Genomic DNA, 140,620 nt, shown 5'->3' with positions numbered 1-140,620 from the left:
TTACCCACCATCGTTTCTATCTCCCCAGCTAACACATGATCTCCTTTACCTGGGTCAGGTGTATTAAAGCTATTTTCTCTCCAGATCTTCTGCAGGAACAGAGAAATTTAGAATAGAAGGACTTTTTTCGGCATCCTAAGGAAGAGAGAACATTTGTCATATGGTAAACATTTCTTGGTTTGTATAATAAGAACACACAAAAAAAGAAAAGTTTTGTGGCACCTTTAAGATGAACAGATTTATTTCCGTGTGAGATCTCGCAGATCACAATCTATTTCCCCAGACACATGTGGGAACCCACAGTACCTCTCAAGTTTGAAGTACCTCTCAAGTACCTCTCGAGTGCTTTTTCTTTTTCCTCAGCACCTCACACATGTGACGTGCTGAGGAAAAAAGAAGAAGCACCTCTGAGCTAATCAAGTATAGCTCAAGACATTTTGCTTCTTGAGGTAAAATACATGATGGCGCTCCACCCTTCCCACTTCCCATCAGAGTCCTGACAAGTTCAACATGCCGGAGGAGGTGTAATCCACGAATCCTCTCATTGAAATAAATCTGCTAGTCTGGAAAGGTGCAACGAAGTGCCACTTTTTGTTTTGTTTTGGCTTTCATCATCCATCTGTCAGAGGCCATCTGTCTCTGAAATTAGGCTGTTTGCTTCTCAGAACGGGCAAGAAGTACATTACGAACACCAAACAGAAATTCCAGAACCTGGGAATGTTACTTTTTGGATTTCTTTCTCAAAACCCATCTTTGGACAAGATTTAACAATTGTTGCCAATAGTAAGTTAAGCTTTACATCAGGGTGGAGGACCTCCACAGATCCAGGGGCTGCAAATAGCCATTGTTTGATCTTCGGGGGCTACATCCACCCCAGGATCCCTGTCTCCATTTTTTTGTTTCTTATAAAAAAGTCTCTTTTTTTGTGAAAAATCCTTTAGTGCCCCAAAATATTATTTGTACATTTTATGTAGGGCAGTGCTTCCCAACCGGGAGTCCCCAGGTGTTCTTGTACTAAAACTCCCAGAACATAAAACAGAATTCTAGCTCCTGTCCTCTGCAGATGCCGGCCACAGAGACTGACAAAATGTTAGGAAGAGAAAACCTCCAGAATGCGGCCAAACAACCGGAAAAACCCACAACCACCACTCCCAGAAGCCTTTACCACTAGTTTTGCTGGCCAGGATTTCTGGGATTTGCAGTCCAAGAACATCCGGGTGACGCAAGGTTGGAAGCCACTGATGTAGGGGGCCCTACACATGCCGTGGGACCCTTGAAAGATGACCACCGTTTTCCATAATGTTATAAAACATTTGTCACTCGCATAAATCAGCATGGCTCTGTCCCGTTGAGAAATATTTGCATTTTCTTACCTGATAAGAAAGTTGGGCTTGCACTGTGTCCCAGTTCCAGCTCCAAAATTTCTGAGATTGGGAGGAGGAAATAAGAAAGATTTTTTTTAAAAAAAATGCTTTTGTTTTGCCTCTGCAGGTGTGTTTGTGTAACGGGGACATGTGTGTGTGCATCATGTTTTTCAGGTTACAGTGGGTGGTTTGGCAAGAGGCCGCCGCGGCCCAAGCTCTCCCGCTGCCTGATGCAAGGAGAAAAGCAGCCACTGGCACCTCTGAGTTGCCTCGCTCTCTTGTCATCATCATCCACCTTGCAACGGCCACCCATCCTCATTGTCATCCTGAAAATCTTGAAAAGGGTGAACAAGCTGAGAGCAGAGCTGGCTGCTCACAGCGCCCAGCACCATTCTGCCAGCAGAGCCGGCCAGAACCAAAACGCCTGAGTCTGAGAGGTTTCCCCCTCACCTTTAAATGTCAGCAGCACTTCCCGCAATACAGTCCTTTTTTCAGAAAACTGACTCATTCTCTCTTCCAGTTCCGCAAAGCGACTTTGAATAGGAAATGCTGTATTTGTCCTGCTGAGAAATGAGACAGGATTTTTTTAAAAAAGTTCCATTTAAGGCTGTGATGAAGCTTTTCCTGGTTGGCTAGTTAGCTCTTTCATGTGGTGATAAAATGAACAACAAACAAGAATTTATATCTCCCCTCAAATACCTAATAATAATCGTAGAACTGCAGAGCTGGAAGGGATCCTATAGAGTATAGTATAGTATAGACCATCAAAAGTCCAGCCCTATCAAGGAGGCCCAGTGGGGAATCGAACTCCCAACCTCCGGCTTTCCAGCCAGAGACCTAAGCCACTGAGCTATCCAGCATTTCTTAAGAAATGTCATTCAGGATTGTGAAGAAACATCGCATGGTATGGAGGACGTCAATTTTGTGTTTGGGTCGCTCATCCATTTCCCTTGTGACTTGCTGCCATCCATGGTGGCTTAGGGGTGCTGGGTGTTGTAGTTGAAAAACATAAATCTTCTCCCAACTGCATTTGTGGACTCAGTTGGGACTGGCAGTCACTGGGGAGGCCCAGCCTACAAGGGAAAGACTACCTGCTACCAGGCTCCCTCCATCTCTGGCAGACAGGCCTAGTGGGTAGGTAGTGGCCCTCTTCTGAGGGATGGGCTAAAGAAGTGAGAGGCCGCATGGCTCTTCAGACCTATTAAAATGCCAGCAGATGATGTCCAGCCTCTGCCAAGGAGGCACAGCGGGGAATTGAATTCCCAACTTCTAGCTTCTCAGATAGATAGAGGCCTAAATTATTGAGCTTTCCAGCAGTTTGCAGCTGTTACAATGAACTGAGATCTTTTTTAAACACACTTCCTGATAGGAAAGTATATGACAGTTTAATCTTAAAATATATAAACCGAACATAAACAGTAATTTCTAGATATGTGTGTAGTTATGTTTTTGAACTGCAATTCCCAGAATCCTCCAGGCAATATCCTGCTTGGGGAATTCTGGCAGCTGTAGTCCAAAATCGCAAATAGACCCATGTCAGGTAAATTCATGGTATTGAATCTATTCAGTATATTTTCTTTAGGGGTGGGAATATTTACTGTTTGGATTACAACTTGCAGAATCCCCAGGACAGTTTATTAGGCCATACTAGCTGGGGAATTTTTGGAGCTGAAGGGAAAAAATAGCTTCTCCAATCTCCGGTGGCTGTTTTTTTTTTTAATGAACTGAGCAAACCTTGTTTTGTCTGCTTGTTGCTGCTTTGAGATGCCCATTTCTTGTCTGTTTCATTCCTTTCTGAGTGATCCCAGTCAATTAGGGAATCACACGCTAGCAGCAAACAATGTCAGTACTTAATCACTGATCATATTTGGTTATGTACTGGCCCTGCTCAGAGCAAATTAAGACTATTTAGACTGTAAATAATGCTTCCTATATCTGTCACAAGCAATTTCTTTCTATACAGATCGTGAAAACCACTTGAGAACTGAGAGACTTCCAAGGTAACATCCCTCACAAAAAGAAACCGAAAAGATGGGTAGATATCTTGTCCCTCACTTTTCTTTAATCTGTAGTCAAGTCAGTTCTGACTTATGGTGACTCTTTTCAAGGTTTTCCAAGTAAAGAATACTCAAAAGTGGTTTAACACTCCCTTTTTCTGGGGATATCTTGAGACTGTGGAGCTTGCCCCACACCATACAGGCTGCCTTTTCCGAAAATCGAACTCCCAACCGCTGGTTCCTCAGCCAGGTACCTAAACCACTGAGCTATCCAGCCACCTTAGATTTATGATAAACCAGACATGCACACACACACTTTTTTCTGCTCAATCCTAGCCCATCTCGTGTCTCCAATAACTGATGGTCTAGGCAAGTCCCAACCTCAACCCAAATAATAAATGGATAGCAAAAATATTAGGCAGAACATACCTCTTCGTTCCCAGGAAGCTCTGTGGGGAAAAAGCGAGAAAGAAAATAAGGCTATAGGGCATGAATGAAAGGCCACGGAAACATTCTGACTGAGCTTTCAAGTCATCTTTTCCATTTAAAAAAATCATTTATTGTTGTTATTTGAAATTTGCTGGTCTTATTTTTGAAAACTTATTCTAAAAACAAGTTTTGAAGCTTTCCGTCCTACAAAATGAGCTCTCCAAGCCTCTGAGCAAATTGTTCAGTCTTTTATTTATGGTGGTCTTCTCCTCTGTTGTGTCACTTTGGACTAACGCCAACCCTAACAGGGATTTCAAGTTTTTATATGCGATGATGGCTTCAGAGGCCCCTTCCAACGCCATGATCCTATTACTCTATGTTTAAGGGGTGGTCTACCCATACCACACCCTAGTGAGTTTCCACAACTGGGCATGGATTTGAACACAGGGCCCCTGAGTTCTAGGCCAACTCTTTTTCTACTCCACCACAATGAGTCTCAATCTTCCTCTATTAATCTATACAACACACTTAAGTACCTTTGAAACAGATACAGTTTCTCTGAGATCATCCTTTCGCAGCCGGGGGCAATACAGAGAACAATGATAAACCTTAAAATGTTTGGCGATCAAGGATGTTGTTTATTTTATTTTTGTAAACCACTTACAGTAGTGTCCCACTATATTTATAATAATTCGTTACCTCCCCCCCTTTTTAAATAGAAGAGTGGGATACAAGTGAAAGAAATTAACAATCATAACGGAGGAAATTGATTGCTTTCACATCAAAGCAATCACTGGGATTCCTTACATTTGCAAGTGGCTTCTGGTTGCCGTCTACATTCTCTTGAAAAGTTGACCTCCTTTCGGGACCTTCCCAAATGGGCTGATCTCTCCTCCGAATTATTTCTCGCTCCAGCTCATCCAGACTCTGCAATACGTGTTCTCCTTGCTCTTCAAGGAACCTTTGCAGGTCTTTCCACTCCTGGGTGATAGTCTGCCTTTCAATGTTTGTCTGTCTCTGTAATGAGAACGGTAAAATCAGAGTTGTGTGTCCCAGGAAGCTGGGAACAGGTGGTCCTCCAGATGTTGCTCAGTTGCAATGCCCATCTGCCCCAGTCAGCTAATTGTGGGCTTTTATCTTTCTTTATTCTTTTAAGAGGTGTGTAAGTTGCCTGGAGTGCTGCCTTTTGAGTGGAAAAGCAGGGTATAAACCAAACAACCAGACGAAACAGTTGTTACGGTCGGTTTTGTTTTTCCACATTGTTATACTTTTGTACAATTTGCTCATCATTTTACATTCCTAGATCCTCCTCTTCTGGTTTAAACAAAGCTAAAATCTAGGATGAAGCTTGGGGACCCTTTGAGGCGTCTTCCAGCCCTGACATTCTTTCTTTCTTTTAAGATAAGGGAGCAGAATTCCTTTAGCCGTAATCAGCCAGGAAAAGTCTAAAGAATACTGTATATTAATACTGTTAGGTAACTATAACCAACAATCATGGTCACTGGTCCCATCTCATACTGGCAAATTGAAGGGGAAGATATGGAGGCAGAGACAGATTTCACTTTCTTGGGTGCCATGATCACTGCAGATGGAGACAGCAGCCACGAAATTAAAAGACACCTGTTTCTTGGGAGGAAAGCGATGACAAACCTAGACAGCATCTTAAAAAGCAGAGACATCACCTTGCCGACAAAGGTCCACATAGTCAAAGCTATGGTTTTTCCAGTAGCAATGTATGGAAGTGGGAGATGGACCTTAAAGAAAGCAGACCGCCGAAGAATTGATGCCTTTGAATTGTGGTGTTGGAGGAGGCTCTTGAGAGTCCCCTGGACTGCAAGGAGAACAAAGCTATCAATTCTAAAGGAAATCAACCCTGAGTGCTCACTGGAAGGACAGATCCTGAAGCTGAGGCTCCAGTACTTTGGCCATCTCATGAGAAGAGAAGACTCCCTGGAAAAGACCCTGATGTTGGGAAAGTGTGATGGCAAGAGGAGAAGGGGACGACCGAGGATGAGATGGCTGGACAGTGTCACTGAAGCGACCAAAATGAATGTGACCCAACTCCGGGAGGCAGTGGAGGATAGGAGGGCCTGGTGTGCTCTGGTCCATGGGGTCACAAAGAGTTGGACACGACTAAACGACTAAACAACAAAAAACCCAATGCCTACACACCTTTTCATATACTTCTTTCACCGATTCAACAGGCCGTGTGTTTTGTTTCACATTTGTAATTTGGGGTTCATCTGTTCTCTTGACTGGAGAAAACTCTTTCTGACATGATGGTTGGGGAGCAGTCATGATCTAATGCTATATAAAGATCGGTAAGCATATGTTCAGGCAGCCATTTTTTTTTCTTTCTAGCTCCTTTTTCCTTTCTGTATTTTTCTGTTATTTGTTGCCCGCTTCTCTGTGTTTTTGTTAAGTTCTGAATAAAGTCATCTGGCCACCCTGCACTTTGCTGCCATTTTCCTGGGCCCCACTGAGCTGGCGAGCTTTTAGTGGTTCTGCGTAGCCGCCACCACAAGAGGATGCCGGGCCAAATATTTCACAAGAAGCAAGTATTCATGTGGTGCAAAAATGAGGCCTATGTCAGTGCCTGCGGGCCTCTAAGAGGAGGGCATCCCACAACCAGGAAACAAGTCTCTCTTTCCTTATTTCCAAAATGTAAAAATTGTGCCTACCATTGCCGCAGTAGGAGTGGAAACCAAAAAAATATAAATGAATGACACCAAACCCTGACAGTAGAAAAGTTATCGCAGACTTCCGAGCTATTGCTCTAAATGTTTGGGAATGCTCATCTATGCCTTCATCCTATCCCTTCATCCTGTAAATCTGCCACTATCAGTGTCCAGAATTTCAGAGATTCGTTGTCTTTCTAAGACGCTTACCAGTAAATCCTCACTTTTCTTCAGAGACTCCGCCTTCATTTCTTCTGTCTCTTCATTCACACTGTCAGGCAGCACCTGAAGGTCCAAGCAAAGGCTCTGAATGTTTCGTGAAGGGACAAAATCCTATTTTTAAAATTTTTATTCCCTATGAACTATAACATAGGGTGTGATCCCACAGGGAAGGAGAATGCAATTTGGACCCCTTGTGAAGCGATGCCGTGTGATCTATTTCCCACTGATCACACAATACACAGGGGAATGAACTTCTGCCCAACCCCAATGTGTGCACAAGTTGGACCATTTTGGACCTTATTTATTTATTTATTTATTTGGCCATCTAATGAGTACTTTGGCCATCTAATGAGAAGAAAAGACTCCCTGGAAAAGACCCTGATGTTAGGAAGGTGTGACGGCAAGAGGAGAAGGGGACGACCGAGGATGAGATGGCTGGACAGTGTCTGCGAAGCAACCAACATGAACCTGACACAACTCCGGGAGGCAGTAGAAGACAGGAGGGCCTGGCGTGCTCTGGTCCATGGGGTCACGAAGAGTCGGACACGACTAAACGACTAAACACACACACACACATTTATTTTTATTTATTTTATTTATATCCCACCTATCTGGTCAGTTAAGACCACTCTCACTTCTCTACATGTATGATAGATAAGCAAAATATTTTGGTCCAGCTGGAGGGCTTTGGGGAGGGGCAGGCTGAAGTGATTTCCCCAGCAGAAGGAAGGGCACTTTCAGGAAGACCGCTCCCAACAAAGCAACCTTTTCCAATACAATTAGATGTATGTTTTTACAACTATCTGATCACCACCCACAGACAAAACAAAGCTAAGATATACCAGAAGACATGGAACCACCACCTTCTCAAAACTCAGTATTATTTCCAGGTGATCAAGTCAGCCACTTTCATGTAAGCACAATGAGGTGAATCTGCTCTTTCTGCGCCAATGCCAGCAGTTTGCAATTTCCTGCCATCGTTCAAAATTCTCATGGAAGGATTGCAGGGGTTTATCTGGAAGTGGCCTTCCTCAGCTAGGGGCAGTGCAACATTGTATACTGTGGTGGGAGATCTCCAGAGATCTGGGATCCAAGTATAGTAGGACCCCCTTATCTACAGGATCAACATCCACAGATCCACTTACCCATAGTCTGAAAAATAATTTTTAAAAATACAGTGGTGCCCCACATAGCGACGATAATCCGTTCCGGATAAATTGTTGCTATCCAGAATCGTCGCTATACGGGGCAAAAAACCCATAGGAACACATTAAACCCTGTTTAATGCATTCCTATGGGGAAAAAACTCACCGTTATGCGAAGATCTTCCATCCGGCCGCCATTTTCGCCGCCTTGGTAAGCGAGGGAACCGTGCGAAAACGCTACGGGCGGCCATTTTGTTGACCCGGCAGCCAATTTGGAACTGCCAATCAGCTGTTGGCAAAACATCGCAATGCAATGTTTTGCCATTCTAAACATCGCAATGTTTAGAATGGCAAAACAATGTTGCAATCGCAAAATCCGCATCGCTATGCGGATTTGTCGTTAAATGGGGCGCTCATTATGCAAGGCACCACTGTATTCCAAAAAAGTATACTGTATTCCCATTTTGTAATTACCAGAACTGGCCACTAGATGGATCCAGAGACCAAGCTATGCATAGTGTTCACTTTTATACAGTACAGTAATAGCATTTGCTATAATCCGCATTTTTCAGCATCTGCGGGGGCAGGGGCTGGAACCAATTCCCTGTGGATAGGGGAACCTACTGTATGTACAGCAAAACTCCAGCATTAGCCTCATTTTCTTTTTTGAACACATCAGAGTTACTCACTTCTGCACCTGAAATGCAAGAGGTTTGTGCACCTGCTGTATCGCTACAGCCTTCACCTTTTCACCTGAAGGGATGCAAATGGGATCAGCTTCATCTCTGAGACATGCAAGAGTTGCATCAGCAGCTGGCAAAGCTCCCCCTCCCACCTGCTGTTTGTAAATGGGGAAGAAGTCCACCTAGCACTGATAGTCTCACTGAAGAATATCACCAGTCTGTTCCTTTTCTGTTGCTTTCACCCCTGCTTTCGATAAACCCTTACCCAAGTTATAGTGCGTTCCATTTCGCTGTCAGAATTCCAGGAAAAGATAAGAAGATTTCTAGTTAGAAAGATGGACTGGATGTACAGCCTGTCTGAAAGAGAAGATGAAAAATAAGAAAAGAAATAGGGTAGGATTTTAAAAAGTATACCAAACAGTAGGCTCTTGAGATACATCAGGAAACATAAGCCCACCATCATGAGCTTTTATATAGACCAATTATTCCCAGCCTTGGGTTCACATTCTTGGACTACAACTCCCAGAAACCCTTGCTAATCCAGCTAGCAATGAAGGCTTCTGGGAGTCCCAATCCAAGAATGTTTGGAGACCCAAGGTTGGGAATTATTGATATACAGTAGATGACAATGGTTATATATACTTTTTATGGCTGATGGCTACTAGCTGTGCAACATGTGTCACCCTTCAGTAGGATTGCCAGTTAGCAATTTACCATTCCTTAAGATTTCAGGACCCGGCAGGTGGGAGACATGTGATTAGATTAATTAGATTAGATCTAGCTAATCTGACAGTGTCACCAATGCCCACAACACAACTCTGAGTGGTGAACAGTGACTAGGTAACAACTTCCCAGTCAAATCCCTGGTTGTGCACCCGTCGCATGACCTGGCATATGACCAGGAATTCGGTCGGGGACTCGTTCACCTCTGAAAGCGATGCCATTGCAGTTGTAGCAAATATAAATGTTGGGTTGGACTCTGGCTGTGATACCTGTAGGTGTGTCTGTGTATTACAATGAGACAAATTGTATGGATGTTCTGCATTGCATCTGGGACAAATACAGTGGGGTCTTGACTTTAGAACTTAATCCGTATTGGAAGGCGGTTCTCAAGTCAAAAAGTCTGTAAGTCAAGTCTCCATTGACCTACAGTGCATTAAAAACCGATTAATCCCGTAACAGGCCATTTTTGTTCCATTTTAGTTTTTTTCTGGTCTGTAAGTCAAATCTCAGTCTGCAAGTCAAACCTAAATTTTGCGGTCAGAGAAGTCTGTAACTCAAAAAGTCTGTAAATCAAGCCGTCTGTAAGTCAAGGGTCCATGTAATATGAACACAACAAACATACACATATCTTTATGCCAGGCCAATGATTTTCCTGTCACGAATCAGGAGTGAGGAAGAAATGGGTCCGCAGGCATTAAACCAGGGGCTGCTCATGAGCTAGGACCTTACCCCGAAATTGGGGTAGGGAAGAGATCTCCCTGCCTGAATAACAAGCCATCTATGCAACAATGCTGTCAACATATATGCACAAATCAAACTTTTCCCTCACCCACAATTGCTTGCCCTGACACTTCGCTTTTTCCCCAGAGACCCACTGCAATTTTCTCCGGCTTCCTCTGTTCCCCTAAGACCTATTAGGAGATGACGAAAGGACTCTGATGAAGAAGAGATCAGTCTGAATTCATAATTGGATGTGGGGCGGTGAGGGAAGTGCAGACTTCAGGAATATGCTGTATTATTCATCTGTTGTAGCAAAGACTTCAAAAGCATCTTATGGAGCCTGAAGTTTCATTAGGTATAAATTTTTGTGGACTACAGCCCCCCAGCGTTGGAAGAAAAAAAAACTTGCTGGGGTCTTACCATCACCCTTGGGAGTGTTTGTAGATCTGAGATCTGGGGGTGAAAAGGAGGTGGCGCCAGATCCATACAAGATATATTGGGCAGGGCCAGCCTCATAAGGTTTTGGTGTTTTTGAGTTTTTTGCCCGGTACACAACAGAAAATGCTCCCCCACTTCTGAAACTCAAGGTGCATACTACCCAAGAACAATAACATTATTATGAAAACAGAAGTTGTGTGGTCCTTGTACAAAATCGAAAAAAACCAAAACAAAACACCAAGGCCTGCTAAAACTTTTATTGCTCCAGGCAAGCTTTTGGGCCCAACAAGGCTCTTTATCTGAGGCAGAAGAACCTAACATCCACCCTGACCTGATGCTGCAGCATCAAGAGCCACGTTAAAATAATGTCCCAAAATGGAGACTGCAAAGCCTGTTGCATCCGCGGGAGGGATCAAGTTTCTCCTCAGACCAGGTGAGAGAAATGGCTTTTCTCCATCTTTAGGGACAAAAGGTTGCCTAAATAAGCTCCTGTTTGGCTGGAAGGGGAGGCGACACCGCTTTTCAAACTTGATCGGTCCGGATTATTATGGCACCTGTTACAGATTATCCCCTAACCTTTTCTCCCGATCCTAGCCAGTAAAAGACACCAAAAATTTAATTTATCACTAACGTCCTCCTGGCTTTTCAGAGAGCTGACCCAGACTATTTTGCCGCCTGAGGCGCTGGCGCACACAACACACACACACACACACTCACTCACACTCTCTCTCTCTCTCTCTCTCTCTCTCTCTCTCACACACACACACACACACACACACACACACACACACACACACACACACACCAAATTCCCAAATTGATACTAAAAAACAATTCATTTCTTTCACCAGAAACAGCGCATCCTTATCCTTCCGTCCTGCACGGTCCCATCCTGATGCTGAGCATTTTGGAGTTTAAAAATAAAAGAAATCAATATATCCACTCCTCTCGCAGAGTTTGGACACGCTTCTTCGTGGGACTTCAGCTTCCAGAACTCTTTCCAAAACCCCGGCCAGCCGCTCCTCTTCCTACCGGACAATAGACACGGATTGGGATCCTCGACGGGGAGGCGCTTTGTTCATTCACACGTGCGCTTGGCTGCCCTTGCGCTATCTTCCAGCGGCTGATGGTGATGGAGAGAAGAAGCATCCGCTCTTTTGCTTCGAAGGGGAAGAGGGGGGGAGGGAAGGGGGCCCCGGATTGCACTTGGTGACGCAAATCGTGGGAAACTCCGTATTTCTTTCTCCGAAGTAAAACACCGGGGGGGGGGAGACGGGGAGAGAGAGAGAGAGAGAGAAGTCTCTTTCTCTCTCAGGATCTTATACAGCCCTCTTGTGGCCACACGGACGCAGTCAATGCTAATCCAGCCGCATTGGGGCCAAAAACGCCAACCACTAGACTACACTGCTACCTCAGCTGCATTTTCTTCCCTACTTCCCCAACAGGGACAGCACAGCAACCCACTAGGCAGATCTACCTTGGGAAGCAATACGACCTTGTGGGCATGATTCCCAGTGATTCTAGTTCTCATTGAGGTTCAGAGATGTTTTTACATCCCCACCCCACCCCTCCGGGAATTCCAGCGTATTGAGGATTATCAGCTGACGGGGGGGGGGAATAGTTTCCTTTGAAATGTGGCGCTGGAGGAGAGCTTTGCGGGTACCCTGGACTGCTAGAAAGACAGACTAGTGGGCCCTAGAGCTAATCAAGCCTGAACTAGATCTGGAGGTTAAAATATTGATACTGGAGCTACCCTGCTTTGGGCACGTCGTAAGAAGGCGGGATTCTCTGGAAAAGACAATAATGCTGGAAAAAGTGGAAGGAAGCAGGAAAAGAGGAAGACCAAATACGTGATGGACTGATTCCCTAAAGGAAGCCCCAGGCTTGAGTTTTCAGGAGCTAAGCAGGGCGGGGGGGAGGGGAAGGCAGAACATGAAGCAGATCTTTTTCTGGAACTCTCTGGCTTTTTCCAGGACCTTGGAATTGTTGTAGATCATAAGCTAATCTTTACACCCCCACATGATGCATACAGGCCTGTTTCTTCTGCCCCATCAGCGACCCTTCCCACTCCATTACCCTTGGAGGGCTGAGTGGCAGAACCCTTGAGATCCCCACTTCTTTTCCCAGAAGAGGCTAAGAGGATCCTGGTAGCAGAGGAGATGGACATGATGATTGCTGTATTCGCGAAGGCTTTCCTGGCTGGGATCTAATGGTCGCCTCCCAAGCCAACGACACCAGAGCCCAGAGTGCTGTCCTCTGAAGATGCCGGCCACAGAGACTGGCGAAACGTTAGGAAGAACAACCTTCAGGACACGGCCAAAGAGCCCGAAAAACGCACAACAACCATTATGATTGTTCTTTTTCGCTTTCTTGGAAGAAAAAAAAAGCCTATCTCACTGACAAGAAAGCTTCCAATTTATTTCCATCTCGCCTTCCTTGATACTCCATACGATTGAAAGTCCCCCTTCTCTAGGCTCGGAGGGGGGGCAGTGGTTTCTAACCTTGGGTCCCCAGAGGTTCTTGGACTACAACTCCCAGAAATCCTGGCCACCAGCACAGCTACTGGTGAAGGCTTCTGGGAGTTGTAGTGCAATAACCTCTAGGGTTCCCAAGGTAGGGAACTACTGCTCTAAGAGAGAAGGAATTTACCAAATGAAAGGAAAAGTGCACGAATGGCCTAATCTGCATTTATAGATTAATTATATAAACAAGGAAGCTGCCATTCCCCATCCAGTTATATACCAAATAAATGTTTTGGATTTATTTGGTATATAACTGCTCTGAGATTCTGCTTGCCTCAACTATGCAAGGGTGTGTGGGTTGAGAGAGAATAAAATGATGTATTTATGTGGAACCTCCCCCCCCAAGCTTGCATTAGTCAAGGGGGCCCAACTTGAAAACATATCTTCCAAACCACATGCTGGAAACTACCCAGAACGTGGTGACTACATACTACACTGTAGAAACCACCCTCAATCCTGAGGTTTCCATGTTGGGTGGGGGGCTGAGTGGCAACAGAACTGACTGGGGGGAGGGAAGCTGACAGTGATGGCCTTGTGGATAGGGGTTTACAATGGGGCAGTGATGGTGGAAGAGACCTCAATCCCAGTGGGCCCCATAAGAGCCTTGTCCGTTGGCCCAGTAGGGCTGGGTCCTAGTCCCATGTCTGCTTCTGCCACAGATTCCAAGTGGACGAAAGAGAAACAGGGCGAAGGACAGCCAAAAGCTGGCATGGAGGAAGATACTCCGAGGAAAGAGGGAAGCTGTGCAGATAGTGAGGATTTCATAAAATTGAAGAACCATTGAGTTGGAAGGGGCCGAGAAGGCCGTCACATCCAACCCAAGATAAAATCTTAAAACACAGAGAAGAACAAGCTTTGCTGAGGGAAATTCCAACCCTATTCAGATCTGCTCTATAACTAGGGTGCTGCACCCCAGCTTTTATTTCTGTACAACTGTTCAGTTTTCACAGCCTGTGCTCCCCAAAACTAGCCCTGCTCCCCTCAGATGCAGCAGAAGGTGCTGTGTGGCTCTCCTGTGTTGAAGGAAAGACTCAACAACCAGAAAGCAAGAATTTCTCATGGAAAGAAAACCATCTTGTCCTTTGCCTCAGGCCGCAAAATATCTTAGGCTGTCCCTGTCTCCAGTGGAAGGGGGAGGCCCCAAAGTCACGTTCCTCGCTCTGTCCCCTCACAGAAAGTACAACGGAAGAGTATACCAAAAGGGATTACAGTGGACCCTTAACTTACAGACGGCTTGACTTGCAGACTTTTTGAGTTACAGACTTCTCTGGCCGCAAAATTTAGGTTTGACTTGCACACTGAGATTTGACTTACAGACCAGAAAAAAACCAAAATGGAACAAAAATGGCCTGTTACGGGATTAATCGGTTTTCAATGCACTGTAGCTCAATGGAGACTTGATTTACAGACTTTTTGACTTGAGAACCGCCTTCCAATACGGATTAAGTTCTCAAGTCAAGACCCCACTGTATGTGGGTATATGAACAAAATCCCTGGATGAATAACACCAAAATATATCAAAAAGTGATTGTATGGCTTTTAAAATGGTCTTTAGCAAAAGAAATTCTGTGGCCTCCTCCCCTGTTTAAAAACCAATCTGCGCAAACAGCATATTAAAAAAAATCTCTGGACGAATCAGATAACTAAGCATCACAGGTGTTCTTTGAATGCTCCCTGCTTTACCCACTGATCCATGCATATAGAAAACTAGCTCACCAGGAATATGGTGGTAGTATAATTTTCTCCTCAGCATCTAGATTTCTAGATGCAAGGGGGAGTGCTTGCTTGTTTTTAACATGCGACTTCCATATTATACAAGCCATGCCAGAGTAGAATGTTTCTCCCTGACCTTAAGATTTTTATGGGATGATTATTGTTTCTTCTTTTTAATATAGAGATTATTATTTTTTAACTGTGCCTATAATCCTTCCCCTCAATCTAAAGACGTATAACCCAGCAATAATTTTCCCATGGGGCTGCCATTTGCACAGATTGGTTTTTAAGATTTTTGGTATCTTCCCCCTCCTATGCATTTCTTGCTTTTTGATGATAATGTGATCACGCCCTGTTTCGATTACAATCAGGAATTTTAAGTCTTTTCTGCCGCATGGTTTATTTTTCATCCGTCAAAATGTTCTAAGGTCCGTGTTAAGCTCTTTCCTCCACCCTCTTAGGCCTCCGTGGGGCTCCCTTCCTGTCCAGATTCACTCAGGTTTAAGAAAATCAGATAACCCACAGTAGCTTTTCCTACGGTGTTGATTTTGATATGGCTTTTCCTGTGAGAGGTCAGGCCAGCTCTCTGGCTGAATCTTTTCCCACACTCGGCACACTTATAGGGCTTCTCCCCCGTATGGATCCTCACGTGGGTCATGAGGTTCCCCTTTTGGCTGAAGGTTTTCCCGCAGTCCGAACACTCGTACGGGTTCTCCCCCGAGTGGATCCGCTTATGGGCGATAAGGTTCCACTTCCGATTGAAGCTTCTCCCACAGTCTGAGCACTTGTAAGGGGTCTCCCCTTTGTGGATCCTCTTGTGCCCCGTGAGGTACTGCTTCTGGTTAAAGCTCTTCCCGCATTCGGAGCATTTGAATCTCCTGTCCCCTGTGTAGCTTAGCTCGTTTGGGGTGAGGCTGGAACTCTGAAAGAAGGTCTCTCTACAATCGGAGGTCTTGAACGTTTTGTCACCGGCAGCAGTGGCTTCACATTTAAGAAAGCCACCATTTGCTCTGAAGCTGCCATCACCGTTAGCGGGTTCTTTACCATCCTGAACTGCTTGAACCTGGACTTTGGTTTCTTTCCCATGGAAGGGGCCTTCCCAGCAGACTTTAGCTTCATCCACCTTATTTTTTGAGTCTTCCTCTTGCTTGCTTGATGTCCTCTGTTGACCCCAAAGCGTGGCTTCCTCTTTGTAATGTTCGAAAACCAGCCCAATTCTCACAGAGGCATCGTGTGGTTCCACCTGATCTGAGCTTTCCTGATGGTGAATGCTTTTTCCCATTTGCCCATCATCTGCAAGGAAGAAAAAAACAAATTGGAAGCATAACAACAGCCAGAATGAGAGATAGGAGTTTCAGATTTTCTGGATTACCCACAGCATCCTTCTGCATTCTGGAAGTTCTGTCTGCTTTGCAGGCACTTTACAGACACCTAAATTTGGCTCACCTGGGAGAAAGGCCTAGAGCAGAGGGCTTTGAGGGCCTCGCTAGGCCTAGCTCCGCTCAAAGCTTCTCACTCAGAAAGTTTCCAGCTAGAAGTGGGGCTGAAATGGGAAGCTTGGCTTAGCTAAGCCTCCAAGCTTTCTAATGTAGGCTTTTCTCCCAGGTGCCTCACATTCACGTACTGTATTTGTAATGTGAGAATAGTTACAGATGCTGTCTTAAGTTTCTCCAGGAAAAGTCACAAAATAAAATAAATAACGTTTACCAATGATGGTGATGCCATGTCCATTAAGTGGTATTTTAAAAGGTCACTTTTAAAAATTTGTAAATATATTTATTGGATTATAATTGTTTTTTACCCTGGTTCTCTCACTGTGGCTTACCTCACAGGAAGGTTGTGATGATGATAAAGCTGGAGTGGGGTCTTGGAACCAATCCCCCAGTGGATACTACAGTCCTACTGTATTGAATTTATTGGAGGAATGACAGAATATAATTGTAATGAATAAGAATATAGAGTAGGACCCCCATATCTGTGAGGGATCGGTTCCAACTCTCCCTGTGGATGCTGAAAAATGAGGATGAGAGCAAACACTGTTATCATAGTAAATGCTATACATCAGTGGTCCCCAACCTTTTCGACACCACAGACCAGTTGGGGGAAGACGGGGTCCCTGTGTGGGGAAGGCGGGACAGCCTCCCGTGCTTGCACGCATGTGTGAAGGGGTGGGGCGCACTCACACAAGCATGCACAAAGGGGCAAGAGGGGAGTGCGTGCGGGGGTGGGTGGGAGATCTGTCTCCATGGCCCAATCCAGCCCAGGCCACAGACCGGCGTTGGGCTGCGGACTGGGGGACTGGGGAGCTCTGCTATACATAGCATGGTCTCTCGCTTTCTCTAATGGCTAATTCTGATAACTACATTGTTAGAAATATATATTTTGGGGATTTTTCTTTTAATAATTGTAATATTTTCAGACCATGGATAAATGAATCAGCGGACAGTGATCCTGTGGATAAGGGGGGCCCTACAGAAAAGCCAGAATGGTTGTGCTCACACTCTAATTACTGTTTTGATAATTAGCTGCCCAGAGTAGACATCGGTCTAGGTGGGTGGGGTATAAATCTAACAAATAAATAAATAGATGGAGCCTCCAGTGACTGCATCTCCTTACCTGCAGAGCTTCTCTCTTTCCCTTGCTCTTGCTTGGTGGTTCTGCAGACTCCCCTGTTCCACAAGTCGGATGGAGCCAAGTCTGCATCAGAGGAATTTGAGGCCCCTTCTGTGCAAGGGGATGGCACCTGGAGGAACGGAAAGGGCAAGAAAGAACGCCTTAAGGGTGCAACTACATTGGAAATCGTCCTGCTCTCTGGGCAGCAGCAGTTCAGGGGGTTAATTTCAATGTACTTTCCATCCCCAACCTGACGTAAAGCTAATCACGATGTGACCCGACCCTTTCCCATGTCTACCTTGTACGTTTTGTTTCGCCAGCAAAGTTGCACTTTTGGGTGAGATTTCCACTTTCGTTCTTTCACTTTCCGGCTTGTGTGATCCCCTGTATTGGTCTTTCAGAGTGGTAGGGTATCTGTGTCCTGACCACGCTGAGGATGACGTCTTCACAGTGGGATGGGTTGAGATGGTTCAGCATTATTTGCTTCAAGCCCTAATTCCTGTTGTTGTTATGAGCCGTCAAGACAGCCCTGACTTACGACAACTAAATCAATAAGCAGCATCCAGAATGTCCTGCCCTCAACAGCCCTGCCCATCTCTTGCAAATTCAAGCCTGTGGCTTCTTTTAGGGAGTCATTCCATCCCGTATTTGGTCTTCCTCTTTTCCTGCTGCCTTCCACCTTTCCCTGCATTATTGTCTTTTCCAGAGAATCCTGCCTTCTCAGGATGCGCCCAACATAGGATTGCCTCCATTTCAGCATTTTTTTGGCCTCTAGATATAGTTCACACTTGATCTGATCTTGGTTCCCTTTGTTTATCTTTCAGGCAATCTAGAGTATCCGCAAAGCTTGCTCCTCTCCTCCAGCACCACATTTCAAACGAATCAGTTTCTTTCAGCTTTCTTAGCTGTCCACCTTTCACACTCATACGTGGTGATTGCAAATACAAGAGTGTGGATGAGCATCAAAGACATTCCCTTAGGTTTGTTTTTAGTGTTGATTTCCTAGTTCAGCACTACATTGGTTTCAGAGTTTTGTGAACCACTTTGGTCCCCTATGGCAGTGGTCCCTGACCTTGGGCCTCCAGATGTTCCTGGACTGCAGTTCCCAGAAGCCTTCACCACCAGCTGTGCTGCCTGGGGTTTCTGAGAACAGCAGTCCAAAAACTTGCTGTACAAGAAGTCCCATTAGAGTTCATGGATCTTCCTTATGAGTGAGAAAGGCCAACCAGTTCCCAAGCCATCAAGATTTAGGAACTTTTTAGTGTATTTATACAGCTTCAACTTGAGTCGAGGTTTTTGAGCTGATTTCTAACTGTTTTAACAACAGCTTTTGGCTTCTTATAAGAGGCACTTAGAAACCCCTGAGTTTTTGTAATTGACATGATTTGCACATGCAGGCCCATCCATGTGGGGTTCATAGGGGGAGGGACAGCTTGAAACATTACTTTTGGGAGTTGGGGAGAAGTTATGTTACTTTGTGCTTATAATAAGTAGTGGCCAGAATCCTATTACTTCATGTATCGGGGTGTATACATACGCTTCATTTGGCAGACTTTGAAATTCTAACACCAGGATGGAGAGCCTTTGACCCTTGCTGGATGATGGGAGTTGTAATCTAGCCACATCTTTAGAGATACAGAACTCATCTCTTGGACTAATTAAAAACCAGACCCTTTGAGATTCCAACTTCTCACCTGCTGCCCCCATTTTTTGCTATCTCGACGCCCCATCAGAAAGCCCTCTGCCAGGGCCACTGCCTGGTGGCAGCTCTCTGGACCGCCTTCTCGGACCCAGCTCTGCATTTCCAGGGGCAGGATGGTCAGGAACTGCTCCAGGACCAGCAGCTCCAAGATCTGCTCTTTGGTGTGCCTCTCCGGCTTCAGCCACCGATGACAAAGCTCCTGCAGCCGCTGGCAGACCTCCCGGGGCCCTTTGGCCCCTTGGTAACAGAACTGCCGGAAGAGCTGGCGTCTCATCTCTGAATGGATGCCGGCGCCCTCGCTTGGAGCCTCTTCCTTTACTTTCCCAGTGAAGTCTGGGCTTCTGTGAGCCTTTGGGGCTTCTCCACTGAGGTGTGGCAAAGCCGGGACCCCCCATCCTCTTCCGGACCACTGAGTGGCACCAACAAAAGTCGGTAAATCCTTCACGTCCTCTCCTGCTGCTGCTTGGGGCTGGGTTCGAGGGTCAGGACCCTGCACACTCTTCGGCCACGGGGCTTCCCAATGCTGCCGCCACCCCTCTTCGGGTTCCTGTTTAAGAAGCTGCAGAGGAGCCTTACTTGAGACGGTCCCGATACTCTCCGTATGGACTGTCTGTGGGTGTCTTTTCCCTTCCTCTGGCACCACGTCCCGTAGTTTGGAGCTAGCCTCGTCCTGCTCCTCCATTTCTCAACCTGGTGGAGCCACCGCTATTGCGTTTCCCAAAGTGTTCCAAAACTCCAAGTCTCCTGTTTCCAATGCAGGACAATCTTAAAACTGCTGGGGACAGCACCTTTTGAAGTTGAGGCTTCCTTTTGGGGGAGACAAATGAGGTTCTCTTCTCCAACTGCAGGAGGTGGTCGCAGCTTTCACTTAGGAAGATCGGGTCTCCTGCACAGGGAAAGGGAAGGAATGATTTATTAGTTGCAATGGCAGATAGTTCACCTTTTCTCCAGTGAGCTCCAGTCTGTCTTCTCATAGCTTCATCCTTACAGAGTTTGCAGTCCAGAGTCATTATCTTCTCATGTGCCTGTGGCACAGTGGTACAGTAACAGACTGGAATATAAGAGGTTGTTGTTGTTTAGTCGTTAAGTCGTGTCCGACTCTTCGTGACCCCATGGACCAGAGCACGCCAGGCCCTCCTATCTTCCACTGCCTCCCGGAGTTGGGTCAAATTCATGTTGGTCGCTTCAATGACACTGTCCAAGGGGGATATAAAATATCCAGATTCAATTCTCCACAGAGTCATGAAACTCATTGTGTAATTGTACACACACTCCCTTTTCTATATACTGTACTGTATTATCTACTCTTCTGTAGCTAGAGGATCCCACCAAACAAGCAGGGAATGTTAATTTGGTGCTCCCTGCCATTAACATTTGGGCTCCTGAATGTTAATCCACACCACTGTCACATCAAAAAAAGTACCCTTTATTTGCTCTAGTAGTATATACTCTGTTAAATTAGCCAAGGTTTTGTTTTTTTATCCGATCTCTTGAACTTCCCTTACGACTCACCCTTGCCCCCGTCTCCTTTACTCCTGCAAGTATTTCATCAGCACAGAACAGTTCAGGATGATTGCATTAATTTCCCCTGCAAGTAAAGTGATGCTCAGGACTATACAACAAAGATTTCTAACTTCCTAGGGAGCGAGAAAACCAGATGTTCAAGCTGGATCCAGAAAAGAAAGAGGCCCTAGAGAGCAAATTGCAAATGTATGCGGGCCACTCCAAAGGATTTTATAAGACAAATCCATTTGTGCTTTATACGTTTTACAGATTTCACGGTGTGGATCATGAAAAGCTATGGATTAAAAGAAATGTGTGTGCCACCACATTTCATCCTTTTATGTATAACCTATACTCTGGACAAGACAAATGAGACAAGGATATATTTAGATCTCTGTCAATTCACCTGAGTCAATTCTTTCTATTTATGTGAGTGATGAATGTAATTCTTTGACCGTTGCTGTTGCAGGTTTTCTATCTACAATTTTGAAGCTGTCCCCTTCTTCTTGCTTCCATTTTGTGTAATTTTATTTTTCCCATTTTGCTTGTGTTGTTGTATTTTGTGAATGCCATTAAAGGTTTCAGAACCAGAACCAGATCTCTATCTGCTCAAACCATATGTGGAGCACATCACCCCAAAAAACTGGATTAGTTTCATTTGAAAGACGAGTGAAGATTGGTAGAAGAAACATAATTCATTTAAGGTATGCGGATGAAACCATGTTATGGGCAAGAAGTAGGAATGACCTGAAATTATTGTACTAGCAAAGCTGAAAGAAGAATGTTCAAAAGCATGACTCGCAGTTTATCATTTTTTACGAGCCCACATATCGCCTCCAACTTACGGTGACCCTGTGAATGAGCGATTCTCCAAAAGGTCCCATCCTCAACCGCCCTGCTCAGCTCTTATAAATGCAAGCCTGTGGCCTCATTTAGGGATTCAGTCCATCTCGTATTTGGCCTTCCTCTTTTCTTGCTGCCTTCCACCTTTCCCAGCATTGTTATTTCTCCCAGAGAACCCTGCCTTCTCGGGATGTGTCCAAAGTAGGACAACCTCAGTTCTCATCAGTTTTGCCTCCAGAGATAGTTCAGACTTGATTTGATCTACGCCCCAATTATCCATCTTTCTGACAGCCTGGGGTATCCTCAAAGCTCTCCTCCAGCACCATATTTCAAATGAAATAAGTTTCCCCTTCCATTAAGATGGAAGGGGGGAAAATCATGACTGCCGAACAACTACCTAATTTTCATGTCAACCATGCAGAAATTGACATTCTAAAGATTGTCTGTATCTCAGTTCAATCACAAGCCTAATGGAGACTGAAGCCAAGAAATTGGAAAAAGATGGAGATTCAGAAGGTAGCTATCAAAGAACTAGTATAAGGAGAGGTGTAATTGGCGACGATGGCGTTCCCAATTCCAACGAACAAAGAGAGAGATAATGAAGAATGCTGTAAGAAAAAGTTAAATCGTTAAAAAGGAAAAGCATTGGAGAAAAGCTTCACAGATGCCACGGTCTGCCAGAAAAACAAAGAAGTGGGCTCTACATCAAAGCAATCCTGAACTCCCACCAAACTGTTTTGGACATATCATGAAAAGACAGTATTAACTGGAAAAAGGCAATAATGCTGAGGAAGGCAGTAAGAAAAGAGAAAGGCATGACACGAAGTAGATTGACTCAACAAAGGAAACCACAGCCTTTACCTTTTAAGACCTGATGTGTAGTGTTAAAAGGCAGGACACTTTGGGGTTGATTAATTCATAGTTTCAAGCACCTTGACAGTGTGTCACGGGAACAAAATCTTGTTCTAACTCTTCTTGATCTCCAACTTTCTTTACCCTGAGGGATTGGATTTTCATCTCAATAGGTGATCAAGGTTCGAATCAAACCCCTGTAACATTTTAGTGCAATTGTTTTCCCGCCCTTTCCTTATTTTAATCTTTGGGGGGATGCTGGCTTTGTTTTTGTGTTTGTGTGTGTGTGGGGGGTTTGATCTCCTAGACCAGTGGTTCTTAACCTTGGGTTACTCAGGTGTTTCTGAACTGCAACTCCCAGAAACCCCTGCCAGCACAGCTGGTGGTGAAGGCTTCTGGGAGTTGCAGTCCAAAAAACACCTGAATGACCCAAGGTTAAAAACCACTGTCCTAGACCTAGCAGATTCGGTTCAGCCACTTCTCCCTTCTCTCCCCTGAGACTCCCTTGGTGGCTGTTGCTGGTGCTGCTGTGTCTGCGTTTGCATTCCCACACACCCTTAACCCCATCCTCTCCAATTCCTTTGGCGACAAGTTCTCGGCTTCCAGCGCTCCCCCCCTCCAACCCTGGTCCCTTGGCGGGCATCCTCTTCTTACCTCTTCTTTGCTGCCTTTTAGCAAAGGCTCTGCACCAGGCACAGCTGGGAGGAAAGAGGAGGCGAATCTCTGGTCCAGACCCCCTGTCTCCCCTGTCCACCTAAAACAAGTATTTATGTTTATGATTATTATTCATTTTTGCAAAGCTAGCTTCCCATCAGTGCTTCCCCACCCCTTAGGGATGGAAGGGGGGGAGAGAAGGAGGAAGTCGCTTTCCAGTGGTCCTCCTCCACCCCAGGCTTCTCCTCTCCCCTTCTGACATTACTAGGCCTCTCTAGAAATCACCGTTCGACTTGGTGGATTTAACCTCTTCCCACCCGTCGCCACAGCATTTCCCGCAGCTTCCACTCGAGCTCTCAGCTTCTCAACCTGTGAAGACTTCCTCGCAGCAGGAGTGAGGAATGTGGGGTCCTAGCTGTTGCTGGACTACAGCTCCCATCAGCCAACAGAACCCCTGGTGAAAATCCAAGATCCTCTGGAAGGGACTCTACTGTGCCCAGCCCTGCTTGATAGAGTCTTACCTATTTGAAATACTGGACACCACCAGCAATCATTAGGTCAGACTGCACAGGGAAGCCATTGAAATCCACAAACACCAGCAGAACTTCAACAAGAAAGAGGAAAGTGTGAAGCTCAACAAAACTTGGCTCCCAGCTCTCAAAAAAACAGGTCAACAAATTCTACCCAGCCACAAGGACAGGGGATCACTACACACAAAAGACCAGCTAATGACACCCATCAACCACAGTGACAGATAATCTCTTCTCCTTATCACAACAATACACCCACAACAAGACACACTAATCACCCATCTACAGAAAAAGCCAAAAACCTATCTCATAGCCATAAATACTGTACTCCCAAGCCAACTACACCAGAGCACAGTGTGCTGTCCTCTGAAGATGCCAGCCACAGAGATTGGCGAAACTTTATTTATTTATTTATTGGATTTTTACCCCGCCCCTCTAGACCATGTCTACTCGGGGCGGCTAAGTTGTTAGGAAGAACAACCTTCAGAACACGACCAAAGAGCCCGAAAAACTCACAACAACCATCTTACCTATTTATTTAAAACAAATTTAACCCCGCCTTTCTCCTTGAAAGGACCCAATTTCTCTAGATTTCCGAGAAGCAAACAACGTTTTTTTCTTTCCCATGCATCTTGCGTGGGCTTGGAGGCCGATAGAGAAAAACAATGACTGATTTTGTGGGTTGATGCCATAATCGTGGAGTAAACAAGGGGCCGGACCTGCTTTTGATTGTGGGAAAAGGCAAGGGGGAAATCCAGGTAAATGGGTCTCAAATCCAAGTGAGACCCATCTGTCTAGGTCAGTGGTTCCCAACCTTGGGTCCCCAGATGTTCTTGGATTAAAACTCCTAGATGGCAAAAATGTACTCCGTGGTTGGAGCCCCAAAGAGCTTACATCCCAATTAACCTTAATTATGGCATACATTTATATGTGGGGAGTTTTTTCAAGCCCTATGCTGCTGCTCATGGTTGTGGAAGGCCAAGTGCCATGGGCAACTTTTCTTTAAGGGTTTGCATTGCTGTTCAATGATTTAGGTCTCTGGCCGTGGAGTTCAATTCCCCACGGTGCCTCCTTAACAGGGGTAGGTCTTGATGATCCGTAGGGTCCCTTTCAGCTTGGCAGTTCTAAGGCTATTATTATTATTATTATTATTATTATTATTATTATTATTATTATTATTATTATTATTATTATTATTATTATTATTATTATTATTATTATTATTATTATTATTATTATTATTATTATTATCATCATCATCATCATCATCATCATCATCATCATCATCATCATCTCCCCATTTCCGTCTCCTTTCCCCGATACTGTCATTCACCAACCAAGCAGTCTCATAGCTTGGAAATGTTAGCCTGAGCACTAACGTATTCACATTCAATTATTCAAGACATGTTGATCGTTAATGTTAAAGCACTTAAGAAGAAATCAATCATATTACTGTTTTTTTAAAAAAAAAATCAATTAAAATAACTAAAATTAGCCCAAAGGCCAAAGCCTCCTCCATTTTAAACCAAAGGTAAGAAATTAAAATGAAAATGTGTCATGGAAATCATTACTTTAAGAAAAGAAAGCGTTTATTTATTTATTTTAGTTAGTGTCATTTGCAGGCCACCTTTCTCCTAATAAGGGGACTCAAAGCAGCTAACATGGTTGGCACACATTAGAAAATAATGCTTAGCACCGTTGCTGATTTTTTACACACTTTCCCAGGTGCGGGATGACCCCGACCACTCAGCTTCCATTCAGAATCATGACTACCTGCAGTGAACAACTGGAAAGGATTTTGCGTCCCGTTTGTTATTTAAACTTACAAAGAAGAGCAATATTAAAAACAAAAGTAAAACAAGACTGTTCTGGACACTGCACTTTAAGAAAGATGGCAATAACCTGGAGCTAGTTCAGAGGGAAGGCAACAAGGAGGATCAGGGGACTGGAAACCAAGCCCTAGGAGGAAAGACTGAAAAAAACTCAGCATGTTTAGCTTTGAGAATAGAAGACTGAGGGGTTATCTTTTCAAATTATGACCATAATCCATTCCAGAAGATGGTCATAACTTGAAATGGTTGTAAGTCGAAACACCACTTCCCATAGGAATGCATTGAAACCCCATTAATCCGTTCTAGCAGGGAAAAATACAGTAATCACACACACACAAAAACCCCACTCCAAGCCTCATCGGAAGGCAATGGGGCTGGGAAAAATAACAATAATACATAATTTTAAAAAACCCACACAGCCAGCCCCAGTGGAACGCCATGGGGCTGGGAGAAAAAAAAATCAACTCCCCCACAAAAATGGGAAAACACACACACACCAAAAATAAAAAAACCACAGCACAGAAACATAACCCCCCCCCAAACCCAAAACCACCCTGCAAAACCCTGTAAATGTACTCACCAAGAAGCAAAAAGCAGCATCAGGCAGTCCGAAGCCTCTCCAAAAATGTGCACACACTAACCATTGGGGCGAAAGAGCTACAAAGAAGCTCTTCGCTAAACAACAGTTAGCCCTCTAATTTGATTTTTTCCATCCCTCTTTTGATTGCAACCGAAAGCTCCGGCCGCAAGTCAAAGCAAAATTTTGCGACTGGAGCTGGTTGCAATTTGAAATGGTGGTAAGTCGAGGCACCACTTGAAAGGCTGTCATACAGAGGAGGGGCAGAATCTGTTCTCACTCATTCCAGAACACAGAACACGTGATATTGGGCTCAAGCTACAGGAAGCCAGATTTAGGCTGAATATTAGGAAAAAACTTCTTCACTGTTAGAGCAGTACAACAATGGAACCAATGACCTTGGGAGATGATGAGCACCCCAATGCTGGAGGCATTCAAGAGAAAATTGGACAACCATCTGATTTCTTTCCCTGCATTGAGCAGGGGGTTGGATTGATGGTCTTATCAGCCCCTTCCGAGTCCATCATTCTGTGATAATACAATAAAAATCCCTTTGGTGATCCAGTCATTTAAAGCAGTGGTTCTTAACCTTTGTTACTCGTATGTTTTTGAACTGCAACTCCCAGAAACCCCAGCCAGCACAGTTGCCGGTGAAGGCTTCTGGGAGTTGCAGTCCAAAAACACCTGAGTAACCCAAGGTTAAGAACCAGTGATTTAAAGCAAAGCCTGCCTGAAGGGAATGGTCTTTGCATGCTTGCAGAAGGACTGCAAAGATGGGGCCACCATGGCTTCCAGTGGAAGGGAGTTCCAAAGTCTGTGCGAAGGCCCTTTTTCGTGTCCCCACCCTACACGCAATTGCTGGCTAACGTGAATTAATATATGCTCAGATTAAAGCACGTTTGGCTCAGTTTGATCACAGCAAACTCTGATTTGCCCTTTGCAGACAGATGCTCTCTCTGTTAAAAAACTCACCTCTCCCTCCAGAGGTATATAAAATGCACGCCCGTCTTTGGAAGAATCTCTCGCGGCTCCAAAACATTGGCAAACTTCAGAGGGAATTCAAAAGTCAGAAGAAAAGGGAAGAAAGGGCACCTGAAGTGGCTTCAGAGGCACCTCTCTACCACTTTCCCTCTATGTGTCTCCAGACCAAGAGGAGGAGTTTTTCCAATCGCCTGTTCTAGGATTCAAAGCTGAACTCTGTTAGTTTAACTCATTCTGAGCCTTTCCCAAGGGGGAGGCGTGTCCGTCTGTTTGCCCGTGAAGACTCCTTTGGCCACCTTTAATTTTATTTGTTTAACTTTTATTTATTATTTTTATGATATGTCTTAGCCTCTCTGTGTGGATGGTGTTTATCACAGGAGGCTTGACCTGACCTACCACATACCTTTCCTTTAACTGCTGTATTTCGCAAGCCCATTGGGCTCCGGCCTGGTACGGGTTAAAGGAGAGAAGTGCGCGGCGATTCCTAGAGAGGCCTGGAAGATAGGGGAAAGGAGGAGCCTGGTCCTCCACAGGGACTGTTCCTCCCACGTCCAAATAGCCCTTCCTGACTTACTGTACCGAGAAAAGTAACTTCTCCACGTGCTGCATTCTGGGAACTGGTGAGCCTCGCGCGTCTTTTTGGTTTGGGAGCCTTGGGGCTGCAAAGGAGAGAGAGAGAGCTATGGGGGGAGTACAGATTTTGAAGGGGGGGTGGTATAGCTGGCTGGATATTAATATTATTATTAATATTATCCCCACCCCACCCCCATCGTGGGTTAAGTCTCTGACTGCAGAGACAGTGGTTGGGAGTTTGAATCCCCTCCTTCACATGGGTTGCACTCCATGATCCATACGGTCCCTTCCAGCTCTTCAGTTCCAAGATGATGATGATGATGATGAAAACATAATTTGTCGCAAGACTCTTTATTGTCCTGTGTGAGCACCTCTGTTGCAGTAAGTCAAGGTGCATCCTGTTTCATTACACTGTGTACCCTGGCTGTAATGGTTAGAAATGTAGCCTCCATCTCCTGAGGCAGTACTGCATAGCTTGGAATATTGGGGAGAAAGCTTTTGAGGTTTTTTTTTTTTTTTTAAATATACATTCCTAGCAAGTCACAGTGACATGACTATGAGTCCTGGCATGATTGTGAAAAGACCTAGTTACTAGCCAGAGACTGCCACATTCTTGCCTCAGTGGTGCCTCGCCAGGCAGTTACCCCACATGATAGTTTTTTCGCTAAAGGTAAAGGTTCCCCTTGACAATTTTTGTCCAGTCGTGTTTGACTCTAGGGGGCGGTGCTCATCCCCGTTTCGAAGCCATAGAGCCATCTTTTTTGTCCAAAGACAATCTTCCGTGGTCACATGGCCAGTGCAACTTAGACATGGAACGCTGTTACCTTCCCACCGAGGTGGTCCCTATTTATCTACTCACATTTGCATGCTTTCGAACCGCTAGGTTGGCAGGAGCTGGAACAAAGCAAAAGGCGCTCACTCCGTTGTGTGGATTCGATCTTACGACTGCTTGGTCTTCTGACCCTGCAGCACAGGCTTCTGCGGTTTAGCCCGCAGCGCCACCACGTCCCTTGTTTTTCGCTAGACATTGACTTTTTGCGATCGCTATAGCAATTCACAAAACAGTGGGGGGATTTCGCTGGACAATATTTGGTCCCTGCGTCGCAAACCGATTTTCACTAGACAATTTTGACAGCTCCCTCCACGCTAGCAAAACAGGTGTTTTCAGGACCTAAGCTTTGCAAGGCAGCGATTTAAACAGTTGATTGGCGGTTCACAAAGCGGCTTTCCTATGGCCGATCATCGCTAGACAACAACGATTCTTCCCCATTGGAACACATTAAACAGGTTTCAATGCATTCCAATGGGGAAATGCTTTTTGCTAGACAATGATTTCGCTAAACAGCGATTTCAGTGGAAGGGATTATCGTATAGCGAGGCACCACTGTAAAACAAATTTAACAAAGCAATTTTGATTTTGCAGAGGTTTAATAGCACTAATAGAAGGAAGAGGCCTTTCATTCATGAGAGGGGTCTGCTGAACACACATTTCAAAGATGGACAGGCCAGACTCTTCAGTTCCGGATGTTAGAAGGCACCTGGATGCCATCAAAACAGAGAGCACAGGCGAATTTGGGGAAAGAACGGTGCAGAAGAACCTGGATGGGAACACTGGCAGCTCAGATGGACAGTGCCAGCACTTCCGGCACTTGTTGTACAAGGAGGCTTGGGGCCCCCGAGAGGCTTGTAGCCAACTTCACAGCCTTTGCCGTCAGTGGCTGAAGCCGGAGACACACACAAAATGGCAGATTCTGGACCTGGTGATCCTGGAGCAGTTCCTGACCATCCTCCCCCTGGAGATGTCGAGCTGGGTGAGAGAATGTGGAGCCGAGACCACTTCCCAAGCGGTGGCCCTGGCAGAAGGTTTCCTCTTGAGCCAGCAGGAAGGCAGGAGGAAGCAGAAAGAGCAGCAGGTGAGAGTAGATAACACTGGGATAAAGGAGGGTCAGAAATGTGGAAGAGTCTGTATGAGTCTCTGTGGTGCCCAGTTTTAGGTAGGTTCATCTATACCAGCCCATAATGCTTCAAGCACCCTCTGGGTGGTTTGTAATTTAATTATGCAAGCAATACTTTGCCCCGATCCCCCATGCAAGATGGGTACTCACTTTCCCAACCTCGGAAGGATAGAAGGCTAAGTCAACCTTGTCAGGATTGAACTCGGGTGACGAGCAGAGTCTCGACTGCAGTCCTGCAGTTTAACCACAGCGCCACGAAGCTCCTCTAGAATCTGATGTCCCCATCTCTCTTTTGCTTCTATTGTTCCTTTTCTGATTTTCTCCTTTTTTCAATGCTTTGATCTTTCAGATGAGGAAACTATTTGCAGGAGCTGGGCCTGCCTGCCAGGTGGCAGAGAAGGTTCCGCCAGACATGAGAAAGCATCCGTTGCAATGGGAGATCAAGCAAGAGGATGATGGAGAGGCCATTTGGCCAGGTAAGGATTAAAATACAGTGGTGCCCCACTTAATGCTTACCCCGCTTGACGACGAATCCATTTCATGATGAAGTTTTTGCGATTGCTTTTGCAATTGCAAAATGATGTTTTAATGGGCAAAACCCACTTTACGAAGCAGTTCCCTGCTTCGGGAACTGATTCCTCGCATTACGAAGATCAAAACAGCTGATTGTCGGGTTGTCAAAATGGCCACCGGCTGCTCAAAATGATTCCCCGCTGTGTTCAGGAAGGAATTTTTCGCTGCACAGGCATGGAAAATGGCCGCCCTCTGGAGGATCTTCGCTGGACGGTGAGTTATTTAGCCCATTGGAATGCATTGAACCGGTTTTCAATGCATTTCAATGGGCTTTTTTATTTCGCTTGACGAGGATTTCGCTCTACAGTGATTTCGCTGGAACGGATTATCCTCGTCAAGCAGGGCACCACTGTATTTAACTCTGTGTGTATATATTTCAGTTTATGATCTTTTTCTCTGGTTGGCATTAAAACCCAGGGCAGGCTTAATATTTTTCTGTGACTTCCAGGGTGAAGCTGCTAGTCTCCAGTAGAGATGGGCACCAACCGGCAGTTCGGTGGCTCCTGCTGGTTCGGTTGTTGGCCAAACAGGCTTTTGGTGTTTCTGGTGGGCACCCACTCAGAGACAGTGTCCTGGCTTCCCAGTCCTGCCAACTCTGGGTGCTGCCTCTGAGTAAGGTGCTTGATGGAAGCGGGGAAGCGCTGAACACTTGTTTGGCCAATAAACAAACTGAACTGGCGTTTCATGTCCATCTCTAGTCTCCAGGTTTATCCCAAGCTGGAATACGTGCATTGTTTTTTAACACTTATACAGTGGTGCCCTGCTTGATGATTACCTCGTTCTACAATGAATCCGCTGTACGATGAGGTTACCTTTAAGCCGTTGTCAGCACCTTGAGCTCAGATGGGAAGCGCATTGGCAGCCCATGCGAACCCTTCAGAACTGCTGTCTTGTGGCGTCTGAATGGTGTTCCTGTTAGCTGTCCCGTTAGTGCCCCCTGCTATCATCTTCCATGGGTAGCCTCAGAATGTCCTTGGGTTCTTAAACTGGCATCCCTGAACAGCACAGTCTTAGGCAAGTCCTATTCTCTTCCTACCTTGTAAGGAGCATATTTAGGAACAGAGTTTTAATCTCCGAAACTGGAACTGGCTGCTTACCACCTTCTTTTTTCCTCTCACAGGGGCTGGCACGGCATCCGCCATGAGTCCTCCGTCCTCTCTTGGCCTTCGGGATGGAGTAGAAGCACCGCCGTTCGGGGTAAGGCTCACTGGAATGACGGAAAACAAAAAAGGAGTGGTGACATCCCAGAGATCCAGGGATGAAAGAGAGACTCGAGTCTCAGGATGTAAAATATGTGTTTTTTGAATTGTTTTCAAACTTGATATTTAAACATTGTAATATATGTTTAACTGCTTTTAACATAGGATATTTATGTGGTTTTTAGAAATCTGTCATTTTATCTGTTCTGGATGCCTTGGGTCCCCTATAGGGGTGTGTGTGTGTGTGTGTGTGTGTGTGTGTGTGTGTGTGTGTGTGTGTGTGTGTGTGTGTGTGTGTGTGTGTGTGTGTGTGTGTGTGTGTGTGTGTGTGTGTGTGTGTGTGTGTGTGTGTGTGTGTGTGTGTGTGTGTGTGTGAGAGAGAGAGAAAATTCTTTATATCCCACTTTTCTCCCTATGGGGGACCCAAGGTGGCATATGATAAATTTAAATAAAATAAATTACACATACACACAGAGAGATCACTTCATTACAGTTTAAAAACTGCCTAGTGCATTTTGTATGAAACAGTTTATAGGCTCCTTCAGGGGCTATACACATAAAGACAACACATTAAATTGCTATGATTGTTGTGAACGATGTGTGTTTTACATTTGAGAGAGCTGTATGTCACGTAATGTAAAAATGGCGAAATGAGATGCAAGATTCGTTTGGAATATCTGTCTGTCGATTTGTCTGTCTGTCTATCTGTCTAGACAGACTTGTTGTTGTTTAGTCGTTTAGTCGTGTCCGACTCTTTGTGACCCCATGGACCAGAGCACGCCAGGCCCTCCTATCTTCCACTGCCTCCCGGAGTTGGGTCAAATTCATGTTGGTTGCTTCGGTGACACTGTCCAACCATCTCATCCTCTGTCGTCCCCTTCTTCTCTTGCCTTCACACTTTCCCAACATCAGGGTCTTTTCCAGGGAGTCTTCTCTTCTCATGATATGGCCAAAGTCTTGGAGCCTCAGCTTCAGGATCTGTCCTTCCAGTGAGCACTCAGGGTTGATTTCCTTCAGAACGGATAGGTTTGTTCTCCTTGCAGTCCAGGGGACTATCAAGAGCCTCCTCCTGCACCACAATTCAAAAGCATCAATTCTTCAGCGGTCTGCTTTCTTTATGGTCCAGCTCTCACTTCCATAGATCACTACAGTGAAAACCATAGCTTTGACTATGTGGAGTTTTGTTGGCAAGGTAATGTCTTTGCTTTTTAAGATGCTGTCTAGGTTTGTTGTCGCTTTCCTCCCAAGAAGAAGGCGTCTTTTAATTTCGGGGCTGCTGTCTCCATCTGCAGTGATCATGGAACCCAAGAAAGTAAAATCTGTCACTGCCTCCATAGTCTTCCCCTTCTATTTGCCAGGAGATGATGGGACCAGTGGCCATGATCTTAGTTTTTTTGATGTTGAGCTTCAGACCGTGTTTTGCACTCTCCTCTTTCACCCTCATTACAAGGTTCTTTAGTTCCTCCTCACTTTCTGCCATCTGTCTAGACAGACAAATGGCATCAAATTCCGATGAGTGGGGGGGAGAGAGAGAGATACACCAACACACTGAGACTCTGTCTTTCACAATGGATTCATTGGGATAACAGGCAGAGAGAAGTTCTCTCTTGCCACCTTTCTTTTCCTTTTCTTTCTTTTCCTGTTTGGATCTGGGACATCTTGCTGTAAGGCCTACCTAGTCCAGTCTTCAGTTTGCCACCATGGTTAGCAAGATGGCTTTTTTCAAAAGCCTGCAAGAGACCCCGCGGCCCCCCTCTTGTTCTGGTTCCCCAGCAAGGGGTCGTCGGAGGCATGTGGCTTGTGGCCATGGAGGTTCCTTGTCACCAGGAACGTCATCCATCACCAAGAACGTTGCGAACGTGATCGTGGGAGTTTAAATCCTGAAGCACGAATAGTCACTCATCTCTCTTTTGTGAGCCGTGTAGGTTTGGTGAGGAGATCACCTTGATGTCATCTGTGAGGAGGAATGGTTTGTTTGTTTTTCCAGGGCCTGGTGGCTTTTGAGGAGGTGGCCGTGCGTTTCACCGAGGAGGAGTGGATGCTGCTGGATCCTGCCCAGAGAGCCCTGCACAAGGAAACCATGGAAGAGAACTATGGGATGGTGGCCTTCCTCGGTGAGTCTTCCTCTGACTCCGGAAGGCTTGTTTTGTCCCTTTCAGAGGAATTTAAGAAGTGGCCTGCTAATGACTTCTCCTGGAAACACATCACTTGGTTACAATAGGCTTTTAAGCCAGGCTTTCTCTAACTAAGCGTGAGCTATAGCTACAGTATAGCCTGGGATGAATTTATCTGTAACAAAGTCATTGTTTACAAAACAATGCTTCCTGAGAGGGGAACTGAATAACAACAGGGGTCTTCGTGGTCATTGCCAGCTATGAAATGTGACGGGAACCATCCCTTTGGTTGGGGGCCATCTATAAATATTTGCCATGTAGTCCCACTCTTGGCTGGTTGGATATCTGAGGGGTTTAGGTTTCTGGCTGTGGAGCCAGAGGTCAAGATTTCAACTCCCCCCCCCCTGTGCCTCCAGGGGGAAGAGCCAGCCTGGGTGGCCTTGGGCAAGCTGGACAGTCCCAGGGCTCCCCCTAGAGGAAGGGAAGGGTCAACCATGTCTGAGACCTTTCTACCTAGGAAAACTTGAAAAGGATCCCCATAAGTCAGAATTCACTTCACAGCCATTATTTTTATTAGTGCCGCTGTTATGTCTGAGGAAGTGGATTTCTCCACAAAAGCTCACACCAGAATATATCAGTTAATCTGTAAGATGCCACAATGCTTTTTGTCTTCTGCCTTTTTTTAAATTTAAATTTTGTTTCTAGTCTGATATGCCAACACAGACTAACACAGCTGCCTTTTCTAAAGATGAGCTATCCGTCTTTGCCAAGACTGTTAAGGACGTCACCCCCAAAAGTAGATCTGGTGCCGTTGACCTCCCAGTCTCACTGTATATAAACTGCCATAGGTCTACTACAGTATTCTGGCACTCTTAAGGACTCTAAAAGGGACTCTCTGTTTCTCTCTCTCTAAGACACACAACCTTCGGTCCCCAGGCGTTCTTGTACTGCAACTCCCAGAAACCCTGGCTGGCACAGCTAGTGGTGAAGGCTCTTGGGAGTTGTTGTCCAAGAACATGTGGGGAACCACTGTTCTGAGATCTGACACTCAGAGACCTCCTTCCAAAATCCTTTTCCCTAATGAGTTGGTGATTCCTCAGCTTTGGAGGGTCTGCATTCACCTCCTGTGAAACTCTTCAGAGACCAAGTTGTTAAAAGGGAAAATGGTTCAAGGACCCCTGTTAAAACGAAGTATTGGTAGCAAATTAGAGCAAGCTCCCGAATGCAAGGAACAGCCGGAGCTTACTCTGGGCGTGAAAATCTCAGGGCCACGTTGCTATTCTCACCTTGTCAGAAAGGGAAGTCAGAAGAAAGGAAGAACTGCCGTGATTTAAGCAGCAGATCTGTTGGAAAAGAGGGGAGCCGACTTTAGTTGGGGTGGTGGGGGGTTACAGGGGAGGCTCCCGATAAAACATGGAAAAGCTGAATGTCATCTGCGCACAGGAACTGACCCACCCCACACATAGCGGCTTAGTGGTGGGGGCTGAACTTGGGAATCTTTGGAATACACAATACAGTAGGATTCCCCCATCCACGGGATCAGTATCTACAAACCCACTTTTCCGCTTCCTGAAAACACTAAATTAAAAAAAACCCTCAGAAATATGTATTTATATGTATTTCCAGGGTGTATTTACCACTAGAGAGAGCCAGAGATCATGCAATGTACGCTGATGGATACATCTGCATTTTTCAGCATTGGCGGGAGTTGGGCTTAGATCTGATTCCCTAGTGGATAACTGTACAGATCTATTTTTGTTGGCTTTTATTCCTCTTGAGCTTTTGTTGAGTGTAAACTCTCGCAAATGTGCTGATGCATAATTTGTGCCAGTGTTGCCATTACGTAAGCAATGATGGTGTTTTTTTCCCCATGAGTATCCCTGATTGTGCACCAATGATGCACGTAACAATCCTGCATTACTATCTAACAGGGCTTTTTGCTCAACAGAAGCTCAAGGGGATGCTGGCCATTATTTATGAAGCACCTTATAACTAGGCATGGGATTTTTTGAAATTTGTGGACTACAGCCTTCCGGAAGTCTGCAGGAATTCCTCCAGGGAGACTTAAGACCGGGCTAAGTCCTGTAACAACTGCAAGGCATGATGGGCCTGGTAGTCTATTTGCCTATTATGTTCTATATAGGGTGCCTCTTAGGAAATTCTGAACCTGCCATGCCTTTGAGGTCCCCAGAGAACTGAGCCCTGCCGAGCCATTTCCTTTGTCATGCTTGAGAGAAGCCATTATTTCTGAAGCCTCCAAAAGTCTGGCTAGTCCAGTAGACCTCTGGGGACTGTAGTCCACCAATTCTGAAAATCAGCTGGCTATGAGCAGGATAAAAAGTTTTTAAAAAATAAAAATTGAAATAAACAAACAAACATAGTAAAAGGTGCACTGTACAGCTCTGACAGTGAATAATATTCCCTCCTTATACGTGGCAGAGTGTCTTCTTTCGACACGATCTGCCGGTCCTACAAAAACATCCCAGGCAGGCTGACCAAGGATGCTCACCCTGAGAGAGACCTGGAGGGAGAAGATGAGAAACAGGGCCTTTTCGGTGGTTGCTCCTCGGAATAAACTCTCCCCCCCCAGCCATTGGCTTGGCCCCCTTGCTGGCGATCTTTAATAAGTCATTAAAAACCTGATGTCATACCTGTCGAAGATGTCATACCTGCAAATACAGCTGTCTAATTATCCCATCTCACATGTTTTAAATGTTCTGAATGTTTTATTTTGATGTATTTTTCTACTTTGAGTTATTACCTGTTCATCTTTTATTATTTCTAATTTTTTGTTACGTTAAATTGTATTTGATGGGTTCACTTATCGACCAAACAGGTGTTCTGTATTTTCCATCCTGCGCCTCCAGTCGCCTCAGCCAGATAGGTGGTATAAAAATAGGAAGGAAGGAAGGGAGGGAGGAAATATATCTTCTTTGCTGTAGGCAGAGGATCTTCACTTCATCACAGTTGTTCATTGAGGATGTTCGTTTCTTTAAAACACCATTTATTAATACAGTTTTACACATTTATTTTTCTCCATTCCAGCAAGGAACAAGTGGGAAATGCAGAATAAGAGAGAATCTCAAAGACTATCACCAGAAGGGCGTAGGTATAGAAACAGAAAACATCAAAGAGGGGAACTTAAAGCCTGTCAGAAGAAGAGAAGTAAATCTTCCTCACCTCAGAGGACTAATTATGATGGCACCATAATTCAAGAAAAAGTAGGTAAACAACAGGAGAACAGAAGGGGCTACGTGTATAAAAAAAGTTGCAGTTCCCCGTCAGAGTTTGATGCTTCTAATAAAACCGGCAAAGGGAAGAAGCTGTATAAATGCTTGGAATGTGGAAAGACGTATCATGTGAAGTCAAGCTTCCGGTACCACCAAAAAGCTCACACAGGAGAGAAACCTTACAAATGCCTGGTGTGTGGAAAAAGCTTCATCTGGAAGACAATTCTCACTTCTCATGAAAAAATCCACACAGGGGAAAAACCTTATAACTGTTTGGAATGTGGGAAAAACTTCAGCTGGAAGAAAATCCTTGTGAAACACCAAATAATTCACACGGGGGAGAAGCCCTACAGTTGTTTGCAGTGTGGGAAGTGTTTCACTGGGAAGGCGACTCTCACTTCTCACGAAAGAATCCACACAGGAGAGAAACCGTATAAATGCTTGGAATGTGGAAAGAGCTTCAGCTGGAAGAAAATCCTTGTGAAACATCAAATAATTCACACGGGGGAGAAGCCCTATAAGTGTTTGGAGTGTGGAAAGTGCTTTGGTGGAAAAGCCACTCTCACGTATCACGAAAGGATTCACACAGGGGAGAAACCGTATACCTGCTTGGAGTGTGGAAAGAGCTTCGGTTGGAAGACTGTTCTAGTGAAGCATCAAAGAACCCACACTGGAGAAAAACCGTATAAATGCCTGCAGTGCGGCAGGTGCTTCAGCCAGAAGACACATCTGACCAAGCACCAAAGAATCCACACAGGGCAGAAACCATATACTTGCTTTGAATGTGGAAAGAGCTTCAGTGAAAAGACATCTCTTACTTCTCACGAAAGAGTCCATACTGGGGAGAAACCCTATAAATGCTCGGAGTGTGGAAAGGGCTTCAGCTGGAAGACCGTCCTCGTGAAACATAAAAGAACTCACACGGGCGAGAAACCTTATAAGTGTTCGCAGTGCGGAAAGTGCTTCAGCCAGAAGATAAATCTCACAAAACACGAACGGATTCACACGGGGCAGAAGCCGTACACCTGCTCGGAGTGCGGAAGGAGCTTCACTCAAAAGACCAATCTCACTTCTCATCAAAGAATCCACATAGGGGAGAAAGCATATCAATGTTTAGAGTGTGGGAAGAGCTTCTTCCAGAAAGCATACCTTACCGCTCACCACAGGATCCACACAGGAGAGAAATTACATGCCTGCTTGGAGTGCGGGAAGCGCTTCTGTCGGAAAACAGATCTTACTCGACACCAGAGAGTTCACACAGAGGAAAATCCGTATAAGGTCTTGGAGTGTGAAGAAAGCATCAGCCAAAAGATAAATTTAATTTCTCACCAAATAAGTCATGCAGGAGAGACGTTAGGACGGTGCTTGGACTACGGAGAGTCATTCAGTGAGGATTTAACGTATATTTTGCACTGAGGGACTTGCATATGAGATGTGTTGTATAAATGAATGCTGGACATGGAATAGTATTAAGTGACTTGGGAGTAATTTAATACAGGGGTTCCTAACCCTGAAATTTAATTTAATACAGGGGTTCCAACTCCCACACTGCATAGCTAGTAGTGAAGGCTGCTGCGAGTTTTAGTCCAAAAATATCTGGGGACCCAAGGTTGGGAATCACTGACTTAATAAGCTGTAAACTGGTATTGGCAGAACTGTGCTGAACCTTAAAAAAATTGGTTACCAACACCACTCTTTCTGAGTGTGGAGAAGAACAAGCAGCTCCATACCTTGAACTCTATGCATCTCAACATGTGATGAGCGACATTTGGTGTTAGATGCCCCAAAGGCTCTTGATACTGCACATTCATTCCTGGGGGGTGGGGGGAAATCTGATCTATTTATTAATTGTTCTGTCGTGCTTCTGACCAAAGCCAAGAAACGCGGAGCAGGAATTGTGTGCTGCAGCTAAGACAGCAAAGAAAAGGCTGTCTCTTTATTTTTCCTTTATATTACATAGTTAAAAACGATTGCCCTGTTAGTCATAGGAATTCCTGGAAAGTGGGATGTGTCTGGGTTTTTTTCAGCTAAGTTCCTAATCTCTTCAATAAAGATTGTATTTATTTTGGTAAAAGGGTTAAGAAAAAAATGTATTCCAGTATTCGTTACCCATATGCAGTTATTAAAATGTAGCATATGCACACACAAAGGGACATTTATTAATGTATAAATGTACGCCGCCGCCGCCGCCGCCAATAATAATAATAATAATAATAATAATAATAATAATAATAATAATAATAATAATAATAATAATAATAATAATAATAATAATAATAATAATAATAATCACTCCTGTCACATTCCTAAGGGCTCAAATGCCAAGAAAAATCAGGAGAATCAGCTTTCCTGAGGACCACTTCATTTTCATGCAATGACTTGGTCATAAAATAGGCATCTAGAATCTATACTTGAGGGGCATTGTGTTAGTCACACACTCTCCATCTTCTCTTTGGGCACCCTCTGTGTGTGGAGGATTCAGAGCCTCGCGGCACCATGGTTAAACTGCAGCACTGCAGCCAAGACTCTGCTCACAACCTGAGTTCGATCCCATTGGGCTCAGGCAGCTGGCCTGAGTTTAACTGTGAGGGGGCAGCAACGGCACACTCCCCTCAGTATGTTTAAATTAGTGATGGAAGAGGGATTACATCAACTTGTCCCTTCCCTAGCCCAGCTTTTCTGCTATCTGCTGGAGCTGAACAAATGTCACTGGCAAGTTGTGCTGGCGAATTTGTGCTGTCAGCCATCTTGTCTGTTCTTCCTGCTTAGAAAGCTTAATTCCATCCTACTGCAGGAACAAATCCGTCCTGAGAGAACCGAATCAGAGTCCCCCCCCCCCAATTTATAGTACTCAAGTATTCTTAACGATGTGTTACAACAAGATACGGGCCAGAATCCCACTGGAGATTTGCCTTGACCCTCTTGTTTGTCTTTCTGGCAGTCCTGGCGGGGTCTCCAAAAAAGTTATCCTCCAGCACCACATTTGAAACAAATCAACTAACTGTTTAGCTTTCACATCTGTACGTGGATGATCTTGGTATTCATGGGAAACTTTGACAAAGTCCCACTGACCAAAGGGCTGTTAATTTCAGCCCAAGATGTCACTTCACTTCCCATGTCTCTTAACATCTAGCTAGGATTCATATTTCTTTTTCCTGGACCCCTTCCCAATTTTCATAACTTCCACCCTGATTAAGAGTTTTGAAAGACTCAAACACTCTTCCCCACCCACTCTGTCTGATACCTTGGTGGCCCAGTAAAAGTTTTATTCCCCAGTTGTGCTCTCTCAATGTCCCTGAGCCTTTTGGACTGGAGGGAGAGCAAAGCCTGGAGGTGGGAGGCAAGCTAAGTACACACTCCCCTTGGTAGATGTTCACCCAGAGCTTGTGTCTTTTGAGGAGACTCTGGTCTTGTAAAGTGAGCTAAACTGGGAGGGTCCTTGAAAAGAAGGGAATATGTATAGTGAAAGAAGAAACATGCTCTTTGCTGCAAATGTATGCTACCCCTGCCTGCAAACTCTCTCTTCCTGACTCTATTTACCTCCAGCCCATCAAGGGTCTACTTTGGTTCCTTTCTTTGAGTGTGACTGCACCCATCCATACCCCCATGTACATTTGGATGAAAGGGTTGCAAAGGAGGAGGATTATAGGGGATGGAGGGCAGTCCATGAGGATGAAGAGAAGGCCAGCCAATGAAAAGGTGATGGGGATCCATTGCTCCTGGATGGTGGTCATGAAGCTTAATCCTCTTCCTTTTCACCATCCCAAATATCTATTATTTTGGAGATTAGGGATGGATGAGAAAATGGGGCCCTCCAAACTCCAGGATTGGGCATATGGGTCTCCAGACCTCTTGAAAGTTGCCCACCCCTAGTTTTCAATGTTAGCAGGCAGATTTAACGGACTCCACTTGCTACCAAGGAAAAATCTTTAGGTATAAAGAGCTGTGATCTTCTGGGTAGAGATTTCAGTACAGTGGGGTCTCTACTTAAGAACTTAATCCATATTGGAAGGTGGTTCTCAAGTTGAAAAGTTCTTATGTTGAATCTGCATTTCCCATAGGAATGCATTGAAAACCATTTAATCTGTATCTGCTCTTTTCCGTCCATAGAAACTACAGTGAAACCTCTACTTAAGAACTTAATCCGTTTTGGAATGGTGTTCTTAAGTTGAAACGTTCTTAAGTTGAAGCAAAATTTCCCATAGGAATGGACTGAAAACCAATTAATCCGTTCTGGCTGTTTTTTTTTGTTATCTAGAGGTGCGTTCGTACATTGAAGCATTAGTTCCCATAGGAACTAATGCAAAGCTGGTTAATACATACTCTACCACTAGGGGAGAATTTTTTTTAACCTAAGATGACCTAAGGTTAAAAAAAGAGCAGGAAAGTTTTTTTTTTTCCTGTTCTTATCTTGGATTTCTGTTCTCAAGTAGAAGCAAAATTTAGCAAATGGAGCTGTTCTTAAGTTGGATTGTTCTTAAGTAGGGACGTTCTTAAGTAGAGACCCCACTGTATTTTAAAAGCACATTGGGTATAAAGATTTCATAGAATTATGGGGCTCAAAAGCGCTGGTAAGGCCATTGAGTCCAAACCCCTGCTTAAGACAAGAATCCAAATCAGAGAAGATCTGATATGGTTCTCTTCATTTTCTCTTGAATGCCTCTCACATTTTATGGCTCATGAATTTTGCCCTGAAAGTGTGGAAGGTTCTTCCCAATTAGAAAGGAGAAATCAATCAACACATCAGAAGCAATGAGGTTTAATTTCAATGTATTCCCACTTTACTGGTAAAGGATAGCACCTCATGCCAGGGTGGGTTACCTTTATTGTTGTTGTTATCACAACCAGCCCACTGGAATAAGCCCAGTAGAGTTGCAATACAACCTTATTTTCACGACTGCCCCTCATTATTTTATTTCCTTTCTCTTCTCTGCTATTTGTAAGGCTTCGTTGGACAGCCACTTTGCTTTCTTCCATTTCCTTTTCTTTGGGATGGTTTATAAAGGGTACAATGTTATAAAGGGTTAAAGGAATGAGGTGGAACAATTCCTAGAGAGGCTAAGACTTGGGAGAGGGCCGGATTTCCGGAGTGCATGTCTCTCCTTTCCTCCCCGGAGCGTTTCCTGTCCTTCGCTTTTGCCGGCCCCCAGGAAATTGGACCTCTGTGTCAGCTGTGTCGGGGTTCTCCCATTTGGGATCTGGTGAGTCCCCCATTTGGCTGGAAGAAGCTCCAGGGGAAGAGAGGGAGGTGGGCGGTGGGAAGACCCTCGCGTGGAGGATGCGGGAACTCAAACCCTGAGTCCCTGAATGGAGAGAAATATATGGGGTGGGGGGCTGAGAGGTGGAAGTGAGATCCAGCCGCTCCCATTTAACCTAGTAGGTCCATGATTCTTGCAGCTGATCTCTTTCAGATCCCAACACAACCACGGGGAATGTTTTCCTTCTTTCCCCTCTGCAAAGCCAGGGAAGCTGCTTTTATATATTTACGGGAGATGTCATTGAATGAGAAACTGCTCAAATTGACTGATCCATCTGATTGTATTTATTACAGCTCATCAATGAACAAAATGGATATAAATCAAACCTTTTAAAGAGAAAGATCAGATTTCTATGGTTGTAGTGCATAAATTTCCCCCATAATGGATCTTGGTACATGTATGTACACACTCTCTGCAGTTCTAAGATGATGAATGGTTTAATACTCATACCTATCATCATTTTAGTGCTGATCAGCCTCTGTCAAGAAGGCACAGGGGGAAATTGAGCTCCCAACCTTTAAGGTGACATCAGTTTGTGAGATTTCCAATTATTGTCATTATAGGTGAAAGCAAAATAAAAACAAAAAGTAAAAAAAAATGTGGTAGCACCTTAAAGACTAACTTTTAAATTTTAAAATGTGAGCTTTCATGGATGAAATATAAGAGGACAAGAAGTGGACTTGTCCACAAAAGATCACATTGAAACGTATAAAAGTTAGACTTTTAAGGTGCCACAATGTTTTTGTCCTTTTAATTTTTTTATTTTGTTTTCACCTATATTATTATTATCATTAGTTTTAATTATATGCCACATTTCTCCCAACAAGGGACCCAAAGCGGCTCACAACATTAAAATTCGCACAATTTAAAAAAAAACAATAAGTTAAATATTGAAAGATAAATTAAACAATATGATTTAAAATAAAATTAAAAGATTAAAACATGAAACCATGGAAAGGATTAGAATTATCTGCTAAAATAGGGTTCATGGATTCAGTTGTGATTGCTAAAAGCCTGCCTGAAGAGATGGGTCTTTAGCTTTTTTCGGAAGGATAAAAGGGAAGGGGCCATCCTGATCCGAGGGAGAGCATTCCAGAGCCTGGGAGCCGCCACCGAGAAGGCCCTCTTCCGTGTCCCCACCAGCTGTGCTTCTGCTGGCAATGCGACCGAGAGGAGGGCCTCCTCTGCTGATCTTAATTGCCAAGAAGACACAAATAGGGAGATACGGTCCTTCAGGTAGCCTGGACCCAAACTGTACCCAGTGCAGTTCTTGTGACAGGTGCGTTATAGCAGTGGTCCCCAACCTTGGGCCTCCACATATTCTTGGACTACAATTCCCAGAAGCCTTCACCACCACCTCTGCTGGCCAGGATTTCTAGGAGTTGAAGTCCAAGAACATCTGGAGGCCCAAGGTTGGGGACCACTGCGTTATAGGCTCCCTGTAGCTGGTCCCAGTCAGTAGTCTGGCTGCAGAGTTTTGCACCAGCTGAAGTTTCCGAACTGTCTTCAAAGACATCCCCACCTGTAATGCTTGTGCAGATTAATGCCGCTACCCCTTCTACAACTACAATTATTATCAGTGTAAGTCGTGACCGGATTTAACCTCAGAATGAAGAACTGAGACCAATGCAAGATAATTTTGCTACTACTTCGTGCCACAGGGTTGAATGGGGCAGAAAACTGAGTTTGGGACTTCTGCTCTGAACTTCGCCAAACCGGGGAAATATTTCCTTTCACAGCAAGCCAGAATGATATACTTCAGACATTTTTGATAAAATCTGCAAGAACTATATGATATCCCCTTTCAAAATTTGAGGACAAAAAGGGTTTGGTGTGCTAGTTTTCAGTATTTTTTTAAAAATTTGCTATTTTCTAGTATTTTGACAGTCTGTATCAGTTTGTAGATTATATTTGTAGATTTCTTCAGGCAAATAATGGGAGCCATACATAGTTCAGAGTATCACCTCTAGCAACGATATTTCTTAGTAAGCATTGTGATTTTGAAGCTTACTGTATAATGGTCTCTTCCTTTCTTGGTAGTTTATGTACTATGCTAGTTTTTTTTTTTACATTGTTTAATGTGTTTTAATTTTTGTAAGCCGCCCCGAGTACACGTTGTCTAGAGGGGCGGGCTAAAAATTGAATAAATAAATAAATTCATCTTAACTATCTGGTAAAGGAAAAACAAGAAAATTTATTTATGTTTAAGTTTCAAGCATTAATGACTTCTGATGGTTCTTACAACAGTTTTAAATAAGCAAATGGCTAATCACCAGTCTTTGCAGAATAAGATTAAAGAGGAAAATGCTTTGGCCAGGGTTGAATTGCACTGCAAGCTATGGCTGTCTTTGCCCATAAACAAAAGAGGAGTGGATCTGCTATGGGAAATGCTCACTGGGACAACAGGTAGAGAACAGTCTGGATGCTTCTGTTCCCTGCTCCCTTCCCAGGGTCCGAATAAGTCCCTCCCTCTTGTTTGCTTTTGGTACACCTAGCTGTGTAACAAGACGTCCACCAGATCAGACCAGAGGCTCATCTATATCAGCATCCTGTTTCCTACAGTATTCAGATGGGAGACTGCTAAGAGGATGTGATGGGGATATCCCTCTGCCACTTCAGATTGCCAGCAGCCGATATTCAGAGGCCTGTTGACTCTGCCCGTGAAGGGCCATATAACCATTGAGACAAATAGCTATTGATGGCCTCTATATACAGTGGTGCCTCGCTTAATGGCAATAATCCGTTCCAGGAAAATCGCTGTTAAGCGAAAACATCTTAAAGCGAAAATAAAAAGCCTATTGAAACACATTGAAAACCATTCAATGCGTTCCAATGGGCTAAAAACTCACCGTCCAGCAAAGATCTGCCATACGGCGGCCATTTTCAGTGCCTGTATAGCGAGGAATCAGTCCCTAAACACAGCGGGGAGCCATTTTAATTACCCGACAGGCATTTTGAAACCACTGATCAGCTGTTTAAAAAACATCGTTTTGCGAAGAATCGGTTCCCGAAGCAGGGAACCGATCATCACAAAGCGAAAAACCCCTATTTAGACCATCGTTTTGCGATTGCAAAAGCGATCTCAAAAACGTCATCGTGAAATGGATTTGTCGTAATGTGGGGTAATCGTAAAGCGGGGCATGACTGTAAAAGGCTGCAAATTCACTCCTAGTGATGTGCTGTTTGGATTTTATGGAATCTAGTTCCCAGAATTCTCTGTTGTGAGACTTCCGGGCAGCTAAATTCCGCTCACCTGGAGAAAAGCCTAGCTGAGGCCTAGAAGCTACTCCACTGCTAGGTGGAGGCCGATGTTCTAGCTGGCATCAGGGCAGCTTCCCTTTGGAACAGGAAGCTAGGCCCCAGCTAGGCTTTTCTCCAGGTGAGCGAAACTGAGCTGCCTGGAAGTCCCAGGATGGAGAATTCTGGGCGCTAGATTCCAAAAAATCCGAATGGCACATCTTTAGCCCTTCAATAAAGTTTCTGTCTTAAAGTGTAACATCCGCCCACCTTCGCTGATTTAGGTTTTCCTATTTTCTTAGTAGATAAGATCAAATGGAAACATTCTCTCTTTTTTTCTCATTCAGGACCTGGTGTCCTTTGTGGAGGTTATTGTGTATTTCTCTGAAAAGAAGTGGGGCTACTTCTGGATCCTGCCTAGAGATCTGACACGGAGGAGTCATGGAAGAAGCCTGTGAAATCGTGGTAACTCTTGGTAAGGTTTTCTCTTTCCCTAGTTAAAGATAATACAACATTCGAAGTGGAGTAAAAATGGCAGTGCTGCTAATAACAATACAGTGGTGCCCCGCATAGCAACGATAATCTGTTCCGGATAAATCGTCGCTATCCGGAATCATCACTATATGGGGCAAAAAAAACCCATATGGGGGAAAACTCACCGTTATCCGAAGATCCTCCATACGGCCACCATTTTCGCCGCCTCGGTAAGCGAGGAAACCGCGCGAAAATGCTACAGGCGGCCATTTTCTTCACCCAGTGGCCATTTTGGAACCGCCGATCAGCTGTTGGGGAAACATCACAATGTGAGGATCGGTAAGTGAAACGCTTACCGATCATCGCAATGTGATTTTCGCCCATTCAAAACGTCGCAATGCGATCGCTTTTGCGATCACTAAATCCGCATCGCTATGTGGATTCGTCGTTAAACGGGGCACTCGTTATGCGAGGTACCACTGTAGAAGGTTTCTCAGTTGTTTTTGAATAATTCTTGTATTATATATATGTAAAACAGCATGCATGATCAAAGATTAAGATACAGTAAAATCTTTGCACTGTAATTAGTATAAGTACTTTATGTACCAGGCCTCAACAATATTGCTATAATTCCCTGAGATATATGAAGACTGCTCACTGTCTCAAAAATTGAAAAATAGAACGCTGATTCCAGGAGATTTGAATGATGATTATGTGAACAGTTTTCTAAGTCTGGTGCAGTAAGACCGTGGTATTTGGATGCAAAAAAATAAATAAATGCAGAAGTAGCGAATGCTGTCGATAGCACTGTCTCTGGCTCCCTATGATGGCTTGTTCTGGTAAATATACAGATTTTTAATTTGATTTTTCAGGCAGTTGATAAGTGAATCTGCGGATGCTGATCCAATGTATAGGGGGATACTACTATATTATTCAGTCAGACGTTGCAATGGGGACCCGAAGTGCTGGGCCTCACAGTGGGAGCCAGTGCTCTTTCTTCTTAGTTGGTTATTTCCAGAATAAATACTTTGTAATCATCTAATTACTGTGTTGTGATGATTAAGGATCCCGTTTCTAATTTTATGGTTTTGAGTTTATCTCACTTTACATATTTCTTGTATTCCATTTTCAAATTATGTGTGTTGTGCACATATGAAATATTGCATATGTTCTCATTATTATCTCTAATTGTAGATTTATTTGTGTATGTATAAATATATATAGTTATACGTATGTATAATTATATAAGCACATTGGCTACTTGATATTTTCTTGGGCTTTAATCCAGTTGCTTCATTAGTGATGATGCAATTTGTACCTGTTAGTTGGTCTTTTTGTGTAGCTAATCGAATGCCATCCTACCTGGAGATCACATCTTCTAGCAATGGATAAAATTGTCTTATTGCAGAGTTTTCAAGGCATAGAATAGTCAGAAATGGTTTACCATTGCCTCCTTCTGCGCAGTACTAACAAGAGTTAGCATGTCTGCGAAAGATCTGCCAGTGTCATCTTCTGCTCCTTCTGCTCTCCAGCACCTGTCCTTCACAAGTTTCTCCATGCCTGTCATCAGTGGAATTACTCCTACTTTTCTGCTGATTTAACCATTAATTCCTGAAGAGAATGAGAGCCTTTTTGTCTGGTATCTCAGTTTTGACCACACCATCTTGGGAGGCTAAATTCATAACAGGGTCTAGCCTCTTTATGACGTCGTCCTCAGCTTTCCAGATACACTCACATTCTCTCACTAGGTTAACGTGTGTCTCTACCAGGAGGCTGTTTTTTATTATTTTTCTTGTGCGATCAAGTCTAAACTGACTTACAGTGACCGTAATAGGGCTTTCAAGTTAAGCAAAATATATAAGAAATTATTTTACCAGTTCTGCACCCCCAGTGAGTTTCCTTGACTTAGCAGGGATTTGAACTCAGGCTTCCTGAGTCCTAATCTGTCACTCTGTCCACTACACCACGCCTGGGTAATCTCCTGTTGTTTATAGGGAACCTTAAAGAAAGCATTTTCTGGATGAATCTGTGATGTAATTCATGGCCACTGATCCCCCCTGCTCAATATCATATTAGATCATGCTAGCAAACAGGTGCTGTTGAACTAGGTCCCGTTAATGTCTTTGCTTCTGCCCTCTAACCTGTGTTGTAATCACTAATTTAGGCTGTTTAGTGATTTTTAGGCTCTGTTTCTAATTTATACCTATGTATTTATTTGTTCTTCCAGAAGATGACCAGTGGGAAATGGAGAACATGAGAGGATGGGCTGAGAGGATGGCACTTGAAAGGCAAACTTATAAAAATAGGAACGAGCAGAGAAGGAAAATGGAGGCTAATGAGACTTCTCCTCAAAGAAGTTATGCCGGGAAGAAGCCATATAAATGCTTGCTGTGTGGGAAAAGCTTCAGGTATAAAATACAACTATTTTCTCACCGAACATTTCACACAGGGGAGAAACCCTACAAATGCTTGGAATGTGGGAAGAGTTTCAGTTGGAAAGCATGCATCTTTGCCCATAAAAAAATTCACATGGGAAAGAAACCTTATAAATGCTTGGAGTGCGGAAAGAGATTTATTTGGAGTTCCCATCTAAGTAGACACCAAATAACTCACACTGGAGAAAAAACCTATAAATGTTTTGTTTGTCAAGAGAGCTTTACTCAGAAGATAGATCTCAATAAACATCAAAGAATTCACTCAGGAGAGAAGCCATATAAGTGCTTGCTGTGTGGGAAAAACTTCAGGTATAAAATACAACTCGTTTCTCACCGAACATTTCACGCAGGGCAGAAACCCTATAAATGCTTGCAATGTGGGAAGAGCTTCAATTGGAAGGTATGTCTCACCTCCCATCAAAAAATTCACACAGGAAAGAAACCTTATAAGTGCTTGGAGTGTGGAAAGAGGTTTATTTGGAATTCAGACCTAAGTAGGCATCGAAGAATCCATACTGGGGAAAAGCCCTATAAATGTTTGTTTCGTGGGATAAGCTTCTGTTATAAAGGGAGTCACGCTGCTCATGAAGCAATCCAGACAGGGGAGAAACTGTATCCATGCTTGGAATGTGGAAGGAAGTTTAGTCAGCAGATTTATCTCACTTCTCATCAAAAGGTTCATACAGGTGAGAGACCGCATAACTGCGTGGAGTGTGGGAAGAGCTTCAGTGAAAGCAATAATCTCAGTAGACATCAGAGGATTCACACAGAGGAGAGATCCTTTAAATGCTTTGTGTGCGAGAAGAGCTTCATTAAAAAGTCAGACCTTACCATTCATGAAAGCATTCACACAGGGCTGAAACCGTATGCATGCATGGAGTGTGGGAAGAAGTTCTGTCAGAAGCTGCAACTCACTTCCCATCGAACTCTTCACACCGGGGAGAAACCCTATAAATGCCAGGAATGCGGGAAAAGCTTCTGTCACCAGATTCATCTCACGTCTCATCAACGGAGTCACACGGGAGAGAAGCCCCATAAATGCTTGGAGTGCGGGAAGTGCTTCAGTGCCCGGAGTAACCTCAGCACGCATCGGAGAATTCACACAGGGGAGAAACCCTATACATGTTTAGAGTGTGGAAAGAGTTTCATTAAGAAGTCAGACCTTACCGTACATCAGAGAATTCATACCGGGGAGAAACCCTATACTTGCTTGGAGTGTGGGAAAAACTTCAGTGAAAAGAGAAATTTCAACAAACATCAAAGTCTTCACACGGGGGAGAAACCCTATGAATGCTTGGAATGCGGGAAGAGGTTCAGGGAGAAGACAGCTCTTAAAGGACACCAGACGATTCACACTGGGGAGAAACCATACATCTGTGGAGAATGTGGGAATAGCTTCCGCCTCCGCTCAAATCTGACATCTCATCAAAGAAGCCACACGGCAGAAAAACCTCATAAGTGCTCGGAATGTGGACGGAGCTTCAACCAGAAAACGAATCTCACGAGGCATCAGAAAATGCACACCGGGAACAAACCCTATAAATGCTTGGAGTGTGGCATGAACTTTGGCCAGAATGCAAACCTAGTGAACCACCAGCGGATCCACACGGGAGAAAAACCGTACAAGTGCTTGAAATGCGGGAAGAGCTTCAATCAGAAGAGGTATCTGCGTTGCCACCTAAAAAGACACTCCCAGGAGAAACCGTACAAGTGCTTGGAATGTGGAAGGAACTTTGCCCAGAAGAGGTCTTTAGTATCTCATCAGAGAAATCACGCGGAGGAGAAACCCTATAACATAGTCATTATCAGCTGACAGGGCATGTGATCCAAGAGAGAGAGAGAGAGAGATGTTTGAGGGTTTGAGTAGAGGAGTTTGAAAAATGGAGTTAATATTTTAAAAATAAAGGTTTGAAAATTTGCAGCTCTCTCCAGAGGCTGCTTATTACATTATCCTATATTGCATGGTAATGTTCTCTTTCTTCTAGCGTACAATACCCTTTGTCTGCTGTTTAATTTATATTTGATGAGTGGCTTTGTTGCTCACCCCCTCCCCCTGAAAAATTATGGTAAAGACTTTCCTCTCTCTTTGAAATCTTTTTATTATACAAGCATTATTTACTGATGCTGCAGTTCTGATCCTCAGCTCATGCCCCCTTCTGCCTTTTACTCAAATAAATAGGATATGTTTGTGGGGTGAAAGCTGTAGTTTTTTGTCCCTTTTTCCTTGGGTAGAACCAACATGAATTTGACCCAACTCAGGAGGCAGTGGAAGACAGGGGGGCCTGGCGTGCTCTGGTCCATGGGGTCACGAAGAGTCAGACACAGCTTAATGACTAAACAAAAAACTAGCTTCTTTTGGTGCAGGAAATCAGATTTTGGAATGAGTTTCAAGGGGAAGTAGTACCCTCCTTCATATGCAAGATCTGTCATTTAACATTCTGCTTGCAGACATAACAAATAGGATTTTTGTCTCGGGGGGGGTGTTAATTAGCCCTTAAAGAGACTGATTTTGTGTGAACCAGTTGATGCACCCACCCCCAGGAATAAAGCAACAACACTTAAATTCTTAACCATTTCCCCCTTTCTCATCCAAAAAACAGCGCACAGAAGGAATTATATACTGTACATAATGTGAGTCTTCTGTAAAAATGCAGATTTCTGCATGTGGGAGCAGAAATCTCTTTCTTTTTGTGACAACAGAGGAAAGTGAAGTCATAAAACTCACACAGGGCACACATTTACTCGTTCACATTTAAACATATTTTACATTGGAGAATTCAGAAAGTGAATTGCATGCACACATGCATATATCTTTAAATAAATTGATGGAGATGGATGCCAAGCAAAGGGGGCTTTATTCATCACCATCTTAGAACTGTAGAGCTGGAATGAACCCTATGGATCATCAGGTCTTGATCCTGTGAAGGAGACACTGGGGGGGGGGGGAGGGAATCGAACTTTCAACCTCTGGCTCTACAACCTGAGACCTAAACACTGAACTGTTAATGCGATGAATAATGATGGGGCAAGAATAAGAAAAATGGAATTCATTTTGATTTATGATTCCTCAAATTTGTCGAATTATCAATTTATGGATGTTTTCCAACAAACTGATCTGTCAATTTGTTTTTGACTTTAAAGGTAAAGGTAAAAGTTCCCCTTGACATTTAGTCCAGTCGTGTCCGACTCCAGGGCGCGGTGCTCATCCCTGTCTCCGAGCCATAGAGCCAGCATTTGTCTGAAGACAGTTTCCGTGGTCACGTGGCCAGCGCGACTAGACACGGAATGCCGTTACCTTTCCACCGAGGTGGTACCTAAAATGCCCCCACAGTACCAAGAGACACCATATTCACAGGGAAGGTTCCCCTGACTCTCCTCTATAGGCCTTGCAAATTTGGTGAAGTTTGGGCTAGATGTCTGAGTTATATACTCACAAAGTGGGTCTCCCCAGGAAAGTACCCTTTATCAGCTGGCTTGGAGAAACCCAATCTTCAGCAAACTTGGATTGTAGAGGAGAGCCAGAGGAAGCTTCCCTGCAATTTTAGTGTCTATAGGTGCTTGGGGATGGAGGTGGGGGGCATTTTATAGCTGAATGAATTGATGGATCAAAAATTACCAAAATGTGTTTTGTGATTTGTAAGAAGCATTGATTCATATGAATACAAATCGACTAATTACAGTGGTGCCTCGCAAGACAATGTTAATTCGTTCCGCGAAAATCGCTGTCTTGCGAAAACATCGCCTTGCAAAACAAAAGAGCGAAAAATAAAACGAGTGAAGCAAAAGCAGCCAGAAAAGAAGGAAAAAGAAAGGAAAAAGAAAAGACCAGACTGAAGTGGTGGAGAGAAAACACTCCTACCAGCTACCGGTCCGCCATCTTTGATAACTGTTTATTTGCAAAACTTGATTCGTTGGAAGGAGTTGCAAACCCGCCTACAACCCATGTCTTACAAAAATAGAAACCAGTCATGTTGAAGGGGGAATTGCCTCCTCTCCATACTGCCATCTTACCTGATTCTTCCACAGTATCTACGTTCTGCTTGCAGTCTTTCCTGGAGTGTCTCCTCCCATATTGGTCTCTTATGTGTTCTTCTGCCAAGGACTTTCAGTAGCTGTGCTATTAAACAATAACAGCCAGAGATTTCTCAGCAGTGGTGGCCTGATGTTTGAATGCCCACCCTTGAAGAGGTCTGCCTGGCACCTGAACCACTGCTTGCTTGTTTTTATTACTAGACAAAAAGGTCCTTTTCTATTATTTTTGTAATTTAGTTCATGGCCCTTCAGACAATGTTCCTTTCTTGTATTCGTGCAATGATACCATTAAGTGTATGCTGGTAAATTCCTACACAGGACTGGCGGGGCAGCATGTTGTAAATAAATAAAAAGTCCGGTGTGCTTCACATGCCCTTATTTCCCAGAAATAATGTGGGAGAAGATATTTTGTGAGAAGAGCTGGCCTCTGATCGGGGTGGATTGCAAGAGCGATTGTGGGAGTCACTGGCGCTCATGGAGGAGGCAAGAGTCACACACTGTCTTTGTACCGAGCATCTCGGTAATTAATCACAGCAACTTCCACCGTTTTGTTTCCACACAATGGGGATGGGGATTCTGTCCTGTAAGACCCGAGCAGCAAGACTATTTTTTAAATACAGTATCTCAAAAAGGCATGAAGGAAATAAGACTCAGAGGTGGCATGAGATAAACGTAAGTTAGAAGATGCTCAGCATGGCAGGGAATCATAGTATCTATCTGTCTGTCTGTCTGTCTATCTATCTATCTATCTATCTATAGCCTTTCTCTTTCTTTCTTTCTTTCTTTCTTTCTTTCTTTCTTTCTTTCTTTCTTTCTTTCTTTCTTTCTTTCTTTCTTTCTTTCTTTCTTTCTTTCTTTCTTTCTTTCTTTCTTTCTTTTTCTTTCTTTCTTTTGTCCCGCCTTTCCCTTTGAAAAGAACTCAAGACGGCTTACAACATTGAAAGACAATATTTAAAGCTGAAAAGTGATTAGTATACAACAGTGATTTCTGTTATTCAGAGACAATATTTGAGAACCAGGAGTATAAAGGGACAGCTTACAACATTAAAAAGCAATATTAAAGCTCAGAACAGCAAGTATACAAATATTTTTAAAAAGAGGTGGGGGAAGCATACACACACAAATGCCACTCTGAGAAAAGGAAAACACAAGTAGTACTAAAAATACAGTCAAAGCAGTAATGCATAACAATCCATTTAGAAACCGTAGCTAGTTACTTTCCTTCTGGCCCCTTTATTTAACAACATGCATGCCGGGAATCTTGGCCTTTGACTACGGAGAATGTTTCAGCGAGCCATCTCTCTTACTTCTCTCTCTGTGGCCCACACTCCAGAAAGATGATCCAGCAAAACCTTGTTTCAAAGCATATTGAAGGTACTCCGAAGGTACTAAGAAATGCCTTGAAGCGATCATGGTCCAAAATCCTCCAGTTGATGCAAGACAAACAAGCATGACTTTCGGCCACAATTTACTGCATGTTGTGAAGCCAGAGGAAACGTCATTTGTGACGTGCTGAGTCGCGGGACCCAATACACAACGGGGCATTGTCTTTGCTGGCTAGATTATGCCATTCACCTCTAGAAGTCAAACTATGTGTACATTATCGTTGTCCAACCCTGCAGCTGGAAATGCTCCTCACATTCATTCAGTACCACCAACTCTTACTCTGCAAAACAATCATTTCCCCCACCCTCTCCAAAAAAAGGAGGAGGAAGGATGCTAATACCTTCCCCACAAAAGAAAGTTAATTCTTTCAAAGAGAAGGTGATTAGGAAATGTTGCTAATTTTTCTAGTGCCTACCAGTGGATCACAAGCTGAATGAGAGTCAATAAATGTGGTGGTTCCCAAACTTTTTTGACTCACAGCTCCCTTGACTTATTGGTCACTGGCTGCGGCTCCCCAGGACAGTAGGACTACCGTATCCACGGGATCACTACCTGCTGTTTCACTTATATATGAAAATAATAATAATAAAAATTTTAAAAAAATTAAAAACCCTAGATACCTTTCCAGGGTGCAGTACCAGAATTGGCCTATAGATGGAACCAGAGACTATGCTACTACTGTATATACAGGTGGCCTGAGTTCTCTGAGGGAAGCAGCTTCCAGAAAAATGGAGAAGCTACAATTTGTGTGTGTGTGTGTGTGTGTGTGTGTGTGTGTGTGTGTGTGTGTGTGCGTGCGCGCGCGCGCGCGCGTGCGCGTGCGCGCGTGTTGGCGGGGGGGAGGGGGGGAGACAGGCAAGGCTCCCTTGCAAACAGGAGGACAGGGAACCCAGTCCTTTGGCAAGACTGAGCGAGGGTTCCCGCTCTCCACCGTGCATGGACACTGGAGAAAGGGCACGTAAGTGCTGTAGGATACTTTGGATGGGGGAGAGGATGAGAGGACTCCCAGCACCCACCCCGCCCTGCCCCGCCCCGCCCCGCCCCACACTTCAGAAAACACTGCAATAGTGCAATGTACAGTGATGCCTCGCTTAATGAGCGTGCCGTATAATGACGAATCCGCATAGTGATCCCTTTTTTGGGGATCGCTAATGCGGAGGCATACCGACGGTCGCAATGGGCAAAACTCGCATAGTGACAATCGGTAAGCGTTTCGCTTACCGATCTTCGCTTTGCGATGCCCGCGGATCAACTGTTAGGTGGTTCCAAAATGGCCGCCGGAAGCCCCGAAATGGCCGCGCTCAGCGTTTTCGCGCCCTCCCCTCGCTTACCAAGGGCACGAAAATGGCTGCCGCTATGGAGGAAACTTCGCTGAACAGTAAGTTTAGGGCCCATTGGAACGCATTAAACAATGTTTAATGCGTTCCAATGGGTTTTTACGTTCCGTTAGCAATGTTTTTACATAGTGAGGGTTAATCCGGAACGGATTAACCTTGCCATGCGAGGCACCACTGTAGTTGCACAAAAGGCCAATGCTGTTTTAAGGTTGCATTAACAGAAATATAGTCTCCAAACCAGGTGAAGAACCAACTTTCCTGATAAGACCTCATCCTGAGTACTGTGTCGAATATTTTAAGACACTGCATTTTAGGTAGGTAAGTAGGTAGGTAGGTAGGTAGGTAAAGAGGGAGGGGGGACGGATGGACGGACTCAGTTTGTGGGCTCTTTTCCAGTTGAAGAACTCCATGAAGTCCCCCCCCTGCACTCAGCCAGGATTCACACGGCTTCTCCTCCAAGGAAAGAAAAAAAAAAAAAGGGAGTTCCAAGCACTGACTGGAAAGGGGCCCGCTTCCCTCCACCTTCAAGACGAGAGAACAACAGCAAAACCGGGAAAGGAATCTTGGTTGTCTCTGATCAGTGACTGGAGATGCTGGTCATTCACTTTAGCATAGACCTAATGAGTGGGGCTTGGAGAAGAAAAACACCCCCAGATGGGGCAGAACTGTTCTCTCTTTTGTTAGAACAGAAGGGGCTGGGAGAAGGGGTTAAAGCAGCCCATATAAGAAAGCATCTGCAGTGCACAGTCACAGCCATGATTCTGTTATACGAAATCTTTGGATTCGTAGTTTGCCAAGGCAATCCGAAATCGTTGCTATGGAGCATTGGTGCCTTCTAAACTGCAGCTTAGAATTCTGTCTCTCTATACACACGCTTGACACCCATCTCAAGGGCCTCAATATTTGTCAAGACTTCTGAGGCCACTACCAAATATAAAACATTACAATACAGTAATTATACTGTAACTCATTACCATGTTGTGCCTGCTGTCATCTATTGCCTGGAGTAATTCACCCACCATTGTACAGTAGCTGTTATAAACTATGGAAATCCCTGGACTACAACTCCCAGAATTCCATAGGATGGGCTCATGTCTATTAAAAAAGTGGCATCAGGCTATATCAAGCCAGTGTTGGAGATGGAACTGGATGTCAGCTGTCTGAGGAAGTGGACTTATCCATGAAAGCTCACATAGAAAAGCTTTGGGGCTGAGTTAGGCCTACTAGCTCTCAAGCTTCCTGTTCCTGCCCCAGTACAAGTTGGGACCTTTCTTTCTGAACAGGAAGCTTCAGCAGAGCTACGCCTAAATAGAGGCCTTTCTCCTAGTCAGACACATTTAGCTGTCCGTTAGGCAGAATCCTTGGAATGGAGAATTATGGGTTTTGCAGTCCACAAACCTCCAAAAGCCTATCCTTAATATATATTTTTCATACTTTATTATAGTATCAGGAAAGGATAACAACTTGTGCATCTTTTATTTAACACTTTAATGTTTCCCCATTTGTTCTATTAGCATATCAGGGCAGTGTACAACTGCAGTACTGTATCAAAGTACAAACAGATTATGCAAAAGGTAAAGGTTCCCCTTGACAATTTTTGTCCAGTCGTGTTCGACTCTAGGGGGCGGTGCTCATCCCCGTTTCCAAGCCATAGAGCCAGCGTTTTGTCGGAAGACAATCTTCCGTGGTCACGTGGCCAGTGCGAATTAGACACGGAACACTGTTACCTTCCCACCGAGGTGGTCCCTATTTATCTACTCGCATTTGCATGCTTTCGAACCGCTAGGTTGGCGGGAGCTAGGACAAGCGACGGGCGCTAACTCCGTCGCGTGGATTCAATCTTACGACTGCTTGGTCTTCTGACCCTGCAGCATAGGCTTCTGCGGTTTAGCCCGCAGCGCCACCACGTCCCTAGATTATGCAAAACAGAGATGAAAACAATACATAGGAAATTGTTCATATAAGGACATTTTTGCCTACGATGAAAACTGGTTCATTTGTTCATTTAAATCTCTCTATAGTACCATTTCCTAGGTGGCACGCTTAGAATCACAGAATAATGGAGTTGGAAGGGGCCCATAGGGCACAGATTCCAACCCCCAAAGGACAGATTATAAATAAAAAAATAAAATAAAATAAATCCTGTCCTGCATTTTATTATTTATGGAATGCATACCTCTCTTTTATTTCTAAAACAATACTATAGACCGAGAGACATTGTGGTCTACTAGACAGAGTAGTGGACTAGGCCTAAAGAGAACTGGATTCGAATCCCTGTTCAGTCGTGGTAACTGCAATGAGGGTTTGCTCCTTAAATATCTCACATTCACTGAGAACTCTATTCGATGCAACTTGATGGCATATAACAATACTATAAGCGATGGGTGTGGAGAGAAATTGTTAATTAAAAAAATCCAATTAACATAGTTTCACTGGTGGACTTCCCAAAGTGAAAGATGGGCTAAACTGTGAATACATCTCATGCTATATTTGAAGGGTTTTTATTTTTCATGTGTGTTTTATTGAATGAGAAGTGAGAATTCCCATATGACTGATTCTCCCCCCCCTTCTTAACATTTGTACTATTTTACTCCTATAAGTGTGGTGTAGTGAATAAAGCGATGGACTAAGATTCAGGAGACCTGGGTTCAAATCCCCGCTCAGCCACGGAAATTCACTGGGTTTGTAGAACTGGTAAAACCACACTTTAAATATCTCACTTACTTTACAAGCCCTATTGCCCTGTTTCCCTGAAAATAAGAAAGGGTCTTATATTAATTTTTACTCCAAAAAACACATTAGGGCTTATTTTCAGGAGATGCTTTATTTTTTTTCCATGTATCTTCTTCACAATGGTGGAAGGCAGGGTTTCACTTAAATGGGGCTTATTTTTGGGGTAGGGCTTATATTATGAGCATCCTGAAAAATCATACTAGGGCTTAATTTCAGGTTAGGTCTTATTTTCAGGGAAACAGGGTAGGAAGGTCACTGTAAGTCAGCTCCTACTTGGTGACACATAACAACAATGAGATTTATTTCAAGAAAAGGATTTTGGTTCCCCCTGAATCACCTTACACGCTAAGCATTGCGCAATTCCTTTGCTGTGTGCATGATCTGATACATGTATTATGTGCCACCAAGTCACTTCAGGCTTATGGCAACTCTATAAAAATCTCCAAAAGGTCCTATAATTATCAGCTTGTGCAGATCTTGCAAACTCAAGACTGTGGCATCCTTTCTTGAGTGGCTACGTCTCATATTATGTCCTCCTCCCTCCCTACTGCCTACTTTGATACTTTGATATTGAAAGGGGTCTGCATTTTGATTGAAGCCCTTTCCCACACTTTATACAGTTTCTCTCTTGTGTGAACTTTTTTTATGTCTAGTGAGAGCTGATTTAAAACTGAAACTTTTCCCACACTCCAAGCATTTATAGGGCGGCTTCTCCCCTCTGTGGGTTCTCTGGTGATAACTGAGGTTGCTCTTTTGACTGAAGCACTTTCCGCACTCCAAACATTTGTAAGGTTTCTCCCCTGTGTGGATTCTTTCGTGAGAAACAAGGTAAGACTTCTTACTGAAGCTGTTTCCACAGCTCAGGCATTTGTACGGTTTCTCCCCTGTGTGAATTCTTTGATGGCAGCTCAGACTCGTCTTTTGAATGAACCTCTTTCCGCACTCGGAACATTTATAGGGCTTCTCCCCGGTGTGGATTCTTTGATGAATAGTAAGATTGGTGCGAAGGCTAAACCTCTTCCCGCACTCCAAACACTCGTGGGCTTTCTCCCCGGTGTGAATTGTCTGATGGGAGATAAGTTTCCTTTTTTCGCTAAACGTCTTCCCACACTCCAAGCACGCATAGGGTTTCTCCCCTGTGTGAATCCTTTGATGCTTCGTCAGGTCTGTGTTCTGAACGAAGCTCTTTCCACACTTCAGGCATTCAAACGGCTTCTCTCCTGTATGAATTCTTCGGTGCCTCGTGAGGTCGGCGTTCCGGCAGAAACTCTTCCCACATTCCGCGCATTTATATGGGTTTTCCCCCTTATGAAGGATCTGATGGCAGCTGAGGCTCGTCTTTTGAATGAAACTTTTCCCACATTCCAAACATTTATAGGGCTTCTCCCCTGTGTGGATTCTTTGATGAGAAATCAGTTTTCTCTTCTCACTAAAGCTCTTCCAACACTCTAAGCACGTGTAGGGCTTCTCCCCTGTGTGAACGGTTAAATGGGCCACAAGGGTGCGTTTCTCACTAAAGCACTTCCCGCACTCCAGGCATGAATAGGGTTTCTCCCCTGTGTGGACCCTTTGATGTTTCGTGAGGTCCGTGTTCTGCCCAAAACACTTCCCGCATTCCAGGCACGAATAGGGTCTCTCCCCTGTGTGGATCCTCCGATGCCTTGTGAGTTCTGCATTGCGATAAAAACTCTTTCCACACTCCAAGCATATATATGCTTTTTCTCCAGGGTCAATTTTTTGGTAGGTGGGCTTTGTCTTCATACTAAACCTCTTTCCATATTCCAAGCAGTTACGTGATTTATCTGCTATGTGGAATTTGCAGTGAGATTTAAGTTTTGATCTGGAAATGAAAGGTTTTCTTTGCACTTGGCACCTACTGATCTCCCCTACTGCGCCTATTTTTTCCTCTACTCCATCCATTTTTTCCTCTACTGCACCCATTTTTTCCTCTACTCCATCCATTTTTTCCTCTACTGCACCCATTTTTTCTTTTACTGCATCTATTTTTTCCTCTACTGCACCCATTTTTTCCTCTACTGCATTTGTTTCTTCCTCCATTGCATCTGCTTTTTCCTCGACTGCATCTGCTTTTTCCTTGACTGCAATCTCATGGTAGTCGATGCCTTGAGAAGCAGTGATTTTATCTCTTCTTTTGTAAACAGCCTCTGTTTTCCTTTTCTGTTGTTTTCTACTTTTACACCTTTCCAGTGGTATCACATGTTGCTCGTTCTTCTCTGGTTCCAACTTGCCGCCATCTGTAATGAAGACAACAAGCCGGTAGAAAGTCCACATTCGAACCGGTGATCATATCACAGAACCTGAACTAACAGTTTTAATAAAGGGGGGAAACAGAATAAAGATGGGAGAGCATTTTTATCGCCCAACATTCTGGATAAACTACTTACTTTTTGGTTTTCTGCCAGAATGGTATGAAATGCAGAATGAATGATATTGGGCTTTATTTCATTATTCATTTTTTAAAAAATCCACTGTGCTGTAAGACGACAGAGTGTCAGCCTAGGGCGCAGAGTTCAAATCCCTGCTTAGTCACAGAAACCCATTGATGGGTGGCACTGTTAAATCCAATCCTTAAATATCTCATATACCTCAGCAACCAGATGGAAGTAATGTGACAATGCATAACAGCAGCGATGTGCCAGTAAGTTTAGGATAATGCTCCAGCTTCTTTCAAGGCCCAACTTAAAGTGTTGGCGTTAAATTTTGAAGCCTATGTCAGCCCTCAGTTTTTTTTTTATGCACCCCACAAATAACAAGGTGGCACACTGGGGTGGACGGTTAAAACAGGGCAGCGAACAGAGGGGAAGAGAGAATAATATAGTCCCTACAAAACAGTATACACCCTCCACCCACAAGGGAGTCTTGTGATGGAGCAACAGCCAAGCATTGGAAAAATATTCCTGGTTCTTGCTTAGAATAGGCGTGAGCGTGGGAGGTCAGATTCTTGCCTCTGATACTAAAGGGGGTCATGCAGGCCTACACATGGCCAGAAACTGCCTTTAAAAAAAACAACAGAAAGAGTCCAGGTAAGTACTTCCAGTTTTTGTTTTTGTTTTTAAAGTCTGGTGGATCTTGCCTGCCCCTAAGGCCTTGGTTGTAAATGGCCAATTCTGGATCTCCCCAGAAACTCAAGGCTGTCCGACTGGGGGGGGGGGAGGAATCACTCTATCCCTGGGGATCACACATATTATTATCGGTCAGAGACAGGAGAAGCCTTACCAAGAGAAACTGTGGTCTTGCTGCTCTCCTCCATCATTTCCTCCACAGGTACCTCTGGACAGATCCAGCACTCCAAAGAATTATTTATTCTCCAAAGAATAAAAGACCCTGGATTTAAAAAAGAAAAAAAATATATATCACCGGCGAAAGAAAACTATCAAATCCCAAAGTGAGTTGGCTGGGGCATTATATTGTGGGATTTAAACTTCTGAAGCTGAAGGAAAAGAGGAAGATCAGATACGAGAGGGATGAACTCCATAAAAGAAACCACGGTCTTGGGTTAGCAATTGCTGATCGGGCATGGCAGGGAGTGGTCGCCCAAGAACATCTGGGGACCCAAGGTTGGGAATCACTGCACTAAGTTAATGAGAGCCATCATCTTCATTGTTGCATGCATGCATCAACCGCTGGATGATGAATCAGTGCAACCGTTTCCTTGAACACATCCTCCACTGGTTTTCTTGGCTTTGCGGGAGAAAGAGGAGAGGGAAATGCTTCTTGCCATGGTAGCAGAAGGTCAGCTTGCAAGGGCTGCCTCCCTATAGAGTGCAATGGGGAGGGGGGTCTCCCTTGCACCTCTCAGCTCTTCCAACGCCACCCGGGAAGGGAGCAGCTCCTCCCCACTTCCCATATGGTTCTCCCCATTGACAGACTAAGCATCCTCCCCTCGGGGGGGGGTTCATCATCTCATGGCTCATCGCCCTCCCCAGCAGCCCCGGGGCTCCCCCGGTGTACAAAGAACGCGGCTCACCAGGTTTCAGAAGGCGGGTCCCAATGCGGGGCATATACTAGAGGGAAAGAGAGGTGCACTTCCGGAGAAAGAGAGAGGGGCGGCAGGAAGGGCCCCCTTTGGTAAGGAAGTCCCTCCCTCTCCAAATCCCTTTTCCCTTCTAGGAACCCAACGTATCTTCAATGCGTTTAACTCTTAGAAGGACAAAGTGTTTCTCCTTTCTTGAAAGGAGGGAGAGAAAAAAGTCAACCCTTCATTGCACAAAGTTTTAAAATAAGATTACTGATCAAAGTCGCCCTGGCCTTGTTATTTATTGTTGGTACTTATTGGCTTATTAAATGAATTTTTTATTTAATAAGCCGATAAGACCTCAACAGATGGGAAACTCTGACATCTGATCGTTCAGCCTGGAGGCAGGCGGTACATCACGGCCTCTCCCAATTTGAAGAGACCCTTGCCCAGCAGGCCGAGGCAAAGAGGAAGTCACAAAGGAAGCAAAACCAGGGAGCTGGACAGGGGACAGATTGGATTTGTCTTCAGTGTGGAAGGGATTGTCCCTCTCGAATTGGCCTCCTCAGCCACACTAGACGCTGTTCCGAGTCCTCTGTTCAGAGCACGCTACCATAGTCTTTCGAGACTGAAGGATGCCTACTACCAACAATACAAGGCCAGGGCTAATAAATAACAAGGCCAACAATTTTTACTTATTAAATGAAATTTTTTGGCCCTTGCATGTTCTTTTCTTTTCCCAGAGTGGGAATTTTTAAGAATGGGGCACTTGTGCGTGCCCAGATCCTGGAAAACAATTCCCAGCATTCCTCATTGTTGGTTGTGTTGTCTAGGACGCATGGGAGTTGCAGTCCCAAAACACCTGGAAGGACGTCCTCCTGCCGACCTGCTTCTTACAACCTGTTTCATGGGTTTGATGAGATGCAAATGGAATGAATAGCCATATATATGGAGGAGAAACCTTTGACCAGATGAATCACAGAAAAGTGAAGTTGGAAGGGGCCTACAAGGCCACTGAGTCCAACCCACTGCTCAACGCAGGAATACCATCCAAGCCTATCTGCCAGTTTTTTCTTGAATGCCTCCAGTGTTGGAGCACTCGCCAACTCCTGAGGTCACTGGTTCCACCGTCGTACTACTCTAACAGTTAGAAAGTTTTTCCTGATATTCATCCGAAATCCTGTACCTTGAACCCATGTCCTGCACTCTGGGATGATCAAGAACAGATGTTGCCCCTTCTCTGTATGACAGCCTTTCAGATATTTGAAAAGGGCTATCATATCACCCCATATGAAGTCTGATTTAGTTGTAGTGAAGAAGGCAGGAGATCAGGAACCCTGAAGTCATGTGTTTCCACTTTCTAGCCCCTACAATGAAAAAATATTTTTTAAGTGGGACTTAGGACTGGCAGCAGGGCAGGTGTACAGGTTGGCTAGTGTGTTAGGCAAAATCCAAACAAACAAAAACAGCAAAAATGTTGTGTCTTAAAAGCTAACTCCTATATTTTAATGTGAGCTTTCATGGACAAGTCCACTTCATCAGACACAGGGAAACAAAATGAAAGAATAGATGAAATGTCAATTTCACAAGTAGAACGTTCATTCATTCGACTTCTGTACCGCCCATCTGGTTGCAAGGCTCCTCTTTACAATACAGTAAAACAATGACACATTTTAAAAAAAATCTCGAAAAAATAATGGTTATACAAAAGTCAAAGTCAAAATCAAAATACAACATACAATCACAAATAAGGAAAACAACATCAAGAGCAATAGCTCTAATTGAAAAGGTAGGATGGTGGAGCAGAAAGAAGCACTCAAGATTGCCACTGTGCTGTCATTCCAAATATTCTAAGTATTCTTTGGCTGTTACACCTCATATGAAACAATTTAGGGTCTAATGTTTGGTGTTTGGTCTAACAGGTTTATTTCAAGGTGACCCCTTTGTGGCTCAGACCCACTTCCTCTGATTTTAGTCTACAGACCCTGGTAAACTCAGCCTTTTTGCTAATTTTCCTTCATCCTCCTGTAAGCCAAGCCCAGGAAGGCTCTTTACCCTTGGCTCCGTAGGGGTTAAAAGCAACAGAAGGAGAGATTCCGAGAGAGAGAGAGAGAGAGAGAGGAAAGCGGAAGAGGAAGATCTGATCCCTTTCACCGGAAATGCTTCCCTACAAGTCCCTCCTTCCAATCTCAATGGGGGGGGGAAGAGACTTCGAAGATTCACTTTTTTCCCCGGGACTACAGTACCCATCCTTTTCCAGGCAGTGGTTAGGCTTTCGCGAATTGTAGTCTTAAAAAGTAACCTTTGCCCAAGTTTTGTGACGGGAGGGTATCCAGAGTGCCCAAGCTCTCTTTAAAAACAAACACAAAACTACAACTCCCAGAATCCCCAGCCAGCACGGCCAGTGCCTGGGATGATGGGAGTTGGAGTCCGAAAGCAAATCCGTGAAGAAGTTAAGAGATGTTGTGGTTTTGGGCTACGACCGCCGGTGGTCGTGCTGGCTGGAGATTCTGGGAGTTGTAGTAGAGGGATAAACAGAAGCTGTGGGGTGCTGGGTTTGCCCACCCCTGCCCTCAGGACTGGGCTGGCGGCTTGGCCTGAAAGGAACGGAGTTACATTCCAGAAAGGGGGAACGATCTTCAGAGCGAAGGCAGCTCCTCTGGAAAGCCTTTTCCTCCTCTCCCTGTTGTTTCTGCTTCCTCATGAGATCTAGTAAGCACCCTTTGCAGACTTTTAACGTGAAAAGTTATTTATTGGTTTCTAAATGGTTGCTTAATATTGTAAAAGCTTGAGGGGTTCCCCCCTACCCCCAATTAAAACGCTCGTATGTATCTGTTTTACTTCACTGTTATGAGCTCTCTGGGGTCCTGCCTTGGTGGGATGTAAAGAAAATGAATCACTCAATTAACACAAAGTGTCACCTAGCAGCCAGCATAGCGAAAATTCATTTGGTGCATCAGGGAGTGTCTTTACATAAGCAGGTAAGAAGAGCCCTGCTGGATCAGGCCAAGGGCCCTTTGAGTCCAGCTTCCTGTATCTCACAGGGGCCCTAACAGATGCCTCTGGGAGCACACGAGACAACTGGCTACCTCTCTCCTGATCCCCCTCCCCTGCATCTGGCATTTGGAGGTCCCTTCCTTTTAAGCCTGGAGGTTATACATCCCCATCATGGCTAGTAACCTGCAATGGACTTTTCCTCCAGAAATGTGTCCAATCCCCTTTTAAAGGCATCTGGGCCAGATGCCATCACCACATCCTGTGGCGAGGTGTTCCACAGACTAACAACCCGCTGGGTAAAGAAATATTGTCTTTTATCTGTTCTCACTCTCCCAACACTCCATTGGAGTGGATGTCCCCCTGGTTCGGGTATTGTGTGAAAGGGAAAAGAGCTTCCCTCTATCCACTTGATCCACCCTCTCCATCATTTTCTCTCTTTCTGCAGAGTGAGGTCCCAATATTTGGGTAAGAGATATAAAAGAGAAAAAAAATACAGATTCATTGATGATACTGCTGCATATCTCTTAAAATCTTTTCCCCATTTGTCAAATACCCTGTTTTCCCAAAAATAAGACCTAACCTGAAAATAAGCCCTAGTATGATTTTTCAGGATGTTCGTAATATAAGCCCTACCCCAAAAATAAGCCCCAGTTAAGTGAAACCCCGCCCTCCACCCTTGTGCAGCATTGTGCAGCAACCAGAATAAGACATGACTGTAAAATAAAACAGCCCCTGAAAATAACCCTAATGCCTTTTTTTGGAGCAAAAATTAATATAAGACCCTGTCTTATTTTTTGAGAAACACAGTAGTTTGCTGTTCCCAGAGCTTCCTCACGTCTTTTTGGACTACAGCCCAACATGTGTCATTTGCATGGGCAATAACATTTCAAGGCTTTTAAGACCATTTTTTTTTGGGGTGGGGAGGGGGCATATCTCAACTGAAAGGACCTTCCCACCGCCCCATAAGAGAAAAAGAGAGACATATACACAGAGGCTGGAAGCTAGATTAACAGAAGAGCTATCATTAAAACATGCCTTTTGCTACCCTGTAATGTTCTGTGAGAGAGATCTAGACCAGTAGTTCCTAACCTTGGGTCCCCAGATTTCCTTGGACTACAATGCCCAGAAATCCTGGCCAGCACAGCTAGTGGTGACGGCTTCTGGGAGTTGTAGTCTAAGAACAACTGGGGATTCAAAGTTGGGAACCACTAATCTAGAGTGTGGTTTCCCAATCTGTGTTGTGCTTCTCTTATTCCTTTTCTAATCATCTCCTTTTTCCATCCCTTGGGTTCTTGATCTTTTGGATGAGGAATCTGTTTGAGGTAGTTGGACTTCGAGGAGTTTTATTCCAGAAACATCTGGGAATCACTACTCTTGATTGATAGGTAAACTTTTCATGAAGATTGTGGAATGACCCACGTTTGTTTCTAACTGTGCATCTCCCTAGAATTTTTCCAGCCTGGAAGACCACTATTTCATCACAGAATGTCACAGTTGTTGTACAGTTGTGCCCCGCTTTACGATTACCCCGTTTAACGATGATGAATCCGCTCATGATGATGTTTTTGCGATCGCAATTGTGATCGCAAAACGATGGTTTGAATGGGGTTTTTCCGCTTTGCGCTGATTGATTTCCTGCTTTGGGAACCGATTTCCGCTTTACGACGATCAAAAACAGCTGATTGTCAGGTTTCAAAATGGCCGCCGGGTGAAGAAAATGCCCCCCCGCTGTGCTTAGGGACAGATTCCTCACTAAACAGGCATGGAAAATGGCTGCCCCTATGGAGGATCTTCGCTGGACGGTGAGTTTTCAGCCCATTGGAACGTATTGAACGGGTTTCAATGCGTTTCAATGGGCTTTTTTATTTCGTTTTACGACGTTTTTGCTCTACAGCGATTTTGTTGGGGCGAATTAACGTTGTCAAGTGAGGCACCACTGTATCAGGAAAAGAAGTGGAATGACATGTCCCATCTCTGTCCAGCAGAGAGGAGCTTGATAAATCCCGTTTGGTTTCCCTCAGCATCTTAAAGGGTGACAGAATCAGCCTCCCCGTTGATATTTTTGAAGGTGGTTTCCCTCAACCAGAGCCGGATTTTATTCTCCTCCATTCTCCCTGTCAGGGAATGTGGGAGAATAAAAGTTCATTGGGTTTGTTCCTTGATTCAGAAATCTGTTTCTCCTGCTTATGGTTTCTCCTCTCTTTTGAACAGGAAAAATGTCAGAGAGACGAAGCAAAAGAGGAAGACAGCAAGCGCCGGAGGAAACAGGTGATGGTACAGATGAGGAGAACGGTGTTGTGGATCGAGATGGAATGGAGAAGCTGGCAGGAGATCAAGTAGATGAGAAAATGGACGAACCCATGCCTTGTGGGGTGGAAGTCCATCAGAAAATACCCAAAGGAGAACAAGGCAATGAATGCCCTGGGTGTGGGAAAACCTTTGCCCGTAAATCAGCACTTGATAGCCATGTAAAGGTTCACAAAGGGGAGAAAGCGTTTATGTGCCTGGAGTATGGAAAGAGTGCCAGTCATTCTGCAAGTCTAGCTAGACATCACCACAGAGGCGAGAAGCCCTTCGAATGCCAGGAGTGTGGGAAAACGTTTAGCCTGAGAGGAGGGCTCACTGCCCATGAAAGAATCCACTCAGGGGAGAAGCCGTTCAAATGCCTGGAGTGTGGGAAGCGTTTCAGTCAACAGGGAAACCTCGTTACCCACCTCGGGACCCACACCGGCGAGAAGCCCTTTGAATGCCAGGAGTGTGGGAAAACGTTTCGACTGAGAGCACAACTTATAAGCCACGAAAAAACCCACTCGGGGGAGAAGCCATTTACATGCCTGGAGTGTGGAAAGAGTTTCAGCCGACGGGGAAGCTTTGCTAGACATCACCAGACCCACAGAGGTGAGAAGCCCTTCGAATGCCTGGAGTGTGGGAAAGCCTATACGCTGAGGGAAAGTCTTGCTACCCATGAAAGGATTCACTCAGGGGAGAAGCCGTTTACGTGCCTGGAGTGTGGGAAAAGCTTCAGCCATTGCACAAGCTTCGCGAGGCATCACCGGACCCACAGAGGCGAGAAGCCCTTCGAATGCCTGGAGTGTGGGAAAACTTTTAGACTGAGAGAAAGCCTTACTCCCCATGAAAGGACTCACTCTGGGGAGAAGCCGTTTAAATGCCTGGAGTGTGGGAAAAACTTCAGCCATTGCACAAGCTTTACTAGACACCACAGGACCCACACCGGCGAGAAACCCTTTAAATGCCGGGAGTGTGGAAAAGCCTTTGGACAGAGAGGACATCTTGCAACCCACGAAAGAATCCACTCTGGGGAGAAGCCGTTCAAATGCCCAGAGTGTGGGAAGAGTTTCAGTCAACGGGGAAACCTTGCTGCCCACCGGAGTACCCACACCGGCGAGAAGCCCTTTGAATGCCTGGAGTGTGGGAAAACTTTTAGAGTGAGAGAGAGTCTTATTACCCACGAAAGGGTTCACTCGGGTGAGAAGCCCTTTGAATGTCAGGAGTGTGGGAAGAGTTTCAGTCAGAGTACAACCCTTGCTAGACACCACAGGACCCACACCGGCGAGAAACCCTTCGAATGCCGGGAGTGTGGGAAAACCTTTAGACTGAAAGAAAACCTTACTATCCATGGAAGAATTCACTCAGGGGAGAAGCCGTTTGAATGCCTGGAGTGTGGGAAAAGCTTCAGTCAACGTGCAAACCTTGTTACACATCATAGGACCCACAGAGTCGAGAAGCCATTCGAACCCCCAGATTGTGGGAAAACCTTTGACTAGAGAGCACCTCTTAACGATCCATGAAAGAATTCAGTTTGGGGGAAGAAGCCATTTTAATGTCTGGAGTGTGGAAAGACCTTTCAATCGAAAATATTCATCGCTGCTCATCAAAGAATTCACAGAGGGGAGAAACTATGCAAACCTACGGCACATGGAAAGAGCATTAATCAAATATGAGACACTTGCTTGGCAGTGTGGGAAAATCTTCCATTCGGGTGATATACTTAGTAAACGTCACAGAACCAATTTTAATAAATCATTTATTTCACACCACAAGTTTCAAAGTATAGTAAGACCCTCTTATCTGCAGGATCAGTATCCGCTGATTCACCTACCCACAGTCCGAAAATATGAAAAATACAGTGGTGCCTCGCATAAGGAGCGCACCGTACAACGATGAATTCGCATAGCGATCCCTTTTTTGGGATCGCTAATGCGAAGGCATACCGGCAGAGTCAATGGGCAAAACTCGCATTGTGAGGGCGCGAAAATGGCTGCCGGATGGGGGAAACTTCGCTAAACGGTGAGTACAGAAGCCATTGGAACGCATTAAACTAAGTTTAATGCGTTCCAATGGCATTTTCCGTTCCGTTTAGTGATGTTTCCCCATAGCGACGGTTAATCTGGAACGGATTAACCTCGCTATGTGGGGCACCACTGTACTGTAATCAGAAAAATCTCCAAAATATCTTTTTTTTACAATGGAGTTACCAGAGTTGCCGCTAGAGGGCACCAGAGACCATAGTATGTATAGCATGAGCTATTATAATAGTGTTGTCTATAATCCACATTTTTCAGTATCCGTGGTGGGGCTTGGAACCAATCTCCGACTGATACAAGGCTCCTACTGTACTTAATTTTAGGGGAGTTTTCTGCACCCCCACAATTTTTCAAATACTCTTAAACAGAGAAAGTATCAAACCTTGACAAGTATGTGCCTCTGTGTGTCAGCATGTGTGTGAGAAAAAAATCACGATACGTGCATATATATGAATGTCTACTCGGGTAGGTATAAATCCTGCTTTCTTCCTGAAACGGAGCCATTTTGCCCTACAGCAAAATGTTGTTGTACCACTTGTGAGGTTTTATTCATTTGAAATACAAAGTGTATTTATAATACTTTTATAGTGGAATCACAGTGCCCATGACAGCATCCAAGTATATTGTTTATATCCAGTTTGATTAAAAACATATGATTATCATCCACAAATGCTAGTAATAAAGCCACATGGCGGTGAGGAGGACTGTTTCTGTATTGGATTAATGCATATCAGGTCATATTTTTTGGGAAGAATTGTTTTGCGCTCTGTTTATGACAACCCTTTCTAGATATAGGGGATACATAGAAATGGTTTTCCATTCCCTTCTGGAAGCTTCCTGGGACGGTGCCGCTTGCCCAAGGCCACTCAGGCTGGCTCTTCTCCCAGAAGGTACAGGAGGGAATTGTATTTCCAACCTCTGCCTCCGCAACCAGAGACCACAGAGCGATCCAGCCAACCAACAAGTCTTGGTTAACCCTAAAATGCCATTAATAAGCGGGGACAATTACATGATAAAAAGTCCTGAGTTTTTTTGGTGATATTTCCCAGAATTTCCAAAGCAGGTTGGCAGATTCTGGAAGCTGTAGCTCAAAAATGTACACTTTTCTGAGGATCTGGTCCGTGCGCCCTTTTAAGCTAGGTGATGGATTTCTGTGACATGTCATATTTTTTCCTGCACCCTATGTTTGAACTTATAGGTGGGTTTGGACATGTTTATGAGTAATCTGGTGAGATAGGCCCGTTTATTCATAAACATGTTCTAACTTGCTTGAAGGTTCAGGAATACAGTAGGTTGCAGAGAAAGTATGAAATGTCATAGAAATCCTCCCCCTGGTGATAACATTCTGTTGCTTCCTCTTTTCTTTCCCAGATGCAACGTCTGATGGACATCACCCAAGTTCTCCAGAAGAAGATGGCTCCATGCCTGGAACATTTAAATTTTGGCTCCGTTTTCACCACATTTGTCTGGTGGCAAGCAAGCCATGAGTTCACAGGTAGCTTTTTTCTACTTAGAGGATTTCTCTCCTGAATGAATTAGCAAGGGTCTGGTCAGCCAAGACTAGAAGCAAAAGATGTTTCTGATTGGGTTCCATGTACACATCTAATCTCCTTCAACAATACTGGGATGAGTCACACTGGACCTCCATGTAGTTCAAAATCCGTGTATACGAGATTACGCTCCCCCAAAAAGAAATCACAAAGCATAAACAATTGACTCTCTCTCTCTCTCTCTCTCTCTCTCACACACACACACACACACACACACACACACACACACACACACACACACACACAGAGAGAGAGAGAGAGAGAGAGAGAGAGAGAGAGACCATATTGACACCTTTTGTGTTGGATTGATGGGGTTCTGAGTGGCCAGAAGCACAATATTTATTGAATATATATTTATTTAGTGGAATAATTATTTGTTGGGGAAAAAATCCATGTATAAATAAAACTGTGCTGTTTAAATTAACGCAGTTCAAGGGGAAAGTGTAATGCTTTATATAACTCCTTAGAATTGCTGAGCTGGAAGGGATTCTATAAATCGTGAAGTTCAGGCCCTAGTGGGGAACTGAACTCGGTGGCCCAAAGGGTCACTTCCCGCTCGGCGGTTCTAAGATGATGATGATGTGCCCAGAAGAGATGCAACAGAACCTCGTAGCACCTTTTAACAAATTCCCTTTTGCCTAAACTTTTGTGTGTTGTAGCCTGCTTCTCCAATAGACTTGAGTATTGTTTCAGCAAATGAGATATCTTTTCTCATGAGATTACATGCCCTACATCTGAAGAAGCAGGTTGCAGTCCACAAACCCTCGGGTGAATAAAACTTTGGCCAGATTCTGACTGGAATCGTGGAGCGTAAACGAACAGTCACACAAGCAGGGTGCATAATCTTCTGGCTATCATGTGCTCAGACATGGCTGACAGCCCACAAAATGTCAAAACGACTGCCTTTCTAAACATATCATTTTTTCGCCACAGAATTTCTGGCCTTGGTTTGGCTACAACTGTGGCCAAATAAGGCGTCTTAGACTATACACTTCCCCACTGGCTAGCTAGGGGATGCTGGGATTTGTAATCCAACACCGAGACTACTATTTTAAGATGTTAAGAGCTCCATGGAAGAATACCAGGGTGACAATGGTGGGTGTGGGGGCGAGGGAGAGCTATAACAATGGCTCGGAAGGTTCTAGAACAGCGTCCCAGAGGTGCCAGTTGAAAGGCACGTTCTCTGCAGGCAGCAAAGAAACTCCTCTCTTTCCCTCTCCCCCCTCCCCACCTGTGCCAAAATGACGTACCCCAACCGAGGGGTGACAAAAGCAGCCATGAGGCATTACCTGACGGAAAGCGCTCGGACAGCGCTGGACGCTTTGGAGCCGGAAGAGGACGTGGTGGATGTAGGTCCCGGAGGGGAAACTGAGGCAGAATGGCTTCCCAGGGCTGTGGGGAGGAAAAGAGGGGAAAGCTGGGGGGGGGGGGAGAGCTACTGTTAGGCACTGTGAAACTGTGGCCTTGGGTGTCAAATGCTGGAGTGTAGGTGCAGCAAGGTGTTTGAGAGACCGCTGTCTAAAAGCCTCCCTGCATCCTCTTATGCGTTTTGTTATGTGCCTGTGGCTTCCTTTAGGGAGCCAGTCCATCTTGTATTTGGTCTTCTTCTTTTCCTGCTGGCTTCAACTTTTCCCAGCATGATTGTCTTTTCCTGCTCCTGAGGTGCCCAAAGCAGAACAGCCTCAGCTTCGGCGTTTTTGCCTCCAGAGATAGTTCAGTCTTGATTTGTACTAGGACCCACTTGTTCATCTTCACAGCAAAGATCTCCTCCTTATTAGCTAGCTTGATATTTTAATAAAATGGAGGAAAGAAGCTGGAGGCCAAATCACCCACTTTTAACTGGGGAGAGAACAGGGAGGAATCAGAAACCAGTTTGCCCCAGACTGGGAGAGGAAGACCCTGGGAAGTATCAGAGGGGCAGTTGGGGAGGGCGCAAACCAAGAGACGACCCCCCCGATAGATTTCGAAAGAGGGAAGCTCCACTGATGGGCAATATTTCTGGGCCAAGGGAATTGTGCCTTTTGCCCCAAGCTCCTGGGAAGAACACCAAACTTGCCATGAATGTTTCCCAGAACCAAAAAACATAGTGTGCTGTGGCAGTAAACATAAGAGGATTTATTTGGGGGTCCCACCATCTTTCTGGTTTTGATCTATGGGCCCAAACTGATCAACATGGTTATTCCTTTGAGGGGAAAAAAGGTAGGAAATAAGTATTAACACGGAGGGCAGGGGGGTGGGCAAAGGCAAAAGGTTGAGGAACAGACTGGATTAAACTGGTTTGTGCCTCCAAGTCCATTTTGACTTATGGCGACCCTTTTCAGGGTTTTCCAGGTAGAGAATACTCAGGGGTGGTTTGTTTTCCCTTTTTTCTGGGGGCATCCAGGGGCCTTGCAGCTTGACTAAAGCCACACAGGCTGGCTCTACTCGCAGGAGGCCCAGTGGGGGGGATTGAACTCCCAACCTCTGGCTCTGCAGCCAGAGAACTAAACCGCTCAGCTATCCAGCCAGCTAGCAGAAATCTGGTGGAGATCTTGAAAGCGTTCCTTGAGCAAATGAACAGGAATTGCTCACGGTCCTCTGTGCAAGCTGCCAGGCAATCCGATCCCATCCAATCCCATCCCATCCACCCGTCCGTCTGTCCATCCCTCCCTCCATTCATCCATCCATCAAGCCAGCCTCTCCTCCTCCTCCTTCTCTATTTGGGGGTGTTTCCTGTCTTCCAGATGGGCCCAGGGAAACAGATGCCGGTCGTGGGACCCAACCAGATCCTTGACATGCCGCTTTTCGCCAAGATCCCTTTCCTGCCTGGCTCCAACACCATGTTCTACACAACCAATTTGGGGGAAAAGGTAGAGTCTCTGTTTTGTGGGTCTGAGCATACTTTGTGGTGCGTTCAGGACGGAAGCTGGAGGTGTGCAATCCCATCCCACGCCTTGATTGGTGGGTTTTTGGTACCGCAATAGCATTAAAATATCCATATTGTAGCTGTCTAGAAAGTGGGCCTGTCGTGCGGGTTGCTCCAGACGGAGACGCGAGTTCAGATGGAAGTGACTGGAATCCTGGTGGTATTTCTCCAGGACTTCCTTCCCATGATTTGGATTTTATTTTATTAATGTCACTCAAAGAGAGGGGTAAATTTTGGATTCAACAATTAAGTAACTAGGCCTAGGTCTGCCATGAATATACTTATTTGCACATGGTGGAGCCATGGCAAGTCCCCATGGTGGTTCTGTTGATTCTGGAGGTAGATTATATTGTCAAAGATGAAATAAATGCAGGAAGTCCCAGAGGAAGGTGACGATGTGGCATTCATCCTTATCTGGAACGGTGATCCTGACCGCCTGTAGTCTGTCTCCATGTGGGAGGTTAGCCTAGGGAGCTTCTATGTCAATTGTGGCTCAGGTGGTTTTCTTGGGGAGGTTGCATGTGTATTAAGAACGTAAGAGAACATAAGCACATAAGAAGAGCCCTGCTGGATCAGGCCAAGGGCCCATCTAGTCCAGCTTCCTGTATCTCACAGGGGCCCTAGCAGATGCCTCTGGGAGCACAGGAGACAACTGGATACTGTACAGTGGTGCCTCGCTAGACAGTTACCCCACATGACTTTTTTCGCTAGACATTGACTTTTTGCCATCGCTATAGTGATTCGCAAAACAGTGATTCCTATGGGGGAATTTCGCTGGACAATGCTTGGTCCCTGCTTCGCAAACCAATTTTTGCTAGACAATGATTTTGACAGCTCCCTCCGTGCTCGCAAAACGGGTGTTTTTGGGACCTAAGCTTCGCAAGACAGCTATTTAAACAGCTGATCGGCAGTTCGCAAAGCGGCTTTCCTATGGCCGATCTTCGCTAGACAACGACAATTCTTCCCCATTGGAACGCATTAAACAGGTTTCAATGCATTCCAATGGGGAAATGCTTTTCGCTAGATGATGATTTCGCTAAACAGCGATTTCAGTGGAACGGATTATCGTTGTCTAGCGAGGCACCACTGTACCTGTCTCCTGATCCTCCTCCCCTGCATCTGGCCTTTGGAGGTCCCTTCCTTCAAAGCCTGGAGATTATACATCCCCCATCGTGGCTTGTAATCGGCGATGGACATTTCCTCCAAGAATCTGTCCAGTCCCCTTTTAAAGGCATCTCGGCCAGATGCCGTCACCACATCCTGTGGCAAGGAGTTCCACAGACTAACAACCGGCTGGGTCAAGAAATCTTTTCTTTGGTCTGTTCTCACCCTCCCAACACTCCATTGCGGTGACTGTCCCCCCGGTCCGGGTATTGCGTGAGAGGGGAAATTGCTTGAAGGTTCTAGGAAAGTTTCTGCTGGTATCTCTTACGTAGCTAGGCATATTGGTGGCATAAGGTTTGAGGAGGATCGAAACCATGGAGGCCGAAAGGCAGGTGTTGCACACTCCATGTAAACCCATTGATCACAACAACCCCCGGGTGTAGCTTTTAGTAAGAAAAGGAGCTGGTGGAGACGGGACTTGAGAAGCAGACTTGGGGAGAGATGCTTGATTGGGGTCTCCCTCCTTTATTAAAAGGCTCTCCCTTCCTTATGAAAATTCTGAGCCCAGTGTGTGTGAATGGGGCTTGATGTCATTTGCATGTTAGATCTCTTGAGTAAATCAAACACACCAAGGAGGCCTCACAGAAACCCAGCCACAGGCCTCCAGTGGCGTTTCTCCAGACAAGGAGTCCTGGCGGCCCAGTAGCTTCACTCGCACAATTCGCTCCATATGTTTCAGCTCTACCAGCCGTCGGCCACTTTTGACCTGAGCGACCCCTACTGCAAAGTCATGGCCCCCAGATACAAGAGCCTCCACGACCCACACTTGCGGGCCTATTACAAGCGCAAGGACAACCTGCGGAGGCTGAAGAAGGCCGGGCAGATCACCGACAAAAACAAAGTAGGTTAAGTAGGTTGGTTTGTTGTTCCAGCATTGCCATTCCCCAAAGCAAAAGAAATACAGCAAGACCCTCTTATCCATGGGATCAGCCACCTAGAGTGGTCAGAAGACCAGATGGGCGGGGTATAAATAAAATAAATAAAATAAAATAAATAATAATAAATAATTAAAAGGAACAAAGAACAAGCCACTAAAAGGAGCCAGAGACTGTGCTATGAATAGTCTATGGCACCCTCTATTGGCCAGGTCTGATAATGCATGTGAAAACATTTTTTTCTGTTTTCTCCCCTTTTATCATGCTTTATATAGAGCAGGTGACCCCAACCTTTTTCACCCCGCGGATCAGTTGGGGAAGGCAGGGCACTCCCCCACCGTGCTTGTGCACATGCGCAAATGGTGGCGTGGTGCTCACACAGGCATACACACACTCGGACACATGCGCAAACAGCGGTGTGGCGCTTGCATGGGCACATTGGAGCGCACGCGCATGCGCAAATCAGCTGTGCAGGGGTGAGTGCATGTCAGGGGGGGCGGGAGGTCTGGCTCCGCGACCCAGTCTGGCTCAGGCCACGGACTGGGGGTTGGGGACCTCTGATATAGAGCATTTACTATTATCCATGGTTTTCAGTATCTGCAGGAGGCGAGGACTTGGAACCAATCCCCAGCAGATATGGGGGTCCTGCTGTAATACCACATTTCCAAAACGTTACCAGCAGAGGGCTAGCAAAACTCATGCTTGGGTTCACAGAAATCATTTTCTTTTCTGAGGTCCCGAGGTCATTGGTTCCACTGTCGTACTGCTCTAACAGTTAGGAAGTTTTTTCCTGATATTCAACCGAAATCTGTCTTCCTTTAACTTGAGCCCATTGTTGCGTGTCCTGCACTCTAGGATGATCTAGAACAAATCTTGTCCGTCCTCTGTATGACAGCCTTTCAAATATTTGAAAAGTGCTATCATATCACCCCTCAGCCTTCTTTCCTCAAGGTTAAACATGCCCAATTCTTTCAGCCTTTCCTCATAAGGCTTGGGGCAGAAGTTTGACAGGAGGAAGGGCTCTTCTCAAGACTGTTTCTGGCTGCTTCCCAGATTTAAATCCATCAGCAGTTTTTTATTGTCCTGCAGGAATGAGTTTTATTGCCGCAATAGAAGCAAAGTTTTTTTTTCCTCCCTCCTCCTCCCTCCTCCTTCCTTTCTGTTTCTCTCAGCCAAGCCTCAGATGAAGGGGGTGGTGGTAGGAGGAAGTGCTCGCCGGTCTGGCCAGATATACGTCTAGTCACTTTCTCTGACAGATTACACCCAGTCTCTTCATTGTTTAGGCCCTTAGCCATTCCATATGTAAAATGAGCCATTTCCTTCAAGTTTGGTCAAGATTATGTTTCCAAAATCCTTTTGTACTTTTCCGCTCTCTGTCTTGGGGCATTCATAGCTCTGTGCCAAAGGTGGTGCCCACCCAGTTCTGCTTCCAGATGGTGACTTCAAAGAGAGGCCCATCCAGGAATCTGCCTAGCCACCTCCCTTCTCAGTCAGATTCGGTTGCTTCCGACTTTCACTTCTCCTAGTGAAAGTCCTTCCCCACCCCCCACCCCCAAGTTTGAAGGGGTCAAAATCAAGTGGTCTTGGTCAGTTTCAGGAGCCTCCTGAAACCCAACCGATCTCGCTGCGACAAAGACCCACCTCCCTTGATTTTAATCTTTTAATTGTATTTTAAATAATCTATTGTTTCATTTATCTTTGAATATTTAACTTATTGCGTTTTAAATTGTGTGAATGTTAATGTGAGCTCCTTTGGGTCGCTTGTTGGGAGAAAGGCGGCCTATCAATAACAACAGCAACAACAATGGCATACTTATTTGTGGGTCTCCTTTGTCCTTCCCTCCTACAACCACAAACAATACACACGTAAGTCTATATAGTGCTCCGTCCCTCTGAAGCAGTGGACTGTGTGCCCATGAAGCCTCCTGCCCAATAAAATCTGCGAGCCTTAGAGGTGCCACAAAACTCTTAGCAGAACACCATCCTTTAAGTCAGCTTGGGATCCCTCCATTATGCCAACAACAACAACTACAACAAAAAAACCCAGCAGGAAAAGTGCCAAGAGAATGCGGAGGTGGGAAATGATTGCCCTTTTGGGGCGCCCATTTCAGAATTAAATTGGCAGAACGCCCCATGACGTTCAGCAGGTCCTGCTCCTGAGTAGACTGGTGAAGGGTAAGGCTGCTGCTGGTCTCCCATCTTGGATATTATTCATTTCCATGGGTGTTGTGAGAAACAAGCCTCTTGGGGCAGCCAGGTGCGACTGATGTGTCTTCTCCCTAGGTGGTCTGCTCTTTGAAGGAATTCAACGAATACAGGCAGTACTTGACTTCCCTCAAGCTGGAATTTGAGAAACACTACATGAGAGAACAAGTGAGTCCTGGACTCAGCAGGATGGTCCTCCTTGGAGTCCTAATGCATCTCTCCAAACAAGCAGCTCCGGGGGGGGGGGAGCCTTTCACGATCTTTACAGCTGTTTGCAGGAAGGGGGAGGCGAGGCAGGGTTCTCCCGCCCACTCCACCCCCAAAAGTCTTGGGCATCATGGTTTGGTGAGATGGGTCAGCCTCCTCCAACCTGGTGCCTTCTAGGTGTGTTTGACTGACATGCCCAGGAGGATGGCCATACCTGATTCTGGGGCATCCTGGTGTCATCCATCATTTTGGGGGGCAGGGAAGAGGTTGGAGGAAGAGAAAAGGGGTTTCCCTGTGTCTCTATCGTGGATCCCACCTTTCCAGAATCTCCCGGGCAAAAGGACCCATGGGTTCCATTGTCTCTTGTGAAAATACATCTCGGGTTTCTGTCTCCGCCTCTCCCACCCCTATTCCTGCCCCTCCTGGCTCCTCAAAGGGAGAGGAGCCTACCTGGGCCCCTTCTTTGCATTTTGAAAACCTATAGAATTGTTGTAGAATATTCTTATGGAAATGCAAGGGAAGTCAGCCTCCTGTCCCATCGCTCAACATGAAGTAGAACCTGGAAACAGGCTACCGTATTTTCCCATTTATAAGACTACCCAATATATAAGATGACCCCCCTTTCTAACCCTGAATTAGAAAATGTGACCCCTGCTTTTCCCTTCCATTTGCTAAGTCACGGAGCTTAGCAAAAGGAAGGGAGGAGCAGGGATCAAAGGGCTCCCTTTGACTGCCGCTTTGGCTTGCATTTTGCGAAGCCACAGGGCTTAGCAAAAAGGAAGGGAAGGCTCCCTTCAGGTAAAACAGCCATGAAAGGGCTGCATGATCGCAGCCCTTTGATCCTTGAAGCCCTTTCATGGCTGCCTTACCTACTTCCTAAGCCCCGCGGGAACCTTCCCTTCCTTTTTGCTAAGCCCCGTGGCTTTGCAAAAGGCAGGGAAAAGCATCTGCCTTCCGTGTATAAAACGGCCCTCAATTTTTTGCCTAATTATTTAAGGAAAAAGTGTTGTTTTATACACGTGCTTTATGGGGGGGGGGTCACATATTCCAGAATCCATCAGCCAGCCTGCTGGCTGGGGAAGGCTGAAAGGTGAGCACACACCTTCATTACTGATAAAAGGAATGAATCACAACTAACTAGTTATTTGTGATCTCTGACTTCAAAGCTTTGTATTCACCCTAGAATTCCAAAATAAGATCCAACGTGCTCCAGCAGCCACTTGGTACTAGCAACAAGGTGATAAGAGATGCTAGCCTAGCCTTTTGACCCTCCTTTCTTTCTTTCTTTCTTTCTTTCTTTCTTTCTTTCTTTCTTTCTTTCTTTCTTTCTTTCTTTCTTTCTTTCTTTCTTTCTTTCTTTCTTTCTTTCTTTCTTCTTTCTTTCTTTCTTTCTCTCTCTCTCTCTCTCTCTCTCTCTCTCTCTCTCTCTCATCTTTTTTCCTCTTTCTCCGATTCCCAGAAAATGCTGGAAAAGCAAGTCACTAAGCTGCAAGAGGCCAACCTTCTCCCCGAGGGTGCAGACACCTCCAAATATCGAGACTGGATGCTGAAGGAGGAAAGACCCACCATCCTGGAGCAAGAAGCTGTGATGAGGAACCGGTAGATGATGCCGCCTCTTTCATGAGGACTGAGAGCAAAACTAGCACCGGAAACAGGGAGTGGGTGGGGAGAATGAATGGGTGCCTCTCTCAGCCAGGGCCGGCCCTCCTGTTAGGCAGAGTGAAGCAGTGGCCTCATGTAGGAGGTGCTGATGAACCAGTGGTGGGCGGGGCTCGGCTACTATGTCTCATAGCATCTGGCCATTTCCCCCTCATGGAGGCCAGAGGACTCTTCCCCTAAGCTGGCCTGCGAGCCACTGGGGGATGGAGGAGGTTGACTTGTCACCAGGGTGGAAAAAGACAACACACACACACACACTCAGCGTTTGTGGCTTCTTTGAGGAATAGTAACTGTTGCAGGTGTGGTTCTCTTGGTGGGGTTGAAGGCAGAAGGAGCAGAACAGGGAGTGGGTTAGCCAAAGCCATTTATTCCAATTGGAGGAGGTACCAAGGTATACGTACAAAAAAAAGGAAGAATAGGGTGATATCTTTATTGAACCACTAAAAAATAATAATAATAATCACACGGATTGCCAGCTTTTGTGGGTAAATGACCCACTGCCTCAAGCTGTGCACTATAGTGCAGAAAGAATTGCAACTATTGTAGATCTGAGTCCCAAAAAACACACAGCCCGTATCCATGCCGAGTCTGTGAGCACGAGGTCAATTAAAGTGAGCAGGGAGGCGTGGTTGCAAGTTTCAAGGAAGTGGGAGATTTATCTACAAAAACTTGCAATTTGTGTGGGGTTTTTAAGTGGGTCATAAAAATATCGGTGCTCCCTAGTCACGCTGGCCACGTGACAACGGAAACTGTCTTCGGACAAGCACTGGCTCTACGGCTTGAAAAATGGGATGAGCACCGCCCCCTATAGTTGGACACGACTGGACTAAAAATGTCAAGGGGAACCTTAACCATAAAAGTATCAACTTACTCTTGCATTCGTGTAATTCTGAACCACACAACCTTTTCTTTATTCTCTAAAGAAAAAGGAGTTTGCCTACTGCTTTTCTAGGGAGAGGTGTTTCTCTCTTCACCAATCAGGAAGTGGCACTTAATCAATTATTTTTGCAAAGCAGATTAATTCTAGTGGTTTCAGACCATAGGAAATGGAAGGAAGGAATTTATGGAATGAGGAAGTAGCAAGACCATAATCCAGACCCTTAGGCAACAGAAACAAATACAAGTCCGTCCTCTATTCCCCTCCGTCCCCCAGTCCTTTGGCCATGGAAAACTTTATTCAGTCAGTCTGAAACCCTGCTTTGTGGGTAATGGGTTACGTATAATGGAGAAAGGCACAGAGATCTGGAAACATATAAAGAAGCATAAAGGGGCATGACATTAAACGCTCCCGAAGAGTAAGCCTCTTGATCTTGGGTTCAGGCAGCAGAACATCTCTGGCCAGTCCTGCTCTCAGCCCAGCCCAAACATGCCGAGATCGAGGAGGAGCGGGCCAAAGCCACCCAGCCAATTTCATGGCTCCCTGTGGAGTGGAGGGTGGATTGCCCTCGCCCCGGGGTGTCCCACCACTGCATGACCCTGAGGCCGACTGGCTACCTGCAGAAACCCAAAAGAGAAGAAGAAAAGGACATGGGATTCAAATACTTTTATTTTATTTTCTTAAAGGTATTTGGAGCTGATTAACCAGGAATTGGAAAAACTGGAGCAGCTTGCCGAGGAGAATCGGCACCTCGCCTTAGCCCAGGACGATGCCAAGAAGCAAGGGTCGGAGAAGAGGAGGCAGCTTCTCCTCCGGAAGAAGATGGAAGAGGTGGGGCACCTGAGTGGGGCAGGAGATGGGGCCGGAGGGGCCCAATGAGAAGCCCCTGGGGCAGTTTCACTTTGAAAAGGACTTGAAGACCTAGAATCCATCCATCACTCATCTTTATCCCTTGGCTCCCACAAAAAACAAAACAAAAAACAAAAACCCACAATCTTATAGGTGAAAACAAAATAGAACTAAAAAGTACAAAAAAGACAAAAAAACGTGGTGGCACCTTTAATGTTGTAAATGTGGTGGCGTCTTAAAAGACGATTTTTAATACTGTATGACGGTAGTGTCTTTGATATACTTAAATAGACTATCACCAGAACGTTAAACTCCCAGTGACTTTCTTACCAACCAACCATGATCTCTGTATTTTGATACCTGTACTTTGATGCCATATATAAATATTTGTCATGCTCTCTTAGGTCTCCAAACACACACACACACACACACACACACACACACCATGTGGTTACTCCTTCTACATTAAAACCAACCAAACCCTTGTAACTTCTGAGTGAGAAACCCTTTGTTCCCAGGAATGGCGGAAAAAGGAGATGATGCTCCTGATGAAAATCGGCGATGACGTGAAGCGAGAAGCCAAGATCGAGGAGCAGCGCCGGAAGAGCAAGGAGGAGAAGCTGAAGCGGGTGAGTGGAGGAGCCACAGGAGAGGCAGAGGGACCCCCCCAAAGGGGTGGGGTTTGGAGCACTGGAGCCCTCTTGCTCTGCACTCTTGCAGGCAACAGTCCGGCCACCCGTCCGGTGTAGCTCAGGGTGTTTCCAGATGCAGGATCCTTGGTGTTACCAGTCCAGAAACATACAGCACCTTTTCTCTCCTTTGGTGTTTTTGTTGTTGGTCAGAAGAAGGAAAAAGATGGAAGAAAATGCTGAGTTGAAGGAAAGACAGGGTGGAGGGATTTATAGACAGAAGCTGATCATGCAAAACAGCTTCTTTGGTTTTGCGGCAAGGGGCAAACGCGACTGCCTTTCCAAGGGGTGGGTGGAATTTAAGGATCTATTGAGTTTTGAAAACTTTTCTAACCCCTTAGAGCCAGATCTCATTAAATACCTGCCCAGATAGGTTGAATCATAGAGTAATTAAGTTGGAAGGGGCCCATAAGGCCATTGAGTCCAACCCCCTGCTCAAGACAGGAATCCAGATCAAAGCAGGTCTGACAAGGAGGGTGGTCCAGTTTTCTCTTGAATGCCTACAGGATTGGAGCGCTCAACACCTCCCAACGTAAGAGGTAGAATTTCTGTCCTCAATGAAAATATAGCTGGATTGTTGGGGGGAAAAAAACTTGTTGCAAATAACTCAAAGGGCTGCAGCCTTGAGTAGTGAGAGGTACCTTAGGCTGAGTCCTTGCCTGGAAAAGGGCAAACGGGGGGTTCCGTGCTGCAGGGGCGCTCAACTTTGAACCCTGCCCTTTCAACCCTATAGAAACAAAACATGCTGGAGAAGAAGATGGCCCACCACCTGAAGAAGCTGCAGGAGCAGTTCCAGAGGGAGGGCTTCTTGCCTCCTGGCCGGCTCTTCCCCGGAGCAGCCCCTGAAGACCATGGCCCGCCGGCTAAAAGACTAGGTATGGCGGAAGACGGGGGGGACGTTTTCCAAATAGTGGCTGGTGGGCAATAGTATCCATCTGCGTTCACCCCCTTCTCTCCTGCCCCAGGATGCTTCCCCCCCCTCAAACAAGCAGAGACCTCCCTTTGATTTCCCCATTGGGGGGCAGCACCAGGTTTAAGAGGTTCCCAGGATATTGACCAATGAAGGCTCCCCCCCCCATCTCTGTGTTTTTTAGGGAGGCCCTTTTCGGACCTGCCGGGTGGCTGGGGTTTAGGTCCTTCAAGCGTTGGCATTTCCCACAATCCCCCACAGTGAAGGCTGTGCCAGAGGCATCGTGGGAAATCGGCACAGCTCCTCCCCAGCTATGCCCAGGGAGTCCCGTGGCTGATGTTCACCCAAGCGCCCATCTTCCTCTGCAGGAAGGTTAAAGAGATGCTTGTTCGTTTCCTTCTGGTGCCTCTCCTTCCTGGTGGTCCTTCTCCTGCCTAGCTTTGGGCAAAAGCCACTTGACCCCCACCCCACCTCACGCCCTTTGCTGAAAGGAACCTGGAAAATGTGAGGTGGAAATTAAAACACACCTCCTCGTGGTGCCTCACGCCCCCCCTTCCCTTCCTCTGTTGTTTGCATGGCACTTTGAACTGTAAGCTCCTCAGGGCAGGGATCTTTTCTCCAAGTAAATTGTATCTATAAGGACGAGGCTACAATATGAATACATCATCATCATCAGGATGAGCACCGAACTCTGGGGAATCTTATTGAGCCTCAGTTTCTGGGACTCCACAAAATGTTGCTCACACATACTGAAGCCAATCTCAGTCGCTCTGAGGACTAGAACCTTGATTTTTTAATGTCGTGAAACATGGTGCTCTCCAGCTGCTAAGTTCTAGGGCTGAGTGCCAAACCCCGAGGATTTTCACTCCCAGCCCAGGCATTTGCACCCTGACTCTCTTAGCAGCTTCTCCTATTTTCGTTCTTAAAGCGTCCATGGGCAAGAAAAGTAAAGATGACACAGGGAAGGCAACACGCCCAGACCAGAAGCTGGAGGGCCTCCCTGAGGAGAAAGGACCTGGGCTCCCTGAAGGTATGTTTTAATAATCTTAGAACAGAAGAGCTGGAAGGGACCCTCTGGATCCTTGAGTCCAGCCCCTGTCAAGGAGGCACAGTGGGGAATTCGAACTCCCAGCCTCTGAGTCTGCAGCCAGAAGCCTAAACTTCTGGCCTCAGGGGGCGTGGGTTCAAGTCCTACCACAGCACGCATGAAAAGTGATATCGTTCCGCCTGTCTTCTCTCCTGTGGCCGCCTTCTCCCCCCTCCCCATCTGAACCCCGTTCCCCAGGAGGCAGCCCCGCCGGGCAAACCAGCCAAACTTCCCTCTCCAAAGCACAGAGCAGCACGAAGCCGTCCCTTGTGATGCTGCCGCCTGAGTCTGAGGCGGTCCCCTGCAAGTCTGCCTCCTCCCATGAGGTAAGATTTCCCCCTCTGCCCTCTCCATTTGGGCAGGGGTTGAATCCTATGTAAAACAGGCAGCCTTCTCCTGAAGGGCCAGGCGGGAGACAGCCATGGGGTGTCCTTGTGTGTGTGTGTGTGTGTGTGTGTGTGTGTGTGTAGAGTCTATGATCACTTGACTGGCTTTGGAAGGACTGATAGCATTGGGGGGAACCCAAAGGCCATCTAGCCCAGCCCTCTCCCAGAGCAGGTGACCCACAGGCCAGGCGTCCCTCGCAGACGGCTTGTCCGGGCTCTGCAGATGAACTTTCAACCATGGTGCTCAGTCTGGCGAGGGGAAGGGATGCCCGGGGACACCCCGCCCCCGGGCTGTTGGCTCCTGTCGGAAGGGAGTGCTGGGTTCGACTGGGTGCCGCTCTCCCTCAGCCAGCCATGGGGGCCATCCAGACAAGAGGTTCGGGTGTGATCCCCACAGCCCTGCTGATGCCGCCGCAGAATGAGCTCCCCTGTTTCCAAAAGCATCAAACAAATAAAACATGGCCACCCCAAACAAAGGGGCACCCCCAGAAACCCAGAGCCCTCAAAGGACCCGGAAGGTTTGGGGGCGGGCTTACAGTCTTGTGAGGAGTTGGATGGTTCTATTAAACCTCTCGATCCCTTCCCTTCTCTTTCGCGATTCTTATCCTGTAGCAAGAAACGGTCCTGGACGAACAGGAGTCGAGCAAAAAAGAACACTTGGTGGACTCGGAAGCAGGTAAATGCCTGGGATGGGGGGGGCGCGCGCGCCAGGTGCTTCCTCCCTGCAGAGGGAGTGGGATGGGTCTGTGAAAGGGTCAGCATCCCTTCTGGAAATCCTGGAAAGGTCTGAGTTTCAGGGATATCTACCAGTTGCCCTGAGAGGCGGAGGTGGTATTCCTCAGGGCAATGGGCTGAACTGAGGACCAAACCACCTACTGTATTTCCTGTTAGCAGCCAGATTTTGAGGGGGGAAGAACCCTCTGCGGTTTTGAATCTCTGAAAATACCAGCCATTGCCAATCACTAGCTAAACTAAGCAAAGTTGTGTGACTGCATGGGGGCTTGATTTGCTCTGTGGGAATTGCCTGGTTTGCTCCTTTTCCCAGCAGTGGCACAGTGTAAGTGCCAGTGTGAAGCAGCCTGTCCCCAGAGTGTTTCTTGTTGTTGTTGTTTAGTCGTTAAGTCGTGCCCGACTCTTTGTGTCCCCGTGCACCAAAGCATGCCAGGCCCTCCTGCCTTCTACTGCCTCCCAGAGTTGGGACAAATTCATGCTAGTAGCTTCGATGACATTGTCCAACCATCTCGTCCTCTGTCATCCCCTTCTCCTCTTGCTTTGACACTTTCACAACACTCCCAGAGTGTTTCTACCTGCACCTATCTGGGCCCCTGCTAGAGACTACTGTACTCTTCCTTAGGTGTGGGTAGGATTGCTTCACTTTGGTTTGGTTCCAGCATGCCCGATTGCTGGGATTGAACCAAAGCAGACCTTGCAGCTTTTGATTTCTCACCAAATTTCAGTTTCCCGACATTGTTAAGCAGCTTAAGCAAATAGTTTAGCCACTTAACGATATTGGGAAATTAAAAACTCCTCCTGCTCCTCTGTGAAGAGACAGAGGGAGAAAGCAAAGCTCTTGGGTTTTTCAAACCCAATAAGGCCGCCGTACCTTTTAGGATTGTTTTTTTTTAAATTTAAAGCTTGAAGGAAGAGAAGAAGGGCAGCTTTGTTTTCTTTCTTCTCTCTCTTTCTCTTTGAAGAGAGGGGGGCTAAATAGGGACATTCAAGGTCTGTATACCATGTAGATCCAAGGATCCCAGCAAAGGTCATATCACACCTCTGTGCAACCTTAAGCGACTCCACTGAGCCTGTTCCAGCCCAATCCAACTGAGTGCACCTAAGCAAGCCCTAACTTAGGAGTCAAAATTCATTCACCTTCTATGGAAGTCTAATGGATTATGCCTATTGTTGCATTAGAATCACAACATCTGTCTGATGGTAAAATACCTTTAGCAAATTGGAACCAGTGGAGGAAACCTCAAACGCCGTGGTTCCCAACTTTGGGAACCTGAACTGCAACTCCCAGGAGCCTTCACTATGGTCTGTGCTGGCAAGGACTTCTGGGAGTTGCAGTGCAAGGACATCCAGGGACCCAAGTGGGGAACCACTGCTCTAATGAACTGCAAAAAGCTTCCAATCCATTCTCAGCTAATGGACCCTTTCTAATGCGTTGCCTGCAAGCTCGGTGAAATCAGGAGCCTGGCCCGTGGGCTCTTGCCCCCTGTCCTTCTGCCTGCTGACTGTAGGCATCCTTTCTCTCTTGTCCTCTCCAGCAGGCGAATCTCTTCTCCCTCCAGGCTTCGGCAGCCAGGTCTCCCTCTCCAGAGCGAAGGAGGGAGGGTCTGTGGCCAGCCTTGCTGGTGGCAGCCTCAACACCCAGTCGGCAGACCTTGGCCCGGGGGCTGCAGAAAGCACAGATGACCAAGTGGCGCCCTCCGCCTCCGGGGCAGCCCTCAGCACCGGGGGCGCAGCCTCAGCCTGCGGCTCGGCGGCCGGGGGCGGCAGCAAGACGTCGTGTTGCGGTTCGGCCGGTTGCGGAAGCAAGACCTCCTGTTGCGGGTCCGCCGGGTGCGGAAGCACCAAGTCGTGTTGTGGGTCGGCCGGTTGTGGAAGCAAGAAGTCCTGCTGTGGGTCGGCCGGATGCGGGAGCAGCAAGAAGTCCTGCTGTGGGTCTGGCGGTTGCGGAAGCACCAAGTGCTGTGGGTCGGCCGGTTGCGGAAGCACCAAGTCGTGTTGCGGGTCTGGCGGTTGCGGAAGCACCAAGTGCTGTGGGTCGGCCGGTTGCGGAAGCAGCAAGTCCTGCTGTGGGTCGGCCGGTTGCGGAAGCACCAAGCTGTGTTGTGGGTCGGCCGGTTGCGGAAGCACCAAGTCCTGCTGCGGTTCTGGAGGATGCTGTAGTAACAAGTGCTGCGGTTCGGCTGGATGCGGCACCAGCAACGGGAAAGGAACCGGCGGCTCTGACTCCAGCGGGAGCAGCAGCAAACACAGGGCCGACGGGAGGAACAGCAAGAGGCTTTTCTCCTCATCCAACGGTAAGTCTCCTTCAGGAGAGGCAGGGGGATCTCATTTCATTGGAGTGGGTGAGATGAATCCACTCTGGGTTTTAGCCTGAAATTGTACAGGAGCTTTTGAAGATGTTGGACCTGGTGGGGACACAGGAGAGGGCCTTCTCTGTGACTGCTCCCAGACTCTGGAACTCCCTCCCACTGGAAGCCAGGCCGGCCCCATCTTTGCTGTCCTTCCGCAAGCAGTCAGAGACCTTTCTCTTCAAGCAAGCTTTGCCTGAGTGACAGGCTGCCTGAGTGGGATCTTGAGACGGATTGTTCTGCATTACTGCTTTGACTGGGTTTTTAATCTTATTTGTATTTTCCATTTTTCAGAGTGGTATTTGTTTGTTCCTTTTTAGTATTTGTATATTTACTGTTTTTAGTTTTAATATTGTCCTTTAACGATGTAAGCTGCCAGTCTGGCCTCTTGTGGGAGGGAGTTCCAAAGTCCGGGAGCAGCCACAGAGCAGGCCCTCTCCTGTGTCCCCATCAAATGCAGCTATGAAGGTGGCGGGACCGAGAGAAAGGCCTCTCCTGATGATCTTAACACCCAAGTTGGCTCATAATGGGAGACACGATCTCAAGATAGCTTGGGCCCAGCTAAGGGCCTTTTCTCACCAGACAAGGTCAAGATAATATTTACCGTATTTTTCTGTGTATATGACCCACCAATGTATAGGACGACCCCCTAATTTTTACCCTTGGCGGAGGCGGAGGAGCAGTCAGTGGGCAGCCGCAAGAGGCTCCTTCGCTACCGCCTTCCATGTATAAAATGACCCTCGATTTTTCCTCTAAATATTTTAAGAAAAAGTGTCATTTTATACACGGAAAAATACGGTCACTTTTGCAGCAATCCAAGATGTCTCTGCCCAGTTATCCAAGCACGTTTTCTTGGTCAACCAATTTAGAGAGATGTACAAACCCAGGGATGATGTTGAACCCTGTTTCTGCTGTTTTCATTCCACATCCTGGGGTTTGCTGGTGCGCCTACAACAGAATCCCGAAAGAAGATCCCGAAGTATCTTGTGGCGTGGGGTGCCCACACGTCACCCTGGGATTGCCCAGGGAAGGATGAGTGACAGGCCACGCGTGGGCCCCAGCCCAAGCCCCACACAATTCAGCCCTGCCTTCCGCTTCCGTTCCAGGAGCCCATCAGCCCAACCGGACTCCGCCAAAGGCTTCCACCAAAATGACCATGTCTTCGGCCGTCTCCCAGCACACGGTCAGCGAGGGGCCTGGCAAAGTGAAGCATAAGAAGAGAGCGACCCTGATGGTACAGCCTCAAAGCCTTGACGGCAGGAGGGGGGAAGTGGTGGCTGAGTGGAGGGATGTGGATTGTGGGCCGGCCGGGTGGCTCGTTTCCAGATCCGCCTGGGAGACGCGGAGCCCACGTCGTCAGGGCACCTTTCGGGCACTTCCTTAAAACGAAACGTCCCTTTCTTTAGTTTTCCCAGTGTGAGCCGGAAACTCTGCTCAAAGAAAGGAGCTCGAGCAAGAAGAGGCGAGTGGATAAGCATAAAGCAGGTGAGGAGGGCAGAGACCGTACTGGGGGCTGGGGTGGTTTGGGGCCTTGTGCCACGGCGAGGACACGGACCTCAAGGGTGGGATTCAATCAGCTGAAGAATAACCCGTTTCAATAGCCGGGAACGCAAGAAAGCACCCCAGTTTCACTTTGGTTCTTGAACCTTCTGTGAAGAATGCTTGAGGTACCTTTTTTTCTTTAAGGAAGCAGGGCTTGCGCTGTCCAGTCACCTCCGATTTATGGTAACTCCATGAATAATCAATCTTCGAAAGGTCCTGCCTCCAACTGGCCTGCTCAGCTCTCGCAAACTCAAGCCCGTGGCTTCCTTTAGGGAGTCGGCTCCTCTCGCATTTGATCTTCCTCTTTTCCTGCTGCCTTCCACCTTTCCTAGCATGATTGTCTTTTCCAGAGAATCCTGCCTTTTCATGACGTCATCATACAGAGAAATAGTCATAGGCATCCTTCAGTCTCAAGAGACTATGGTAACATGCTCTGAATAGAGGAACAGCGTCTAGTGTGGCTGAGAAGGCCAATTTGAGAGGGACAGTCCCTTCCACACTGAAGACAAATACAATCTGTCCCCTGTCCAGCTCCCTGATTTTTCTGGTTTCGGGACTGCCTCTTTGCCTCGGCCTGCTGGACAAGGGTCTCTTTAAAATGGGAGAGGCCGTGATGCAACACCTGCCTCCAGGCTGAACGCTCCGATGTCAGGGTTTCCCATCTGTTGAGGTCCATTCCTAAGACCTTCAGATCCTGCTTGTAGATATCCTTGTATCGCAGCTGTGGTCTCCTTCTGGGGCGATTTCCCTGCACTAATTCTCCACACAGGAAATCTTTTGGAATCCGACCATCAGCCATTCTCACAACATGCCCAAGCCAACGTAGACGTCTATTGTGGACCGTCTATTGCTGCATTATTCTGCAAGAGAATCAAGGACTTTTGCTGATGGCTTTCTTCTGATGCCGCCTTTATCAAAAGCCCTGCTGTTTCACAACAGTGTAAAGGAATTTATCCACCGTGGTGGCCCCACCCACAGATTGGCCCTCTGCAAAAGGTTTTGTGTAGAGATGGGGATAATTTGTATAACAGGATCCTAAGAGGGGCCAGGCTGCACTCTTTTGTCCTGCTTGTACTTTGCTGTCAGAAGCCATGAGACTTCCAGAACTGTGAGCCTTTCCTGGGGCAAGAGATAAAGTAGCTAGCTGGCCTCAGTCAACCGCATGCCCCGAGCCACAGGCAGGCTACTGGCTCCTCTCTTGCAAGGCTTTCTATTTGGATAAACAGATCTTAGGGTGGGGGCACTGCATATTGACAGCCACACTGTCCGTTGTCTTCCAGAGCACAGAGCCTCAACCTCCCAAGAAAATGACTCGGAATCGTCATATTCTGCGTACCTCCAGCGCCTTCTGTCTAATTCGTAAGTGCCTGGCAGGGCATGGGAACCACAGGACACAGAGAGGAAGTCCTTTTCACATGGTTCAAGAAAAAGAACCCAGGATGGGGCCCTGGAAATGAATGGAGTGGGATCATCCCTATTGGAGCCAGCTTGTCTCAAAAGAGCCCGTGGGGGCGGGCGCTATGCCTATTGGAGCCAGCTTGTCCAAAGAAGACCCATATGTAAATAAGGAGGTGGGCCATGCCTATTGGAGCCAGTTTATCCCATGAGAACCCAGGGTGGGACTAAGCAAATGAGGGGGTGGGACCATCCTTATTGGAGCCACCTTGTCCCAAGAGACCCACCTGTGTAAGACCTTTGCAGATTTGCATGCTTCTCAATGCTACAGTAAGGGACGTGGTGGCGCTGCGGGTTAAACCGCAGAAGCCTCTGTGCTGCAAGGTTGGAAGACCTACAGTCGTAAGATCAAATCCACGCGATGGAGTGAGCTCTTGTCCCTTGTCCCAGCTCCTGCCAACCTAGCAGTTCGAAAGCATGTCAATGCGAGTGGATAAATAGGGACCACCACGGTGGGAAGGTAATGGCGTTTCGTGTCTAGGTGCGCTGGCCATGTGACCACAGAAACTGTCTACAGACAAACGCTGGCTCTACGTCTTGGAAACGGGGATGAGCTCCGCACCCTAGAGTTGGACATGACTGGATTAAATGTCAAAGTTCCCACTGCTGGGGTGCTCTTGCTGTAGTTTCATTCAGCTCCCACTGGTCTAGCCTGGTGGCTGCGGAAGGCTGACACAGAGCCCCTCCCCTTCCCCTGGCAAAGTGTCTTTGGCCAGGATGCTTGTGGTGTGTGTGTGGGGTGCATCGCTGGACCTCCCAGCCCTGCAGCCAGAATCAGGACACCAGCTTGCTCTGACTCTTCCACTGATGGGTTTTCCTTTCTTCTCTCCTCTGTCTTTTCCAGAGACAACTCAGCGCTTCGAGAGAGCCTGAAAGGGAAAGTAAGTCGTCCTGCGAATCGCTGATGGGCTTTTGGTCCATTCGGTCCAGCCCCAAACACTTGAGAAAGATCCACGGGGAAACGGAGGGGCCTGAACCCAGTTTGCTAGCCCCACCGAATAAATGGCATTTGCCTTTTGTTGGGTTGCCATTCAGCCCCTGGCTGAGCAGATCGGCTCGATTTGGGATGAGCCGTAAGGTCCGGGAATAGGTCCCCAGCTGAAAACCCTTCCTGTCTCTTATTTCTTGCCCCCCCCCCCAGTCAAGCTTGCATGGAACCTGTCAGTCACAGAAAGACAGGCATGACTTGTGGGCTGGTGTGTTTTTCCTTCCAGCAAAAAACCAAAAGCATCTTTTTAGAGAGAGGAGGTGGAGGTTGTCATTTGGAAAAAAACAATGAAGGGGAAAGGGTCAACACCCTTTGGAAAAATTCCCCGCCAGTGCACCAGCTAACGGCTAGGAAAATGTGACTCTTAAACAAATAGATTTTCTCAACACAGATCCCTTTATTTAAAAGTGAAAAATCTAATTGCAATTAGAGGCATAGCGCGACAAGAGTCCAAAAGGTCTCTTGGGGCATAAGGCAAATTGTTCATACACGATTATCATTTTATAGACTTGATACAAACATTGTTCACAACACAGACTGGTTCCTCCCCGTACAGGCATTCAATGTAATAGCGAAGGCTTTCACGGCCGGGATCTGATGGTTGTTGTGGATTTTTCGGGCTCTTTGGCTGTGTTCTGAAGGTTGTTCTTCCTGACGTTTCGCCAGTCTCTGTGGCCGGCATCTTCAGAGGACAGGAGTAGGAACTCTGTGAAGATGCCGGCCACAGGGACTGGTGAAACATCATGAAGAAAAACCTTCAGAACACCGCCAAAGAGCCCGAAAAATCCACAACAACCATTGTTCACACCCTTTGCTACTTTCTTGGTCTCCAGAGTACATGGGGACTTGACCCTTGAAGTCAACTATTTCTTAATATCGTGAAGCACAACAGGCTGTCAGTCAAATATTTCCTTTGTTACGTCACATTTCTTGTCACGCTGTCTTTCCCGGCTGTCTCAGTTGATCTTGGAGATGCTGATTTTCATGAACCAAAGTCTGTATTGTGCATCAGGCTTACATGCTGTTTTAATCCCATATTTTTACATTCTCAAACCACCACCACCACCACCATCATCATTCCCCTATCTGTTGGCTTGGCCCTGTGATTGATTGATTGGTTGGTTGGTTGGTTGGTTGGTTGGTTGGTTGGTTGGTTGGTTGGTTGGTTGGTTGGTTGGTTGGTTGGTTGGTTGGTTGGTTGGTTGGTTGGGTGGTTGGGTGGGTTGGGTGGTTGGGTGGGTTGGGTGGGTGGGTTGGTGGGTTGGTGGGTTGGTGGGTTGGTGGGTTGGTTGGTTGGTGGGTTGGTTGGTTGGAATATTTTTATCCCATCTTTCTCCTTTAAAAGGACCCAAGGTGTCTGATATCTTTTAATATAATGCCTGGCCTCCTGTGGGAGGGAGTTCCAAAGTCTGGGTGCATCAACAGAGAAGGCCCTGTGAGTTTTTGGCCAGGGTGCCCTTTAAAAATAGTCATGAGGAGTCTGAAATACCATGTGTTTGGACAGTGGAAGGGAGGGGAATGGACCTTCTTACCCCTGCATATTTGCATGAGAGTCTTGTGTGTGTGCGTGTGCGTGTGCATGTGTGTATGTGTACGTGCATTGCAACAGACGTAACACATCTCTTCCCTTCTCTCACGCCTTCGTGACTTCACCTCTCTGTCTGCGACAGGTTTCCACCTCTGAGCTCAACAGCATCATCCAGAATATCATGACGTGGGTTGTGTCCGCTGTCACCAGCATCCTCTATCCAGCCCTGACCAAGTTTGAAGAGCGGGTCAGGACCCGGGTGTACACCATCTCGGAGGAGTCCATCTTGTCCTCGGACAACTCCAGCAGCTGCAGCACCTGCAACGAGGACTTCTGTAGCGCGTACGGATCCCTCCCTTGCACCTCTGCCAGGAAAGTCAGCTTCACAGATACCACCATCAAACCCACGGCCAGCTCAGCCAGGGAGTTCCACGCGGCCAGAGGGAAACCCACATCCCTCCTCTCCTCCAAGTCCTCCTTCACCTCCTTCACCAAGAGCACACACATCTCTTTGGACAGCGACCTCTTCGTAGGGAAGTTCAAGAGAGGGAAGGCGGCCATCTTGTGGACTCCCTCCAAGCACAGCGGGCTGCTGTCCACCACCACCACCACCAGCATGAGGAGCTCCAAGTCGGACACCCACCTTGCCGAAATGCAAAAGGGGGCCGCCGAGGCCCCTGAGAAACCCATCGCAGCTTCTTACCACAGCAAACACAAGTCCACGTGGCCAAGAGGACTCTTTTCCAAAACAGATGCTGCCACCACCACCACAGCCACCACTTCTACCACGGACCTGGATCAGGTGCCCTTCTCTGGAGGAGAACACAAGCCCCCTCATGACTCCTCGGACCAAAGGCAAAGCATCAACCTCAAGGATGTGGAGAGCATTTTTGCGGACCTGAAGTCTCCCCTGACCCAAATAACCGCCACTGTTCTCGACGACATTTTCAAACAGATATTAGGTGACTTGGGCTGCTCCGCTTGCTCTGTTTCCCTTTCGGTGGAGATCCTGCTGGAATCCATCTCAGAGAACCTGTTAGGCAGCTCTCCCCCCGGCTCCCCGGCCACGGGATCCGTCTCCCGGATTGCCAGTTTTGTGGCCAATGACCTTGTGGAGAGTGTGCTGGGCAAACTGCAGTCCGTGGCTCAGAAGACGTATGTGGAGACCATCTCCAAGGATGACTTTGCTGCCAAGTGCAAAGACCTGTGTGTTGTGGCTGCTGGGAGTCACACCCTTCCAGACCTGGCCTTCTGGAAGGACCGGATGCCCCTCTCCCTCGAGTTCATGTGTGGAATAGCCGAAGAGATCGTCCAGCTGATTCTCGACAAACTGAAGGCGTTCGCTCTTTCGAGCCAAACCAAAGTCTCCCAATTTGAGCTCTTTGCCAAGATCAAAGCCATTGGGATACCCCTGGAGCAGATTTACACCGCAGCTTCGCCCCATACTGTTGAGTCCGAAGCAGCTGCTGCCATTGTCAAAGATACAGTCCGGAAGATCGTTTCCAAAACAGTGGCTTCGTCGGAGACAAACATCCTCCAATATGTGGAAGAAATGGTTGCCAGCATCTTAAGCTATCTCCAGAGGTGGCTGAGTCAAGAGGGGACACCTCTGGCCCGAGAAAGCTCGATTCTCCTCCAGCTGATTAATGATGTCTTCAACAGTTTAAGCACAGAAAAGCTACAGGGCATTTATCCTGCAGCGAAAGGCAGGGCGAGTTCCAAAACACCAGGAGAGCATCATAGCCCCGAAACCTTGGCGGCTCCTGAGACCCGAGAGACCACAGTGACGACCACCACACTCTTCACAGCTGAGATGATGATGAGGAAACCGTTTCCTCCCGTCAATGTTCCCGGAATGGTCGTTTATCCGGAAGCAGAAGTGGAGGAGGAAGAAGGTGGAAGGCATTCCTCGGTTGCCAAGGAGCGAAAGGTTTTGGTTACAGAAGAGGAGGAAGAGAAGGTTCGCTGCAAAAGCGTGGGCCTCGAGTCACGACAAAGGAGCAGGCCTCATCCCGAAGATGAATTTCCGGACCCAGATGGGAAGAGCGAACCGAATCATTTGGAAAAAATGGAAAGCTGTTTGGAAAATTTCGTCCAGGAAGCCATCTTCTGTTCTCTTGAAGGACAGCAGACCGTTGACCTCTCCTCAGGAGCAAAAGGCGCAACAGGGCCTTTGGAGCAGGCCCTGAAAAAAATGGAGGAAGACCTGAAGGAGGGAGAGGGCTCTCCGATCATCTCCCTCCTGAGGAATGTCTTAAACGAAATGTTTCAGCGTGTTTGGGCCGAGCAACCCCTTTGGCCCGCCACTGCTACTACTCCTTCCTCTCTTGTCCATGTGGGCCTCAGTAGACAACATCTGGAAGATCAGCCACCCTCCAAAGGACCCCGGCCTGAGTTCAGCGGCTGTCCCCCAGTTTCTGAGGCAGACATCCGTGGTTTGGCCAGCGATCTAGTCAAAACCGCCTTCCAGAAGATTTCGCAGGCCACTCAGACAGATCCACAAGACCTCCGAAGCAGACACTCGACTGTGGTTATCACCGATATCCTGCCTCTGAAAGAGCCCACCGAGGCAGGCAGAGGCCTCCCGACTGTCCACTTCAAAGACCCAGAGATGACCTTTGAATCTGGGGGAACACAGACCACCACCCCTCAGGAAGATCCAACCAAGGCTGGCCAGCCTGAGCAGAACCCTCCGTCCAAACCAGACCTAGCCAGAGATTTGGTGGAAATCTTTATAACAAAACTAGAATGCTTCGTCACATCCAAAGTGGAATCACAATTAGGCCTGGATGTGCAGAGCCTGAAAACCTCAGCGGGTTCAGACGTATGCTCCGCCATCCAGCAAGAGCTTCAGAGAATCCTGGCCAGTCGGCACGGCTCTTTGCCGAGCTGTTTAGAAGAGATCTTCAACTCGTACAGTAACTCCCTTTTAGCGGAAAAAGAGAAGCCAGAACATGCCCTTCCACTGTCGTACGCCAACTTAAAGTCGTACGCAGAGGACGTGGCAAGGACGATGCTGAAAAGCTTGAAACATAATCTGGATAAAGAAGTGGAGAAAATCCCAACCCCACCTGTGATCTTCTCTGAAAGCATCGTGGCCAGTCACATTGTCAGCATGGTCTTCACCATCGTGGCTCCCCGGGAACACGACAACGAGGAAGCGCCAAGCCACTTCCTGTGGGGAGAGAGTGTCTTGGAGAAACTTCTGAGGAAAAACGCCACTTACAAGAGAAACCTCCAAATTCAGATCCAAAACACAGTGGAAACCTTTTTGAATGAGATCTACCACACCATCATGTTGGGGTTGGGTGGTTCCTCCTCTCCACTCTCTGGTCCTGAGAAATTCCAGAACCTTTCAGGGGAAAGATCACAGATTCCTAAGGCAGGAGATGACCAAGCCCTGCCGACAACTGCCATGGTGAAATCGGACGTTTCAGTGGTTTCCAGTGACTTGGTGGACATCATCCTTGAAGATCTGAGGTTTGGTCTTGCAGCCGCTCTACACAAGAAGGGCCCGCTCTCAGCCCGTCTGCAGTCTCTCCTCTTTGAGCTCATTCAGAAGTCATTTGAACCTTTTGCACCTCTGACTGATCAGAGGGCCAAAGTTGGAAGCCAGGGGGAAGCCGGTCCCCAGCAGCTTCCAGAATTAAGGGACTTTTCCCCAGAAGGCATTGCGAAATACCTGGTGGATAACATTTCTCTCCGTCTGGAAACGTTTGCCGAAGAGAAGTTAGAATCTCAGTTGTCACTCAACACCCATCTGGAGGAGAGTCGGGTCCCGGGACGAAGCTGTCGTGAGAAGGCAAAGCTGGCTGTTCAAGACTCCCTGTCGAATTTGAGGCTCTGTGCAGAAAAACTCACCTCCACCATCCTGAAAATCATCCAGAAGGACCTGGAACGGGAGATGCTTTCTTGCCAAAACCTCCTCCCGTACGAAGACAGCGCCTCTGCGAATGAAATGGTGAACGACCTCCTCAAGGTCTTGTCTGTCCAAGTCGCTTTGACCGAAAACGAGGTTCACAAAAGGGTCTTGAAAAGGATTTTTAGGAGGAGGCAGCCAAGAGAGAGAGGGGCATCTCCCTTGCTGGCCGGAGTGGAGGACGTACTCAACCAGGTGACGCAAAGGATCATGGGCAATCTGGGCCATTGGCCAGGTTTCCAAAACGACTCCCTGTTTATCGGCCCTGATTCTAAGTCCTCGGCCTACCAGGGGGTGGCAGAGACGGTCTCTCAGATGAGCGCGGGTGGCGTGGCTGGTGAGATTGTGGATGGTGTCCTGAATAAGATGTACAACGTTGTAGCGGACACCCTCTTTAGCTCCAGTGAATCAGGGTCAGGGGCAGACAGCCTGAGCAGCGATAAAGCCCTGTGCTCCACAGAAGCGCCTCGTCTCTCAGGAAAACCGGATCTCCGGAAGATGACATTGGCCCTGTCACAGCTTCAGCCTCCGCCACAGTCCTTGGGGGAAGAGCTGGTCCAAACGGTGTTGAATAGAATTGCCTTGTTTGCTGCCTCCAATCTGGAAGAAGTCCTGCCGTCGTCCGTGCGACAAAAACGGAAACGGCACGCCACCTTTCGGTGCGACATGCAAGCTGGTGATGGGCTTCCAGGCCAGCCTCAGTCCTTCTCAGACGACTCTGAGAGTTCCCTCATGAGAGTCAACTTATCCAAATCCGACTTGACAGTCTACGCCAAGGACGTGGTTGGGAAAGTTTTGGGGACCCTCATGGATGAATTTAAAGCCGAAGATTACCACAGGACAACCCTAAGGGTCAACACGTTGTCTTCTGAGCAGATTTCCCGCGCGAGCAACCTTGTCCATTCCGTGGTCCAAGATCTGCGTGTCACCCAGCATGACAGAATGGATGGCCTTCCTTCGACCCAGATATCCTTTCAGTTCGAATCCACTGTGAAGGCCCCTCAGGGGAAACCCAAGGGCTTTTTTTATGAGGACTTCGCCGCCTACCTCAAGCAAGTGCTCCCCAAGGAAGGCATTTTAAAAGAAATCTTTGAGCAGCAACCCTGGACGGACGCCAACATCAATGAAAGCCTCAAAATGCTACAAGTGGCGGAGAACATCGTCAGCGAGGTTTTCATGAGAATCCGTGATCTGGAGCCGTCTGTTTGTATCCTGAAGAAGATCCCGGGCGAGCTCAGTGAAAGGTTATTTTGCGACCACTTCAAGAGGGCGGAAGCACCAGGCCTCTTCCACAGTGACTCCCAGACGGAGATTGGATCCATTGCTAGAGACATCGTGGCCAGCGTGTTTGAAAACGTCCACAAATGCTTGGCGTGCAGCGTTCCTGCCGGCCCAGAAAAGGACACTTTCCTGCGAAGGAAGGACCGGACAGCGCTTAGAGGATCGGGGAGAGTTCACAAGCATCGCTTTACTCAGCCGGAATTTCCTTTCTACAACGTTTCTCTAAAAGGTGCCATGGACACCATCGACAAAATAGCCAAAGAAACGGTGGAGTGTGTGTTGGTCATGTTGGAGACTTTTGTTGCCCGGCATTTTAGACGAGATTTCAAATGCAACTTTTTTGAGATCGTGAAATTCCCCCTAGAAAGCCTCTCTTTCGCACAGCTTACACGATCTTTGGATTCCCTGTCGACGCAGGTAGGAAATGTGGCAGAAACAACGATGGAAGCCTTTAGGAACAAGCTTCAAGGATCTATAGGGAAAGGAACCCTGCCTACTTTGGGGTCGGCCCACAACTTCCTGGACTTCTCCAAGCTAGGAGGCGCCATCACCCGGGAGTGCGTCGAAATGGCCCTCCGGCAGGTCCAGATGCTCCAAGCCGAGCTGGGCGTCTACGCCAACAATGCCGTCAGTGGCATCCTTGAAATCATCAAGCGTACGCTGGACCGGGAGCTGGTCCAGAAGGAAGCCACCCTGTTCAGCAGCTCTTCAGAAAGCCTGGTGCTGAGCGAGACCGTCAGCGTCATGCTGGATCGCTGCAACGAGAGCTTGACAGAAATCACCTCAGAACTGATGGTTGAGAACCTCCAGCTGGAAATGTCAGGGCGAGCCTTTGCAAGGGACAAAACCCTCGTTCAAGATCTCGCGGTGTCCCCTGTCAAAACGACCTCCAAGAAGTACAGGAGGATTGATGTGAGGGACACCTTCCCGCCAATCAACGTGCCCGGCATGGTGGTCTACTCAGAGGAAGAGGCTGAAGTGCAGGAGGAGGTCCCTTCCAAATTTCCTTCCGTGTACAAATCCTCAGAGTGGGACGTCCATTTCCCCCCCGACAGGTACAAATACACATCCTTTTCTGCAGTCACCCCCTGGTCGAGGCCTCCCGGGAGACGCAGGCAGAACAGAGGCTCAAACCAACACAGGCTTGATTTTCTGGAGGACGAATGGCTTCCGAGGGAAAGTTCTATCCCTGAGGGAAGTGTTTTGGAAAAGCTTTTCAAGAAAGCAGCAGAGTCCGAAGCCACTCCCGGGCTCAGCAAGGCAGGCCCTCAGAGCAAAGGGGGGCTCGCTCACCACCGCCCCCGCCAAGAAAAACGGGCCGAGCCCTTGGGAAGAGGCCCCGCTCTTCGGATCCCGGACAGCACTTGCTATTCTGCTATCTGCCCTCTGAAGCTGGGCCAAACCGCCGAGACGATCGTCAGCACCCTGCTTGGCGAGCTTGGGCTCGAGAACGAGTCCCAGAAAGTCAGACCTCTTTCCCACCGGAAGGAGAAATCTCCTCGACTGGGTGCTTCCGGCTCTTCCGTCTTGGCAGATGCCAAGCAGAAGAGGGCAAGCCTCTTGAACCACTGGGAGAAAAGGCAGGGGGATTATTCCAGTGAGGAGACCAACGGCATGATGATGGAAAGCTGCCTGGTCACCCGGGAGGGAAGCAGCCTACTTTCCAAGTGGGAGAGCAAGCAGTTTGTCTTCAGGCCCAAGAGTCCAGAGAGACACAAGGACCTGGCGCTCCTGGCCTGCTCTCACATCCCAGACCCCTGCGAGATCCATCTGCTGGCCAACCACATTGTCCTCAGTGTCATCAAGGAGCTCATTAGCTTCCGGCCGAAAGGTGAGTCTAAGGATACCTTGCAGCTGACACTCAACTCGACCAGAGATGCTCATTACGTTGGGCTTATATTAAGTCCATTGGGTAGCTCAGTGGTTTAGGAATCTGGCTGCAGAGCCAAAGGCTGAAAGTTCGATTCCCCGCTGCGGCTCATCCATCGTGTATTGCCTAAACTGCTTCACAACTTTGAAAAAAATGGAAAGCTTCTGTGGCGTTCACCTGCGTGTTTCCCCAAACACAGAGCTCACAAAGGCAAACCAAAACCTCTTGACACGCTGCCACCAGTTGATCTTTTTATTTTACTTAGTAAAGACGAAGGTCCATTCAGTACTGACTTTTTAACAGAACAGGTTTATTTATTACAGATGGTTTCTAGGATAATTCATAAGCATATTCTTTCAGTTTCACCAAGCATCAATATCAATCTTCTATATTAAATATCACAGGTTACTCATTACTCCTCTGATCCCCAAACTACCATATTTTTTCTGTGTATAAGACGCCCCCATGTATAAGACACCCCCACTTTTCTAATCCAAAATTAAGAAATCTAAGTGGAGAAAGCAAGTGCAGGGAAAAGGGGATCAAAGTGCTGCAGGATTGCTTTGATCCCTGCTTTCCCCTCCACTTGTTTTTGTTCTCTCCTCAGCTTACTTCCATGTATAAGATGACCCTCAGTTTTTAATCTAATGATTTTAGACAAAAGTATAGTCTTATACACAGAAAATGCGATATATATCTCTCTGATTCCGAACCCTGACTCAGACTCTTTGACTTCTCCTCTCAGGCTCCGCCTTTAACATCTCTTGAGGCCCCACCTCTCAACCACATTAGCATATAACTCATAAATATTACATATCTTATTACATAACTTAGGGTGAACGCTGCAGCTTCCTTCCCACTTGCCTGCAGAGTGGAAAGGAAACGAAGCTTTCCATTTCTTTTTCATTGTTACTAACCGACACAGTGCCTCAGCCATGCTTTGGAACGGATTTTTTTTTTAAAAAAAAGCTCTTTCAAATCATTGCAGTTGCGTTAGCAACACTTAAAAAGAACTGCAAGTGGAACAGCCTGCCAGCTGCTTTGGTTCTCGGACCATGATCACACACGCTAGAACCAAAACAAAATAAATCCTACTCACACACAGACACAAAAATAACAGCAGCCCCTGATAGGGACTCAAAAAGGTGCAGGTAGGCATCGGTCAAGAGACGGGCTGGTTCGCAATGGCGCATAAGTCATGTCGTCACCAGGAAAAGGAGCAAACCATCCCAGCCCGGAACAAGTGGCTGGACAACCGCCCATCAGATCACACTCTAACTTGCTTATTTTTGACTCCCGCAGATGCTTCAGACGAGACGGCCTCCTGGCCAGCGTGGAAACAGGAGTTGCTTCAGTCTGAGTCGAGATGGCTTCAGGAGCGTATCTGGAGAAGCTCCTACTTCGCAACGGCTCGGAAGCCCTCCTCCTGCCTTGAGGTGCTCTGGGAGCCTTTGACCCTCACGGTCGTTTCCAACGTCCTCTTAACAATTTCAAATCCCAGCATACGATACAACGCCCGAGAAAGAAACGAATTATTTGAGAACCACCTTTCCGTCTTCTGCTCTGTCGATGCCAGCTGCCCTGAAGATGGCCCAGACAGGGGCCCCAAGAGCTCTTTCGTTAACATCAAGGAACTGGCCTTCCAGATTTCTGAGGTGATTGTTGGGACCCTGTGCGAGCGAAGAGTATTGCACGAGGGCGTCAGCAAGCAAGGCAGCAGCCGGACCAAGAGGTCCAAGTACATTTATATCCCACCCCTCTGCCTGGCGGACTTTGACGACGTCTACCATCTCCTTGTGAAGGAGGTCGGCCGCCTTCTGTGCCTGGAAACTGAATGGAGAGGGAAGTTTGGGGATTCAGGGAGAGCGGGAGACCGCCTGCTTCAGCGGCACGACAGCGTTTCTCCGGTGTGCTTTAGCCGGGCTTCCCGAGGGGACTGCCGAGGCCCTGAAGATCTTAGCGGGGCAGCCTGCCTCTCTACCATGCATCAGCTGGCCTGGAAGAACCCCCGTCTCAGCTCCGTGGCCTCTAACCTAGACAGCTTCATCCGTAGCTTGAAATCGGGCGAATCCAAACGTCTAGTGAACAAGGTTTTGTGCATCATTTTAGATTCGCTGTGGCCCGACCAGTCACAGGGAGGTTTCTCTGGGTCCTTCTGGGACACCCAAAATAAGATGCCTTATCAAGAGGCGGGCCTGCCCTCAAAGAAAAACAACCTGTCTTCCTCTGTGTGCCCACACGCTTCCAAGCTTAGCCACAACATGTTGAGCGGCAACCTGGGACTCTCCCCGAAATCGGTGGTCCTCTTGGATGTTGTGAGTGAGAAGCTTATCCGGTCCCTTCTGGACAAATGCCTCATGACAGACCACTTCACTGGCCCTTTCGCTTTTGATGAGTTCCCGGAAGAGGAACAACTCTATGACGTCAGGAAGGGCACTGGCGCCGAGGAGCCCTTCCCGTGCCCAGGAAGAGAGCTGGAAGCCCACCGCGTGGACTCTAGCACCTCCGTTTTCTCGTACAACATTAAGTACACGGAGGAGCCGTGGGTCGAGACGCAGTCCAGGCCCCCTTCCTACGAATCTGCCCTGGACCTCTTGGCTCACACCTTAGTGAAGCCTGTGATGACAGAGCTTTCCCTCAGCCTCGACCCACCGGCCTATATGAAGCCTTTCTCCAAGAAGGCAGTCGGGTTCACCCAGCCGAGCTCCCGAAGGGCCCGCGGGCACACTTTTCCTAAAAAGCATGGGCGGCACGCGAAAAGCGGAGCGTATTCCTCCTTGCCCCGTGGCAGGAAGCTGGAACCCAAGGGGGCCTTTCCAGGAAGGGGTCCCATCCGGAGGGGCGCCCACGAGAGGAACAGGAGCATCCTGGACACGGCCGTGCAGCACAGAGCATTCGATTCCCGGCGAATGGCCCCCACGGGCCCGCCAGCCGCCAGGAAGCCTTTCCCAAGCACCTGTACCAAGCAAACATACCGAAGGGAGGTGGTGACCGTGACAGGACACGGGGACCACGGCCGACGCCAGGGAGATTTTTCCGTCATTTATTCCTCCCTGTTTCTAGAAGAAGTCACTTCCCAGCTCTTGATTAAGATCTTCTCTTCACTTCAGGGCAAATACAGCAGCGATTCCTGTATCAACTTGCGCGAGATGAACACCTTGTTCGTAAATGCTCTTGTGGAAGAGTTTAAGAGAGCTGGTGTCGGTGTCTTGCCAAGGGCAGAAGAGAAGTGGTTCTTCCCCTCGGTGGACAGCCAGACTGTCGATCGGATAGTGGACTCCATTGTAAGAGAGTTTGGGTTCCAGCTAGCTGCTGACAGAGACATAGGGAGGGATGTAGAGACTTTGGCTGGCAGGGCCTCTGAGATCATCCTGATGGAAATTTTGGACTACCAGTTGCCACCGCTGCTGTGCACAAGGCTACCTCAGAGTTTCTACAAAAATCTGAAAGCAGAACAGATCATCCGGAGGATCGAGCCCTGCATCTATTTCCCCAAAACCCCAAAGCCCAAGAGGCACTCCCCTCCCACCTACATTACTATCCTGTCTCAGAAGTACTTAGAAAGGGTGATCAACCGACTTGTGGCCCAGCTCTTCCCTCCCTCAGAGGGCACCCCACCGAAGGAGGAGAAAAGGGGGCTCTCGGAGGCTGATTTTGATGAACTGTGCACCCATATGATCCAACAAGTGATGAAGTCCATTTCGAAACACAAGATCTGGGTAGCCAAAAAGGACGACCAGTGCCGTTTACACTCTGAGAAAGAGATCCAGGGCATGGTGGATTCGGTTTATAGGAACATGCTGGAAAAATCTGGCTCGCCCCTGTCTGTTCAGAAGGAGGTGACATGCCGAAACAGCGGCCTTATCGATAGCTTAACCAGCTTCATCATTCAAGAAATCACTCAGCACCATCTTCAGACTTTCTTTTCCAAAGAACAACACGCTGTGGGGACCCCAGGTCCTGAAGCTTTGTCTGAGAACATTGTCCAGACGGTGCTGGGCAGCATCATGGAGCCGTCCGTGTCTCGTGCAGAGCTTTTCCCCACCAAGTCCTTAGAGGACATCGTTTCCAGGGTCTTGTCCAAGATCTTCGGCATCTCCGCGGATCAGAAAGACCCCGGCAAAGGGCAGCGCGAATTCGAACTTGCCAAAGTGGCCAAAAGGCTAGCCAGTTCCATCAATCTGCAGTTTGGCAGGGCTGCCGTAACGGGAAACCGGAAAGGAGATGAGCACAGCCTGGGAGCCCCCTTGACGGACGTGATGGACGATGTGGTTGACTCCGTGTGCGACGTCATGTCAAAAGAAAGAGGCGTCGCGCCCGAGGACGGCCTCTCCTCTGCACGAGAGAATACCATATTTGAAAACATTAAGCTCCTGGTGGGAAAGCAGATCACCGATAACCTTCTCCATCCCCTGTTTTCCGGAGGCGTATCCAAGGGTTCAGCTTCAGCCCCACATCCCGAGGATGTTCCTGGAAAGGTGGACGAGGACGCCTTTCTGGAAACTCAGGAGGAAAATGAGAGTAGCTCGCCCTTCAGTACCTTCTTGTCCTCGGGATTCCTGAAAGATTTCCTGATGGGACTCCTATCCAAGATCTTCCCTTCCACGCCACCCAGAGAGGCCGCCATTCCTTGGGAGGAGAGGCTGCTGTTGTCGGAGGCGGAGATCGACACGCTTTCGTCCCAGTTGCTCGACGATGTCCGGAGGAAACTTTTAAAGCACGAGATCCGAGTGGCTCAAGAAGGGGAGCCGGAGCAGTATGAATATTCCGAGGACGAGGTGCAGCGCATGACGGACTCCCTGTGCGGCAAGATCATCCAGAAATCGGGCTCGCTCGAAGCGGCTCAGAGGGAGGTGGAAAATAAGAGCCGCGGCCTGATCGACCGCATAGCCAGCTTCCTCATCGCAGAGGTTTTGCAGAAACACTTCCAGCCTTTTGTTTCCGGAGAGGAACCTCTTCCGCCAATGGACAGAGCTGCCTCTGGAGACTCGGCGATGGGGGGACTGGAAATCTACAGAACGGCAATCAAGCCCTTGGACCTGAGACAAGCCACCCAGGAGGAAAAAAGAGGTTCACCGGCCTCTTCCTTCCTAAAAGAAATTGCCTCCCAGTTACTTTCGAAGCTCTCCAGCGCTCTCTCGGACATGTCCCTCAGCGCCTCTGGGGACCACCTAGGGGAGGCGGCCGTGAGGTTGGCCCAGTCGCTTACGAAAGAGCTCGAGAAAGCTCAGCTCCATGTCCGGGAAGGCCCCGAAGTGCCGCTAGGCTCCCCTCCTCCAGAGACAAGCCGGAGGTCGCCTTCCAAGAAGGCTGAGAGAGGTTGGCTGCCAGAGGGAAGCGCCAACGACGAGAGAGAGATGTCGCCTCAGCAGATGGTCGCCTTCAGCTTTGAGGAGGCCCCAGACCAGCTGCTTCAGTCGGCCTGCCCTCCCAGCGTGGCAGAAGCCATGAGTCTCATTAAGGAAAGGCTGTCGGTGGATCTGGAGGACCCAGAAATGAAGCCTCCAGAGATCTATACGACTGTGCTTTCCTACCCAGTGTTGGAGGCCATTGTCGACAGGCTGCTGTCCCGGATTTTCCCATCCTTTTCTAGCAGCTCTCCTGGCTCGGGCCAAGGGGAAGGTCCATTTGAACCCGAACTGAGGAACAAGGTGGCTCAGATCAAGAAGGACATCATGGAAGAGGTCCTGAAACAAGCCATCTGGACCAGCACTTACGGTAGCCAGGAAGAAGTCGGTATTTCTGAAGAAGCCGTTGAAAACATGGTGGAGTCCGTGTACTGCGACGTTCTGCATGAGGTGTTGTTAAGGCAGCCTTTCCCGGAAGACCGGGATAACTTGAGCAACTTATATGTCACTCAGATAGCTTGTTTCATCATTAACGAAATGTTTAAGTACCACCTCCAGTCTTGGGCGCCCCAACGCCAGCTGCCTCGCACGGGGGACCTACCGGAGACCCGCCTGACCGTCTTTCCTTGCAGCCTCCTGGAGAAAATGCTCCACCAGCTTCTGGAGAAGATCTTCCCTACTCCGGACAGTATCGCCGCTTGTCTCGGAAAGCAGGTGGACTTCTCGGAAGAGGATTTCCTCGAGATGGCCGTGAACCTGAAGAACTACATCATCGCCGAGATCTCAGCCCATGAGATCAAGCTGGAAAACGTCTCAGAGCGAATTCCAAACATGGATCAAGAAACAGAGGAAGACATTGCCCATTCGGTTTATAACCAGATCCTGCAGAAGTATCCATCCTCAAATGAACTTCAGGACACTCTCTCAGACCCCAGGAACAGTGCTGTCCCCGAAGCTGCCAGTCTGATCATAAGAGAGATTTTGAATTTCCACCTTCACCCGTTTTTAAGTGGCAGCGATGCTTCCAACAGCGAATGCCTTCAGTGGCAGGCCGCGAGACATCCATTTTCCCGGCGCATCTACTCCGCCCTGTTTCTGGAGGACATCGTCGTGGCTTTCTTTTGCAAAATCTTGTCTTCCCCAAACATTTTGCCATATGCCAAAGACAGCCATTTATCCGAGGGCGGGATGAGAGATCTGGTTGTCAAACTAGTCCATGCTTTAGTCATGGAATTTAAAATGTTGGAAGTCAAGGTGGTTCATCCAGCCGGGGAAGAGTCGTCTTTTCCCCAGGCCCCTGTTGACGACGTGATCCAGACGAGCAGCGCCATTTACGAGAAGTTGCTGCAACAATGCGGGTCGGAGCTTGAGGTTTTTAAGGCTTTCCAAAACAACAGCAGCATGCTAGCAGAAAAACTTGCCCTGTTAATGATCAGAGAAATCTCAGGATACCAGCTGATGCCCTTGTTCACTGGGGATACCTCCACTTACTTGTTCTCTTTCCTGGAAGCAGAGACGATCGTGGACAGAGTGGAAACCATCCTCCCAGAACCTCCTTCCTCTGGCTCCATGTTTGGAGAAATGTTTGGTAAGATCCTGCACAGAATATTTCCATCATGGACCTCCGGCGGCTCCACAGATTCCCACGACCCAACCACGGGCACAGCGGTGAAAAGAGGTCTTCCGAGGATGCTGATGAAGGAAGAAGAAGGTGCTCCCACAGGCAAAAGCTTCCAAAGCTTTGTTGGAAACCTTTACAAAACTGTCTGCGAAAGGTCTTGGTCCCCAGACAGGAAGCATGGAAGCACAACCACAGAGGATCATCCACCTCTGAAATTGCCTTCTCCTCCACGCCAGTCTGATCTTTCTTCCACTCTTACTGCAAAAACCACCGGCTGGACAATCCATCACGTCAAACTGGGGGGTGGAGAGCCCCAGCTGACGCAGATTGAGGATAGTGGAGGCATTTATTCATCCACCTTCTTGCAGGATGTCTTTAGCGGCCTCATAAGCAAGTTGCTTTCATCGACTCCCAGTGTTTCTGGGCATGAGAAAAAGGAAGCTGAGGCAGAGCCCCCCGTCAAGACGTTGGTTGAGTCCCTATTAAAAGAGTTTGCAAAGTCTCCGGTGAAAGTCCTGCAGGTCCCAGACGGGGGGCCGCCTCCCCTAGGAGTGGAGAAAATGGAAGTGGCTAAGATCATCCATGCTTCTTTGTGCGGCATCTTGCAAGACCAGGGTTCCGGAGCCCTGATCGGTACTGACCAGGAAAGCCAGCGGCTTTTAGTGGAGAGGTTGACAAGTGCCCTCAAGAAAGAAATTCTGGGGTACCGGATTCAGGAGATGCCAGCGAAGACCTCTCAGGTCCCACTCTGCAAGCCCTTTGAATTTGGAGAGATGGCCCAAAAGGTGTTGCGGGAGATGAAGAAAACCAGTCCCTCACCCTTGGTCTCTAGGCCAGGCCCGCTCCTCGTGTCCCACAGGTTCATTCATGAGGTTCTCGCTTTCCTTTTGTCCAAAATTCTCCCTCTTCCCACAGCGGCCTCGACCTCTGCGGACATAGAAGATCAGTGTGCCGAGTTTGATTTTGTTCACATGAAGCTCCTGAGCAAAGTGATGTCCGAGCTCTCTAAGGACCAAAACACAGAGGTGCAGTACCTAGATCGGGTGCAACCCAACCGTGTGGTGAGCCAGACGGTGGCCAACTCCATCTATAACCACCTTCTGCCGGAATTTGGAAGTCCATCGGCGGTGGAGAAGTGCATCAAAGCTGGCTGCACCATCCTTCTGGAGAGGATCGCCGAGTTTGTCCTGCAGGAGGTTTCTGGGAATAAGATGCAGGAATACTTTTTGGAAGAGCAGAATCGGCAGCGAGAGGCGATGGAAGCTGAGCGAGAGCTTGAGGAGCGGTACGAAGAAGACCCCAAGCCGGTGAAAGCGAAGACTCAATTGCGGTCCCACCTCAAGGGGTTATCAATCATCATCTTAGAGGAAGTCGCCGCCAGACTCCTCTCGAAAATCTTCTGTACCTTTCCCATGGACAACGTGGATGAACGAGACCTGGATTCCGTGAGGGAAGTGGCAAGGAGAATTATTAACTCTCTGCAAGGGCTCATTTCCAAGAACAAGCTGAAAGTGCGACAGCCAGACGACATGGAAGACCTGGACTCAGAGGATAGCCAGACAGTTGGGGAGGTGGTTGATTCTGTTTACACAGACATCCTCCAGCATTCTAGCTCGGAAACCTCTCTGTACGAAGACTTGACCAACGAGAACCAGGACTTTGCCAACCGGGTCGCTTGTTTCATGGTGAGCGAGATTTCCAAGCGGGACTTTCAGTCCGGTTCTGAGTCTGAGGAGGAGTCTCCAAGTCCCAGCAGGGCCATAAAGCTGGAATCTGACAAGATTATCCAGAAATTCCTCGGAGACATGGAGGCGGAGAAAGCCAAGAAGAAGTCCTCGGGTGTACAAACCCCAGTGGTGCCCGTAGTTTTCCTGGAGGAGATCCTCAGCCGATTCCTGACCAGTGTCTTCCTTGCACAGTATGACTTGGGAATTCACGAGAAGAGCTTGTCTAAAACGGACGTGAATGAAATTGTCGGGCTCCTAAAGACCTCTGTGGAGAAAGAAATGTCCAAGAACAAGATTGGCCTCGTGGCTTCTGAAGATCAGCCCACGCTGGACCCACAGTTGGAAGAGAAGGTCAACCAAGTGGTCCACTCGGTCATTAGCAATGTCATGGAGAAATCCGGCTCCCAGCAGGAACTCTACAACGACATGACCACCAACCAAGTGATCTTCCCGGAACAGGTGGCCAGCATCATCATCAACGAGATCTCCAGCTGCAACATGACAAACCCCGTCAACGAAAACACACAGAACGAGACCCTCAGCGCGCTGGAACTGGACCGCATCGTCAGCAAGGTCATCGCTCGGGTCAGCTGCCACATGGAACCCGACGAAGACAACTCTCTTCTGGAGCTGACGGGCCTGTCCTCCATGCAAGCCGAGTCCATCCCTGAACCAGATAACCTGTTGGAGTCGGATGACCTTCCGGTGAAGATCGTCCCCCACCTTGGGGACAAGCCCTTGAAGATCGACCCGAACCTCGTTTCAGATCACTTAGCGGTGCTTTCCATCAAAACGGAGCCTCTGAATAAGCTGGAGAGGATGTGCATCTCTAAGACTGGGATGAGCCTGATGGAATTACGGAGGGTCTCTGCCTCGGGCAAGAGCGTCTGTGCCAATGTGGCTGTGGCGGATGCCAACAAGAAGAAAGAACGGCGCCCTTCCTTGGACATGGCTGGGCGCCTCGGCGTGAAGCCAAGGGAGGTACGTAGTAAGACCTCTGTTGCCAGAGCTGAGTCTCCATTGAATGCATTTTGCCTTCTGGACCATTTATATGCTGGTGCCTGGGTAGAAGGTCAATGGCCTGGGTTGTCTCTGTAATAATTTTAACAACGTTCTTAGAACCACAGACCCTGGAAGGGATCCTAGAGATCATCAAGTCCAGCCCCTTTCAAGGAAGCCCAGTTGGGAATCAAACTCCCAACCTCTACCTAAGCTACCGAGCTATCCAACAGTTCTACGTTAGGGCTCCCTTTTTTAAAAAAAAATTAATTAGTCTCCTGCCTTGGGATATAAAATGGCTTAATAAAAATGATGTGGCTAAAAATACAGTATGTTAAAACATTGTTAAAAACATATTACTGTAGAAAAACAAATCACTGAATTAATATACAGTAGGACCCCCATATCCATAGGAGAATTGGTTCTACGTCAGCCTGAGGATGCTGAAAAACACAGATTATAGCTAATCACAGATTACTAGCTATACAGCAGTACAAACACCTCAGCTAACATAATTTTTGGTTTACAAATGGAAATCCATTGAAAATAATGCCTCAGTGTACATTTTTGTTTTTTTTTTATTTTGTTTCGGTTTACAGAGAAAGTTTCCCCAGGATGCATTGTGCCTGGCAGTTTATAGCGCCGCCCCCCGTTCCTATGGCAATCCGCGTTACGGTTTACAAATTTTTTGCTTTACATAATGTCCCGTAGAACGCATTAATATCGTAAACCAAGGTGCTACTGTAATAGCAAACACCGTACATTGCACAGTGTCTGGCTCCTTCTAGTACAGTGGGGTCTTGACTTGAGAACTTAATCCGTATTGGAAGGCGGTTCTCAAGTCAAAAAGTCTGTAGGTCAAGTCTCCATTGACTTACAGTGCACTGAAAACCGATTAATCCCGTAACAGGCCATTTTTGTTCCATTTTGGTTTTTTTCTGGTCTGTAAGTCAATTCTCAGGCTGCAAGTCAAACCTAAATTTTGCGGCCAGAGAAGTCTGTAACTCAAAAAGTCTGTAAGTCAAGCCATCTGTAAGTCAAGGGTCCACTGTAGTCAGTTCTGGTAATGACATTGTTAGAAATATATATACAGTGGTGCCCCGCTTGACTATTACCTCGTTAGATGAGGAAATCGCTCAACGACAATGTTTTTGAGATCGCAAAACGATGTTTTAATAGGAAAAATTCACTTTACGATGATCAGTTCTCATCTTTGGGAACCGATTTTTCGCTTTACAACGTTCAGAAAACAGCTGATTGCCGGGTTTCAAAATGGCCGCCCACTGTGCAGAATGGCTCCCCGCTGTTTTATGAAGGCTTTTTCGCTGTACAGTCACCGGAAAATGGCCGCCCTATGGAGGATCTTCACTGGACGATTAGGTGTTTAGCTCATTGGAACGCATTAACTGGTTTTTAATGTGTTTCAATGGTTTTTTTTTTAATTTTTGCTTGACAAGGATTTCATTCTACAGCGATTTTGCTGGAATGGATTATCCTCGTCAAGCGAGGCACCACTGTATTTGGAATTTTTCTTTTAATATTTTCAGACCATGAATAAGTGAATCAGTGGATACTGATCCCATGGATAAGGAGGTCCTACTGTATTTTAAAACAATTTAAATCAACCCCCCCCAACAGCCACTTTTTCCTCTTACCTTTTTTTTTGAGATTGCCAAATTCTTGCATCCTCGTGTCATCTTGTCTGGTTTTCCAGGTGATCTGTTCTTTGAGAAACTAAGACAGCTGACGGAAGCTGGTGAGGCTTCTGAGGGCCCTTGCACTTTTCATTAGTAGCTTCCACCCAGAAGCTTTTGCCTCGCCTGCTGCTCCTTCATTCAAAGAAGGTGCTGCATTAACACTCGGTTAGTTTCTGTTATTGGCAGTTAGCCTGTCCTTTCATTGGCCAGCTTCTGTTCGTGGGAGGGTGCAGTCAGGCAAGGAACTTACTCACTATGCACTGTCATTATCAGTGACGTACCGTAGGAACCCTGTATCTGCAGGATCAGCATGTGTGGTTTCATTTATCTGAAAATACAGTGGTGCCTTGCAAGACGAACGCCTCGTGGGACAAAAAACCCACAAGACAAATCGTTTTTGCGATCGCTGTGGTGCCTCGCAAGACGGCTTCTTCTGTGCTTCACAAGGCGAATGTTTTTTTCAAGACTGATGCCTAACAAGACGAATGAATTATTTTCATCTTGCGAGGTCCCCATAGCAATGAATTGCAATGTATTCCTATGGGAAACCACTTTTCGCGAGACGAAAATTTTGCAAGACAGTGCTACTTGCAGAACGAATAACTTTCGTCTTGCGAGGCACCACTGTATTAAAATTATTAAAAGCAAAAATATTAAAATATTAATAAATATTGAAAATATTAAAAGAAAAGAAAAATAGAAATACGTATTTTCAGGATTTATTTACCAGAACTGGCCACTAGAAGGAGTCAGAGACCATGCAATGTGTTCTTGCTGTTGAAGAATACATAGCATGGTCTCTGATTCCCCTAGTGGCCAGTTCTGGTAGTACATGGGAGAAATACATTTTTTTCTGGATTTTTAAAAAATAATTTTAATATTTTCAGATAAATGAAACCACGGAATTCCATAGAATTCTGTCCCTTTTGTCTCATTCAAATGGCATCGCTCTAACCCTTTCCCTCCTACCAGGAGTGGGTAGGATTTTGCTCCTTTCTGGCTCGCCCCCTCCTTTGCCAGACAGGAGGCAAAAGAGGTTTCACAAGGTGGTCTTTCTTGCCCACGTTTCTCGTCAGGCCGTCTGCAGGAACTCCTTCCAAAGCCTGGTGAAGCCGGACATCCGGAGGGTGGAGCTCTTGAAGGATGTGGAGAGCAAGCAGGACCTCATTCTGCGCCTGGTGGTGCACGACATCAATGAGGACCAGCACCGCCGGAGCCCGTCCATGGAGGACAGTGAGACGGACGAAGAGGAGCAGGTGCTGACGGAGCACCGCTCTTTCTACTTCCCACCGACGGCACCCCCAACGGACAGCACTGCGTCTGTGGTAAGCGAACAAGTGGGCGGGTGGAATTAAGGACAAGGTGACTGTAGAGGGACGTGGTGGCGCTGCAGGCTAAACCGCAGAAGCCTGTGCTGCAGGGTCAGAAGACCAAGCAGTCGTAAGATCGAATCCACGCGACGGAGTGAGCGCCCATCGCTTGTCCCAGCTCCCGCCAACCTAGCGGTTCGAAAGCATGTAAATGCGAGTAGATCAATAGGGACCACTTTGGTGGGAAGGTAACAGCGTTCCATGTCTAAGTTGCACTGGCCATGTGACCACGGAAGATTGTCTTCGGACAAACGCTGGCTCTATGGCTTGGAAATGGGGATGAGCACCGCCCCCTAGAGTCGAACACGACTGGACAAAAATTGTCAAGGGGAACCTTTACCTTTACCGACTGCCTCAGGGATCACACGCTGTGGAGAGGTGGGAAGAGATTCCTTGGAGGACGGAGCTTTCTCTCCTAGATTTCTCCTTGGAGAATTGAGCTGGGTGTGTGAGGCAACCTCTCCTTCGCCCCCAAATCTACTCAGCTCCTCTGAGGGGGTTCCAGATGGGATTGAATTTTAGAATCATGGAAGGGGCCTACAAGGCCATCGAGTCCAACCCCCTGCTCAAGGCAGGAGTCCAAATCACAGCAGATCCGACAGATGGTTTTCCAATTTTCTCCTGAATGCCTCTAGTGTAGGAGCGCTCACCACTTCCTCAGATCAATGGTTCCTTTGTCATACTACTCTAAGAGTTAAGAAGTTTTTCCTGATCTAAAGAGGCGTGGCCATTCTGTGGTATTCCAACCCCCCCCCCTTTTGGAGTGGCAGAGGGCTGGACTAGATGGCCCTCGGGTGACTCCAACTGCACCACTGATTCTTGGATTCTGCAATTCTGCTCTCCCCCCCGGCAACAGTACAGTCCAAGTGAGTATTCCAGAGGGTCCAGCCTCACCCAGAAAAAGAGCATGGCCCCGGGCAGAGGCTTCCCATCCATCACTATCTCCGGTGCGAGCAGCGACCGCAGCGACCGGAAAGAAAGCTCCATCTCCAGCACTCTGCCGCACATTTCCATTACGACCCAGTCCTTCGTGAGCCAAATACCAGAGGTAGGTTTTGGTGTTTTTGTGTGAGGAGGGCTGGTTCTTAGATTTGAGGGCCTTTGTTCATCCGTTCTCTGAGTGCTTCATCCATAATGGATTCTTGAGTGGGGGGAGAAAAACAAGGACAGAAGAGTCTTCTGACCAATTCAAGACTCGCACATTTTATTTAGCATTTGCTCCCATGGTGTGCGGTCCATGAAGGCTTAAGCCACAGAGAATTTGTTAGCGTGTCAGGGCCCACAAAGTGTGGTTGCTGTTTTCAGCTCCAGAAAACACAGGTATCCGTCCATTTTTCCTTAAGGATTTGTGGCATCCTCTGGCTAACCTGCCGGGCACTGCTAACAAAGCCGCCCTTGTCCACTCTGTGGATTTATTTATTTATTACTTTTATTTATATACTGCCCCATTTTTTGCTAGAGTACTATTCTGGGCAGTTTACAGAGAGTTAAAACCAACTCCGCAGAACAAAACACTAAATGGCAAACTATAGTAAAGCATAGCCTGAAAAATGTAAATAACCCATGGCGCTAAACCAGTTTTCTAACTGAAGCAAAAGAAGGTGAGGCATTCAACCAGGGTCAATGTGAAAGGCTTCCCTGAAAAATAGTGTTTTTAGCTGCCTCCTAAATGTATACAAGGATTAGGGGGCAGGCATAGCTCCTCTGGGAGCTGATTCCATAACCTCGGGGCTACCACCAAGAAGGCCCTCCCTCTAGTAGATGACTTTTGGGCCTCTCTCAAGGTGGCTACACGGAGGAGCCTGGCTTGAGAAGATCTGGTGGGTCAGGCAGATGACATTGGGGGAAGACGCTCCAACGGGTAATGTGGTAGATGAACTGGGCTTCCCAGAGACCCTCCATCTCCTTGGTGGACGCTTGCGCCGAGGGGAGGGAAGGAAGGCTGGGAGAGGATGGGAGCCCCAGGGAAGGAAGGGTCCACTTCAGCCCAACCAGGAAAAAGTCAGAGCTTTGTACTGGAACCTTCTCTGCAATGGTGGCAGAAATGAGAGGCAGGGGATATGTGTCTCCTCCTTGCCTGACCCATCCTCCACATGTAAACCGTTTGGTGCCCCTCTGAGCAGTGGTTGAGAACATTTTGGGTTCAAGCTCTCTTGGAGATTTGGTAGAGCTCACAGTAGCCTGAGAGGAATGTTTGCTTGTAAGTTTTGAAGGCAAAAAGACTTTTAAAATCATTTGGATCTGGTATTTGTTTAATTGGGTTGGAAAAGCATAGCGGAGCAATTAAGGGAAGCGCGATCCGTGGAGTCTGAAGCCAACTCCCTACCGTTGAACCGTTGGCACAAATAAGATTCTCCCCCTCTTCCTTTTGCTTTCCTTCTCCTTCTTTCAAGGACGGGTTGACAAGGGCATCTTTGGGATGGGGGTGGGGGGGAATGGAGAATATGACTGGCAGATGATGCCTAAGCCAAGAAGTAGGGTTTGCCTCTCTCTGGGGCCTTTGCTTTCCAAAAGTACGTGGCGAGCAAAATGCTGGCAATGAGGAGTTCGTACCCAAAGGCAGCCTCTCTGTTCCAGGTGGACGAAGAGGTCTCGGTGTCCAGCACCCCCCATCCGGACCCCATCAAGAGCCCTCCTGTCAAGGCCTCCGATGCCAGCATTCAGACGGAGGCTTTAGACAGCAATAGGTAACTGGGGGGACTTCGTTTATCCTGGTCTGTAATGGGTGGTGCTCCTTGGGGGGGGGCTGCTCCGCAACCCAGAACCCATCCGTTGTGGGTGAGGGGAAAAGTGGGGGTGGTCAACGTGAATTGCAGGCCACCGAATGGGGTCCTGAGGAGATATCTAGTGCCCCAAAGACAGGAGCCTTTCAACAGCCTTTCTGTCCCAAAATATGGCCTATGAAAGCAGCTAGCTTTCGGCAGAATATGAAGTTTTCTGGCTTAAAGACTATGCAGTGGAAAAAGTTTGGGGACCTACGGAGCAGAATTAGCTTCAGGTCTCCCCACAGAGTGGACCACCCCTTATTTCTTAGTACTCCTCAACTGGGACTTACTGTCTTAACTCAGAGACACTGGTAAGAGAAAGAATAAAAAGTTTTCCATTTACTCACCATTCTGAACCGATCCAAACAAAGAGCATTCCTTAGAAAAAATAATGACTGGCTACATGAACGGAGCTTAACTGATTGATTAGCTTCCTAACTGACTCACGACATGGCTGACAGAACTCAGACTGTTGGACTGATTATCATTGTTCACTGTCCACTGGATGCCTGACTTGAAAGAGAGGTGAAAAGAAGTCTTGAGTAAAGAGGCGGGGCTCTCTTCAAACTCTGAGACAGAGAGGAAACAATTGGTTGCTGCTGGATTGATTGACTTTCACCCCAGCCTAGAGAGGTCCCTCCCATCCAAAACGTCTTAAAGGCATAGTACATCGGTTGCAATACATTTCCAACATTGACAATCACCGTGCCATTAGCCATTAAATTAAGCACTGCTGTGCTTTAGGGGTGGCTGAAAGGAAGCAGCAATTTACACAAGTAGCAGTGAGTTATAACTCTACTGGTCCTTGTAAGATTCCTCATGAGGTGAGGAGAGCTTTGCTCCTCTTCTTCATTCTGTCAGAAAGCAAGAAAGGGAAATGTGAAACTCTCCCCAGCGGCGGTTCAGACAAGGCAAGGGGCTGTGGGGATGTCTCGGCCTGTGATCCCCGTGGAAAAAGCCCAGTCGCACCTGCCTTTCGTCCGGCACACTCACCTCCAGCATCTCTTGGGCAGAGGGAGTGCTCTGGGGGGACTGGGGCTCTTTGGAAATCAAGCAGAAACCCAGTTAGTCTAATTGAATAATCTTGGAACTGCAGAGCAGGAAGGGACCCTCTAGATCATCAAGTCCAGCCCCTCTCAAGGCGGCCCAGTGGGGATTCGAACTCCCAACCTCTGGCTCCACAGTCAGAGACCGAAACCACTGAGCTATCCAGCAACTAGCTAACATGGCTGCCTTTTCACCCACGCTTCTGTTTCCTTTTCAGCCAGAGGAACGAGACGTCCATGGAAAAAGGTGACTGTCGGGGTTCATTTTTGGGGAGAGTTTGCAGTGGCAGCCTCAAGGTTTTTTGGGGGGTGGGGGTGGAGGGTGGGCATTGCCAGTTGCTGGCTTTGGACCCCCTTTCAGAAGCTGCCCTGATGCAGAACCCAAGTAGAAAAGGCTGCTCTCGCACGAGTGTGTTGCTATCCAGCCCTAAGCAGTCCTGGGGTATTATCGCTCTGTGCGCAAGGATTCAGGGGCTGGGACACCATCTCCTTGAAGGAAAGCCATAGAATCATGGAGTTGGAAGGGGGCGATGAGACCATTGAGTCCAACCCCTTGCTTAACGCAGGAGTCCAAATCAAAGGATATCTGGCAGATGGTTCTCTACATTTCTCTTGAATGCCTCCAGTGCTGGAGTGCTCACCACCTCTTGAGGTCACAGATTCCGTTCCGTTTTCGTACTGCTCTAACAGTTAGGAAGTTTTTCCTGATATTCAGCTGAAATCTGGTTTCCTGTAACTTGTGCCTATTGTTGAATGTCCCGGTGGGCATCCTGTCTCCCCCCCCGGCACATTTAACCCATCCTTGACTCATCATGGTGTTTCCCTCTCCCCAACTTTCTTCCAGTAGTGGTTGGCATGCATCTGTCCCGGGACACAGAGGAGACATCTGGACATTTAGAGGTAACGCTTCTGGGTGATGTGTTCTTCCTACAATTGCCCTCTTTCAAATGTGGGATTTATAAAAGGGGAGGAAGCACACCATCATCTTCCACCTGTGGACCTCTTCCTCCCACCCCCATGCCAGATTTCCTCTCCCAGATCCCTGGCAGTATATAGATCCGTGGTAGTGCACTTGGCGTATGGTAGATGGCAATGGAGTGAATGGTTCCCGATTGAGGGTCAGACTAGATCTTGTGGGAAATGCACATGCCCCTGCAATTAGCCCACCCATTTTTTTTAATGAAGCCCATGTTTACCTTCTGTTGATCAATCACAAAACAAAGCTTGCTGGAAGGCAAGACACAGAGGGGAGGAAAATAGCCCACAAGTTGTCTTTCTCCCCTGATGCTGAATGGATACTCCCCAGATCTCTGGCTCAGTGGGTCCCAACCTCGGGTCCCCAAATGTTTTTGGATTAAAACTCCCAGAAGCCTTCACCACTAGCTGTGCTGGACAGGATTTCTGGGAGTTGTAGTCCAAGAACTCATGGGAACCCAAAGATGGGAACCGCTGGTCTAGCAGCCTCTCTTCCTTCAGGCGAGATGGGCGAACGGTCTGATCCAGAAGGAGGCCCCCTCTTTTCCCTCAGCAACTGACTTTTTTCCTCCTCCTGCAGATCACGTCTGTCTATCAGGACAAAAAAATCCAGGATTCGGTCTCGGAACAGCCCTCAGGTAAGTCGTGATGCTCCTGATGGGTTGGATCCTGACTCTTGCGAGAGGGGCTGAGAGTGGGGACCTCTCAGCTGGTCTAACTCTGGGATAACCACCACCACTGGACAGATAAGAGGCGCTTCCTCTGGTCTGTCTGAGGAGACCAGGCGTGCTGTGGAAGCAAACTTATTTTCTGGCCAAAGAGTTTGATTAATCTAAAAGAGAAGGGCTTCTGGGTTTCAGCCTGAGGCACCAGTCTCTTCTGCGGCTGTGGAGATCCACCTTTAAGCTCTTGGTGAGGTAATGGTTCGACCCCAATGGATTCAGGTAGCCAGCTCACGGTTGACCCAGCCTTCTGTCATTGCGAGGTCGATAAATTGAGTACCACGGAGCTCAGCAAAGGAGACTGGTGTAAAGAAAGCCACTGTGTGACACCTCAATCTTTTCTCATCATTGTGGACTTCCTGCTTCTCCCTTTCATGACAGAATGATGGCCCCCCTGCCCGCTCTGAAAGTCATGGCTCTGAGGTGGCCTTTGAAGCCCTGCCAATCCCCTAACCAGAGCTTTCTCCTCCTTCCATTTGTTTCCTCAGAGGTGGAAGACGGGAAGGTCATCAAGGTCACCAGCTCAGATGCCGTGGTGCCCGAGCGCCGGCGCTCGTCGGTCCTCAGGAGAGTCTCCAACACCTGGTCCAAAGTCTTCTCCCGCACCTCCATCATGGGCGAAGACAAATCTGCCCATGGAGACCGTCCCTGAGTACAGGATCCCTTCTTTATATAGCTGAGAGAATAAATATTTTCATGAGAAATGGAGAGGGGTTTTTTTTCTGGCTTCTCAAAGAAGGGGTGGACGGATTCGAACCAAGGGCTGAGGCAGTGGCACTGCCACCACCCTCATAAGAACATCAGAAGCGCCCGGCTGGATCAGGCCAAGGGCCCATCAAATCCAGCTTCCTGTATCTCACCGTGGCCCCACCAGATGCCTCTGGGAGTACAGTAGTTCTTAACCTTTGTTACTCGGATGTTTTTGAACTGCAACTCCCAGAAACCCCAGCCAGCACAGTTGGTGGTGAAGGCTTCTGGGAGTTGCAGTCCAAAACTCCTGAGTAACCCAAAGTTAAGAACCAGTGCACTAGACAACTGGAGATCTCTCTCCTGATCCCCCTCCCCTGCATCTGGCCTTTGGAGGTACCTTCCTTCGAAGCCTGAAGATTATACATCCCCCATCATGGCTTGTAACCTGCGATGGACTTTTCCTCCAGGCCTTTGTCCGATCCCCTTTTTAAAGACATCTCGGCCAGATGCCATTACCACATCCTGTGGCAAGGAGTTCCACAGACTAACAGCCCACTGTGTCGAGAAATATTTTCTTTGGTATGTTCTCTCTCTCCCAATGCTCCATTTATATCCCCACACACTTCCTCCTCTTCCTCCTCCATGTCTTGGATGAATCCTCTGCCCTCAAGGATATTTTGCATTTCAGTCACCTGTGATGAATGTGTGAGGTTTTGATTCTGCCATTTCGTCACTGGACAGTACTAGGAAGAGTGTTGTGATCACCCATTCTATTTGTTGACAAAGACAAGATCATCAAAAGAAGCCTCTCCCAGGGATCGCCCACCCAGGGCTGGGATTCCAGAGCCACTGTTTACTATGCTTGTCCTTCCCTGTGGGGCCAACAGAATCAGGGGTTAAGTCAGGAAAAGGCGCAGCTTAGTATTGAGCAGAGTGTGTGAGAAATTTGAGTGTGGCTTGAAAATAAACTTCCTCTAATTGTTCACTGGATAAAATGGTTCGAGCAGGTTCCTACAGAGCAGATTAAGCGACGAGTCTCCCCTCAGTAGACTACTCTTTACTTGATTAATTTACCTCAACTGGTATTTATTGTCTTCATCCATCCACTCAAGAGACGCTGGCAATGAGAAATAAAATGCTCTGTTTACTCACAGTTCTTCATATATAAAACCAAAGAGCGCATTGTGTAGAAACCATTAACTTATTACATACCTGACCTTAACTAGCTCTCTAAGCACTTAGTGGGGCTGCAGTTTCTTCAAAGAGGGAAAAGCTTTTCTGAGGGAAAAGGGAAACCAGGGGATTACAACAGCCAGAAGTCCATCCAACATAGGAGTCTCAGATTCTTGGCTCTCTCGCAAGAAGAATCCCACACCTCTGCTCATAACCCGAGTTCAGTCCTGGCAAGTTTAGGTAGCTGGTTCAAGGCTGACTCAGGCTTCCATCCTTCCGGGTTTGGGGTCAGTATATTGAGTACCCCGCTCTCTGGGGGAGGGGGCAAAGTATCGTTTACTTAATTATGTTGTGTAAACCAACCGGAGAGTGCTATAGCGCTATGGGGTGGAATGCACATTGAAACAACTTTTGCCAGATGGTGTAAATGGCGCTGGAGTTGTGGCCTAGGAACCAGAGCACTGGGAGAAAGGGGTACACAGGATACAGGATGGGGCAGGCCCCGCCCAAATCAAAGTGCCCAATTTGCCCCATTCTTGACAGGATGAGCTTCAGGCTTACTTCCACCTCTGGACAACATCTGCTGAACCAAACAGGCCCCTCTCCTGTGAAGGTCTCTCATAACCACCGTTTCCCCGACTTGTATTTGGGAAGCGGGCGGGGGGGGCATCTGCAGGACCAAGCCAGGGACCACAACCCCTGGTGTTTCTCCAGGGAAGAGGTCAGAGCTCAGAGAAGTTACTGCTTTAGCCTTTGGCCACCAGGCCCCAGTTTAAGAATGATGTTGACAAAAAGTTCTTGCATCCTCACAAGCTTCAATGGAATACATCTATATATTAAAGAGGCTACCCCCCCCCACACACACACACTGTTAAAAGATACCTGTTGACTTTCTTACCAACCATGATCTCAGTATTTTGATGCCATGTATAAAATATTCATCATGTTCTACAGTATCTCTCTCCCTTGTTGTTTGAGGAAGTGGGTTTAGCCGCGAAAGCTCCCATTAAAATATGTGTAACAGGTCACATTTAAGGTGCCACCTTGTTTTTGCCTTTTTCTCTTTATTTTTTCCATTATTTTAAATAGTTTAATTATGTCACCGTTTTAATGGTTGTAATTTTAATTTTAATTTTTTTTTCAAGACACTTCCAGCCAGACCCCTCACATCTGGGGGGCGCTGCTGTGCCAAACCAACTGGTTTCCTAAGGAGGAAAGGCAGGTCATTCAGGCTGGGATTGCTCCAGAAAGAGGAAGAGTCAGACAGACTGGGAGCCAATGGTCCAGAAAGGAATTTCACCACCTTCTCTGCCTTTCCGGTTCCCATTGTCCTTGCTGGGGATAATGGGAGTTGTACATCGATCAGCCCACACGTGCACAAGGCCAGGGTGAGCTACTTCCACCTGGTCAACACCCTGGCTGGCACCAACCCTGCAGGGTTTTTAGAGAGATGTATTTTCTGGAAACCGAATCTGGGACTTTTTGTGCTCAAAAAGGGCACTCGCCCAGAGAATCTGGATTTAAGAAAACCCAAATCCATATCCTAGGCACGATATTCCCTAGATACTTCCACCACTTAGATTTGCAAGCCTCGCCGGCTTGTTGTGGGGTTAGAACTGGCCAGCCTAAGTTTGCCTGAAGGAAGACAATGAGGGAAATAACAGTACAGTGGTGCCCCGCTTGACAACGACCCCGCTTGACGAAATAACTTGACGAGTTTTTTGCAATCACTATAGCAATCGCAAAACAATGGTTCCTAGGTTTTTTTTTTGCTTTACGTCGATTAGGTGCCTGCTTCGTGAACCGTCTGTTCACAAAACAATGTTTTTTCCGGCTCCACAAAATGGCTTCCCTTCACAAAATGACTGTTTTCCGGACCCTTGCTTCGGAAGACAGCGATTTTAAACAGCTGACTGGTGTTTCTCTATGGGTGATCTTCGCTGGACAATGAGGTATTTCCCCATTGGAACGCATTAACCAGTTTTCAATGCATTCCAATGTTTTGTTTTGTTTTTGCTTGACGACGATTTCGCTTAACAGTGATATACCTGGAACAGATTATCGTCGTCAAGCGGGGCACCACTGTATTTAAAAATCATGACTGTTTGTCCTTCCTGGTGTTAACTGCATTGGCCTCACTGGAGGAAGAGACGGATCCATTCGAAACAGACAAAATAAATAAATAATCAATTTATTTGTTAGTATGTGAAAAAGCTTGGCCCTGATAAAAGCAGAGCATGACACCTCACAAGCCAGAAGCAGATCGTAGGCTGTTTACAGTCTGGGGTCTTCATCCCGGAGGCACTTCAGAAGGACAAGGGTCTTTTTTAAGGTCTTCATCAGGGCCCTGGCACCTTCTGCCTCTTTTAAGAGGTTTGGCTGGTTTGAGGGACCCAGCAACCTGACCACCAGGTTGTCCAGTTTGTCTCGATCCTGATTTAAAGCAATGGTAACATAGTTGGCGTAATTTTTGTAGGCAGCCAGTAGTTCCTGAACTAAGATGGCCCGTTGGGTGCAATCGGTGGGGTCTGTTTTCTGTTTTTTAGGGGGAGGCTCAGAAGCTTCCGTTTGGGTCACATCCTGATCGCATTCGGCAAGGGCATCCTCCGAGCTCCCTGCATGTCTCTTCTCTTCTGGTGGTTGTTGAGGGTCCCGTCTTCCGGGTCTCCTGGTGTCATCCAAGCCGGAAGGTGGTGAAGGCTGGGGGTCCTCCATGTTTGGATTGGCTGAGGATTCAACTCCTCCAGGGCACCTCTTCTGAGGGCCAGAAAGGAGGGCAGGGCCTGTTTTGCAAGCAAACAAAGAACACAAGGTTGTCAAACCTCAAGTTTCCACACACATCCATGCTCTCGCGCTCAGTAGCTAGTCCATCACAGGGCCAGTACAATGGTTTAACCTGAAAGAGGACCCCCTTGAATTGCTCCGTCTGAAGAAGAAAGATGATGAAAAACAAAGACTTGAGATACACAATAGAAAACCATCTCGATGAAAACCAAAAAACAACTTCCCGATTGCTATTTTTAATATCAAGATATACAACTTTTGGCTGAACTGTCAGAGTGGCAGAACCAGTGGGAGGCTGACAATTTCATCCACTGGGGTGAATTTTCAGAAAAGAAACACTTCCTTTTCCTGCTCTGCAGCTCCCATGTAATCCATTTCCTTCTTGGAAAGCCATGGGAGCTGTGTTACAGGAGGAGGATGTCTTTAATTACTGAAAATCCAGCTGCAGCAATTTTGGTGATTAAAAAATCTCCCTTCTCCTATCCCACGGATTCCTGAGGATGAAAGGAATTACATGGGAGCCTTGGGACAAATGCAGATGATGTTTAATTTCCCAGTAAGATCATCCCAACGGATGACATCATCAGCCTTTTAAAGGTGCATTCATGGCAATACGATATCAGCCATCGTTCCCATTCCAATTTTTGCCACCCCCTTATACTCAGGCACATACCACGTGGTATCCCAAGCTCCACAAGCCCCATGATGGCTGCCATGGGTGGAATGTCAGCAGGGGAAGCCCCAGAGGCACAGGCCGTTGGTTGGTCCCCCAGGACTCTGGGTGTCGATGAACGAGACCCCTGTTTTCCTTGGAGTTCCTTTTCTATTTTCCGGAGTTCCACAGCCAACAACTTACGGTAGTCATTCTAGAAAAAGGAAAAGATCCAATATAAGACTTTAGAGTAACTCCAGATTTTGAAGCAACTGGGATTGTCTGTGTGGGTCTTTCAGCCACCCTTTGAAGCCGTGAAGCACAGCTCTTGTCACTTCCATTTGGTCCTCACAATTTTTCCCCAAGGGACATCAGACTAAAAGAGAGACTGCCCCACATCTCCCTCACCCAAAGAGACTCATGGTTGAGTGGAGGATTAAATTTTCCCAGCCTAACACTCCAAAAAAGCATTTCATGCCACTGAGTGAGGAGATGCTCATGGGCCTAGCCCCACCTCCCCTACTGCGCGCTTAAAATTTTAGCTGAATTGTTGCAAGTTATGGCACCAGGGGAAGGCCAATGGTATCATCCATAGGGGTGATTCTTTTTTTTTTTAAAGAAAACAGACACTTCCTTCTCCTGTCCCACAGTTCCCATGTAATCCTTTTCCTCCTTGAGAAGCCATGGGAACTGCATCACCGGAGGAGGATGTCTTTAATTACGAAAAATCTAAATACAGCAATCTTGGTAGTTAAGGACTCCCTGCTCCCATTTCATGGCTCCTGTGGATTCCTGAAGATGAAAGGATGCAACTTTGCTTTTAAAATGAAGGGCAAATTCCATGCATTTCCACAACGGGCCAAGCTGAAAAAACTGAACATTGTGACATACCAGCCGACTTCTTTCTCTGCATGATATACCTGATGAAGATGTCAGAGGCCATACTGCTCACTGAACAGGAAAATATAGAGAAGCAGATCCTTGGAGAGGTGATCGGTTTCCAAGCAGCAACACAATCAGCACCTCTCCAAGTTTGTGTTTCTTTTCCTCATTCATTCATTCCCCCAGTTTTCTTCTTAAAAAAATCCAAGGCAGCTTACCTCATACAAAAGGCAATGTTTAAAGCTAAAACAGTATGTATAAAAATATTTTTTAAATAATTACATTATTTATTCTAATAATTACATTATTTATATTGAAAACAATAAATAAAATCAATATGAAAAACACATTTAAAAACAGCACAACAATCCATTAGAAAAATCCTTTCAGACTCCCTGTCACTAAGGAAAAGTTTGACTGAAGGCCTGCCTGAGCAAGGACAGCAAAGATGGGGCCAGCCTGGCCTCCAGTGGGAGGGAGTTCCAGAGTCTGGGAGCAGCCACAGAAAAGGCCCTGTCCTGTGTCCCCACCAAGTGGGTCTGTGAGGGTGATGGGGCCAAAAGAAAGGCTTTCCCTAGGGTAATATGAATCAAGATACTGGCTTAGATATTTAACAAGAGTCCTTCCAGGAGATGCAAAGTCTTCTCAAAAGTGTCTAGGCCACCGAACAAAGCCTGAACAGACTCAGGACATGCTGGTCCAGCTCTGGGCTTGGATGCAAAGGAAACCATGAGGAGGCTGCTTAGAAGGAATGGTATAGGCTGAGCCCTTCTTCACGGGAATGTTGCCTATCCCTTTCTGTGTGTCTGCCTTTATGTAAGACCAGAATGTATCTGAAGAACAGGGCCGTTTGGAGATGGGACATCCTAAAATGTTCTTTCAGCATTTTTTCTAAGGTTGAGCAACCCTTAAAGACACCTTGACAAAATATCAACAGAAAGACAGTAGGAGCTACAATGAGCTTTGCAATCTTCCCAAAACTGCTAGATAGCTCATTGGTTTAGGTCTCTGGCTGCGGGGCCAAAGACTGAGAGTTCGATTCCCCACTGGGCCTCCTTGACAGGGATTGGATTTGATAATCCAGAGGGTCCCTTCCAACTCTGCTGTTCTGGGATTTATTATTATTATTATTATTATTATTATTATTATTATTATTATTATTATTATTATTATTATTATTATTATTATTATTATTATTATTATTATTATTATTATTATTATAAAGAAGAGCGGACACTCTTTCAACGTCAAAGGCAAGCCCAGAACAGGCCAATATTCAGTAGGAGGTATACGAGACTGTGTATAAAGTAATTAAATTGAACATAACTTTACCACTGTGATAAAACAACATTTAGAAATTGAAGACAGAATAAGCTTTCACAGAAAGCCATCATGGGTTTTAGCTAGCAACAGGCACACACTCTTATACCTTCACAACCCCAGAAGGTTTTGGCAAAACGGAGCCCACAGACTCCTGCCGATCTCTGACAGCCTTGTCTGCAAAAAGATCACCCAGCCCGAGATCGGCTTGTCCCTTCAAGAAGAAAAGCCGATTTCGCCTTTCCGTCCCAAGACTTCATTCTTTTTATGACGGGCTCGGAACAAAGTCTGTTTACACCTGACCTTTGAGAATGCCCTGGGCCAAATCCTGCACCACTGGGTGTTCTCAAGCACACCCTTTGTTGACAGCAAGCGGCAACGAAGGGTGGGCAAGAGTCATTTCGAAGGAGGGCAGCTTGGAGTTTGCAGAGGTTAGATTTACAAGCAGAACAAAAGCCAACCCGAAGTGCGAAGCTGTTCCTTAATTGCTTGGCGATTGGCAAGCTGGGAGGCTTTGCTTTTAGCCTGGCTTTGGGCAGGTGACATACAAGGAAGGGCATAATAACAAGGGTTTTGTGTCTGAGCTCCCATTTGGATGCATCAGGAGTGGGGAGGTTCTGGACTTCCGGGGGGGGGGGCAGGAATGCAGACCAGTAGTGAGCATCAGCCTCCTTTGGCTGCATTGTCTGAAGTCAAACAGGCCTACCAAGGCCAGGTTGCCACCCTGCCCGTCTCTAGAGATGGGCACACACGGCCGGTTTGGCAATTCGTGCCGGTTCGTTTGTCGGCTGAACGGGTGTCGGGTGCTTCTCTGCCCCGCCTCCTCCAGCAGGTGCCCACTCACTCCCAGGGGGAGGAGGCAGAGCCAGAAACACCTGTTCGGTCAGGAAACAAACCAGCACGAAGGCGGGATGAGCGCCTTTGTCACACCTGTGAGCTCAGCTCTGTGATCCCTGCTGCTATTTGTCGACTTTGCCAAAGCAGCCCCGATCGTTTCCCCCCCCCCGAAGTGGGTTGACTCGAACGCCTGTTATCTCTCCCCACAACAGAGCCGGAGAAGTGACTGAGGAGATCAGAGCCGACGGAAGCGGAGGAACGCCTGATCAAACACCAACCTGACTTGCGAGAATGTCTGGCACGTCGCTTGTCACGTTCCGTGTTTTTAGGCTCTTATTATCTTTTTCACGGCTTCTCATGTTAGGGAAGCGATCGGCTTCACACTGCATTTCAAAACAGAACGAGGAAAGAGAGCACGAGATGTTTGTGCAGCTAATCACAGCTTCAATCCAGAACTGCTCTGATGACTACATTTGCATAAGAAGTGAAAGAAGGCACCCGGTTAATTTTCTCAATCTATGTAGTAACTGTGAAGAATGACAACGATGATGATGATGATGATGATGATGATGATGATGATGATGATGATGATGATTTGCGGTCAAGTCAGTTTTGACTCATGCTGACCCTTTCCAGGGGTTTCCAGGTAGAGGAGAGTCAGAAATGGTTTACCATACCCATTCTCTTCTTCTGGGGTCACCCTGAGACTCCTATGCAGCTGGCCCAAGGCCACCCAGGCCGGCTCTTCTCCCAGGAAGCCCAGTGGAGGGGAATTCAATTCCCAACCTCTGGCTCCACAGCCAGATACATAAACCACGGAGCTATCTAAAAGCACAATATAGAAGCATGCATTGCATACTAAACTCACTTAAATGGCTTGGGGGTCTCTGTACTTGTCAGAACGCCTCTCAGCCTGCATTGTGTTGGTTGGCTATCCCGAGGGACGCCCGAAAAATGACCACCAGGATCTGGGCCTTCTCAGTGGTGGCCACGAAATCATGAAACTCGCTGCCTGCCTCCCCCCCCCCAACGTGTGTTGGTAGGTGACAGGCACAGAATTGCCGAATTTGAGACATTGAATGGGATATTTCAAAGAGTTAGGGTTCGGATAAGGATTAAAGTTGTTGTTGTTAAGATGCTGTCTAGGTTTGTTAGGTTTCTCTAGGATTAAAGTTAGTGCAAGGCTAAACCTTCCTGCTTTGGGCATCTGATGCCCTGGAGAAGAAGGAGTCATCGAATTGTTGCAATTTTTGCAATCCTAGCTCTCCAGGATTTTATAGAATGAAGCTCTTTGGGAAAATAATTCCCCATGCAAAAACCTGAGTCCTTTTGCCTTTGATAAAGGTTGTGTATTTGCTTCTGATGCGCCACTTGTGTCCTGTTCAGTTCAAAGGAGAGAAAGCCGCTACAAGCCTCAGTTTCCCCAGTGAAATTTGTACATCAAGAAGCTTCTTGAGCTGTGACACTGAGAAGCCCCTGCTACAAATGCTTCTACACCTCCGCAGGGACCTCCCTGTGTTATGCATGCGCTCAGATCACTGTTTGCATGGATGCCTTGCTGAGTTTTTGCTTCCTGGGCTTTCTTTTTGTCTTTAAAAGAGCGTGTCCCAGGTGCGCGAAATTCTCACATTTTGTATCTGGCCTTAATATGGTAAATAGGAAAGCCAATTAGATTTGTATAAGCCAGGGAGCCAAGAAAGTTTTAAGGATCAGATCATACTTTTGCACTATTAAAGAGCAGGCCGGGTAGGTGGGGCTCGTCAGCCATGGAAGGCAGCCCATCTAGGAGAAGGAAAACTCCGATTTCAAACCTCCACTACTTCATGGCTATAGCCACTCATGGAAAAGGCTTCAGGAGTCAACCTCGAGGCAAAATCCGGAGCTGGAGTCCTGAAGGCAGCATGTGTTGTTCTGCCAACTCCTGCGATGTTGCTGGAACCAGTTGTATTGGCTCTTGCCTTTCCATTGGACCATTTCAGCAATGTGGAGAGGGGGGATATGCTGCTTGGGTAATAGCCTATCCTCCATACTACCTTACCTGGGCTTCATGCTCTGGAGAGGACACTCCTCGATTCAGAGCATGTTACCATAGTCTCTCGAGACTGAAGGATGCCTATGCTATGCTATGTAATTACAAACAGGGTGGATTTGATTTAAATCAAAATGACAATTTAATTTAGAAAATTTGTTTTTTTAGTTTAAAATTTTTTAAATGAATTTTTAACAGCTGTAATCCATTTGATTGTTAAAAGTCATTGATTTTCACCCACCCTGACAAGACAGTTCATGGAGAAGTGTGGTTTCACCCGCAACATACCTTGCTGACAGCCGATCTGTACATTTTTTCTTCCACCTCCTTGGCATAAAGAATTGGTATCTCCATCGGGCCATTCGTCCGCGGTGCCGAGTGGCTGCCTCCAGAGATGGCTTCCGCGCTACATGAAGAAGAGACAGAGACCCCATTGCAATTCCTTGCCGGAGGACCAGAAGGAAGATTATACTTAGGCCCAACTTTCTTGCAAAAGAACTGTTAAAAATCCTGCCTCGAGGAAACCCCCAAGACTGGTATTCCCTTAGGAATATAACCCTATAATTAAAATTATAGAACAGGCTTTGGGGAAAAATGGAGGGAGAAAAAAGTAATAACAACACTGGAATGTAGAGGGTATGTGAGACATTTCCCCCACCAGCCCCTATGAACTGGGAGAGAGAGATTGGGACCTGGAAAGGAGTGGGTGGGTGGGGGCAGGGGACCACCATTTGCCCACCCCCAGCTTTAGTGCAAACAACGAAGCAATTCCTACGTCCGTCAAGATGTGACATTATGTATGAATAGAGTGTTAAGAGAATTCTGGGAGGAATGAAAGAAGCAGCCCTGCAAATGAAAGAGCTTTCAAAATGGAGGCCTGAACAAGAGTTTACTATAATCATTTCAAAATTAACTAGCTTTCCAGCCGAGCAAGGTCACTGTATTTTAATAGTCCCACTAGTTAAGCTTGTTTTTGCACAGGATAACCAAACATCGATAAAGGATGTAGGTTTTATAATTTGCATGCTTTTAAAATTAGAGTATTCTGGCTTTCCGAGTTTCTGGGAGTCTAGATCTTTGATGCTACCTACTTTTATTCCTCCAAACTCTGTAAAATTTCTCTTATAACAAGAGTCTTATTAGCATAGTGACAGCATGCTAGATTTCTACTTACAGAACCCTTGAAATTACACAAAAATAACTTCTTTTATATATTTAAATATAATTTAATTTCTGACTACTACTGAAGTTCTGTTTCTAGATCGTTTCTTCCTTGAAACTTTTCACAGCTGTAAGAGTTTTGGATAGCAATTTATTTTTAAACGTTTGCACCTATAGTCGCTGTAAGAATGTGTTCAAGACCTTTTAGTTTTTGAACTGATTTTGCGAACCTGGAACACGGAAGCAAAGTACAGAAATAAAAGCATGTAGAATTAGACAAGCTGATGTTGCCTGTAATTACTGAACAATAAGATGACTTATACTTTGATACTCAGATGAATGTTGATAGGATCGTCTGAGATTGTTTGATTTTGTTCTGTGATTAACCCTGAACTCTGAGAAATGCCAACTGTGATGAATGCAGGCTTCTGATTTTTTTTCAGAGGAGGTCTATAAAGTCCTGTATGGCTCAAGCATCAGAATCCTTGACCGCACACTTCATCTCCCTTCAGCCTTTCATAATATAGTATGACCCAGTATCCTCAGCGGATTGGTTTCTAGTCCCCTGCCCTGTGGATGCTGAAAAATGTGGATTATAGCAAACACTATTTTAATAGCAAACTATACACAGCATGGCCTTTGGCTCCCTCTTCTGGCCAGTTCTGGAAATACATCATTAAATATATATACAGTTTTTGGGGGATCTTTCAATATTTTTAATATTTTCAGACTGTGGATAAGGGAATCAGTGGATATTGATCCGGAGAATAAAGGATCGTACTGTATGCTCAAAGCTCCAACCTTCAAAACTCAAGAGCCCACACACTGTGATGCATGCCACAGACACACCTGATCCCAATGGGCAGGGTCCGCATCCTTGAGCTGTACTTACAACTTCTGTACTAAGTGGTGGCGCTCCTCCAGTGTAATTTCCTCGCGCCAGGTTCTTTTCACTCCAGGATCTGAAGGAAATCCGGAGGCTGATACACTGCCAGTGGGGTTTCCTGGAATGCTGTAACTGGTGCCATCTTTCATTAATAGGCTTTAAAATAAGGTAATTATGAGACATTTTCATTCAAGGTGGCTAAAAATCAATGTTTTTTTTTTAAAAATGAAATTGATTTAAATCATAATTTTTAAAAAAATCATAATTAAATTAAATCAATTTCTTTCTTTAAAAAATTAAACTTTAAACCATAAAAATTCAATTTTAAAATGTTTTAATTGTGGCTTAAACACATTAAACTGATATAAATCAATTGGATTTAAATCGAATCTACCCTATCTTTATTGCATCCTGGCTCATTTTTAGGAAGCTTATGGCTCAATTCAAATAAAATAAAACCAGGAGCAGGGAAGTCATAAAGGAAAAGGGGAGTACAGTTGTGCCCCGCAGGCACCGAAAATGTATGGAGGATCTTCGCTGGACGAGCAGGTATTCAGCCCACTGGAACGTATTGAACGGTTTTCAATGCGTTTCAATGGGTTTTTTTATTTCATTTTACGACGTTTTCACTCTACAGCGATTTCGCTGGAACGAATTAACGTCGTCAAGCGAGGCACCACTGTATAAAACAACCACATGCAGAAGTGATAATCATAACGTCATTTCTACAATCATGCATGTATTGTAACCCTGGGCAGCTGGATGTATCCCAATTTAGAAGCAAGTGCTGGGGGGGGGGGGAAACATCCTCAGGTCTTCTTGCCTAGGAGGGTCTCAGAGGTCAGATGGAGACCATCAGATCGAAACATTCCGGAACCTTCTTTTCAGCCTGACTTACTTTGCAGTCCCCAGTGAAGTTGGGAAAGGCGGCTCTGAGATCACACTTGTTTCTTGGTCTCTTCTTCCTCCTGCAACCACATGCATTTGATTTGCACCTACGGAACAAAATGGCACCCCCGTCAGTAATAATACTACTACAGTACTAATAATCATGGCATGGCATGGAGTCATTTCCAGCTTAGTGTGGCCCTTCCCCAGGGTTTTCTAGGCACTGGATGCTCAATGGTGGCTGACTAGCCCTTCCTCCAGGGGGCGCTCTGGGACCATCGGCCAGTGGGCCCAAGGACACACAGGCTGGTTCTTTTCTTAGGAGTCACCGTGAGGGGTTGCGCAGCCATGGACGCCGCTCACGGAGCTCTCCAGCCCACCTTTCAAATATTGCTCAGTTCACAGGCCTGGGTGCCCGATTAATGAATCCATTTCAATTAACAAGGACTGGGTTCGGTTGGGGAGGTCTAAAAATGGGAAGTGTTTTTGTTGAACCCACCTCAAAAAAATAGGCAGCCCAGGAAGTCTCCAGGGTCCATCTCCCCACCTATTTGTTATTTTATTTTTTTTTGTAAAAAGGAGCAAAAAATCCTTTAAAAAAAACCTGAGAGTGGCCATGGGGCCACTTCCTGTTGGTTAACAAAAAGCTATTGAGGAGAACCTTTCAAGGTCCCCAAATTGCCTCTCATTGGCTAGCTGGGCCTGTGTCTGGACTAGGATTGAAGGAGACCTGGGTTCAAATCCTCACTTAGTCATGGAAACTCACAGGTTTTTTTTGGGGGGGAGAAGAAGTGATAAAACATCCATCTCAAAACCCCTCATATGACCGGATGGCTTCTGGGGCTGCACAGGTCTTTTTGCCTTCCTATGGTGGGGTCCCCGTTCACATCTATGGGGCTCAGGGAAGAGAGAGATGGCAGGAGGAAGGAGTAGAGAAATACCCCTGCGCTAGCAGTCTTCTGCCGGTATGGCATCCGTGGCAACCTAAAAGCCACCCAACAAAAGGTATGAAGTCGTTTGGTCTTCCTGCTCTCCTCTCGTGAAACCTTCCACTGCACTACCTCTCTCTCTCTCTCTCTCTGTGTGTGTGTGTGTGTGTGTGTGTGTGTTGATGTGTGTTGAATTAAATTTGCATACCCCCATCTGGCTACTAAGGCCAACTCTGGGAGGTTCACAAGAATAATAAACCACAAAAAAGCTCTACAGAGAACCATTAAAATTGCCCAGAATACAGTGGGGTCTTGACTTAAGAACGGCTTGAGTTAAGAACATTTTGACTTAAGAACCACTCTCATAGGAAAATATTGACTTGACTTACATACTTAGATTTGAGTTAAGAACTGAAAAAAAAAACCCACGTGGGAGGCAGGGAAAGTGCAAAATTTGAACTTTCAGTTAACTGTTGGCCAGTGAAAAGGGTGCCTGTCTGCTTCCTCACTCCTCCCAGTGTTTAGAGAGTGGATTGGGAGACAGTCTTCAGACTGCCTGGTACTGTCCTGCCTGGACTATATTTTCCCTGCCTTCCCTGAACCTTTCTTGACCTAAGAAAAAAAGAAACAAAATATCCCCCTCTTGTGGTCGAAGGCGGAATAGCAGCTTCCCATTAGTTTCTATGGACGGAAAAGAGCAGATACGGATCAAATGGTTTTCAATGCATTCCTATGGGAAATGCAGATTTGACCTGAGAACGTTTTGACTTGAGAACCGCCTTCCAATACGGATTAAGTTCTCAAGTCAAGACCCCACTGTATCATCAGGCTCCAGCTACCAACCCTGGATGACATCTTCACATCCCGCTGTCTGAGGAAGTCACACAGCATCCTGAGAGACTCTTCCCATCCTGCTTATAACTTTTTTTTGAACTGTTGCAGTCTGGCAGAAGATATAAAACAATTAAGACTCGGACCACACGTTTTCTGAATAGTTTTTATCCCAGAGCTATAATTGCACTTAATAATGAGCTTAAAGACCATCAATAGTGAATAGTTAGCTGGACTATGTTATTTGGCCTGCGGTGTAAATGTTTGTATTTTTAGTGGGGGACTTTTAGTGGGTGGGGAGTGTTGGGGGATTTTTTTAGTGGGTGGGGAGTGTTGGGGAATTTTATGTGTGTGCATGTATCTGGTCTCTGGATGTCTGTGAATTTCATTGTATGGGTATACAGTACTGTGTATATACTTACAATGACTAACTAACTAACTAACTAACTAACTAACTAAACAAACAAACAAACAAATAATAGCCAGGAAAGATAACCACAATACAAAAATGAAATAAACGCATCACTAAGTTAACTAAAAAAGCAACATAAAAATAATTAATTAATGTAATCTTGAATCATAACAAACAAGATGGCGGAGTTGGTAGTTTAAAGGCTGAAAGAACCTCTGCACTGTGATGGTGCAATATCTGGAAAGGCCTGGTTATAAAATCATGCTTTAAGCAGTTTCTTAAACATCCTCAGTGAAGGGGAATCTCAGGCGGGAGTTTATTCCACAGGTGAGGTGCCACCATGGAGAAGGCCCTGCTCTTGGTCTTCTCTCTCCAGGCCTCTCTCAGGATCAGTGATCTCAACCACTCGGCTGATTGGGATGATTGAGTGGCTTGGGAAAAATCTCACTGGAAGGTGGTGGTGTTCTGCCAGGTATCAAAGTTCCAAACCATGTACATGTCAGGGTCATCACCTTGAAGCTGGCATGGAAACAAACAGGTGACCAAAGCAAGGCAGCCAGATTGGGGGAAATCTGGCGGTATTTATTTACTCCACTCAATAATTTGGCCGCCATGTTCTAGAGCTGTTTGAAGTTTCTGTAGTAGCCTCATGGGCAGCCCCGCGTAGAGTACTTACAGTAGTCTAATCTCCAGTTTAGGGTTTAGGGCCTCGATACTTGGCGGAACGCCTTCTCCCACCAAGATCTACCCGTGTCATCCGCACGAGTCAGGAGGTGAGGCTGAGGAGCCTAACGCCGAGGGAGGCTCGGAAGGAGAAGACAAGAAATCGGGCCTTCTCGGCGGTGGCTCCTCGCCTCTGGAATAACTTACCCCCTGAGATTCGCGCGGCTCCCTCGCTGGGTATTTTCAAAAATCAACTAAAAACACTGATGTTTCGGCAGGCCTTCCCCTCAATCAATTCCTGATCTTTCCTCCCTCTCCTTTCCCCTTGTGTCTGTTCTAGTTGTTGAAAGCTGAAAGCTTTTCTTTATATGATATTGTTTTTATCTACATTGTGGTATTTTTTGGTTGTAAGCCGCCTAGAGTGGTCCTAACCAACTAGATAGGCGGGATACAAATTGAATAAATAAATAAATAAAATAAATAGAGACTACCAACACATGGACTAGCATGGCGAGAGACCTGGTGTCAAGGTAGAGACGCAACTGGACGATATACCTCAGGTGGAGAAAGGCTGCATGGACCACAGATGCTACCTGAGATTCCACTGCTAGCGCTGGGTCCAAGATTATGCCCAGACAGTGAACCTCATCCTTCAACGAGAGAGTAGCCCCCCCCCACAAAAAAGAGAGGGAGGCACCCAAGCCACAGACACTAGGGGCACCCACAGGACCTCCAAAAACCGTAACAGCCGGACTGACTTCAGCGCTTCCCTGAATAGCTCCCCATCCTCACAACTCAGATTTAACCAAGTTTTTTGTGCCACAATTTTTCAGATATTGACAAAAAACATTAGTCACAAGGCTTGCAGATATGAAACCTGCTTTATGCCACATGTAGAACTGCCTTAAAAAGGCAAGAGGAGTCTATAAATAAAACAAACAAAAGAAATAAACTCTCTCTAAGAGTAAAAAACGATTACACTAAGGCTGTTGCACTTGGTTGGTTTCAGGTGCCAAAAGGGTTAAAGTGGTATAAAATTTAGGGGGGGTTTGACTCCCAAATTTAGGTCCATCAAGTTTCCAGAAAGAAGTCGGCAAAAAATTAAAAAAAAGGGGATACCTTTCTCAGTTTTCCAACGTAAGGCAGTGAGAGGACTTAGCCTTCCCTGCTACCAAAACTGACTTGAGTTTGGGGGCACAAACTGAACTGAGTACTGTCACTCTAGATCTGTGGTTCCCAGGGTAAAGGTAAAGGTTCCCCTTGACAATTTCTGTCCAGTCGTGTCCGACTCTAGGGGCGGTGCTCATCCCCGTTTACAAGCCATAGAGCCAGTGTTTGTCCGAAGACAATCTTTCCGTGGTCACATGGCCAGTGTGATTTAGACATGGTACGCTGTTTACCTTCCCACTGAGGTGGTACCTATTTATCTACTTGCACTTGCATGCTTTCGAACCGCTAGGTTGGCGGGAGCTGGGACAAGCGACGGGCGCTCACTCCGTCGCGTGGATTCGATGTTATGACTGCCGGATCTTCTGACCCTGCAGCACAGGCTTCTGCGGTTTAGCCCACAGTGCCACCACGTCCCTGGTGGTTCCCAACCTTGGACTAAAACTCCCAGAAGCCTTCACCATTTGCTGTATTGGCCAGGATTTCTGGGAGTTGTAGTTGAAGAAGATCCAGAACCATCACTCTAGACCAAATCATAATCTCTTCTGAAGGGACGTGGCCTCGTTTTAACCACTGCTGCTTCCAGGTCTGTGTGACTCAGTCACGTGGAAGCCTTACCGGCCTGGGCTAAGGGTCCTGAGCTGACAGCAGCCAAAACAGTCCCAGGATTGGCGCAGGCAGAGACCGCCCTGGGGTCATGAGCTGCGCTGCTATTTACGCCCCTGTTTCTCTCTCTTGGTTGCCTCAAGGAAAGCGCGCTTGGCGTCCATGCCACAACCGGATCCAGGCCGGCTGCTGGGATGGGGATCATGCCAATGAAGGATTTCGGTCCTGTCTGACCAGCAGCGACCGCTGACTGTGGAGCGGCAAACCACAGAGGAGCCTGGGGCCAAGGAACGAGCACACTGGCCGAAGGAACGGCGGGAAGCGCAGGGTCGGAGAGCCGTCCGTAGTGTGGTCTGAGGGGAGGAACAGCTGCACCAGGAAACTGGCCCTGCTAAGAAAGAGACTGTTATGAGAAGGATGTTCAAAATCCATCTGGCCACCGAAACAAGGCCAACCGTCAAACACAAGTCACACCACCGAGGCCTCTCATAAACCTCTACGAACGAGGCCTTGTCTGGAAGCCTCGAGACCCATAAAAGAGGCCTTGGGCTCTTCCGGATTCACTACAGGACGTACCTGTGAGATTCCTGCCTGCACAGCCAACGACCCTGCGGTTCCGGCACCGACACTCAGAGCTTCACCCGAAGAAGGAAATACATTTGGAGGCAGGAACTGGGTTGGGGCCAAAATTTGAGCCTTTGGGCCGGTGAGAGGAGATCCTGCCACATTCTGTGCCTGAGGTAACCAGGAGAAAGATGGATGCCTCTACAGAAAACAAACAAGCCCCATCCTTGGCATCCATATTAAGCGCCGGGACGGCAGCAGGGGTTGCCAGAGTCAACAGAATTAACAAGCAAGATTCCTAACAGAGAAACAACAAGCAGGATGGCCTGGAATGTTATCCCATTTCCTGGGACAAAGTGATGATTCCTGTATATCTTGGAACCGGGGAGCTGGAAGGGACCCGACAGATTGTCCAGTCCAGGCACAGTGGAGGATCGAACCCCCAACCAAAGGCTCCACAGCCAGGCTCCTAATCCACTAGGACCATGAAAATCATCCACTGTAGAACTGGAAGGGACCCCGTGGGTCATCCAGTCCAACCCCTACTGCGAAAGCAGCACTGAGAGATTTCTGTTTGTAAACTTCCTGTGAAGGGAAGTTAAACCACTTTTAGGGAAACCTGTGCTGTGGTTCGACTCCCGTTTACGGACAGTGAGCTCTTCCAAATGTTCAGTCAAAGTCTCCTTTTCTTTCCTGTATTTCAAACCCATCACTTCAGGTTTCACCCTTTGGCGCCACAGAAAACAAGGGCCTGCCATGTCACAAAGGACAGACCTCAAGTTTATGAGAACCACTCCCCCATCACCCAGATCTAACCATCAAAACCTGGTGCCAAAGGCTTATGGTGACCCTTTTCTGGGTTGAGAATACTCAGAAAGTGGTTTTCACTTCCTTTCTTCTGGAGGAACCCCAGGATAGTGCAGCTTGCCCAAGGTCACCCAGGCTGGCTCTTCTCCTACAAAACTGAGGAATCGAACTCCCAACCTCTGGCTCTCCGGCCAGGTGCCTAAACTACTGAGCTATCCAGCCAAGTGCTCAGGACAACTTTAAAATCCTCAAGGATTGGGTTAGCCAACCGAGCCCCATGAGATGGTGAGCCCATGGCCTTCCACTCCCTTAGCCCCACGGCTGATTCAGCCACGACTCAACCAGAAAACACATTTACTGTATCTGAAATTGTATGGACACCGTAAGCAAAGATAAAATTCCAGAATAAACTGAAGAAGGAGGAGGAGGTAACATAACCTATCATGTGAACTTTTTTTGGGGGGGGGGGAATATTTAATTTCCATTGTGAGAAGAAGGATCAAAGGAGCCGGGGGGGTGCTCACCTGAGCAGGTTGGTTTGCTGGGGACATTAAAGGCTCAGGAGGCCAGATGTTGCACGCAGACATGGAAGCCAACGGATTCTCTCCTGCGAAACAAAACCCAGGTCAGTTTACGAGGACTCGTGTGTCTGCTGGAATCATAGCAACCTGCCTTTAGGGGTGTGTGTGGAGGGGAGGGACTTTTGAGGCTAAATGTCCATCCACCAACAGCAGCCCATTCCCTCCAACCCCCTCTCTCTCGGATTTCTTTTCCAATCTTCTTTCCAGTTGGGTTCAGTTCAGTGTCAGGGTTCTCAGATAGTTAGCAGTGCCAGTGTTCTGTTAGACTGTTGGAGTTTGACAGTTATGGAGCCAGCAGTTTAAGAATCCGAGCGAGGCATTTATAATCATCATAGAACTTCAAAACTGGAAGGGGCCCTGTGGATGATCCAGCCCGACTTGTGTCAAGGAGGCCCATTGAGGAATCAAACTCCCAACCTCTGGCTCCACAGCCAAATGCCTAAACCACTGGTTCTTAACCTTGGGATACTCAGGAGTTTTTGGACTGCAACTCCCAGAAGCCTTCACCACCTGCTGTGCTGACTGGGGTTTCTGGGAGTTGCAGTTCAAAAGCATCTGAGTAACAAAGGTTAAGAACCACTGAGCTATCTACTCAGTTAGTCAAATAATGAAGTTCACCGGTTAATATCTCAAACGATGTAACAAGTAAATATGTTTTGTTTGTGTTCTGACCTATAGGAAGATTCGTGAGTAAAAGAGGAATTTTAAAAAAATTCTTTCTCAACACCAGAGTCTGTGGCCGAATCAATATTGCCAGTTGAGGCAAAACTAACAATACAATAAAGGGTGGTATATCTGAGGGAGACTTGTAATTATAACAATCTGCTCTGCAGGTCCTTGTCTGTATTTTTCTCCATTGCGTAGCTGGAGGTTTTAAGCCAAAAATTTTCACACTTTGCCAATACTGTAATAGTGAAGCATTTCGATAACCAATAGATGTTGAGAGGGTAAACAACCAGATAGATATAGAAAACAAGTGGCAGATAAGGTCAAATAGGTGACAGAAAATAATTTAGATACCAATAAATATGTGATGTGTTGGGCTGATAGGTTTAGCAGTTAATTGAGTTAGTTGTCTAACTATGTCAAGTTTAAGGGCGCAATACTAGCGTAACTAGGTCAAGTACAGTACAAGTTTATGTATAAAGTTCCAAATGCCAAAGCACTGTGAGTTTATTCTATTCTACAGGAGTTTTAAACAGTAAAAGTTCTTTAATGTTTTTAACCAAGTTACCATTTCACAGTACAGTATTTACTTTCAAATGCTGGCATGCATGTGTGTGCCTGCACGCACACAAACACAGAAAATACACATTTTTACTGTGTGTGTGGTTTTTTATCATAATTCTTGAAACCGTCATGCACAAAAACCAAACTAACAAGAACATCCCCTCAGTTTCCGCCATGTGTGTGTCTGGCTGCCTGCATTACGGAAGTGGCCCCGATCTTGACTCAGCTAACTACCTGATTCATAATAACCTTGCTATGTAGGTCTACTCGGTTAAAGGCCTCGGCTTTGTTCCCTCAACTCCATTCTCGTCCCTCAAGCGCAACTTCCAAACTAGTAATAACTGAATTGAAATCGTACGTTCCCCAAGAGGCAGGATTGCTATACAGGTTGTTTACTCCGACAACACCTTTTTACACTGGTACCACACTGCAAGGCCTTCGATGCAGAAAGCGAAACTGCTGGAACTGCAAATTGGATCACACATTCAAAGACCTTCTTTTGAAAAAAAAATAATAAAATATTAACTTGTGTGCAAGATCACCCACATCAGATTAATTGCTAAATGTTTTGCATCTGCCTGCAATAGCCACGGCCGGCCCCCTCTACCACCTGGTGGTGCTGAAACCATTCTGCATGGGCTCAGAGGCATCATGACAGGCTATGTTTGTCAGCTGGCACCGAAGATCAGCTAGGGTTGGAAGAAAACGTGTAGCTCTAAGGCCAGCCACCAGAGTACGGAAATGTTGGCACTCCGCCTCACCTGGGCTTGGCATCCTCTGGATCTCTGCTGGGCAATCGGCCACCTCTCCCACCTCCATCAAGGGGCCATCTTTCCGGGCGCCTGCCTTTCCCGACAGGGCACCTCTCAGGGCCACCAGCTTCTCCTCCAGGACAGCCAAATCTTTCAGCGGGATATTGTGCATAGTTCTGCAGGGCCTCCAGCTGCTCCCACTCACTAGCCTCTTGCAGGCCGGCGGCTCTCACGGCGTCCTTCAAGGCACCCACCGCCTGAGCCACCGTGTCCACTTTCTCCTGCACTGAAGCCACGTCCTCTGGCCGGCGGACGTGCTAGAGAGCTCCTTTCACAGCATCCATATTTCTCTCCAAGGTCCACATCTCCTTCCACGGGAAACCCCAACCAGGTGAGGCTTTCGCTCCTGCTTTTCCCTCCCACCCCCAAAAAAGGCCCCCACCTTCTCCTGCAGGAGCCCCGCATCCTTCGGGGACACGCGGGTCATAGCCTCCGACACTGCTCCGACTGTCTCTTGCAAGGCACCGAACTCTTCCTCCGAGGGGACCCCTCCCCGGATGCCGCAGAAGACCTGCAAGGCCTCCTCCACCACTTGTTGCTTTTCCAGCACAGCACCCAGTTCCTCCAGGGCGCCCCTTCTTAGGGCACCCAGCGCCTCCTGCGCAGCACCCACTACCTCCTCCTGTGGGTCCCCCCCCCTCAGGACCTCCTGCAGGGCCACCACCGCTTGGTCCACCTCCGCCACCCTCTTCAGAAACCCACTCCCCGTGAAAACCCAGGCCACCCTGGGCAGCATCCCCTTCTTCTCTTCCCAGGGCCCCCGATTCAGGGCAAGCAGCTTCTCCTGCAGGTCAGAAGCCTCCTTCTTCCAGGCCCCCATCGTCGCCTCCAAGGGAAGGGGCTCCAGATCGGCCGTCCAGGAGGA

The 140,620-nt window shown here is 46.9% G+C and overlaps 6 protein-coding genes across 16 annotated transcripts in view; 3 read left to right on the top strand and 3 right to left on the bottom strand.

Annotated features, from left to right (window-relative positions):
* The window catches only part of LOC110090644 (uncharacterized), a 28,399-nt gene extending 5,342 nt beyond the window's left edge, over positions 1–23,057 (bottom strand). The window contains exons 1-12 of the mRNA XM_078386826.1: positions 22,802–23,057; positions 18,942–19,835; positions 17,251–17,377; positions 15,095–15,927; positions 11,248–11,471; positions 8,784–8,871; positions 6,679–6,753; positions 4,598–4,807; positions 3,791–3,810; positions 1,815–1,927; positions 1,374–1,424; positions 50–135 (exon numbers count right to left, since the gene is read on the bottom strand). Of these exons, the coding sequence (XP_078242952.1) occupies positions 50–135; positions 1,374–1,424; positions 1,815–1,927; positions 3,791–3,810; positions 4,598–4,807; positions 6,679–6,753; positions 8,784–8,871; positions 11,248–11,471; positions 15,095–15,927; positions 17,251–17,377; positions 18,942–19,631 (2,517 nt within the window). The 5' untranslated portion in view covers positions 19,632–19,835; positions 22,802–23,057. The remainder of the gene's footprint in view (positions 1–49; positions 136–1,373; positions 1,425–1,814; positions 1,928–3,790; positions 3,811–4,597; positions 4,808–6,678; positions 6,754–8,783; positions 8,872–11,247; positions 11,472–15,094; positions 15,928–17,250; positions 17,378–18,941; positions 19,836–22,801) is intronic.
* Positions 23,058–27,186: 4,129 nt separating this feature from the next.
* Positions 27,187–49,719, top strand: LOC110090645 (uncharacterized). 2 transcript variants are annotated; one of them, XM_078388348.1, is made up of 7 exons: positions 27,187–27,341; positions 28,718–29,207; positions 29,599–29,725; positions 30,943–31,019; positions 33,009–33,135; positions 36,181–37,636; positions 47,692–49,719. In XM_078388348.1, the coding sequence occupies exons 2-7, from the start codon at positions 28,791–28,793 to the stop codon at positions 49,580–49,582; spliced, it is 4,095 nt and encodes a 1,364-aa protein (XP_078244474.1). In that variant the 5' UTR covers positions 27,187–27,341; positions 28,718–28,790; the 3' UTR covers positions 49,583–49,719. The 2 variants fall into 2 exon arrangements, with proteins under 2 accessions (XP_078244474.1, XP_078244473.1); XM_078388347.1 differs by lacking the exons at positions 27,187–27,341; positions 28,718–29,207; positions 29,599–29,725; ... (1 more) ...; positions 33,009–33,135; positions 36,181–37,636 and adding exons at positions 40,899–41,566; positions 45,208–45,335 and having other exon boundaries at positions 47,562–49,719.
* Positions 49,720–55,981: 6,262 nt separating this feature from the next.
* Positions 55,982–61,336, bottom strand: LOC110090646 (uncharacterized). The gene is given in 4 exon segments (XM_072988515.2): positions 55,982–57,901; positions 57,903–59,512; positions 60,495–60,602; positions 61,246–61,336. Coding segments are annotated over 4 exon segments (1,845 nt in total). The 5' UTR covers positions 61,280–61,336; the 3' UTR covers positions 55,982–57,808.
* A 739-nt stretch (positions 61,337–62,075) lies between these two features.
* LOC110090647 (uncharacterized) lies at positions 62,076–69,256 on the top strand. The gene is made up of 2 exons (XM_072988529.2): positions 62,076–63,945; positions 66,442–69,256. The coding sequence occupies exons 1-2, from the start codon at positions 63,936–63,938 to the stop codon at positions 68,013–68,015; spliced, it is 1,584 nt and encodes a 527-aa protein (XP_072844630.2). The 5' UTR covers positions 62,076–63,935; the 3' UTR covers positions 68,016–69,256.
* A 2,688-nt stretch (positions 69,257–71,944) lies between these two features.
* On the top strand, positions 71,945–118,559 carry FSIP2 (fibrous sheath interacting protein 2). Of its 2 annotated transcripts, none has more exons than XM_078388306.1 (24): positions 71,945–72,954; positions 74,854–75,015; positions 77,333–77,422; positions 78,921–79,060; positions 80,684–80,828; positions 81,365–81,475; positions 82,269–82,410; positions 83,374–83,475; positions 83,731–83,858; positions 84,531–84,594; positions 86,186–86,944; positions 88,105–88,232; positions 88,405–88,483; positions 89,821–89,899; positions 90,840–90,876; positions 92,654–99,542; positions 100,884–109,258; positions 112,050–112,298; positions 113,200–113,391; positions 114,921–115,030; positions 116,373–116,401; positions 117,002–117,054; positions 117,710–117,767; positions 118,340–118,559. In XM_078388306.1, exons 1-24 carry the CDS (start codon positions 72,658–72,660, stop codon positions 118,501–118,503), a joined length of 18,582 nt encoding a protein of 6,193 aa, XP_078244432.1. In that variant the 5' UTR covers positions 71,945–72,657; the 3' UTR covers positions 118,504–118,559. The 2 variants fall into 2 exon arrangements, with proteins under 2 accessions (XP_078244432.1, XP_078244431.1); XM_078388305.1 differs by having other exon boundaries at positions 116,999–117,054.
* Positions 118,560–121,889: 3,330 nt separating this feature from the next.
* LOC110090649 (uncharacterized) lies at positions 121,890–140,110 on the bottom strand. 9 transcript variants are annotated; one of them, XM_078388356.1, is made up of 10 exons: positions 139,705–140,110; positions 137,657–137,739; positions 136,338–136,526; positions 135,774–136,152; positions 131,164–131,260; positions 130,272–130,421; positions 128,507–128,624; positions 126,468–126,572; positions 123,172–123,364; positions 121,890–122,640 (listed from the first exon to the last, which is right to left on the bottom strand). In XM_078388356.1, exons 1-10 carry the CDS (start codon positions 139,865–139,867, stop codon positions 122,606–122,608), a joined length of 1,512 nt encoding a protein of 503 aa, XP_078244482.1. In that variant the 5' UTR covers positions 139,868–140,110; the 3' UTR covers positions 121,890–122,605. The 9 variants fall into 9 exon arrangements, with proteins under 9 accessions (XP_078244482.1, XP_078244478.1, XP_072844619.2 ...); XM_078388352.1 differs by having other exon boundaries at positions 121,890–122,497; XM_072988518.2 differs by having other exon boundaries at positions 121,890–122,497; positions 135,774–136,149.
* Positions 140,111–140,620: the final 510 nt, after the last annotated feature.

Source organism: Pogona vitticeps, chromosome 2 (genome assembly GCF_051106095.1).
Source record: "Pogona vitticeps strain Pit_001003342236 chromosome 2, PviZW2.1, whole genome shotgun sequence".
NCBI lineage: Eukaryota > Metazoa > Chordata > Lepidosauria > Squamata > Agamidae > Pogona > Pogona vitticeps.
This window is presented reverse-complemented; position numbering and strand designations above follow the sequence as displayed.

Excerpts from the sequence above, each read along its gene's own strand:
- LOC110090649 (XM_078388352.1), bottom strand. The coding sequence starts at position 139,867 with ATGCACAATATCCCGCTGAAAGATTTGGCTGTCCTGGAGGAGAAGCTG. Across the intron at positions 130,422-131,163 it reads ACTTCACTGGGGACTGCAAA|CCTATTAATGAAAGATGGCA; the intron begins GTAAGTCAGGCT and ends CTTATTTTAAAG. Across the intron at positions 128,625-130,271 it reads CACCACTTAGTACAGAAGTT|CGCGGAAGCCATCTCTGGAG; the intron begins GTAAGTACAGCT and ends TTCTTCATGTAG.
- FSIP2 (XM_078388305.1), top strand. The coding sequence starts at position 72,658 with ATGAACAGGAATTGCTCACGGTCCTCTGTGCAAGCTGCCAGGCAATCC. Across the intron at positions 81,476-82,268 it reads AGGAGGAGAAGCTGAAGCGG|AAACAAAACATGCTGGAGAA; the intron begins GTGAGTGGAGGA and ends TCAACCCTATAG. Across the intron at positions 115,031-116,372 it reads GAGGCTTTAGACAGCAATAG|CCAGAGGAACGAGACGTCCA; the intron begins GTAACTGGGGGG and ends TTTCCTTTTCAG.
- LOC110090645 (XM_078388348.1), top strand. The coding sequence starts at position 28,791 with ATGGACAGGCCAGACTCTTCAGTTCCGGATGTTAGAAGGCACCTGGAT. Across the intron at positions 29,208-29,598 it reads GGAAGCAGAAAGAGCAGCAG|ATGAGGAAACTATTTGCAGG; the intron begins GTGAGAGTAGAT and ends TTGATCTTTCAG. Across the intron at positions 29,726-30,942 it reads TGGAGAGGCCATTTGGCCAG|GGGCTGGCACGGCATCCGCC; the intron begins GTAAGGATTAAA and ends TTCCTCTCACAG.